Source organism: Haemaphysalis longicornis, unplaced genomic scaffold (genome assembly GCF_048455015.1).
Source record: "Haemaphysalis longicornis isolate Haplotype H1 unplaced genomic scaffold, Haemaphysalis longicornis Haplotype H1 scaffold_9, whole genome shotgun sequence".
Lineage (NCBI taxonomy): Eukaryota > Metazoa > Arthropoda > Arachnida > Ixodida > Ixodidae > Haemaphysalis > Haemaphysalis longicornis.
The window spans coordinates 164,963,620-165,107,798 of NW_027526460.1; the positions used below are offsets into that span (position 1 = coordinate 164,963,620).

Genomic DNA, 144,179 nt, shown 5'->3' on the forward strand with positions numbered 1-144,179 from the left:
ACGCTTGAAAAGTCCATCATCGAGCGACCTGACGGAACTGGTAAGCCTCCATCTCGCTTCCCTATGCATGAACGTGACAAGAAGCCACAGCAGTTTGTGAAGTCACGACAACCATCAGCGGCCGCGCTGAACGGCACAGTTAAAGGGATGGAATGCTTTCTGTGCAACTCAAACAAGCATGCCACGAAAGACTGCACCGAAGAAATCCCTCTGACAGAGAAGAAACGCATGTTGCAGCAAGGCAGGAGGTGTTTTAGGTGCACAATGCCGCATCATACAGCGAGAATGTGCACGTGCATACTGAGTTGCGGCAAGTGTCACGGCCGGCACGCTACCAGCATGTGTGACCCTGATTACACCCCACCTAAACGGATCCCTGACCAACCGGTCCACGCGAAAAAAGAGAAGAATCCGAACGAGCCCGTCAGTCTCCAAACTACAGAAAAGGGCAGCGTGAGACCAGCCGTTCTATTGCAAACCGTAACAGCATGGGTTGAGAGTGGCAGGCAGATGAAGTTGGCCAGGCTAATGTTTGACAGCGGCAGCCAACGCACCTTCATAACGGAAAAGCTGTCACGGGAACTCAACTGCAAACTTCTTGGAACCGAGATTCTGGCGGTTGGCGTGTTCGGAGGTGAAAGCAAAGAACGCACCTTTCGGAGGGTTCTGGTAACGTTGAGAAGCCGATTGAATGACCAAAAAATTGAGATCGACGTGTTGGAAACGCCCAAGATCTGTGAGCACGACCTTCCCAGCCCTGATGAAAGCATTCTGATCAAGTTAGATGAGATTGGCCTCTCAATTGGGGACGATTTGAGTGGACAGAGCGATCGAGACGTTGACTTGCTGCTAGGATCCGACCACTACTGGACTGCGATGACCGGACGGATCCACCGACTGACGGAAAGTTTGACTGCGGTGGAATCCGTATTCGGATGGGCAGTTCAGGGACGAACGGGGTCATGCACAAGCATAATGAATTGTTCCCAAACGATCGTGCTGAAGGCAACGGCGCCAGATCTCGAGTCTTCCTCGCTTCTAAGGAGCTTTTGGGAACTCTAAAGTGTGGGAGTCACCGACGCCTTGGGTGACGACACTCCGGGGGAACATGTTAGGCGGAACTTTGAAGCTACCATCACTCAGTCGGATGGCAGATACGAAGTTGCCCTCCCTTGGAAAGCTGACGTCAGGCTTGCCGACAACAAGCAGGTGGCGTTAAACAGAATGGAGAACGTGAGGAAGAAACTGTCAAAAAACAAAGGTCTCCTCGAAGAGTACGATCAGGCAATTCGGTTCTCTCAGAACAGTGGAATAGCAGAAAGGGTTGATGACGAAGGTAGGAATGAAGGAGCAGCGGAGGTGCTGTATTACATGCCCCACCAGGCTCTAGTACGAGAAAACAGCAGCAGCACAAAGCTCAGGATTGTATTTGACGCTTCATCCCATAGTGCCAACTCAAAATCTCTGAACGAGAGCTTGGAAAGCGGCCCGAACCTTAATCCGGATCTGGACGCCTTGCTCCTGAACTTCCGGACACATCCCATAGCTTTGGTCGCGGATGTGGAAAAGGCCTTTTTGCAAATCGGAGTGAAGGAAGAGGATCGTGATGCACTCCGATTCCTCTGGTACAAAGACCCTCCGCGACCAAATGAACCAATTCCGGAAATCGAGACTTGGTGAATGACGAGGGTGACTTTTGGAACGACTGCAAGTCCGTTCTTGCTGGCCGCTACCCTTCAGCACCATTTCCAAGCCATGGAGAGCGCCTACCCAGCCACTGCACGGACGCTAAGAAAATCGGTGTACGTTGACGATTTGTTGACTGGGGCCTGGGGCGGCCAGCGAGGCAGAGGCGAAGCGACTGTATGCCGAAGCGAACGAAATATTCATGCTGGCAGGCATGAGACTCCACAAGTGGGGCTCAAATAGTGCAGCTCTAACAGGAATGTTTGAAGAGAACGGCGGCGTTGAAAGAAACTTGGGCCAAGCCGCGAACGTGCTGAAAGTGCTGGGAATGACTTGGAAGCCCAAGCAGGACTGCCTGACCTTTTCTCCGGACCAAGTGGTCGAGTTCGCACAACGCGGTGGAGACACAAAACGTTTCGTTCTCCAGACGACAGCGAGATTATACGACCCTCTCGGACTCCTGTCACCATTTGTCGTGAGGGCCAAAATCCTCTTTCAGGAGATCTGGAAACGCAATCTTCGATGGGATGACGTGCTGCCAGAGCAGCTACTGAAGGAATGGATCGCTTGGTGCGATGAGCTTGTGAACCTGAAGGGAATCAGCGTGCCGAGGTATTACGCCACGGAGCTTTTGGGAAACGTGACCCATCGAGCGCTGCACATTTACGCAGATGCCAGCACGGTGGCCTACGGAGCTGTAGTCTACCTCTTAACTATCGACGACACTGGAGCCACAACCACGACACTGCTTCTGGCAAAAGGCCGAGTGGCGCCACTGAAAGAGGTCACCTTGCCCAGGATTGAGCTGATGGCCAGCTTGATAGCCACGAGGCTGTATAAGTACGTCAAAACGTGCTTCGAGATCGAAGTGAACGAGATTCACTTTTGGAGAGATTCCTCGATTACCTTGCATTGGATAACGGGAGACCCGGGCAGATGGAAATTGTTCGTCCGAAACCGCGTGCAAGAAATCCAAAGCCATTCTCTGGGCGCCACGTGGTATCACTGCCCTGGGAGGGACAATCCTGCCGACTTGATGACACGGGGTTTGAGGGCATCGAAACTGGTGTCATCGGATCTTTGGTGGAGAGGGCCGGAATGGTTGTCATTGCCGGCGACGGATTGGCCGAAAGAAAAATGCACTGAGCTCCCACAAGACTACCTTGAGGAGCGGCAACAACGGGCTGATGTGTTAGAGATTGCCACGGAGCCATCTGCGGAACTGAACGACATTTCCAGATTCAGCTCGGCGTCCAAGGTCAACCGAACGACCGCTTGGATTTTCCGCTTCCTCCACAACCTGAAGTCCACGGAAAAAAGATCGGGACCCTTGACCGCGACGGAGATCCAAGCAGCGCGAACACACTGGCTGAGAGAAACGCAGCAGTCGGCGTTCTCGGCTGACCTCAAATTTGTGACCGAAGGAACCAAGTCTCCACGTGATTCTCCCCTCCGAGACTTCATCACCTTCATCGATGACGAAGGAGTGCTTCGGATCAAGAGCCGCTTTCACTCGGCAAACATGATCTTACGACGAGCGAAGCCCCGTCGTCTTGCCCAAACAGCACAGATATTCAGCGCTGCTGGCGGTCGACGCCCACCGACAGGTTCTGCATGCAGGAGTGAGAGACACCGTCGTCCAGCTTCGTGAGAAATACAGTCGAATCCACTTATAACGATACCGCTTATAACAATATATCGGATATAACGATGGACAACGATTGCACCGTCCAATTTTGTATGCTTTCTATGGTAAAATAACCCGCTTATTACGATGCTCCCAAACCGCGATATCGGATATAGCGATTGAATCCGCTTACCGCGTGCGCCGAAAATGCGAGCTGCCGCCGGCGCTGGCGCCGGCACTCGGCGCCGACAGCACGCGACGCGCCTTGCATCCCGTCCACCCCTCAGAAAACGAGTCGACTGCGCCAAGCGAGAGGAGGAGCAGCTTTTCTTCCCGACTCCCCTCCCGGAGCCGCTGCTTTGGCCTCGTCCGCGCGTCCGGCCGAACCAACGTTCGGCTGGTTCGGCCAGTTCGGCTCGTACTGCTCGCAGCTCGGAAGTTTCCCTCGACTTTTCTGCGCGCCGAACTGAGTGCTTTTTTTTTCTTCGCATCTGCCTCCGTTCAACGTTTCACCAGTTTCACTGCGGAGTCGGACTGAACGTTCGGACGCCATGGCCGATTCGCCTGCGGCGCTGCGGCGAGCATCTAATTGCCTGGAGCAATTAGATGCTCTCGAAAAAGATGTGCGTCAGCTTCGCGTGAAGCAGTCAAAGCTGACTGACTATGGCTTTTCTGCAAACGAGTTGTTGCACTACCTCACTTGCATGCTAATAAAATGTTTTGATCTCTCTTGTGGCTTTTTTTTTCTCGACCCGCTTATAACGATTATCGGTTATAACGATGGGACTTTCTTGGCACTTGGATATCGTTATAAGTGGACTAGACTGTACTCGATTCTGCGAGGCAGAGAGCTCGTGAAGAAGGTGGTGCGTGCGTGTGTGACGTGTCAGCGTTTCAGTGCTACACCGGCGTGCGCGCCAACGGGACCTCTGCCGGATGATCGGACAACCAGAGCACATCCGTTCGAAGTGATCGGCACTGACTTTGCGGGCCCACTTTATTTTAGAGACAATGGTGTCACGCGTAAGGCCAATATAGTGCTATTCACCTGTGCGGTGACGCGAGCTGCGCATTTAGAGCTGGTACATGACATGACAACTGCTAGTTTTTTGTTAGCTTTCCGCAGATTTGTGTCCCGGAGAGGGCTGTGTCGCGTCGTGTACTCTGACAATGCCTTGACATTCAAGCGCGCCACCAAAGAACTGCTCGAACTGTGGAACGTGTTGCGACATCCAGACGTGATCGACCACTTTTCTAGCGCAGGGATAGAGTGGAAATTCATTGTCGAGCGGGCACCATGGTGGGGAGGCTTTTACGAAAGGCCGGTGCGTTCAGTGAAAGGGGCACTGAAGAAAGTGATCGGGAGGAAAGTTTTGGGTTGGCACGAAGTGGCCACCATTTTGACAGAAGTGGAGGCGGTGATAAATTCCCGTCCCCTCACGTATGTATACAGTGACGTGGGAGAGGGCACCCCCCTCACACCGGCCAGCTTTCTCACTGGGAGGCGGCTAACTACACTGCCGACGGAAGTCGCGCAGCAGCCTGCTTTGACGCCCGAGGCACTCCACGTGCTCTGGAGGCGCCGAAAGCGCCTGTTGAACCAATTCTGGGTGGCATGGGGAGCCGAGTACATGCGAGAGCTAAAATCCGCCTAAGTTACCGACAGGAAGGAGTCGCCACCTCCCAGAGTGGGACAGCTGGTGCTCATTAAGGAACCGGTACCGCGCTTGCTATGGAAGCTTCGAAGGATCGAAAAGGTTTTTGAGGGACGCGATGGTAAAGGGCGCTCGTGCACAGTAACAGTGCCACGCGGCGTAATGTTAACGCGCCCAATACAGCTCATTTACCCGCTAGAGATGGAATGTGCTTGAGCCCATTCGGTGGGGAGTGTGTTGCGACGGATTCAGTCTGAGAACGCGAAGAAGAAAGAAACCCGGCAGAAGCGGGAGAATGGACGAAGCAAAGCGCGCGCCGCCGCCGCCGGGGGCTGTCAACTGGGACCACCGGCAGGGTCCGCGCGCGCGCCACATATGGTTCTTGTTTCACCGGGGAACGTGGCCCCCTCTCCCTCGAAAGAAGGGACCGCGGCGGAGGGGAGCGGGGGGCCAGTTGGTTCGTCGAAAGCATGTAAGACAGAACGCTGTAACCTTCTGTACTTCTGTTTAAAGAAATCCTGTTGTTTTCCTTTGCACTCGAACGAGTAGTGGTGTTTATTGAACGACGACAGCGACCGAAAGGATCTACACATATTCGCTACTACAGAACCTATTTATTCTCAACATTTACTGCTGCCTCTCGCGCAAGCAACCCGGAGTACAGGAAACCGTTCGGGAAGCCCTAGCGATAGCAAGGAACCATCCCACACTTATACTGGGTGATTTTAATGCCCCACACCAGATTGGGGGGTACAAGAACAACACCAAGAAAGGACAGGCGATAGTGAAAGTACTCAATCAAAACCACCTTGTCCTACTAAATGAGCCTGAGACCCCAACCAGACTTGGCACCAGTACGTCAAGAGACACGAGCCCAGACCTCTCGTTGCTCGCAGGTTCACTCGAAGTCTCGTGGATGACTACTGAAACTAACCTCGGATCAGACCACTATACTATCATATTATCCGTCTTGTAGTTAAAGGCAGAAATTATAAAGCTCAAATCGGTACAGCCCGCATTACCGACTGGGACCGATTTAGGAAGACCAGAGAATCACGGGAGGAATGCACAGAACTATCGTAAGATCGTCTCAGGCGTGAAGGCGCATAGCCAAGTCATCGCCACCACATACAAGAATCCCTGTGTAGACCCGAAACTTAACCTCCTCTGGGAGGCCCGTCACAGTCTCACTAGAAGATGGAAAAGGCAGAGGCACAACCGCAAGCTCCGCAAGAAAATAGCTGAGCTAAACAAGCAAGCAGCAGAGTACGCAGCAGCCATATGCAAGGAAAATTGGCTGAAGTTGTGTGATGGCCTCCAGGGCACTCTATCCACGAGGAAGACCTGGCAGCTGCTGCGCCACTTAATCGACCCGCTGAAGAGCAAAGTCGAATCAGAACGTAGCATGACCCGCACACTCAGCGCATACCAGGGAACTACGGACCAACTTCTGCAAGATCTGGAACGCAAATACCTGAAGACGGAACGTAACTTCACCCCTCCTTCACACACTCGGAACCCGAACGCCGAACTCGATAAAAAGATACAGCTCTACGAAGTTAAGGCAGCCATCGCCGAAAGCAGAAAAAGCAGCGCCCAGGCCTAGACTATACCAGGTCACCTACAAAGTTCTGGCAAACTTAGACGACCAAGCCCTTGAAACTCTCACGGACCACTTCAACAATTTTTGGACTGAGGAGAAAGTTCCAGAACCATGGAAGACGGCGGAAATCCGCTTTATACCAAAACCGGGGAAGTCACCACACATCGAAAACTTGCGACCAATTTCTCTTACGTCCTGCGTAAGCAAAATTATGGAAAAGATAATACTAAAGCGCCTCCAGAAACACCTGGACGAGACCAAGCAGATGCCGGACACAATGTTCGGATTCAGAAGACACCTCGGGACCCAGGATGTGCTAATTCAACTGAAGGAAGAGATCCTCGTCCCCGCCACTCGTCACTCCCCGCGGTCCATCCTCGCACTTGACCTGAAGGGAGCCTTCGACAACGTGGCACACGAGGCAATCCTCCGGAATGTGAGCAACACAGGCTGCGGAAAGAAGACATACGACTATATTGTCGACTTCCTGTCCAACCGAAAAGTCATAATCAAGATCGGGGACGTCACCTCGAACCCCATCACCTTTGGCTGTCGGGGGACCCCTCAAGGCTCAGTCCTGTCTCCGCTATTGTTCAACATTGCGCTCTTGGGCCTTCCGGGGCGGCTGGAGACTATACCGAACCTAAGACACGCTTTCTATGTGCAGACCATGTAACCCTGTAGACGGGGACCGATTCATTAGGGGGTGTCGGGCTCTTCGACGCACCAACTGGCGCGGGCCCTGGGACGAGCAGCGCAGAAATGAAACGCACGTGTCGCGCGGCGCCTTGAAACGCCGCGCATTCCGAGGAAGGCCGCGCCTGCTCGGACCGGATGCACTAATGGCCACCACATGGGGTTGGACCCCCACGAAGGACTCGCTTTTCCCTCTTCCCTGGCCCCCAGCGGCAGGGTGGAGGGAAAATGAAGACGAGGAGACGCGGTCCGGGCGCAGGAGAGCTCGGCCCGTCGTCTTCGGGCTCCGCGCGAGTACTGTTTTTAGTCGCCCGTCGGGCTGTAAATAAATGTACAGTTTTTGCATCGGAAGCTGAGTCTGTCGGTTGAAGATACCCGGGGTCAGATCTTCAGCGCTACTGCGGCTTGGAGGAGAAACCCCGGGGAAAAGAATATCGCGAAGATAACTGGGGGTCTGCAGGACACTCTGCAACTAGCCGCCGATATGGTCAACCAGTATGCGAAGGAATGCGGATTGGCTTGCTCACCCCAAAAGTCATAACTTCTTGTGGATGGACGCCGCCGCCGCAAACGAGAAGGAGATGACATCCATGTGACTCTTGAGAAACAGATCATCAAACCCTGCACATCACAAAAAATTCTAGGCCTTGTGATACAATCAGACGCGAAGAACGACCAAATGATACAGCGGCTTACAAAAACATCCGAACAGGTCCTACACATGATCAGAAGAACCGGCACAGAGGCATGAAAGAGAAAGACACACTTCGTCTCGTCCAGGCTTTCATCCTCTCCAGAATAACTTACTCAGTACCGTATGCAGTTCTAAACAAGAGAGAAACCGACAAACTTAACACCGTTATCAGGAAAGCAACAAAACAAGCCCCGGGCCTTCCAATGAGCGTGTCCACCGACAGGCTATTTAGCATTGGGCTACACAATACAGTCGATGAGGTAATTGAAGGCCACCTGTCTAACCAAAAAGCTCGCCTCGCACAAACCCAAACGGGCCGGAAGGTACTTGGCCAATTAAAATTGATGCCAGTGGGGGACGCTGTCTCAACCAGAAATGCCGGAGAAATGGCGGAAGCACATCATAATCCGTCCTCTACCGAAGAATATGCATCCCGTTCACCATCAGGGTAGGCGAGAAGCAAGAGCCAAAGCTCTGGACAAAAAGTATGGATCTTTGCCCACAGTGGTCTACACAGATGCAGCCGTATACCCCAAAAGACAAGCCAAAGTAGCGGTGGTGACAACGAAGACAGACCTCGTCGTCGGAGCAACCCTGCCACGAGCCTCAACAAAAGAAGCGGAAGAACTAGCTGTAGCCTTAGCTGTTTCAGAAACGAAGGCAACTGTCATGATTACTGACTCCCAAAAAGTATGCAGGAGTCTCACGTCGGGCTGGGTAGCTCCAAGGACATACCGCATATTGTCAAGCAAGCCACCAGACAGGGTAGTCGAAGTGGTGTGGGCGCCGGCCCACTCCTCCATGGAGGGCAATGATCAAGCCCACCTCAAGGCCCGAGGTTTTGTCGATCAGGCCGCGGCCGCGGAGGACTGAAATGAACCTACGCCACTCACGACGTACCAGGAAATTACAGAGCACTACAGACTCGGTCGCAGAACACTTCCACTGCCCCACCCACAACTAACAAAGACAAGAAACTACGCTAAGACTTGTGCAAACAAACACGTATCCCCACCCAACACTGATGCACCTTATGTTTCCAAATCAACACGAAGCCCAATGTAAATTCTGTACGCAATCAGGAACACTTAGGCACATTATTCTTGAATGCACCCAGAACCCTGATTTGCCACCTCCACCCCTTCCCCGTTCCCCCGAGCAGTGGGAGACGCTAGAGTTCCTCTATATAGCTCCCTGCGGGAGCTATATAGAGAGGAGACGCTGCTGTCCAGCTCCCTCTTTTGCGATCAGCTCCTGCTGGTTGAGAGAGCGGTAGCATCAAGGACGGCACATGGGTATACCTGTAAGAAGGCTCCACTCCCACAAAGCTCTAGCTGCCAAATAAAAAAGTTTTCTCTCTTTCTCTGCTCCATGAACCTCGACGCGACTTAATACGGAGCGCCGCGCATGCATCTCCACCGCTGCGTCCCAGCTGTGTCCGTGCATGTAATGCTTGGCATGAGGAACACGACGATATCGATGCACATATGACGATGAATGCACAGTGCAAATCGACGACGGAACATGTAAATAACCAATTTCAAACTTGTACAAATGCGTGGTGATGGTTCGTTCCCTGCTCACGTAGAAAGAAATCCTGCGCAGCTTCGCTATATAGTTCAAGATTTACGCAAGCTTCGCCAGTTTTTCTGTTGTTTCTGTTCGGAGAGTTATATTTTCGAAAGCATATGAACCAACAGGCTAAGCTTTCCCAAAGCACAGGAGGGCGTGTCCTTTAGAAAGGGGGAAAAAAACAGCCAATTTTTGTGGAGTCATGAGCGCGCAGCTGATTTTGACAGGAACGCTCTGTCCTGTCAAAATCCTTTTCTCCCGTGAAGTTGTGCTTGGCACTTAAACCTAATTCATATGATTCATAGTTCATTTCTAGCTGCATTCATAGTTCATTTCTAGCTGGATTGAGATTTACTTCTAGTTAGCATTTGTCAGTCCAGCTAGAAGGAAAAAAACCGCAAGCTGGGAATAATCGTTTCTAGCTAGACAAAGAATTTTTCTAGTTAGAAAGTTGTCGATTCCAGCTAGAATCTAATAATCTAGTCAGAAATGAAGCTGGAAATTATGATTTCTTGCTAGAAATGCTCTTTCCATTTTCACGGGGGTATATAGTTCGCATGTACCGACAATTTAATATTGTGGATCGAGTGCCTTGCACCATGCTCGCCCGTGCTGTGGCGCATGGGCGCTTCACGTACGGCTTCCCGGTTTACGAATTACGGCATTCACATGTAAACGCCCTCCATCAAATGAATCGGCACCTTCTCCGTGCGATCAGTGGCCTCCCCGCCTTCACAAGGGTAAACACTCTACACGATGCAGTTCCCCTTCCGCCTCTCGCTAACCTCATCGAAGAGACAAAACTACGCTTCAAATATCATCTGGACCATTCGCCACAAGGAAAAAGACTCCAAAAATGGGACCACTTAAATAGTCAGTCTGAGAGCACCGATTTGCCGACAGCATTCCCTCCGTGGGAACGCCCATCCATCGGAATTCTGCGTCGACGCCCGATCCGCCGGGATAAAAGAAAAGTACGCGAACAATACGTTCGCACTCTCGCAAATGACAAGGAATGCGACGAAGCTGACATCTACACCGACGCGGCTCTGAATGGAACGACGGCGGCCATTGCCTGGACATCTGCGGACCTGCCGAAATTGAATGGATCCAGGCACATTTCTAACACATTCGGCCTCGTAGAAGAGGTAGAACTTCTAGGAATTCTGGGAGCGACGCAGCAAATTTATAACCATTCCGGCCATCTATCCACGAAGAAATTTCGCATCATCACGGATTCCTATGTTGCTGTCCGAGAGTTAAATCGTCCGTTTTCACCGAACAATACGGCAACAAACATTCTCACATTGATAAGAGACCTACAAATTGAAGGCTTCAAAGTTCGAATTGTTTGGACTCCAGGACACACTACAGGCGCAGAAGGCAACCGTATGGCACACGACGCTGCCAGGGAGAGGCTACAATCACCTCCCACGGTGCCCGCCACGCCCGTCCCCCCTCTCCAGGCAGACTGGCAACTCCAGCTTCGTCACCTCAAAAAGGAAAGCTGGAAGAAACTCCTGTTGGCATCCTTGCCCCTCTCAAGCGCTTCTCGTGTCCCGGGGAAGTATTCGCCAATAAAGTGTATGCGAATGCAGCGTACACCCCCCACATTATTTATAAATGGACAGCTCCAGCAGGATCCGAATTGCGCCGATGCCCCCACTGTAGTCGTGAAGGCACACCAAATCTTTATCACTTAATTTGGCTTTGTCCATCATTCGACCGTAATCGCCACCAGCTTTTAACTCTAGGTCCCGCCCCTGTGACTGAACAGGAACATGTTAGTCGGGTCCGCGACGATCCCACCACACTAGAAGCAATCACCGAGTACGCCCTTGAAAACGGACTCTACAAATTAGTGTAACGGCCTGGTAGACTTCCCCGTTCTACCTACAATGTGAACTGACTGCAGCATGCACTGTTTTCAGTGTGAACCGCGTTGTCTACAGTGTGAACTGTACATTTAAGTGTGAGCTGTGCATTTTAGTGCCACTGACTGACTTTTATGTGTTCATTTTGTGATTAGGACGCCAAGACTGCAACTGTGTTCATTGTGAGAGTTGTTACCTTCCCCTTTTCCCCTCATCCTTACCCCCCCAGGGCCCCATGGCCTCTCGTCTAATAAAGTTTTTCACTCACTCACTCGAGTGCCTGTCCTCTACCTAATGTGAAAGCCAGCGCTTTATATACTGTGGTAACTACAAGAAATTTCGAAATAAATTAATGGGACTAATTTTAATTTGGCGATATAAACATATCCTGAAGTCTGAAAGTGGCCCTGCGCAATCCGTGGATTAAGAGCCGCATGAAGAATAGGAAAGATAACATTTCACGGTTGTATTAGCTGGGGGCAAGTTTTTAAATACCTCTTTATATCTCTAACTGTCGTGGTTGCCAGCATTTGTTTTGAAAGCCTACTTATGGCTGATATTAAATAAAAACTGGGACAGCTAACACTAAGTCGCGCAAGGCTTGAACTGTAGCCAGTGATTTCCCTACACCCCCCCCCACCTAGGGGGTGTACAGTGATTTCCCTACACCCCCCCTAGGGGGTGTGTAGACCCCCCCTAGTTTTTCTGGACACCCCCCCCCCCTTGAATCCCCAAATCTCACTCTTGTCAGTCCTTGTATGGACCTTTTTCAGTATCGATCTGCGCATGCGCGGGCTGCTCGTCTGCTATTCTTGGCAGTAGCCTCGGGCAAAATAAACAAAAGTGCGCCCCCCGAGCTTGCTGTTAGCGTTGCACGTATTTATTTCCTTTTTTTCGACAGCTCGTGGCAAGTTCGTATGTGCACACAAAAAAGGCTTTCAAAGGAAAGGGGCAAAGTGGTTTGAGGCATGACCACGCTGCGAGCATTCGCAATAAAAACGCTTTGTGTTTCTGTAAATGTATAAATACAATTTCACGCTTTCGATATTCGAAGATTTTTTTCAGCGTCTTTATAATATTTGGCCTAGTACCATGTGCCCGGTCTTCAATTGCTTTTGTTTTTATGGACCCTGGATGATTAGCGCTGCTTTCACGCTGTGTCAAGTAAGACGTATGCAAATTTAATTATAGAACTGCAAATAAATAACATATCGATTCGTCATGAGCGTTTGGTTAACAGACATCTATTATGTAACTAGTGGGATAAAAAAAACGCCTTATAGGTCCTATAGGCTATAAGGCGTTTTCCGGAAACTTATAAGACAACGAATAAGACTCTAAATATAAGAACGCAATGAATAAGCAATAAGCCGTGAGTTCGTGCAAGTGGGCCCTGGTCGAGTGGTCACAGCCACGGCACTAAAGTTCAACATACTGTTCTACAGTAGGTCAACATGCTGTAGCCTTAACGTTTTCAAAATATGTTCTAAGCACCCCCGTAATATTTTTTGTTTTGTTACCCAGATTCCAGAGGTCCTGGGCCGGGCTTTTGCCGACTGGATCTTTTGCATTTGCGGTTGAAAAAAAGTGATCCACCATGACCTGTTGCAAATTCTTCGACTCTTAAAGCCCATTCATCAATGCCGATGAAGGGACTTATGTAGTATTTAATCAGGGGCAAAAGTAAGGCGGTGAGGCGCCCATCTCACCTCCTTTTGAAAAAGAAACTCATCATCACCACCACCTTTGTGGCCTCTAAAACTGGTGCTGCCATCTGACGGCGTGACAATATTTTGGGAGTTTTATGGTCGCCGTCGAAGTGGTTGGAGTGAGTGTGAATTTTTTAGACTACGTACACCGTGGCCAGTGCTGTATCAGCGGTAGCGAATGTTCAATGCTGTGTGTTTAGGCAGTGTTTAGGTCTTGTGGTTACCAACACCTCTTCGTGCATACCGAGAAGACGCTTTTCAATTCGACGCCATGGCAACCGACTGGGAAGAGGTTAAGCGCTTGGCAGCTGATTTTCAGCGAGCCCAGCTGAGCACAACGGTTCAAAGGTACGAGCTGTCTGCTTTTGGCGCTCTATCAACACTGCTGTCTCACAGGCTGACAGCGGTCTTTTAGCGCAGTTTGCTCCGTGAAGTGGTCGTTTGCATGCACCTATTACTTCCATATACAGCGAGCAGTTTGTCGTGGAACAGCTTGTTTGGCCTACGTTTCCTGCTTCAAATGGGCATGCCATAGCTGATTAGACATTCAAGCAAAGCAGCATATTGTTTTCCGCATATGGGCCGTTCACAGCGGAGCGTCTATCGGCGCTGGCGATGTGATGACCCGCTTGGTTTCTCTCGCAGGCTGTCGGAGCGAAACTGCATCGAGATCGTGAAGAAGCTGATCGAGCTGAAGCTGATCGACGTCGTCTTCACCAACGATGGCAAGGAGTACATCACCCCCAAGCACCTCCAGAAGGAGATCGTGGACGAGCTCACCGTGGCCGGAGGTCGGTTGTGACAGGTGGCCTGCGCCCGTGCAACAGCTGCTTACAAGCCGCGTGGGGTGACCGCGTTCTCACTTCGACTGTCAGTGCCGTCGACTCCGTTGCTGCTAATGGAGCCGAAACACTTGTCATGCCATTTCTTTGCAAGGGCCGCTTGCAACGTGTGGGCTGGACGGTAGTCTAAAGACAAACTTTAGAGTGGTGGAGCAGCGCGAACTAAACGGGTCACAAACGAAACAGCGCTGTACCAATGAATCCGTGCCGACTGGCCCAGTTCTTGTTGCAGCTTTAAAGCCTTTTTAAACTCACTGAAATACTCGGAATGCACGCACACGAAGCGAGAAAACAGAAATGCGCAAGCGCAGGATAACATTGGAGTGTGAGGAGACAGGAGGGAGGAGTTTATGCTATGTGGGCTCTTTCAAGCCTTCCTTTGAGCTACTTCTTTGCAGCATGCTGAGATCTTCCCTGTAGCAAACAGTTAAAGTGTTTGGTTGCATCAATTAGTATGCAGTACCATAGTGTGCCACACTAGGCACATCAAAGTGCGAAATTGCATACACAAAAATAGAAGCCTTTGAGACCCCTGTGTCACTTGGGTATCGTAGACTTCTCTCTGCTCTCGCCAGGTACAATGCTGTGTATGTATGGGCATATTTGTGCAAAAAGAAAAAAAGATCATCAAGCTGCTCCTATGCACCTTCAGAGCTGTTCATCTGTTTGCCAAGTTGTCCTTTCTGGGATCTGGATTGAATCCAAGGGTGCTGAACAGTAAGGATTGCGTGAAATGGTGGTTCATTCTCATTTGGGCCTATGTGTAGGAGTCATCCTTTGCAGCCAAGGGAAGGAGTTTGGTTTTCATGAGGGCATGTTGAAGACAGACTTCATGCTAATGCTACCGCACATCCTTTGCACACTTTGTGCAGCTGTCAGCTCATGATTTGGTGTGAGCATGTTCTCAAAAGTAAGTACCTTCAGTAAGAACAATGTAGTCGGAGTATGTCGTACCGTGTTTGTGCTTCTTCGGGCCCTTCCATTCTGATATGCCATCACAGATCATGAACCACTTAACCAGAACGAACACTCTGCACCTTTATAATTCTGATGTCCAGTGATTTTTGGGCCAGAAAGTATGAGGTTCCCAAAATGTAAAAAAGGGGCAAAAGTAGAAGTAAATGCTTCTAGGCATATCTGAAATTTATTACCACTGCACATATACCACTGCACATCCGAAAATATCTTAGACCTCTGCTTCTCAAACATACAGAACGCGCGAGTATCAATGGTGGATATCTCTCTTGTCAAACCCGACAAGCTTCATCCTCCATTTTCAGTTTCGGCTCCCGTTTCGATTCGGCATTGTGGTACCTCACTAAAGTATAATGAACTCTCTCCCTTCTGTTATGCACGTGGGGATTACATTGGCTTGTATAGCTTTTTTTCTTCGTTTGATTGGTCGGAAATTCAAGAACTTCCTGATTGCAATGCACAGGTCGAACGGTTCACCGAAATTGTCAAAAGCGGTATGGACCAATTTATTCCCAAGTATAAATCAAACCACTCCAAGCACCCACATTGGTTTTCGAAAGAACTTCGTACGACTCTTAAATTAAAAGACCGCTGCCACAGAAAGTATAAGAAAACCGGGAGTGACGAATGGAAACAGAACTTCTGCTCTTACCGTAAATTATGTAAAAACCTTTATGAGCGGGACCAGCGCTCCTATCTCGATTCTGTAGAGAGTAGTGCGAATTCTCAGCCTGAAACATTTTAGAGATACATCCGGTCCCGTAAGAACAACTCACATGATCTTATCAATCTTGTAGATTCCTCTGGGGAAGAAGTTCATAATGTCGCCAACCACTTTGCTCAGCACTTCAGTGCCACATGCGGCCAGCGTGACGTCTCTGAAATGAACATATTGTTAAATCGCGTACAGGGCTCCAGCTTAGTGCTTTTGGACGAGCAGTTGGTTTTGGAGAGCCTAAAGCGCATGAAACCGTCATTGTCGTGTGGAGCTGACGGAATACCTCCAGCTATTCTCAAAACATACGGCAGCATTTTTGTACCTGTTTTGACGGTGATATTTAACCAGTGTCTAAAAACAAACTTGTTCCCTCTCGCGTGGAAAATTTCTCGAGTCCGTCCTATTTTCAAGTCAGGCTCCAAATCGGATGCAACAAACTACAGAGCAGTTTCTCTCCTTTGTGCTTGTTCCAAGCTGTTTGAGACAGCGCTGTACAAATTACTGTCAAGTTCTGTACAGAATTCTCTTGTAAGTAACCAGCACGGCTTTATATCAGGAAGGTCGACAACAACTAATCTCTCCTGCTTTATGGAGCAGGCCTCGGCAGCCATTTCTGAGAGGGGCCAGCTCGACGTTGTCTACTGTGATCTGAGCAAAGCATTTGACGTTGTCTGCCACACGCTGTTACTTAAAAAGCTTTTACAGGTAGGAATTGATACACCACTCGTGGCATTGTTGGGTAGTTATCTAGATAACCGGTTCAGTTTCGTTAGCGTTAACGGGCAGACGTCTGCTCTGTACAGATCAACAAGCGGTGTGCCTCAAGGCTCCGTGTTGGGGCCTCTCTTGTTCTCCATTTTTGTTAATGATGTGTCAGCCGCAATTAAGATGTCTTCCTTCCTTCTTTACGCTGACGACATTAAAATATTCAGACGGATTGAGTCCATTAATGACTGCATTGCCCTGGAGCAAGATATATCCTCATTTTCCAAGTGGTGCTCAGACAATAGATTAAATCTTAACTCTACAAAAACAAAGGTCATGTCTTATAGCAGGAAAACGAACCGCACTTTATTTTGCTACAGTATTAATGGCGGTTACTTGTCTAGAGTTGAAGAGATCAGAGACCTCGGCGTGCTGTTCGACAGTGCCTTAACTTTCTCACCTCATGTCACTCAACTTACTAGGCGGGCGCTACGCTCTCTTGGGGCTGTATGCAGGTTTTCTCAAGAATTCCGGTTTCCTTCTTCATTCCTAAAACTATTCAGAACGCTTTGTATTCCGCAACTAGAATATGCTTCTGTCGTTTGGAATGGAACCTGTAGTTCCAACTGTCAACGTATAGAGCGTGTACAAACCAAATTTTCATCAATATTTAGGCATCGTTTTCCTTCGGAGCCTATCCCTATAACTGTTTCTCTAAGTTCCCGGCGGACCCACTCAGACCTTCTTTTCATGTACAAATTGCTTCATGGTATTATTTTATGCCCGGAACTACTTGAATCAATCAGTTTTCGCGTTCCACAAAAAGCTACAAGGCTCGCCCACCCTTTTAAAGCAGCTGGAGCTCTCAGCACACGTTCTCCTCTTCAAAGGATGCAGCATCTGCATAATGTTCACTCCGAGAAGCTCGATATCTTTCAGCGTCCTCTTCGGGAGTTTTTGGCCGGGTTGTCAGCTCTGACACACTAGGTTCATCTTGGCAGTGCTCTTTTTCTTCACTTATCGTCCTGACGTGTGCATTGACTTCACCGAGCTTGTTATTGTTCCTGGCTATTCATGTATTGTGCTGATACTGCGACTGTAATTATCGTAGAATTTTTCTTTTTCTGCCGTTTTTATCATTAAAAGTTGCCATACTCACTTCATGCGTCCATTTGAAACTGAAAATGTACGCTTCCAGAATCTTGTAAAAACTTTCTTCTTTTCACTCACCCTTCCGTATAGTTACGCTTATTGTAAGATGTCTTCTTGCAATTGACCAGACATTACAGTTTCTATTGATTGTGTAATGTTGCCTAAAATTACACTATGGCATTTTTACTCTTCTGTGAAGTTGTAGTTTCTTCTTATTTTTGCTCACTCACTGTTCTTTTACCAGCTGTTGATGCATTTCATTGCTGTCTTATACCTTTTCTGTGCGCCAGCACGACTTGATTGTGTAAAGTCGGTTGGATTGCACTATTTTATTTCTAATCTTCTTTGCCGTTTTTTTGTAGGTCTTTCTTTCTTTTCTTTTTTTTCTTTTTTTTTGCTCACTGAGTGTTTATTAGCAAATTGTTGATGTACTACAGTGCTGCATTTTCCCCTCTGAGTGCTCCAGCACGAAGGCCTCCGCTGTTCCTGGGCACTATAATAAACATTGATTGATTGATTGATTGATCGCTAGTTTCGAAGGGGGAGGGCGAATTTAGACAGAAAAGAAAGCTGCCGAATTTGCATAAATAATAATAATAATAATAATAATAATAATAATAATAATAATAATAATAATAATAATAATAATGTTTATTTCTGCCTCAAAAACATACAAAGAGAGACAGAGGAGCTGCAGAAAAAGCTGTCATTACGGCTTGACTAGGCCGCAGCCCCCGTTCAGACAAGCAACAGCAGTAGCAATGAACAGTGAAGCGGTTAATTACAGCTAGAAACAAAACTACGCACGCGTACAAGCTTCATGCGTAACACAATGAACTATTCATATTTAGTGATTGGTATCTAACTAGTTTTTTTCAACGCCCCCTTGAAACTAACTGGTCCTTGTTCAAGAGTAAAATGCATGAGCTGATTAATAAGTACATTCCCACTACCACAATCACTGAACGGCCATCCTCACCTTGGTTCAATACATCCCTCAAGCGACTTAACAACAAAAAAAAGCGTTTGTACCGTTCCACTAAACAGTCGAACAGCGCCAGCGCTTGGAATAGATACCACAACGCGGCTAAATTATTCAGATCACTTGCAAAGAACTCCAAGCGTTCCTTTTTTTCTTCCACTTTGCCTAACATGTTACGCAGTAATCCAAAGCATTTTTGGAAAGCCATTAATCCTAACCCGCAGCGCTCCTTAGCATTGCTTCACGAAAACGGTACCCCTATTCCTGAACATGCCGCCCCCCATGTACTAAATTCCGTCTTCTGCTCTGTCTTTACTTCTGACTCAAATGATACGCTTCCAGACTGCCCTCCTTTTGATAACCCAGTTATGCCGGACATTGCTTTTGATCCTAACGGTATCATAAAATTAATAGATGCGTTGAAGCTTACTTCATCCGCTGGTACCGATGGTATCAATTCTAAAATTCTAAAAAACACTAAGTTGTTAACCAGCGTTATCCTTTCGCACATATTTCAGCAATCACTTTCATGCGGTGTGGTGCCGGAAGACTAGAAGCTCGGCAAGATCATTCCTGTCCCAAAGAAAGGTCCAGCATCTTCTCCGAATAATTATCGTCCCATTTCCATCACTAGTGTATGCTCTAAATTAATGGAACATGTCATATATTCACATGTCATAAAATTTCTCAATTCCGTTAAGTTCTTTCACCCCAGCCAGCATGGATTTCAAAAAGGTTTATCATGTGACACTCAACTTGCTCTCTTCATTAACGACCTTAGTTCCAGCATCGACGTTAACATACCCGTAGATGCCATTTTCCTTGATTTTGAGAAGGCTTTTGACAAAGTATCCCATCAAAGGTTATTTCTCAAGCTCTCGCGCCTTAAGCTTAATAACCTGGTATTTAATTGGATATGCGAGTTCTTAACTAACCGCCAACAGTTCGTTTATGCTAATAACCATTGTTCCTCTCTTTCCACTGTGTCTTCAGGCGTACCTCAAGGTACTGTTCTTGGCCCTCTGCTTTTCCTAATCTACATTAATGACCTGCCTAATAACATATCTTCTAACATCCGCCTTTTCGCCGACAACTGTGTAATTTACCGTCCTATCCGCAGTACTAACGACTCCGCCACCTTACAATCAGATCTTTCTCTGGTGCAGTCATGGTGCGAAAAGTGGCTAATGTCTCTTAATATTCAGAAAACATGTGTCCTGTCCATTCACCGTCGCCCGGCTTACTCACCCGCTAAATACTCTATATTTAATTCTGAAATTACACCAGTTAGTTCATGTAAATACCTTTGCATTACCATAACTTCAAATCTCACCTGGTCATCCCATGTCATGAATATTATCAATGACGCTAACCGTGTACTTGGCTATCTTCGAAGAAACTTGCGACTCGCTCCGCCTTCCGTTAAACTTCTTACTTATCTAACACTTGTCCGCCCAAAACTGGAATACGCATGTGCCGTTTGGGATCCCCATCAAATCACTCTTACTAACACACTTGAATCGATCCAGAACCGTGCAGCCAGATTTATTTACTCAGATTACTCCTATCTAACCAGCGTAACCGAACTCAAATCTCGAGCTAATCTTGCTGACCTAGTGTCGCGGCGCAAATTTCACAGACTATGCCTTTTTCATCGCTTTTATCATTCCATACATGTAAACCAGGCTTTAATTCCTGCTCATCGCCTTTCATGTCGACTAAGCCATTCGAAAGCTGTTTATCCTGCTCGTGCGCATACTGCCGCACACCATTCTTCATTTTTTCTTCAAACATCTAGGGACTGGAATGATCTGCCTTCTGACGCCGTGCACCACTCCTGCATCACTCATTTCAAAGAAGCCATCGCACAAATCATCCTTTAGTGACTTGTTTACCCCCTCATGTAACGCCCTTAACGGGGCCTTTGAGGTGTAATAAATAAATAAATAAATAAATAAATAAATAACAAATGGGTGAAGAAATAACACATTCATCAAACAATAAATAAAAACAAACACACATATTTAGAGCATAATGATGTACCGAAAAAAATAAGCTGAAATACATTATATATACCAAATCACCACCTTGACGAATTTGTGGTGGTGTCAGATGGCAATTGTTGTGAGCTGAGCATGCAATCGCAACCTTGTCATGGAAAAGCTGTCGCAAATTATTGTGCCTGCAAGGACGACACATCTCACTGTCCGAGAGGTGTTTTTGGCAAGCTTAGCCTTTTCTTCAGTGCACACCAATTGGGAAACGCCGCTGCACAATTGGGGTCGTGTGAGCACCCTTTGAAGCGAAGGGGAAAGTGAATTAGCACGGCACCTAGGGGAGCACAGAAACTGAAGTTAGGCTGACATTTACTTAGTCACGCAACTCAGTGAAAGCTTTTTGAATTAAGGAACATCAAATTAGGCAATGTTTACTTATGCTTCTTTTTTTTTGCGTACAGGGGACCTTCAAACAGTCCAGCCTGTCGACTGGTGGCATGCTAGTTAACCCTCCGTGGTTTGTTCTCAGTGCAGGGGGCCAAGTGGAACTGGTTTTCGATACAGGGGGCCTACGGGGAGTTTTGCAAGTGGTGCACATTGAGCGACTCTAGCCTGAGCTGCTCCTCTGGGTTTCTATGCGTTCAAATGTCGGCGTGTTGCACCTAGTGGGCAGGGAAACTAGCCGCCGCTTAAGTGGGATGCCAACGGTCTCTGTTGCAGGCCGCATCAACATGGTTGACCTCGCCCACATCCTCAACGTTGACCTCAGCCACATTGAGGCAAGGTGCGCAGAGCTTGTGCGGGCTGAGCACCACCTCCAGATTGTCCTCGGTCAGCTCATTGACCGGTGAGTGAACGCTAACCATTGGCCATGCAAGTATCATCCTTTGCAACGTCTGCAACACTGAAGGCTACTGGCCGATGTAACTCCCTATAGCTTACGTCTGTAGCTGCAGTTCTAAATTGCTTTCCTTTACAGCTACGATGCACAAATTGTACACCGTTGTGTTACAGTGTTGGATGTTAGGGCTGCGTTTCCCGAGGCGTTGCCTGCAAAAGCTACGAGTGGCTGGTTTACATTGGGACGAGTCCTCATAGATGAGCGGCCAAGGACACGAAATTGGTTCATTTATGTCAGAACTGATACTCCACCCCAATATTTTCATTGGCTAGGGTCGTGATGGTGAGAGCCCCGTTAGAGTGTATGTGCGTTGACTGGGAGATGGTGTTGGTGTCACCATCAGAGCACTGAATGAGTGGTTAGGGGGGTTGAGGGGCGCATGATGTCACATTATGCGCGTGAGAGTGCTGTGTGCAGGTTTGAATGTCAGCGCTTGTGGTTGTCCATGTTTCAAGCAATGTGCACCCAGCTAGGTCAGCGCCAAGCCCTAGTGCTGGCATGTGCAGCGTGCCTGTGCCTCAATGTTTTCCTTTCGTCTTCACGGTGCAGGTCTTACCTGGACGCCCTGGCCGAGGACATCAACGAGAAGCTCCAGCAGGCAGGGCACATAACCTTTGGGGAGATCACCAAGCAGTACGACCTGCCGCCGGACTTCCTGGAAGACGTGCGTTGCTTCCCCTTCCACCACCTTCTGTTTTTGTTACTCACAGTATCGAGACATTGTTCAAGGAAGACACGCCATAGAGTTTCGTACTAACATGCCCTAGAGGGAAATCTGGCACCACTGTCTAAGGGAGCCACGCTTCAGCGAGCGTGCCGTCATGTACCGGCAGGCACGTTCCACTCATCCTTGGCAGCGCTCACGAGCAGGCTGAAAACTTGGCTGCAAAAAAATTAGTGCAGAAGGTTAATCGAATTTGTTTTCTTGTTGTAAAATTAAAGCTCCAGAAATATCTATTTGTCAGGGATTATTTAAAATGCAAGATGAACAAAAAAAAACGATGTTACCAATTTTTGTTGATTTTGGCTTCGAGACAAGAAAAGAAGCCATGTGGCTAACCAAGCCAGGTAGGCGAGGAACGTCGCTAGCTGCAATGGCGCCGCCCACGGCAGCCCACGATTGCGGCGCCAGATTTTCCTCTAGTATATATTACTAGTATGAAACTGTATGAGACACGCTGTTGTCGTTGCTGGCGTTCTGCATTTCCCCCTGAGCTTGAGAGACTGGTGACATATATGTGGTGACATATAGGGCAAGTGGGGGGAGTGAGGCTATCCTGAGTGCAGGAGTGCGTTGGAGCATCCAGCCGTCTCAGCCGGTGGAGCAGGTGAAGCTTATCTTCGACTCACGAGCTAACCAGTTCTCCCCCCTCCCACTATAACGCTGCTCAGCCGAAGGATTAGAAATCGCGGAAAGTGTCAGGGGTAGAGCTAGCACTCCCACACCATGTGATACAGAGCACGGGGCACTTTGCAGAATCGGCACTGCGAGTCGTACTGCATAGGCTAGATGAAGTGCAGCGGAGTTAGGCTGGGGAAAGGTGTTCGTTTGCAGGCGACGCCAGTAGCGCTCCCCTTTCTTGCTGAGAGAGGGGTGTCCCTAGGGGAGCGTGAGCCGGGCTAGTTGCATGAGAGATTGGCGCATGAGGCGGGGGAGAAGACATCGCAACAAAACGAATCGTTGGGAGATGTGGTGGGGGTTCTTGTTGAAGTGTTACAGCGCAACTGGAAAGCACAGGATGGGAGCTGACTCACAACAGTTGCGAGTCAGTGCCAGCCCTGTGCCTGCTCCTACTGTCCTTTGTCTGTCTGTCAGCTGTGGCCCTTAAGCAGCAGAGGGGGGAGACATGCTTGCCGAGAGTTCAGCTGAATTGTTGCGTGTGACCTGCAGTCATTGTTAATGAACATGGTTGTCCTCAATCATCGACCGCACCATCGTGTGCGTCAAGCGCTGGCAGAATGCAGTGTCTAATTAAATTAAACATGTGTTTGGACTTCGTACTCTTTGTTCTATTTTCATGGACTAAATTCTGCTGGCATTCACATCCAAAACCGCGCCTTGACATGAATGCCTGGGTATTCTTGTATGTGTCCACTGATCGCTGCCCCAGTCCAGTTCCCTTTGCCGTCAGTTTGGATGTGCACGTAGACTGCTCCCCAGGCTTGCCTGGTGCGCCTTCCGCAGATGCGAATTCACCCTCCATTCCCCCGCCAGGTGATCCATTCGCGGCTCGGAACAGTCATCCAGGGCCAAGCCGATCCGCACGACAGCCGCCACATCTTCACGGACGCCTACCTCACGCGGCACAAGTATCGGGTCCGTGGAGCGCTCTCGGCGGCGATCAGGTACGCGGGGGGATTTGTGCTTTGGTGAGCAAGCACGCTTCACGCAGCAAAGGCCATGGGAGTTCCAGAGGTTGTTATCTTCTCTGGCTTACATTTTCTCTGCTCTGAGCTGCTTCTGTTGGCGCTTGTTTCTACGCGAATCAAACTTGTCCACCACTTAGGGATGTCCTATACTCGGGGACAACTTTCTGTGGCAATGCAGTCAAGGCTACGGAGCCGGGCCACGCCTTTTCGCTGCGCACCTGGAACTAGTTCAGCAAAAATAATTGGCTGGCGGTAACCTCAGCAATTCAAGAATATTTAGTTCTTATGTTTTAGACTTGCAGTGATAATGCTACTAAATTGGTAGTCAGAATATATGAAACAGAGAGCATTTTTTTTTTAATTTTCGGATATTTTTGGTTGCGGCTGTCGCCGCTGACGTTGCAATGGTTCCCCCTCCCCCCAAAAAAACATGGCGTTCTTGTTGACGGCTTTCGGCAGCTCGCCACTTCATTCTCCACATAGGATTTGTAACGCTTCGCTGTCTAAACAAACGCAGCGAGTGGTTTGCACACTGTGCGCCCAAGTGAGACTGATGCTGTTTTCACAATCTGTTCAGTTAGCCAGTTTCCCGGCGTAAGCGAGCGTGTGCATAAGCATGTGTGCATGCTGCTCTTTCGGCATACTGTGACCGCGCTAGGTAAGTACGCCGCACATGCCGGTTTACAGATCGGTGCATTCCGTCAAAACTGCAGCGTTTACAAAATTCACTTCTTTTCTGAACGATACAGAGTCCACAGTCGGTCTGAGTTTTCCAGTTCACAGCCGCTCGGGCCGTGTCTAGTCAAAGCATTGGCCTGTGTTTACAAACAAATGAAGCGTGTGGATGGAGACACCAATATGCCTGCATGCGTGGTGATCGTGGTTCAGTGCACTCAACTACAGAGCTTATGCGAAGAAATGAACTGTATCAAATGCGTATCGGGTCACGCCGAAACTGAAACCGAAACTAGTTTATTAGGAACTGCTTCGCGCAGTAACACAGAGCAGTTAGCCTCCCCCTCCCCCTCCCTTCGTAGCTGTCGCTCCATAGCCACAGAAAGTTGTCCCCGAGTGTATAGTGAGCCCTCCTCATCATCATCACCAGCACCAGCCTGTTTGGGCTGACGATGATGGTGACCCGCCTTGCATAGGCAATATCTACTTAAGCCAATCTTCTATGTGTACTTAGATGTATCTAACGAATATATCTACTTAGGCCAAGTAGTGGCCCCAGATCCCAACCGTGAGGCAGAGATAATCAGAAGGATAAGAATCGGGTTCAGTGCATTTGGCAGGCATTCTCAGCTAATGAATGGCAGCCTACCATTGTCCCTGAAGAAGAAAGTGTATGACAGCTGCATCTTACCGGTTCTCACCTACGGGGCAGAAACTTGGGGGCTCAGTAAGAGGGTTCAACTTAAATTGAGAACGATTCAGCCGGCAGTGGAACGGAAGATGATAGGTGTAATGTTAAGGGACATAAAGACAGCGGAGTGGGTCAGGGAGCAAACTCTTGTCAAGGACATACTTGAGAAGAAGAAATGGGCGTGGGCAGGGCATGTAATGCAAAGGCAAGGTATCCGGTGGTCATTAAGGGTAACAGAGTGGATCCCTAGAGAAGGCAAGCGTGGCATGGGGCGGCAGAAAGTTATGTGGGCAGATGAGATCAAGAAGTTTGCGGGGATAAATTGGCTACAGTTAGCACAGGACAGGTAAAATTGGAGGTCTATGGGAGAGGCCTTTGCCCTGCAGTGGGCGTAGATAGGCTGACACTGATGATGATGGTGCATAGGCAATAGCTTCTTTGGAATGGGGTGGCTGGAAGAATGCAACTTTATTTTTCCCACTGAAATAAACAAATGAAATATTCATTGTTCCATTAGTGCATGAATCAGAGCTTGCGTTTGCAGACTGGAGGCAAAATAGGAGCGCCATTCTTCAGCATTAATTTTTACCGGTGAGGTGCGGCGCAAAGCTGTGCCCAGTGAAGCCGGAGTGCCTGCATTCCGATTTCGTGCGCGTTCTGCTTTGTTGCCGGTGCCTCTGTCATCCTTGTTGTTATTTGCATTGGTGGTGAATCAGAGATCCGCAAAATGCCTTCGTCACGCTGGTTGTTCATTGGAAGTGTGGCAAGACGCAGTTATGTGAGTTGTTCAGGGCTTTGGCTACCCTGGCATGGTGTGTGGGGGAAGGGCCTGAGTAAGAAGTTCTGAAAGGGAAGGTCACCTGCGTAAGAGGTCTCGAGTGTGTATTGAAAGCTCGCGTAAAAAACTTTCCATGTGAGCCCACGAAGGCATAAAGAAAGGAGTGGTAAAGAAAGGGAAGAATAAGTAGTGAGGCAGGAGCCATTCTTATGCCTGTCACTATGGTACAGTCAGCAGCGTTCTTTCATTTGTGGGGCAGGTTGCGAAACTGCCCCCTCTCCGTGCGCTTAAATTTAAAAAACAAATGGATTCTAGAGGGCAGGGAAAACCTGATGAGGTGTGCCACTTTTCTGGTAGTGTTGTAGCAATTTCGGCTACAGTGCGAGCCCAAGCATGCTCCTAGCTGTGCAGTGCCGTCCCCACGTAGCTTGTGCACTCATTGATGGCCTCACTGGGGGCCACAGTTCACGAGCTGCATGTCATGGAACAGCAGTCAGCACCTAGGGGCTTTCGGCAGGAGACCTTTGCTCGGGCAGTTTGTCCCACTCCAAAGGGGGAGCTAACGCCTTTCATTTTGTGCCAGCCCAACCATCTCCCATGCACTGCAGTGCAGCCCGCACTCGCTGCATCATAGCTGGGAAAGCCTCTTGCACGTGCCAGATGCCTTTTGAAGGTTTTGCTAACTCCCCTTCCCGTCTCTCCCTGCCTCCTGGCGCTGCTTGCCCGCAGGCCGGTGGCCCTGAGCAGCCTGGTGAACGCGTTCGGCTTCCCCGACAAGCTGCTCTACGGTGAGTGACTGCCTCGGGGCACTGCCCTTCCCAGGCGCGCATGTGTGGGGGGCCTCAAAGGGCACCGAAGCTCGCCTGCACTGGAAAGGGATCACTGGCATCGCAACACTCGGGCAGGCTTCGGGAACAGCAGCATGGAGCTCCAGATTGCCATGTCTAAAGCCACACTGGCCATTCAAGGAGTCGAAAAACGGCGAATTTTCTTCTGGGAGATTCCAAAAGTGCAATGAGTTTTTATGTTTGTTCGTTATCATATATGCAGTTGCGAGACAACGGGTTTTTTACTCCCGCTTTTTCAACATCAATATTATTATGTACAGCACCATGCCGCAGCTCATATGCTTGTTATGAACCACGAAGTCAGAAGAAAAATGTTTTCGCTATAAAAAACAAGTAGAGCTGCCAGGGACCCTTGAAAAGTTTTCATAATTGTACAGGGTAATGTATCTATATAACATAAATTACAATAGATAATCGCACTCAGTGTACATTGAAAAGTGCGTGTGCCAGGTTTTATTTCATCGTGAATTATGAGTAAAATGCAACACCCTTCAAAAATGCCTAGATGAGAAAAATACATCTGAAAGTTTTAAACTTGTTCAAGAATTGTAAAGCTCTTGAACATGGTTTAGATTGCGTCTAGTACACAGAGAGAATGTCCACAAATCACACGTGGGCCTGCAACTCTTCCACTATTGGCACTATTTCCTTCTGAGTTAGAGAAACGCAAGTCCCTCTAGCAGTTCAACCAATCCCCGAAAGGCGAGCTCTCGGTTGCACCAGCCACAGGCAACGTCTACGTGTTGATGTCCCAGAGCACTGTGCAAGAATTGCCATCACCGGCGTGCCTTTCGTTATTTTTCAGTAACTCTATTTGTCTTTTGAAAAGTGCCGACAAAGTCTGTAGCAGCATCGAACTCGTCACCAAAGTCACTGTTGCAGTTGGCAGTTAGGCCTAGCGGTTGTCGGGTTGTTTCAGGTTGTTGCCGTGTTCTGATGCACTTTACGTCGCTTCTTGTGACGTGTGCACCATTTGGTGCTTCTGGACGTTGAAGGCATGTTCTCCGGCAATTCATCGTGCAGATTATCTAAGTGGCAGTGCAGCTCAGTTTTTGATGTAGCGCAGCGCTGAAGTGGTTGGAGGGTGGGGCGCTAGCTATTGTCGTGCTCGCTGCAGCGCTACGTGATGTGCAGCACGATTGAAATGGCACATGGAGATGCTTTGAAGCAAACCTTTGTCTCTGAATTTTTATTTTGCGCACGTCCCTATCGGAGAGTGCATTGGGCAGGGCACAGACAACTGTACTTGCCACAGTGATTGCAAATGGCAGACAGTGCCCCTGCTTCGAAATACACGGTTCAAAAAGACGCCAATTTTCATGGTCTTCCTAGATTTTCTTGGGTCGCCACGAGTACCTTAGGTGCATTTTTCGTTAACCTCGGGTTAGAATTTCTCTTTGAGTTTTTGCGTGGGCCTGAATGTTCAACAGTGAAAGTACAGCCGAAAACATAAAACGTGAAATTTCCGAGAAAAATGTAATTTTTGACCCACGTCTCCCCTTTAATGGATGTGAGCTTACACAGGGTCCGCTGTGGAAGAAATGACAAAGTTCGAAAACATTCAAGACGGGCTGGTTGCACGGGCAGGAGTGTTGCTCTGTTGGTCCTCCTCCTGTCGTCCTCGTGCTTGGTCTAACTGGTGGCGGTGGCCTCGATGTCCGCAGGCATGATTGAGGAGCTGCTGAAGGAGGGCCGCCTGGCGGGCACGCTGGTGGGCGGCCGGTCGGAGCGAGCCTCGTATGTGCCGGACCTCTACTCTCGCTCCCAGGGCAACTGGGTGGACGCCTGCTACCGACAGAACGGATTCCTCGGTGAGGGGCCTTGCTCGCTTTGCCGGAGGCCACAATTAACACCAGCAGCACTGCTTGTTGGCATCCAGCTTGGACATCATAATTTTGTATCAGCACTGATAGCATCGTGTTTTTTTTAAAGACGATAGTCATTCGTGTGCTCAGTGCACGATAGTCATTCATGTGCCCAAAATTTTGTTCTATCGGTTCAGCCAGCCACCTGGCCAGGAGATAACAGAATTGTGAAACGAGAAGTTTATGTGGGAAAAACATTTCCAGACCACTCAATCCGGTACCACACTTCATACGTGTTAACCTTGTTGAGCAAAAAAAAAAAAAAAGTTGCGCACAGCAAATGCACAACTGCTGTTCGCGGTGCTCTTGTAATCGAAAATAAATGTGTTTTTCATATTTGCTATAGGGAATTGAAAAATAAGCATTGAAAAGAATTGAAAAATTATGCATTGGAAACCAAATTACCGAGAAATGATTGAAGCACACGAAATTGCACGGCAGGGTAGTAAATGTGTGAGCAGCGCGTCGCTCACGTTGTCCCAAAAAAAGATGGATTTCCTTTCGAACTTGTGCTGTGCATCGGGTATTACTTGACTTGATGTCTGTGTGGACTGTGCCAGGCGCGTGAATGCATGTTGATGATGTGTGTTATCAAAGATTATACGCCTGTTTTTTTTTTTGTTTTTTGCTGCTGGTATTGTTCTCTCATTTTGTATTTTTTACTGGTTTTAACATGAAAAGTGCGTATAAAAGGTGCAAGCTCTCTCGTATTGAATTCAGTTGGAAGTCAGCACTCGTCCTGTCATCTTTGTGTGTCCCTGTTTTCTATTTGCGCTGTACCTATTTTTAAAAATTGAAAACCATGTTTTGGCCCAACAATACAGAAAGGGCTCATGTCGGAGTCTAGACCTGTTGGCGGCGTTCAAAGAAGTCCAGCAGCAATGAAAGGTTCGAATAGGTGGCTTGTGAGCAGTGGAACGTGGCAAAACTGCGTTCACCCGAGGGGGCGTGTGCCTGGAGGAGGAGAGCGTGACAAGGCCTGCAGGGAAGAGAGCCACTTTCAGGGCAGCAGAAGGCCATCGTCTTCCGAGGACATTGGCAGCAAAGTGGACAGATGCCCGGGCAGTCTTTCATAACTGGGCACTCGAGCTTTTCTGGGCTTAGCGCATTGTGTGGCACGGGAAGACCCCCACTGTATGCACTCGGAATAGGCGCACGGGGCAGGCAACTGCGGATCGTGGGCGGTTTGTTTTGAAAGCTCAAAGCATTTCCTTTTATACACATAAGGTGGGACTTATTTGAACTAGTTGTTGCCACACTGGCCCGGGAGGTGTTTTTTAACCAAAGAGTTTGTTGCTACACGGGCTGTTACATCGATAAATGAACACCTTCAAATATTTTTCCTGGGCACACCATTGCTCCGTTCATGCCCAAACTTTACGGAGTTTACGCGGATGGCTCTCCAACTTCACCATCCTCCCTCGCTGGTGGGGGACCTTAATGGGAGCAGTCCCAGTCCAAGTCAGTGCTGCTAATATGGCTGGCTGTATTAGTTGCCTCGTTCACACGTCTGGATTCCATGTCAGCTTCAGAGGCCTTGTCTCCCTTCCACACCAAGTGGTCCAGGGAATTTGATATGCCTGTCTTGGTTCGAGAGACGGCACTAGGCCGGCATGTGCCTTGCGTGCCCGAATGCACCACGCTCGTGGCCGAAGGGAACGGGGGCAAGAGTGTGTTGAACCGTACAGGTTTCGTGAGCAGACGATTTTCGCCATTCCTATTTTGGGGGTGGCAGGATTATGCAAGGAAACAAAAAACCCAAGTTCTGGCAGCTCACATTAGGGGTGCAAGCAGTATGCGAGTAAATGCAGTGTTACTTAACCGTGACAGCTGAAAAGAGAAAATTGCACCTGACAACATAAAAGGATTCGGTAGACATCCAGGGGGTCTCAGCTGTGCATATTGCACAGTCTTGATAAAATTCCGTCTTCCTACGCCAGGCTGCTCCAAAAGCATAGAAATTGGGAAAATTGCGCCAAACTGCTCGGAAACGGCTTGGGAGGCAAGGATTTCAATGCTCGTGTCCGTATCCATGGAGCAAAAGGCCGAGTTGACAATATGGTTTTCTAAGCAGCCCAAGTGGGGCTATTTTTTTTTGCGAGAATGGGGTGAGCATCGTGGTATCGCTAGGTCAGCTGAACCCCCATCGTGTGCATTTTGGTCACCAGTGTTATCGTCGCTCGCTTGCAGACGCACAAAAGGCAGAAAAAGAAAGACTGAAATGAAGCAAGCGGTGGCTTCTAAAGTGTGATTGGCTCTCCAGCTGCTTTCGCTTAAATGGCCTTCCCGATTGGCCACTGCTATGGCAGCAAAGGGTGTGGCTGCTGGGTGAAGCAGCCGCTGCAGTGTTCACTGTGCTTCGCTGATCTGGTTGAGGTTACCTGTTCAGTTGGTTTGTCATTTAGGTACTGAACAGGGCTGCTAAGGCGGGGATAGTAATGTTGAGGACGTGTGCCAGATTACAGGAAGTTGCACAGCTCCAAAGGAGTCCCTTGAAAGCTTCTTGGGGACGACTTCACCGTGGCTTGTACTTGCGTGGGAAATGCGGTGCGTGCGCCTACAATTGGAGTTTATGAAGTCAACCTTCGGACTCCTTGCAGTGTTATAAAACGTTCAGTTGTTGCTGTGTTCGACAGCCTGCTCGCCAGCCTTGGGAATGGAACAATCGACATTTCCAAATGAAGTTGCGGCGAACATTGCATCCCTGCTGGGCGTGGCTGATAGTTGGACACAAGTGGTAATTATTGATGTGCGTGAAGTGAAATTTAATGCTAAAAGCGACGTGGCTAAGCGTGGCAGTGTCACCTTTAAACTGTGATCGGGGCGAAAGTGCGCTGTGGGGGACGACCTCCACCTCGCTTTATGCAACTCTTGCTGTGGCTCTACACTCATTCGTGCAATGCAGTCAATGCAAAAATAATAACTGCAGCATTCAAATGATCAATTGTTGTGTTTATCAGTTTGAAAACTTTTTGTGGCATTTTGTGTTGTCTGTGCATACAGCCTCAATACAATTTAAAGGTAGCGCAGTTCGTACCTTGGGATACTCTAAAAACACCTTCTCTAAGGGCTACTTCGCTGTTATGTGTATTCCAAAATTGATTCAAAAGCGTACTTTTCCCCCAAAGCTGCTACAAAAAAGATTTTTTTAAGCCCTTACCACATAGTGTCGGGAACTCCTCCGCACCAAGGTTGTTGTTCTGCTCCAAAGTTGAAAATTTGCTGCTCCAAAAACTGCTCCCAAACCTGTTTGGGATGTCTCACCCTTGCACGTCTTAAACATGGTCAATAGGCTTACGCATTCACGAGGTTAGTATGTGCTCAAGGATACCAGAGGTGAATATCGCTTCTTCATAAATACCAAAAAATTCATGATTGTTCGCCAACGTTTTGCCACCCGTGCCAAGTGCTTGCTTTATATCTCGGTCATCGTTATCCTGGACATCTGTAGCCGTTGTCCCCTTAGTTATTTGTAAAGTGCCCTTAGGGGCAGTGTGAAAATGGCAGTCATTTCTCGTGTCTCAGCGGAATTTCTCACCGGTGACTACAGTGGGTTGACATGCAGTGTAGAAAAAAGGATCCCAACTTTTGTTTTAGGGCTAGGGCACTTATGCACTGAATCGAAAGCTGATTAGGTCAGGTTGTGCAGCCCAGGACAACCTGTAAACACGTGCGGTTTTATGTAGTCGGTACAGGAGCAATGTCTTTGACCAGAGGTTACAACCTGACTAGAGGCCTTTACTTTTTGCGGCAAAACGTTGAAATTATTTGAATCACGATAGAGAAATGTGCTCTGAAAATACATGAGATGCGCGTAACAGTTCATTTATTCACCGCTTTCAGGCCCCAATCCAAACACGGTTGATTTGGCGTAAATCTGCAGCAAGCTGTTGTGGCTGGGCATCAGGTGGTGCTTCGTGCTCTCTTCCCTACGAGAGTGGCGCCTGCGAGACACGTCACCACAGTGACTGAACGACCTTCGGGCGTCGACAGAGTTCACTGGCATTGAGAGGGCAGTGGAAGAAAGTGGTGCAGGCGGGTGTTCCATGCCAGCCCAGACAGCCGGAACAGCTTCACCCAGCTTGTTTGGGGAGAACTGAGAACCAGTGGAAGCGAGTTCTAGGGCAGACTTGAGGCACGTCTGCCCTTCAGCAGCCAGGGCCGGTGCTTCTTCCCCAAGTGCAGGAACTCTGATCTCTCCTCTGGGAGGCACCCCACTTGCAGGGGATCCAAGTACTCCACATATTCGAAGAACTCCAAGTACTATGCACTGGTGCCTTGCTAGCTGCATTACTCAATTGCGGCGTTCCTTTTGTCTGTGATGCAACGGGCCCCGTCGGGTGCAAGGTTTTCTTCCGTCAGTTGCGCTTAAAGAGAGCTTCCCTGTGCAGCCGTCCCCAGAAGTGCATAGTATGCTTCACGACAGGCTACACGCTGGCCCTCTGCTGCTTTCAGCAGGCTTGCCACCACCTTTGTGCCAAACAGTGCAGCGCAAGACTGCATGCTGTACTTACGCTCAGCTGAGTGTTCATTCAAAAGTTGTAGAAGATGAACACATGCTGCTTCTCCAAACTCATCATGCCTTGGCAAGGAAGGATAGTGTTCAGAGTAAGCAGAGGGCTGCTCAGCAGCTTTAATCCACTGAGGTACTTTTGACAGGTGTTTTGGCACACTGGACCCCACACACTTTTCCAGACGGGATTTGTAGAAAGCTCTCTTCCTACTTGCCAGATGGAATGCTTTCTTCACACAGGCGACAGATTTGTCCACCAAAGGGAAAAAAGAGTCCTTCAAGGTGCTGCGTACAATGTTCGCTGTATGCGCTACGCATGTAATGTGAACAGTGCTTTTGCAAAGTGGCTTGACACACTCCTTAAAGCACTATACCACGTAAGCAGCACTATCGCTTGTGAAGCCCATTACGTCCTCAAATTCAATTCCATACGTCGTCAGAGTTTTTGGTACAATATGTCCTGTCACAGCCATTCCACTTCGGCAGCACTTTGCAGCCGGCTTTGCTTACTCGCTGTTCCTGAACTGCCAGCGCCGTCTTCTGATGGTTGTTCGCCTTTGCAGCTGGAAGCGTGGCGTCTTTACAATAACGGTTGCTCTCAATGTGCTCGTCAATACTTGAGTTCCGACAATAGTCAGGTGCTCTCGCGCAAGTTCCACAAAAAAGGACTCCTGCGTCTTCGTTAAAGCTGGCGTGCTTGTACTCTCAGGCATGTTCTTTGACCCAAATGAGATCTCGAAAAAGCCATTTCGACACCACTCCACTCGGAAAAAAAATCTGGTCGCACTGGTCGTGAACAGAGCAAAAGATGGCACCTATTCTTGTTGTGTATTGGATGGATAGTTGACTGCGGCTATGGCCAGCTAAGCCCCTTGATTTGGGTGGCAGCTGTGCCACCCAGAGTTACTGGATATATACAGTTGCGAAACTCCCCATAGGCCCCATGTATCAAAAGCTGGTCTACAGTTGCCCCCCCTGCGCTGGGACAAGCACGGGGCCAGTTGACTCGCCTGTCGTCTGTCGGCAGGAAGTGGAAGTAGTACTCAAGTGCTTGCGGCTGCTGCCGTAAGTCATAAAAAGAAAAGCCACAAAAACACAAGTAAATTTCATGGAATTAGTGTGTTTCAAGTTAAAAAGCAATCTTTACTGTATTATTTGATTAGGTAAGTTAGAATTTGCAGAGACAAATTAAAATTTTTTAAACTAAAAAAAATTACTAATAAAAAAATGCCACTTTTTTGCCAGCTTTCACCGAAGCTTTCGTTTCGAGAATGTAGCGCCACGTTTTGAACGGTTTTATGGATTGCTGCAAAAAACATTGGAATCACGGAATGCTAGAGCCTTTAAACATCACACTTGTGTTGCACTTGACAGTTGTGTAGGGATGTTCTTGAGGATTGCCACGTGGAAGGGCACTTGGTGCTGAACTCTCTTGACGGCTTGCTAAATTTGAACCTGCCCAGGTTAACTGTCACAGCGATTCATAGACTTTGTGCACTTTAGCTAATACATGCACTTCATTACGTCCAGAACCCTTCCGGTCTGGGGCCATTGCGCTCGGGCTGGTAGGGCGTTTTTGAAGCAATAAACGTTTGTTGTCGAGTGGTCTGGTTGAAAGCAAAGTATTGAGCTCATCACTAAAACTCTGTGCGCACTCAAAACGCAAAACTGTGCCTGCAAGTGCAGGCATAGAAGAGGTTCGCACAGAGCGCCGGCGACGGCGGATCGTCACAGGAAATGCGAGAAATTAGCCGCGAACTTGGCCACTGGCAGCCGATTGGGCAGCCATGGCCTCATTGACGTCATTTAGGCCATGCCAGGTGTGCATAATGAGGAGAACTGAAGAGAGCGCAGTTGGTTTTCCGTGTCTTCCACAGTGATTTGCGTGTTCAGCGCTTCACGTGCACGTGTAATATTTGGCACAGGTATTCCTGGCAGTGTAAGCTAAGCGTCACGCAGGTTTACTTGCACTGCTCCAAGAGTGTTGCAGGGTCCCTTTAAGAGGACTTCCCTGGCCTGATAGCAGCGATGCCAGTTTCATCACAAACATCACATTATTGAACTATTGCAGAAAAGATGTGTTTAAAGATGTGAACCGGAGGCGACTCCTCAGCCACTTTCCGGCGATGTCCGTGTCGTTGGAGGAATTTGTGTGCGCGCCTGGCAGCTGCCAACCTAAGCCACCACCAAGAAACATGACCGGGCGATTGTAGTAGGGCCTTTAGTCCTGTTTGGTTGCATAACTTTGAGGCCAACACGCTGATAAGGATGTTGTTAGTGCTGGCCCATATGACGTCATTCCTGCCCGTATTACGTCACAGTAGTGCTAAATTTGGAAATTTTTCAGTGTTTCTCGCATTGTTTAGGGGCTTGGGCTGTTGGTATCTCCTGTTGTTGTTGTCATAATCGTCGTTCGTCTCATGTAGTCACAGTACTAAAGCACTGGGACACTTGTTTACGCCTCGCGCTGGAGTACTTTGAAATGCACACTAAAAAAAAAAAAGAAACGGGACACTCGTTTATGCCTCGCACTAGAGAGCTTCGTGCAACGCCTTGCATGGCTGGAATGAAGTTCCCTCAGACTGAACGAGGTGAGCCACAAGTGGGCTGTCACAGTGGCTGTCTGTGCCCGCTCGTGCTCATAGTGCCTCCCTCTGCCGGATCCCCCAGAGTACGACGCCCTGAGTCGGCTGGGCATCCCGGACCCGAAGGCGTACATCCGCCGGCGCTTCAAGGACGAGCCCCTGGTGTTCCTCAAGACGCTGTGCACAGGCCAGACCCTGTTGGCGCAGGTGGAGGCCGCCATAGACGAGGCCGCTGCCACGGGCTCCTGGGTCGACCTGGCGGTACACTCCCGCAGCTTCGGCTTTGCCCCTTGTGCCACGAGCTCTTGCAGCAGCCAGTGTTGTTCATTTCTGAAGGCCTCCATCATGGCCTTGTGGCAGTCCTTGCTGGTACACTCTGCGCACGTTCCTACATTCGTCGTCTGAAGGGACAAGAGCTTGACGGGGGCAACTGGGTGCATGTGTCGTGAAGGTAACCACGCCGCAGGAAAACAGGGACGAGGGAAGAAGAAACACGTGCGGTCGTACGAGCTGCTGCTTCTTTTGTCCTCGTATGGCAAGGCAGTCGGAAAACATGGGGAACCATGAGGAAAGTGGAAGATCCCAGTCACACTCCTGGGTTCTGCACTCTGTGCTCGGGCACACATTTAATTTGCCATTTTAATATCACTTGATAAACTGTAATAGGAGTGGCTGTTTAATGCTACTGGGTTGTCTAATGAGTGCACAAAACAAAACATGTTTAGTTGCAATTTGTGAGTAAGCATGCTTCCACGTAGTGGAAGCATGCTTAAGCAGGCTGAAGAGGACTACAGTGTTATTCTAGTACACAGACATGGGGCTCTGCATTTTCCCTACGTGAAAGCCCATCTATGGGAACTCCACAGCACTTAGATGGGAATTCTAACAGCAAATTGGAATTCCGCCGCAATACAGTTCAGTGCACTTATAATGGCCACAGATGTAACAAATGCCTGGCTATATTGAACGAACATGGCATGACCATCACAGTATGCGCAAAGGTGCAGCTTGCGTACAGAGAATGACCCAACGTCACTCAACTGCAACAGGTGGTCAGAGCTGCCACTTCGATCGCCTTTCCACATACGGGAACAGTCATTCCGTGGCGATACTTTTTCTCGACAAAACTGATAGCAGCCACCAAAAAAAGCGTGCTGTAAATGAAAATGTAAACGGTAAGACCACGTTGCTGCCATAGGTTTCAGACACCCCTTCCCTCCTCTTCGTCCACGAGGGGGACGTGAGACAGGGGAGACAATAGTCGTGCGCACACCTGCGAAGTGCACGACTCCCCCATGCCTCCTCCTTCCAGCCCAGCTGTGGGAAAAAATGGCACAATGATTTCCACACCAGCCACGCCTGAGTTTAGGCATTCTCTGTCCATGCTCACCCACGTGCTCTTCTCCATTAGGACTTACTGTGAGGGAAGGTAGGCTAGGGAAGTGGGAATAGCAACAAGAATTAAAAAACTCGTGGCCTGATGTGGGACAAGCTTGGCATGCTCCGCACTTTCAGAGTCTTAAGCATGGCACACTGGGTTCTTCCGCTTCGAAGAGGGAAGCCATCGACACGGCAACAAAGGTAACCGTGGCCAACGAGCTTAGCCAGGCAGTGAAAAAGCTGAAACTGCATTCTGGTGGCAGTTTCTGCCTCGAGTGGATTATGACGCCAATGCAAGCAGTACCGCAATCACCTATGTAGCGCAAGCAGAGCCTGACTGGTTCCACCAGTGATAGCAGTTTCAGAGTGTTCGGAGCAGTTAGCTCACCATTGTAGCGGATATTTGATAGCCCCTTCTGAAGCAGCACAAATGACAATGCATGGCACAATTTTCATCCACATTACTTTGTTTAGCCCAGTAGTTCCGTTCTGGCGGCAGCGTGGTAACTTGATTGATTGATTGTAGGGTTTAACGCGCCGACGCAATGCAGGCGATGAGGCGCGCCGTAGTGGAGGGCTCCGGATTAATTTTGACCACCTGGGGATCTTTAACGTGCGCCGAAATCTCGTACACACGGGCGTGTTTGCCTTTCGCCTCCATCAGAAAAGCGGCCTCCGCGGCCGGGTGACAAACCCGCACCCTCGTGCTCAGCAGCACAACGCCTTAGCCACTGAGTCACTGCTAAAGCGGGTGGCAAAGTGGCCACTTGCCTGTGCAGCCAACATGGTTGTGATGTGCACGGCTGCATCGGTGCACCCGCTGTAATAAGCGCACCCCGCGCCTTCACGTGCAGAAAACGGTTACAGTCGAGTCCACCTATAACAATAACCAAGTGCCCAGAATATCCGTCGTCGTGACCGATAATTGTTACAGGTGGGTTGCGAAATAAAAACACGAAACAACAGAGCTAAAAAATTTCATTTGCATGCAAGCAAGGTTGCCCTGCTATTTATTTGCAGAAAAGAAGCCATTGTCGGTCAGCCTTGTTAGCTTCACGCAAAGCTGGCGCACATCTTTTTCAAGAGCATCTGTAAGGGCCTCACCTAGCTGAGCTAAGGGGCCTTGGTGGAAACGAAGTCCCCAAAAGACTGTGTCATGCGCTGGGCCTCTTGTGAAGACGCCCCCCGAGTAGGCTGCGCAACCGCATGCGTCATCAGAGTTGTCACTGTCAGCGCTGTCTGCAGCCCGCATCCGCGCAACGATCGCCTCTTCCGTGAGGTACCCGGGCACTTCCAAAACATAGGCCCTAACGTCCCTTCCGAAGAAAAGCGGAGGTAGTTGAAGAAGCACCCAGTCAAATTCGAAGTGGTGCACCAAGCGAAGGCACGAGCGAGTGCCCCGAGAGGGGGTTTGGAAGGAAACTGCTCCCCTCGCTTCCTCGTAAGTGGTGCAGTCGACTTGCTTTCTGAGGGGTGGAAGGGATGTGAGGCGCTTCACCGTAGTGCATGCCATCAGCGCGGTCTGCGCAGACAGCCGGTGGCATCTCGTATTTTCGGTGCTCACTGCAACCGGACTCAGTCGCTATATGCGATATCGTGGCACTGGAGCATTGTAAGAAGCAGTTTATTTTACCATAAAACACGTAGAAGAGTGGACAGTGCCATAGGTGTCGTCATATTCAGTATATTGTTATAAACGGTATCGTTATAAGTGGGCTCGACTGTACTACGCTTATCAAAAGGTGCAGATATAACGAACTAATTATTAGTGGACTCGACTGTATTTACACCTTCACTGTAAACTACGTAATATTGCTAAAACTAAACGAAATTACGTGGAATCTTAGATTTATCTTGGCGACATCACATGTTTCACGATAGCTTCGGCAAAGCAACAGTGACAGCTGTTTTGTGTGACCACACGCCCTCTATAGACGGCCACATGTGGACAGCGGGCAGCAATTTTGTAATGTCTACAACTTCATTGCGAACTCACAAATTGTGAGAAGTAAAGGAAACTTGGCACAATGATAGAGTCATTCCAGCAGCCAATATCGGTCTAATTTCTTTTAAGATACCTAGATTAGATAGAGAGCTGCAGAGCATGAGAAAGTTGGCTTTGCCACAAGATAAGAAATTCATTGTTAGCGCAACTCTGTCTAGCCATAGACAGCTTTGGTGCAAAACGGCAGTAGCTGTGATGGGACATTTTGACAACGCAGGTGACGCTGACAAAGAATTATCGGACTTAAAAAAACGGAAGGAGGGGAACTACCGCATTTTCGCGCATACAGTTAAACCTCGTTATAACGAGACGGGCTATAACGAAATAATGGATATAATGAGCAAATCGTAATTCCCCTTGAAAGTGCCCATAGAAGCCAATGTATTTAAAACCTCGTTTTAACGAGGTAAAATTTGCCCGTTACGGGATACAACGAACAAATTTCGTCGAGAAATCAAATTTTGAGCTAATTTTACAACAGTGCGCAACGCGGATTTGAGATGGTGCGTGACGCGGCAACTGTATTAGCAGTTCAAAACTCCCGCCACGCGCGCGAAGCTGGATGGCGCGCCGTGCGGACGTTGCGCCCGCGAAGCCATTCCCACCCTCCTCTCGCTGCGCACGGCATGCAGACAATGGGGCCCTTCGATTTAGTCTCGGACTCGCCGCGGGCTCCCCGAGAAGCAGTCCGACGTTCGATTTTCCCATGTATCGCTATGGCTTCGGGGAATCTTCAGACTACCCGCGGACTATCCGCGGTGAGTCCGAGAAGAGCCCCAATCACGATGCACATGGCGCGCGCGGTTGCGTCGCCTTCCTCTCTTTCCTCCTCCCCTGTTCGTATCGCCGACGTCGCTGCGTAGCTGTGCGCGCGTGGGTTTTGGCAGTCTTTATCGTCGTACTGCCCGCGTGATTCCAACAACGCGAGTGCGACAGGCGGGAAGCGAAAGCGAAAGACTATCACGCTTGAACAGAAGACGGCTATGATAAAAGCCATCGCATCGGGCGCGAAGGGAGGTAAGGTGCACTCCGTGGTAAGGTGGCAAGAGACTTTTACGTGTGGATGAGTACGCCGCCCACCATCGGGAGCAACCGAGTCCATCGTCAGCGCTGTTGCACGTGGCGTGAAAGGAAGCGCTAAGGACGGCGTCGGAGGCACTAGATGCGGTGGACGTGCTGCGTCGCAGCTGAGCGAGCCATCGCTCGCATCAGGAAGGTGCATCAACGTCCAATTACGGACTTCGTAGCCAAGTCTGTTTGAAATACGAGTTTTGAACTGCAATAAAGTAGGTTCGTAACTTTTCCTTTTTACCTCCGCAATGTGTTTATTTTACTGACTACCGCACGCGGCAAGATGCTATTTCGCCCGCTTTTTGTTTTAGGATGATTTTAGGTAACTACAATGCATAATATTTGCAGTAAATGTCGGCTACGGCTATAACGAAATATTGGCTATAACGAGCAAATCGCGGCGCCCCTTCAATTTCGTTATAACGAGGTTTAACTGTATAACCCTCCCCTGCATATAATCCGCACCCACACTTTCAGTCGCCGGAAAAGGAAAAAAATCCTCGCGTATTGCCCGCACATTTGGTACAGGAAAGGCTTTACCAAAGCTACTGCTCAAGCAACATATCACATACTCTGTACACAGAAAAAGCATATATTTAGCAAGTGAAGTAGACCGACTGCAAGGTGAAGGTTACAATTCACTAATAAAATTCAGTTGTTAGAGTGTGCTTGTCCTTGTTTTCTCTTCCTTGTCCCTGTATGTTTTGCATAATCGCTGCCATAGATGGCTTAGTCAGTGTTATTGCGTAGGAGATTTATGGCACAACGCGAATTGCCGTGAAGCCTCACTTAAGGAAAACCCCACGTAATATTTGCACCCATACTTTCTCACTAAAATTTTCACATTTTTGGTGCGGGTTATACGTGCGAAAATACAGTATCTGTGTAACACATTAACACGGCTTTCATATTTCCAGCCTTATCCTGCCTCGCTCAACAGCGATTTGAAACAAACTACAGCAGTGTTCTGAACATTTTTGTGAAAAGATCTTTCGGGGCAGTTTTCATATGTAAGTTGTTGAAGTTGAATGCGCTAATGTAGACAAGTGTGTTGCACACTGTACATAGGGTCCCTTAGTAGTTTGGGCAGATATCCTGTGGCCGCCAAGTATTAGCACTGGGCTCGCCCATTCAGCGTAGTTCACGGAGTGTTTCGGGGGGGCCCCTCTGATTGCAGCCGCTGGTGCCGTCGGTGTTCAGCGCGGAGGATGTGTCGAGCGTGGTGCAGTGGGTGCTGAAGTCGCGTCCCCGGTCGAGCCAGTCGGTGCAGGCCCTGCTGGACACCATGGTGGTCAGCGACGCCTTTGTCGACAGCTGCGTCCGCTCCTTCGAGCCCCTGCTCACGGCCAAGGCCGAACTGGTGAGTGGGTGGGCTGCTGCTTTGTAGGACTTCCGACAACCCAGGAGCTGCCTGTGTTTGTTGTACATCAATACGGTTTTTTTGGCTGCCTTTTTCTTCCCCAGTAATTTATTTATTTGTTTGTTTGTTTGTTTATCTATCTATTTATTTATTTAGTTACTTATTTTTTTGTTTGTTTGCTTGTTTGTTTGTTTGTTAGTCAGGATAAGTGCCCACAAGCAGCATCAGTGTGGTGCCCAGAAGAAGCAAAGGACAGGAGCGGAAAGGGAGATGTGTACAATAGAGAAAGAGCATAAAAACTGAAAATAATAACGTCAATGGAACAAACATCTCATGACTGACTTGCACATGATTCTACAACACAGAAGAACGCACTGAGGCGTACACATGTTTAACAGTTCGGATAAAAGTGTTGGGAAAGAAGATTGATAGTCTTGTTTCGTTACTTGTACGAGCAAGATGTACCCTTTTTTTTATGGATGTTGAGAGGCTGCATTACAGGGCAAGCAGGGTGGGTGATATACAGGGATGTTCTTTGTTTTGTTTTGTTTCCCCTGGGCGCAGTGCAGGGGGGAGGGTTATGTGCAGGTACGGGTTATGCGTGCAGAAATGTGGCATGGGCACAGTTTTACCAACAAGGCAATATTTTTGCCGCTTCGCTGCCAGATCATTCCTGCAGAGAAACTGATTGATTGTGGGGTTCAACACGCCCGTGCAACGCAGGAGATGAGGCGCGCCGTAGTGGAGGGCTCTGGATTGATTTTGACCACCTGGGGATCTTTAACGTGCGCCGAAATCTCGTACACACAGGCGTTTTTGCTTCTCACCTCCATCAGACAAGCGGCCGCTGTGGCCGACAATCGAAACCGCGGCTGGTTCCTGCAGAGAAGCAGCCGTCATCCCTTGCTTTGTGATGGGGCATTGGAAGACTTGGAAGTTACTGGCACATAATAAGAGGATACAGAGTGCTAAAAGGACAGAACATGAAATTCAAATGACTAGACAGGTACTGAATTCCCAGCCAGAGCCACTGTACTGTATATACTTGTGTAATTTGTGCACCTTTTTCGCGAGTTTAGGTCTAGACGGTGGGCAAATTACACAGGGATTTTGCAAAAAAAGTCAAAACAACGTGTCAACATTTCTAACACGGAATAAATGAATAAGAGAAAATCCAGTATGACAGCAGTGGTGAATTATACTTATTTATTTACACAGTGCATACTTTTCACCAGTCCAATCCTGTTCTGGTCTAGTCTTAATCGCTGGTCGGTAATTCTAATTCGGAGTCGTTATCGTGGCCACCGTCACTGCCCTTCCAAAGGGCATTTTCCTCGCTTCCATCGTGTGCGTTTGACAGCCAAGTCTTCTTGAAGCTGTGCTACACAATGCTGGGATAGGCCATGTCACACGCTGCCACGATTCACTCACAGACTGTCTCCAACGGCTGTCTCTATCGTCCCTGTGGGAGTGAGCTGCTCTCTCTGCTGGCCATCCACTCAACATGGTCTTTGAACAGTCTGTTGACCGACACATTCAGTTGCCCCAAGACCATTCAGGATAAGGGCTGGGTTCTCCATCATGCTCTCCACAAGATGCTCTTTGAAGCTGTCGAGCACCAACCGCAATGGCAGCTGCAGCAAAACCCCTGGTCTCTTGCCCCAGACGGTGTCAATCCAGTCCTACATCAGCTGCTCGTTCATCCACCCGTTTTCTTGTGTGTGGATGTGAACATGGCCTCCCAGCTTCATTTCGGGCACAGTCTTCCTCTTGAAGATTACGAAGGGTGAGAGTTTGCGGGCAACCGCTGTCACGGCAAGCACCACCGTGCAACGTTGTTTTTCGCGGCCGGTGTTCTGGATGGGCATTGACACAGCTTTCTTGCTGCTCACTGTCGTGTTGGGTCGTCTCGTCCCAGTCTGGGACATGATTAAGTTTCCCGTTTAGTGGCGAAACAACACAATCTTCTCCTCGTAGTCCTGTGGTAACTGCTGGTCTGAGAGACCGCTGGTAGCGTCTCGATGAAGCGCGTCACCCATCCTCTGCTTGCCTTGGATGTCGCAGCAGGGACCCGTTTCTCTTGTGCAATCTTACTTGCCTCAAACTGCAGCATCTCGCACGACACAGCGAGACAGGACAGCCTTGTCTGTAGAACATGCTTCGGCAGCTCTTCTTCCACCCCAGGAAACTTCCCTTGCTTTGGTCCCCGAAAAGCCCTCCTTCCAGGTTCGGTCTCTTCTGCTGTCTTCAATACCACGCGTGCCTCTCGTTCCTGTTGAAGTGCTTTTCGGTGGCACGGTTGCCTTTTTCCTCGGCAAAGTCAATCGCGGTGAGTTTGAATTTCGCCATGTAGGCACCGCAGCCCACCACTGCACAAGCAGAAGGCGATCGACTGTTGGCAAAACGCGAGCACGAAAGGGGGCCTCCGTCTCAGCGTGTACACAGGGGAGGAGAGGCGAGGCTGGGGCGACACCGGGGCGGGTCCCATGCGCCCTCCTCGCACAGCGTCAGTGGAGAAGTGGGTTCCGTGCCAGCCTGGGTGCGTGTTGCACGGGAGGGAAGAGGAAGGAAAGCAGGAGGGCAGTCCCAGCTCCCCATTGAAAGGCTCTCTTGCCTGAGCTCCATCGTGGAGGGTTGGCAAGGAGGAAAGAGCGAAGGGATTGGGCACACACACTGCGCTCCCATGCGCCATGGCTGCGTGCCACTGCACTACCGTTTAAAACGTGCTTGTTTGTGCGTGCGTGCCAATGGGCTGTCTCCTCGGGCAAGACAGGGAGTGGAAAGTATGCGAGGGAAATTTGTTTTCTTTAAACCTGGGTAAAACTTGAGCGTGCACAAATTATGCGGGTAAATATGGTATTTCTTACCCTGGCAAAAAAACTGTAAAGACCCCTCATACAGGGGCGTTTCTCGCACTCTACGAGACCCTTGGATCGCCTCAGCTTGACAGCTAAGGTGCCGGCAGACAGCACTCGAGGGGTGCTGTGGTGGGTGCAGCCCGGACGATGTGGGGACACGGGACACTCACACTGGGGTGCTTGGTGGGGCCTGGGAAGTGGCCCTCACTGTGCGTGTGGTGTGATTTCAGGGCGAGCACTTCAGGAGGAGGAAATGGCGCGCAAGTATTTTGCCCCTTTTATACTACTAAGCCTGGGCTTCACCCCTTCCGTGACTGGAAGTGAGAGACGCGCGAAAAAAGGCCTCGCTTTCCTCCTTGGTTTGGTCTGTAAAGGAGTACTGCAAAGCTTTGTAAACGGGCTTCGAGTTTGTCATCCTCGACGTATGAATGAATGCTGTGGGTGCAGCGCTATTTGTAATAAGGAAAAACCAGACAGGCGGTGCATGCAACCAAACTATTGCATCTCACTTTTGCTCTGGTGATGTACGCAGGAAAGCACAGCAGAAACAGTCTGGTTTGAAATAGTCTGTGATGTTCTTTCGGCAAACACGATGCATGCGTTGCGAGATAAAAGCCTCTGCGTCCGCAATTTCCGCATCTCCTTGGGAACATAGTTGCACTGCTAGGTGGAGCAGTATGGAAAAATTTTTGCGTCGATTTGCATCGCTTACACATAATGCCCCCGTGCCACATGCCTGTGCCATTTGTGCACAAAAAATGACACGAAGTGTTTAAAGGTGTTGTGCCACCAAATTTTAAGTCTGTAAAAAGCCTGCTGTAGGCTTCCTCTGCATGCAACGACCCTCAACACGAAGTGCTGGGTACAGCAAGCGCTTAATATATATTTTAATTCGCTTCTAAAAATTACCTAAATGCTCTTCTGGAAATCGGGACCCATCGCTAGCGCCACTAACCATGACGTCAGTGAATTGCCAGCGCAGCAAAGTTTGTGACGTCATACAACGCTAGCGACTCGAGCGACGTGAACGTGAACTCCAGTTACCACAGTTTGTTTGGTCGCTTGGTCGTATCGACACACTATACCGATACGACGGCGACGACGACGCGACGCCGACGAGTCGTTAAAACATCGGCCAACTGCCGAATTGCCAGACCGCGTTGTCACACCACGCCGACGGCAACACAAACACGTAGGCCGATGGAAAGTCGCCGTAGTGTGACTGACTTGCCGACCGAAGACGCCAACAAAACCGGTCGCCTGACTGGTCGCACGACGCGTCGTCAATCGACCGAGAAGCGAAAACTGCGCCCCGACAACATTCGTGCCGCAATGAACGCGGCTCTATTTTGTTAGTTTCTGGAGGGTAATAAACTCAGTACGTTCCATGAAGCCCATACAACTCAACACTAGCGCTAATGCGATCCGTATTTTGGCGTTCGACGCTTCGGCCGTGCTCTTCGGCGACGCCGCTACCCCGGAATGCGTGTGCGATCGGCTCGCCTGCAGAAAATAGTTTCGTGCAGAAGAAGAGTTACGTAGGGTAATTTGGGTAATAAGAGATCAGTATCGGCAAAGGTTTTTAACGTAAAACGTAAAACCAAAGTACGGCAAGCACTATCCCTTTAGTGCAAAATCGCAGTCGCAGCCGGGCACACTTATTTTTGCGAGCGCTTTCGCAAAATAGCAGAGTTGATGGCGATAAGCTGTTGCGGGGGCTTCGCAAAACCTTGCTGCGCAAGCGCTATTTAAGAAATTTGAGTTTACAAGTCAGGAATTCTGTAAACTAGCTAGTAAACACCGACGTGCGACTCCAATGATGGGCCTCCATCTAGTACACCTGCTATATCGCATTGGCAAGCCGGTTGTTCGGTGGCTCAGTGGTTTCGCGCGTCGCGCCCGCCCGGTCAACGTTGAGAGTTCGATTCGCGGGGAGGGTAACTTTTTTTTTTTTTTTTTGCGTTTTTTTTAGCATTTTTATGGTTTGCATATCCATGGTTTTCATTTGTCTGCATCCGAGGATGCAGACAAAGAATCCGTGTCGGAGCTGTCGCGACTTAACGTGACGAGTCGGCGTGTTTACTTCCGTGGTGAAACACGTATGTGGGGGAGCAGACGCCGCAGTAAAGTCGCAACGTACCGCAGCGCCGCATGGTAGACACGCGTGGCAGAGCGTCCGCGCAACCATAGCCTCCTATATAACCTACTAAAGGAGGCTATGGCGCAACGCTGTGACGTCACTGCTTGAATCGGCGCCCAGAAACCGAAACCGAATCCTGTTCACATGAATCGTGCGATAATAAATTTTTTACTCAGAATATGTGCATGTGAGAGCATGTATCATGCTTTCTAATGAAATATAAAACGTTTGCAACAAAGAATGCACAAGCAACAAATTTGGTGGCACAACACCTTTAAGGCCTTAATTAAGAAACCGAATTACATTATTTGGGCGAGCTGTGCTGCGCACCAAAACACAAAAGCATTAAAGGTGTTAGGCATGATGGTGATAGTGAGTCCCAAATAGAGAAATGCACTCATATTTTACAAGTTTTTAATGTGGAGAGAAACATCTTAGAACGGTTAGGAAGGTTTTTTGTGAAAGAAAACGTTATGAGAAACAGTGTTTTCTAAAAAATGGTGGGAGGCGTTTCTAAAAATGGCTTCAGCAGCTGCCGTCGCCTGCCAGCTGTAGCCAAATCTGGAATAGTCAAAATGCTGACACTCTGCTTTTCACTGCTGTTTTGAACTTCGTCGCCCTCTGAACTTCGCATTAGTCGGCAACCTGAAAAAGAAAAAAAAAAAAAGGCGAAAGGGCCCCTGTGTGTAGCCGGTTGCTGGCAACGAGGAGGGAGCCGAATTTAGACCTCGGTGCCTGTCCAGTGCCCCCTTCCCGCTTCTCTTTCTGCTGTTGGCGAAATTTCTTTGTGGACAAAACACAGGCCTCGGTCTGCTCAGACGCCAGAGATGAAAGCTAGGTCGGCTTCTGTCGAAGTTCTGCTATGTTTGCACGTCAACACTCTGGTGCCGAGAGTTTCGTAGGTTTCATGGGGTGCCTATCGCGTTCAACAATAGGCAGATGTAACTTTCGTTATGGTGGAAAAATGGCTGATCTTAAGTGCTTTCACAAAACAAAAAAAATTTTCCTCTTCAGAACTGGGCACATTTAGCATTGTTATACATGGAATTGTAGTTTTTAGTTAGCCCTTTCAAATGCACAGTGGCACTTTTGTGAGAGGCACTATTATTCAGAGTTTAGTTGTCGAATAAACAGGGAAAAATGGACAAAGAAGCATAAACACAATAGAAATAAACAGTTACACTGAGGCAGAAAATGTTTTTAGGAAATCTGAAGGATACCAGTTGTTCCTATGTTCCTCAGCTATCATTCAATATATACATGAATGCTGTGCACCATGTTCTGGATTTTTGAAGGCCTGTCAATCTAGGGGACTTGACGGCTGTGCCACTTAACGAAGCAGAGAGCAAATGTAAACATTGCAAGTGGAGAAGAAGACATTGGTTCTGCTTTGTGCCTTTGTTCTTGGTAGCAGATCTTGCAATTCCTTCTCTTTTCCATCCAGTAGTTGGTGTCGTACAGGATTCAGGGGCGAAAAGGGGGCGTGTCCTTGTGGCTCAAATGTCTGCTTCATCGCAACTAAAATCTGGTGATCCCACGTCGTTGCTGGAGTTATCACTGCTGTTGGGGGTCAGAAACATCAGCAGCAGCTGCTGCCGAAGTCCTAGCGACAGCCGACAGTGTGAAGGGGACACCACTTCCGCCTTGGGTTCAAATTTCACTCGCAATGCTGGCTGCGCTCTTGAAATGTAAACAAACGAAACTGAAAGTGAGAAAGGAGTTACCAATAAATGTGCCACATGGCGATAGTTGTCTGTGAGGTGCCATTTTGAGTTTTTGCTGGAGCTTTGAAGTCATCGGACCTCCGTGTCCTATGGCCCATCGCACCGTAACGAAGGAGTGAAGGTGGTTTTGAAAACGAACGAGTTGTGTGGGATTCCTTGAATCAAAAATTCATTAGATCAAATGGCACCAGGCTTTTGCGTGTAGCAGCATTAGAACACCAGACCTTATTAATTAAGCACCTAATGTGGGACATGGGTCTCACAACAATTTCTTTTAATTTTTAAGCAAACCCTGAAACTTGTCAGTTTTGCTTCATTTTTCATAATGTTTTCAAATATTCCATTATTCTTTGAGTCAATCAATTAGTTCCCAGAGTAATTAGAGATAATTAGACATTTTTGGAGAAACAATACACTAAACAGTGTTAGCCATAAAACTGTAATTTGCAATATTTTCTAGTACTATGAACCCTGGTGAATGCACTATAAGAAGTGGTTTTTTGATGCATCTTTTGGAACTAATTTTGCAGCTCCTTGAACTTTAGTGTTTGAAAAGGGCATTCAAAACGGTTCCTTGCCACTGGTGCCACCAAGTTTAATCAGCTGTCAAATTAATTCAAAGCACTGCATCAACAAACCATTTCTTATAGTGCATTCACCAGGGTTCATAGTATTAGAAATTAGTGCTTCCTGCAGCATGCTTACAGCTTATCTATCTGTTTGTCTATATTTGCCTTTTTTACTCTATTACCACGCTTCTCATTACAAGACGGGCACAGCTTGTCAAAATACGCGTGCACCCTGCTTGGGTGCCTTTTTGACACGCTTTTTGTCATGCTGTGGGCAAGAATTACCGCAACGCAGCAAAACGAGGCCCGGAACTGGCAGGGCCACATGTCGGTGAAAGAGAACAGTTGACACGTACGGTCCTCCCGTGCGGCTGATGAAGCAGTCCTGACCGGCACATTCGGAAACACGAGTTCTCCACAGCCTTAAACTGTTTTCTAACATCGAAGCTGTTAGGAAATCATTATTTTGCATGTGTGTAGTAAATATTGCCAATAAAATGCCGAGTGCACATGGGCGCGTGCCTCGCGGCGACGGCCCTGCAGTTAAAAAAAAACAAGAAAATGCTGACTGAGCGCTTGCGGTTGCTTGGCTCTTGGCAACCGGCCAGCGTCCCCGTCCCAAGCTTACCCGCTTTTGGACACGATTGCAAAGAAAAAAGAAAAAAAAAAAGAAACCCTCCAACCTTCGCCATAATTGTGGCAACACTTGCCGGGAATGAGAAAGACAGGTCATCGTGTGCACCCCTCCAAGATGATGTCCAATGATTATCACTTCCAGAAAAGGAAGGAAGTTCGTGCTTATAGCAACAGTGATGGGGTAAAGGTCGTTGAGGCAGCAGTGAAGAAGCAGATCGGCTGCAATTGTGGACTTAAACCGTCGTGGTGGTTGGGAAAGTTGCGCACGGCTTCGCTACCTTCGAGTGTTATGCGTTGGTGTGAGCTTCCTGAATTTTTTTTACATGCTGCCAATAGCAAACACAGCAACGTGCAGTCAGCAGAGCGCAAAACTGTAACGGGTTGGAAATGTCGCCTTAAGCAGCGAAGCATCGTGGGAGGGAATGCTCGCACGGCGTCAACAGCGAGGGGAATGGTGAAAGGAGGAGGAAATGTGCCGGGGCGACACTCCGTGGCTTTTGATTTTAAATTGCTCAGCTAATGCTCATCGCTCTGACAAAATTTCTGAAGGGGATGGCTACTAATACATTGCTTTATTTGGTTATATGTACATCCACATACCGGTGGAGGGTACTTCAGGACCCCTTTAATATCTCCATTTTTTATGCAGAGTTTGTAGCACATTTGGTATCATTGTCATTGAGACGAAGCAGTCTTTCTAGTGAACCAAGATCGTACATTGCCCTTGTGGCCCGCTTAACGGTGGATTCCGGCCGTGTCCTCCCCCCCAGGACTCCCAGAAGGGGGTGGTGTTCCTGGAGGCCGGGCCACCGCCTCCACAGTCCCACCGGCCGGCCGCTGCTCCGCCGCCGCCACCGGCCGAGGAGAGGCAGGACAAGAAGGACGAGAGGCGCAAGAAGGCCGCAGGCAAGTGCCTGAAACTGTGCATCACTGGAAACGGGAGGGTGGGGGAGTAAGTGGGTGCATTCTAGGAGAATACATAGACAGCACAAAAAGGACGAAACGCACGACAGAGAGAACAAACAGGCCGAGTTCCCTCTCGGTCGTTTTCCCGCCGTTTACTCTCGTATCACGTCCGACCTTGGGGCTGGCCACACGCATGGCCAATGGAGCAGAGGCGTCTCTGGTGCTGTCTGCTTGCCTGGGGGAAGCACGGGGCTCTGCTGCATCCTCTGAACGCTCTTTGTCTGCATTCCTCTTTGTGGGAGGGCCACCACCTTGATTTTGCCTTACCTGTAGCGTGGCCTCTGCGAAAGGCTGCCAACGGCGGTGGGCCAGGCGGAGAGGTGTAATTTTGTTAACTCCTATTCCCGCCGCAAGGTGGCGGCCTTAGCCTAAGGCTGAAGAGACGGTCGTCTGGCCGATGGTGCCTGCGCTTTAAGTTGTAAATCAGACTTCGTTGTCGCGTTTTCATGCCCGAAAACTCTCAATATGTGGGCTGTGTGTTTTGACTCGATCCTGCAAGTACAAAGTTGTTTGACTTGCGTTATTTAACACCAACGATTGCCTCTGCACACAGCTTTAGTGGTCGTTTGTTTGAAATCCGAATGCCATAGCCGGGGGTTCTGTCATCTCGGGCAGAGTGAATGCCAGCGTGCTGAATTCTTTTTTCGCTGTTACAGCGTTTTTGCGCGATATCGCAGCATGAAAATATGCACTTTTTTGCCTTTTAAGCTGTTTTGAACGCTCTGGGTATCCGTTGTGTGTGCGTGTGTGTGTGTGTGCATGTGCGTGCATGCATGCGCGCGAGCGCGAAATAAGCTCTCATGTATTTTTTTTTTATAGGCAGGTGACTGCGATAGACAAACAATCTGTTAGGCTTCCACGGGTACGAACCAATCATTTTTCTGCGTTTTATTTTAATTTGCTTGGGGGTCTAAGTACCTAGCGTATTTTCCGGTGTATAAGTCGTGGTTTTTTTCTGAAATTTTCGTTGGTGCGTCTTATCCACCGGTGCGACTTATGTATGGAATAAATCTGGTTCGCGGCGGCCAGCACCTGTTGAGACACAGCTCTGTGGTGTAAATCAATCCCAAGTCCACCGGTACGGCATTTCTCATAGCCCATATGTCGCTTTGGGACATTGCACCAAAGAATTTGCAGCTTTTCTAGTCAAAAAGAATGATAATGGCCTGGGACAACCACGCCCCACTTTAGGCCATGCAGAGTAACTACAGTTCAGAATAAATTCAAAGTAACATCAAACTGGGTTGCAAAAACAAAATGCAGCTCATGAATTATTACAGACAGTTACTCTGAAGGAGGTAAACGTGCTGCTAATTTTTAAAATGACAGCTTGGAGATAAGTTTGATTTTCGTGCCGCTTCCCGTCGCGCCACTTCCGTCTGCCATGACACCTTTGTTGCGCTGATTTACGACAGCACACAAGAGACGCGCGATATTTGGAGAGGTGGCCAAATGGGTCTCCGACTCTTGGGACTCCATTTCTACAAAAACAGTTGTAGCAGGGTTGATAAAGGCCGGAGTAATCCGGTCCGCGAGTGGTAACAATGTTGGCGAAGAAGACATCAGAGAGTCGGAGGACGACAGTGATGCACCGGTGGAACTCCCACTCAAGATACTGAATTTGTTAGCGAGTCTGAGGAAAAAGACTTCGATGGTTTTGCCTAAATGCCGTCCGTAAGTACATGCCATCTGTGTGTATCCATAAACCATTTTTGAGAAGTTAGTTATGTCCAGACTTTGGATGTTATATGCCCGTGTCCTGCCCTGCTTACAGGGTGATGCGTTAATAGGCGGCGGCTGCCACAACCATGTACTTTCGCCGCACTTTCTAATGATCTGATTCACTATGAGTTTACCTAATTAACAAGTGCGTCTTATATACCGGTGTGTCTTATACAACGGTGCGACTTATATACAGTTTTTTTTTGGAAAAACTGTCATTTTGAGGGGGATGCGACTTATACAAAGGTGCGACTTATAGACTGGAAAATACGGTACTGCGATCTCACTGCCAAATTATTTGCCGTGAGTGAAAAGGTCACGGTTTTCCGCTATGCGTTTCACACCGCTATGAATGACTCTACATGCGTATTTTTTCAAAACACTGTTTCTGAATTTCTAGATTTGCTGGGGTAATATTCTGCACATAATTCGTTGGCATGACATGTTAGGGGTAGTATTTTTTTGGTGAGCAGTTAAGGTGATCCCTATATCTGTATGCACAACATCAGCTGTAAGTAAGTTATTCGGGATATTAGTGAACAAGCGCATCAAGTGGAGAACTACCAATCGTGGCTCTGGTAAAGATTTCTATGACATTACTTAGACCGCATCCATTTATGGTAGACTGGAAGTCTCTCTGTGCGTTTGTATATGCAAGCATGCATGCCAATATCCGGCACCAGCACGTTTACCCTGCCTATTGCGGAAGAAATACCGATAGCCATTTGGACAGTATACACTAATTCTGATGCTGAACTATACCACGTCTCTGTAAATAGTATCGCAGTAAAAGTTGTGGCAAACGTTTCAAGTAGGGTTGCCATGTCATCCACTTCATCTCTCAAAGATCGCACGTTTAAAGGAGAAAAAAGGAAACGCCATAGGTGGTATTTTCGCATTTACTAATGGTTGGATTTCGGTTGGTTGAATTCCCATAATCTGATTTTTGCTCGGAACGCACGGAACATGCGTTCCAAAGAACATGCACGAGATTTTCAGAAATAAAACGGGAAAAGTGTTGTGTTTTGGAACCGTGCGTGACTACAAAAAAAGAACACTGCTGTGCAACGAATTCACTTATGCGTCACCCCGGGCATAGTCTACGTCGAAAATTCAAAGGCACCAGTAACTGCCCTAATGGCACCAGTAACAACTTCTACCTTTCTTCTGCATTGGTCTGCGGTAACTTTTTTTTATTAAACGTCGCACACAGGCTGCGAAGGCCGGGTTTTCGTCCTCTTCGCCCGCTCGCGCCAGGGAAAACGACCTTGGGCTACGCGCGCCAGGGATGCGGCGAAAAACGTGGCCACGCCCCCTTTCCAACTTGGGACGGCTGGAGCAACGGCGCGCCGCCGGCAGCCGATCGCGGAGGCCACGCCTGTGGGATCACACTCGCCGGCACTTGGCATTTTGTACTGCTGACCAGAAAGTCAACAGAGTGCAGTGGAATGGAGTCCTCATTGGGCGTGAGATTTCACGTGTGCTTCCAGTGGTGGAAGTCTGCTCAAACACCCTCCAGTTTCCCTATGGGGAATTAGAAAGCTTTGTCTGCCCAGAGACTTACCAAAGCAGCAGGTGTGCAGCTAGTGAAGAATTTTATTTTAGTGCACCTGCTTGCCTCTTATCTCACTCTATGTCTCCTTAGTGACTTCTCTAGAGACTCGAGGCATTCAAAAAGGAGAGCAGCTTGCGAGTGTTGGTGAAACGTGCAGTTCTAAGCAGGGCCTAAGCTGCCATTGGAAGCAAAGGAAGAGCAACACCTGCACTGTCTGCTGACTGGACGCAAGCTTGCTCCGAGCCCTTTTCGTACAGAGGGAGAAACGAGGGCATGTCGAGGCGCATTGCGTTTGGTCGGTGTTGTTGGCCTGCCCTAGCTGGCAGTTTTTCACCTGGTGCAACCAAGCAACGAGGCTTTGGAAAGTCTTGAACAGCTCTTTAGATGACTTGGGCAGTTTTTGCAAAATGGACTTTCACCTGCCTAGTCATGGTCCAGCGTGGCGCATGTGTCGGCAGCGTTTTCCTGCTTGGAGCGTGGGATCCCTTTGACTCTGGCATGCTCCAGACTGGCTGTCTGCAAAAGCTCTGTGGTCACAGCTCGTTGCACAACTTGCAGTCGTCATATGAACTCTCGTGGGGGGAATTTATTGTCTGGCAGTGTGCCCCGTTCTTCAGCCCCCAAAGCTTCTTCACGTGCGGAAAAGGCCTTTTGTCATAGGTGACCGTGAGTGGCGTTCTCTGTCACGCCTCCCAGCATCTCAGTTACCAATTGCATCTGTGGCTGAAATCACTTCATCTGGAAGGAGATGGTGATGTTTTGCTTCCACAAGCCAGGCACTTTGCTGCTTCACTGCGAAGAAAAAGAAATGTCACTTCTCAAGGCTGTGCACGTCACCTAGATAGCTCGTGTACTGCCAAAGGTTTTAGTCACCATGTAATGGCAGCCAGAATCACAGATTCTGCAACATAGAACATGACGAGGATGCAGCAGTGAAGAAGCAAAAACGTTTTTGCTTGGATCCAAATGTGGCATGAGGCGGAAATGTGGAATCGTAATCATTGGAAAAAATTCTCATGTTAACATATTTTTGCACGTACTATAACCCGCCCCTGCATATAATCCGCACCCCTACTTTCAGCCCGCCGGAAAAGAAAAAAATCCTCGCATATTGCCTGCACATTTGATACAGGAAAGGCTGCACCAAAGCTCCTGCTAAAGCAACACATCACATACTATGCAGACAGAGGAAGCGCATATTTAGCAAGTAGAATACACTGAGTGCAAGGTGAAAGTCACAATACACGAACAAAATTCAGTTGTTGGAGTGCGCTCGTCCTTGTTTTTTTTTTTTTTCGTTGTTCTTGTATGTTTCACACTATCAGTTCCACGGAAGGCTTAGTCAGTGTTACTGCGTAGGAGCTTCATGGCACAATGTGTATTGCCGTGAAGCCGCAATAAAGGAAAAACCCTGTGTATTATCCGCACCAATACTTTGCCACTGAAATTTTCGCATTTTTCGTGTGGGTTATACATGCAAAAATGCGGCATCGTCATGGTCTCGCCTGCTGTTCCGATATTGTTTTGTTCAGCGCCGGTTACGGGGCTTTTTGTGTCGTCGGAGATGGCATTGGCCCCTGATGGCGTTGCCCCTTGGTCAGGGGGCAAGTCCGGCGGCGGCACCCAGGGCCGCGAGACCAAGACCAAGGCGGTCAAGTCCAAGAAGCAGCAGCAGCGGCGGGGCGGCCGCGGGGACTCTGACTCGGAGGACGAGCGGGAGGCGGGCGCCCACCACCGGTCCTCGCAGCAGCCGCAGCCGCCCAAGGAGCTGGAGTTCATGAGCGTGGAGGAGATGCGCTCGCAGCTGGAGCAGCTGCCGCTGCTGCGCGACTGCCCCCCCGAGCTGAGCCTCAGCATCGCCCACAAGATCCACAGGTGGGGTTCCCTCTGGGGACTGCTTCCCACGGGGGGGTGGAGAGGGAAAACGCTCCAAGTGTGCGGAGGTGCGCACGCAGGTGATACTCCAAGGGAGCCCAGGTTTAGCTTTGGCCCAATACGCACCACACTCGATCCATCTCACTTGGATTGGAGATCAGAGGTTAAAAACTGTGCAAGGAGCGCTCAAACCCACTGCTGTGTTGTAGAGAACAAAACGATGCTTGGTGGTCGCAGTGTGCATCGACACAATGTCATCTCAGGTAGGCACAACCCATCTGGGTCACTGCGAACGCTCAGCCGGGCACGCATTCCCAGTTGCTGCTTTCGAACTTTGAATGTACCGGGCGGCCTTGCCAGATAACCTGAGAGCTGATAGCAGCAGCCAGCAAGAGGAAACGGGGCGGATGTGAGGTGGAAGTAAATAAGGAAAGGACATGGCCATCACTGTGGGAAGCGTGTGTTGTTGTGTGGACCACAGGGGTCGTGCGTTCCGGCCCTCTGTCCTTGCGAAATGGGAAATGAGCAGAAGAGTGGTGGTGTTGGCGTTTATCACAAGCTGATAGAGGCACAGTAGTTGGTCTTCAATTTAGTGAGCCATTTCTGTGGGGCGTTCGAAGCCTGCAGGTATTTCAGGGGGCACAGAGGCCCACCCCAACAAGAGTTGCCGCTCCCTTGATGCCCAGGTCTTAACCCTGAGGTTAAAACATGCCACGACGGCAGGTGTTGAAACTAAATTCCTCGTGTTTTTCGTCCTGCGAGCCCATCATCTATTAACTGTGGCTTCAGTGACAGGGGGGGCCTGTGGAGGGCAAGCAGCATTGATGTATCGGGCGTGCACAAATTGCATTCCATGTTTTCAAAAAGGCACACGCAGACATGGACAAAAGTTGAGGTGTGGACAGGATGGAAAGCTGGGCGAGTTGGGGTTGATTCGTCTTGAAAACAGGCGCGGAAAGACGTTGACTCAGAAGAGAAATACGCAGGACGACGCGCTACTAGCAACTGGCAACATTAATTGAGAAACAGAGATATGTAGGGCGACCAACCGACATAACACAACTGATTAAGACTTATACGGAGATTACCAATAAAAATTACCCCAGACATCAAAAATGCAACCTATAATATGCTATCATCGCATGTGTTGTCCCAAAAACGCCAACTCGGCGTCTTGCAGACTGACTGAAGGATGACTCACGCACATCGACCCCTCCCGGCTGATGTTCCAAGCTCCCATAATCTCCCTTTGTGTCCTGCCCCTGTGCCTAGACAACACGGTTGTTGTTTTTTCGAAAATGGGTTTACACCCCCCCTGTGCCTGGCACTCTTTACAGTGCGAAGCCAGGTGCGTGTAAGGCCTGCCCACCAGCGAACTGTGGGGTTTTCCCGTAAATGCACGCCCAATGTAGGCCTTGTCACAAGCTAGCGGCAGTCGATACACCACTGATTGGGTGCAAGCAACGAACTGCTTTCCGTGTTTCACGTGGCAGCCGTTTTTGTGCCGCCCCGGTTAGTTCATTCCACTGAGTTACGGTACGCGGGAAAAAGGAATATTTGAAGCAGTTATTTCGCGACCGGAAAGGGGTTATTGTCAGTTGATGCCTTTGGCGGGTGGTCTACCCAGATGAAAATAAATGATATTTGAAATATCAAGCTTGTAATGCCCTTTCATTAATTGGTAAAGAAATTTTAGTCGTATTAAACGATTTCTTTCGGTAAGTGAAGGCTCATTGGCACGGTGTAAGAGTTCAGTTATAGAGGAGCGTCCAAAACTGTTCAAGATAAAGCAGACTGCCTTTTTCTGCACGTTTTCCAATTTAGTTATGTTAGCTTTAGTGAAGGGGTCCCAAACAATCACCCCATATTCTAACATTGGGCGAATGAGAGTCCCACACCAGCAGGCGTTCCGGTGTCCACCCCTAGGTGTGACAATTTACGCCTGCTGGTGGTCTTTCTTTTCCTTTTCCTTGTCAATAAATTCATTCATTCATTCAATGAGAGTTTTGTACGCTAGAGTCGGCACCATGGAAGTAGATGTTTTAAAGCTCTTTGAAAAAAAAAAAGTTTTCGGTTAGCGTTCGTAATTACGGAGTCAATATAAGGTCATTGGTAATCATTGGTAATTTGGTTTCGCTTCTGTGTAATTCGCGCGAGCCTTAAAGGGGCCCTGAAAGACGTTTTGAGCACAATAAATTGACTAGCGCAATCGTTCGATTGGGTCGTCAACATCATCTGTGCCAAGTATTACTCTTTTACGCGCAGCGGAAAGCTCACACTTTTGTTGCAAAGTTTGTCGTTTTTTTCTCACCCTTTCCTTCGTGTTTTTGGACGCCGCCATCTTCACATGTCTACATCATCGATTCCCAGATGTTCGTCATGAGCTAGACATCCTGCTATTGGGCGGCTTTTTCACGCACTTCCGGCATCGAGATGAGTCGTCTGCTCAGCGGCGGCTCGCCGGCTGCTCTGCCAGTGGAGTGCCGGAGTGCTTGGACATTTTACAACAAATGAAACAAGTGTAAACAAACGCTTAACCGTTTGTATTGAATGCAACATGGCCATAACACGACATGGATATTCTCTTACTTGAGTACGTTCCATAAAGAAAGCGTTGAAGCCCCGTGGCACTTCTTTCTTGCAATCGCAAAGAACGCCCTGAGCCGAATGCCCGGGTTTGACGCATACATTTTATTCAACTTCCAAACAATCCAGAGATGTGTTTCGAACGAACACAACGTCACAACATGCGTTGCAAGTCCGAACCGCGACTGACAGACGATGGGTTGCCTCCTCCTGCCAGTCGTAAATTCGGCACTCACCTCGCGCGCGGTTTGTGGGGACGAACAGCAAGTCACTTAACTCTGGCGCACAAGCCGAGATGGCTTTTAGCCACGCACACTGCACATACCCCATGCGAGGTTGAGTCGTACGCCGCTCGAGAAAGATAATCCAGACCATGGGAAGCACTATCCACCCGCAGAAGCACAACGTCGCATTTCATCGCGAAACAAAGGCGTCCACAACACACACACCATCGCCTCCTGTAATTCCAAAGGCATCTCGCACTTCCAAATGGGAGTGAGTAGTATGCCTGCAGTGCCCATATGCCGCGAGGTGGGGCCCCAAGCTGAACCGGGATCACGCAACCGTAACTGACTTCGAGAGCGGTTTGTGCCTTGTTGCCAGGGCAACCGATGTTTGATATTGTCAAAGAAATGGTGCTCGCTCTAGCGCTAGAAAGCTCGGAGGCCGGAGCATGTTTTGCCAACGTTGCCGCTCTCCACCACGCGTCGCCCCAAGCTGAACTGGTGTTTCGTGCACGGGTTCTGTATTGGTTTAAAATGTCTTTTTCACATGCCGCCGGCAGGAATTACCACCGCCACAAAATAAGACCCGGCAGCAGCGGGGCCACATCTGATACGGCGCTTTTTGGATAAACAGTGCGCTGTGCATCCAAGGGAGCGAGCGCAGGATCCTCCCCGTGCGGATGCGAGTTCGCCGCCGATAAAAAGTCACGTGCCGCCGATAGCAAAGTTCTGCAGCAACGTACACCGCGAAAGGGCAAGGCCAGGCCGCCGCACACATGGGGCCAGATTTTTCGTTCGCTTGAGCTGAGTGCGGGATTCACGGTGTCAACAAATCTTGCCCGTAGCAGCCGGCTGTGTGAGCAGCGCAATAGCGGAAGTACGTCACCGCGGAGTTGCGCAGCATCATGGGAGGGAAGGCTCGCTCGCCGTCAACAGCGGAGAGTAAGTTGAAAGGAGGAGGAAACGCGGCGCGACGATAATGCGCGGTTTTTGATTTACGATTTCTCAGCTAATACTCATCGCTTCAACAAACTTCTTGCGGGAGGAGATTGCTAATACATTGCTTTATTTGGGTACATGTACATCCATGCATCAGCGGAAGGTATTTCAGGACCCCTTTAACTCTAAACATGCATGTAACGAAAACCTGGATGTAACGAAAAATTGCGAATTTTTGTCAACTTTGTTACATCCAGGTTTAACTGTATGACGTCTAAGCGAGACGGCAATAGAAACCACTTCTTGATGTGTACGGGGTGAAGTAGTGATAGGCTGCTGCAGTCGCTGACACCCGTCAGAGCGGTCAGGTAGCGCGCTGATTTACATCCCTGAATATTTTTGTTGCTGTTCGAGCACTCCACCAAGCCGCAGCTGTTTTTTGACGTGCCCTGAACGTACTATTTGCCTACAGACGGGACCATAACAGGTTGTTTGGTGCGTGGAAAGGTAAAAAGAAGCAAAAGGGAACCAAAACATTGCATGGGCCCTCATCCGCCGCCCAGCGGAGACGCCGTGGAGAAGCGACGGCAGGTGGCACAGCCGTCACGAAGCTCGAGGCGTTTAGTGCCTAGGAATTTGGCTAGTGTGCCAACCATGCTCAGTTTTTTGCATTGCAGCGATGTGTCACTGCAGTGGTGTAAGTGGGTGAAAAATGGTGCACCAGTCAACTGCACTGCCCTCTCAGTGCACCATCTTTAAAAATTGAATTGCTATTATAAGAACTTTTTATTGTAAAATTATTTGGCTGCTTACTTTTTATGGCGTGAATAATTTTTCCTAGTAAATAAAAGGGAAATACTAGTGTCGCCTGCTTGCGCGCCACTTTTAGCTGCAGTTGTCTGCACTCTGTGGTGAGCAGACGATCAGAGGCATGCGCAGTAGTGTTTACAGTTTTCAAAATTCCAAAATAAACTCATTCAGACACGGAAAGGTATGCAAAGAAAAACTACCGAGGGAAAGCCATCAAAACAGCCCCCCCCAGAGGGTGCTGTAGTCGACTGGTGCGCTGTGCGCCAGAAGGACCCTGCAGAGGTGCCCCACAGCGAGTGCCGCCCCGTGCAGGCCCCTGACGCGCAAGTACCAGGAGGTGGCCCGCTCAGTGTTCCTGGCCTCTTCGAGCGCCTCGGGGGCGGCCCGGCGCAAGACGCACGCCGAGCTGCAGGAGAAGCTGGCCGCCCTGCTCCTCTCCATCCAGCAGTTCGACCGGGGACTCAAGGCCCTGCCCGGTCGGTGCCGCCCTGCTCTGAACAATGCGGGTTCCAGCTCTCCCTCTAGCCAAGCTTGTTGAGCTAGTCGGTTCATTGCTTCGCTGGAAAGAATAAGAGGGATGCTAAGCACACCAAGACGGGGTGTGCTGTACAGAGGGCATATACAGGCACCAAAACAGGACTTACGTAGGCACCTGTATAGGTGTGTCCTGTTTGCCTTGTGGTGTGAACAGGCCTGAATATGTCCTGTGTGTCTACTTTGCCTTTGTCGGTTTAGTGCCCTTTCGTTCTTTCCAGTGAAGCAATGGATACGACTGCGGACAAAAATGAAATGCGGGTGCGAAAATATGCACTGGCACGCACACCAACTGAGCGTTTTCTTTGCATGCAAGTCAAATTTCCGCACAGCTTCATATCAGTAGCAAAGTTCAGAAATGTGACATTCCAAATATATTGCCACTGCGTCTTTATGTGGTCTCCATGAGCCATATTCTTCGATTTCGGGTGGGTTTATATTTCTGTGCCCATTTCTCATTAGTCCATGACTGTCCATAAAAGTCAGTGCAAAAGTCAACTTAGACGCACTTGCTTTCAGTTTGTGCAGTTGACTCCTTGTTTGTGTGCTTTGACACTGGGAAACAGGCATGAGGGGAATCCGGTCACTATAATCTCTTGTGGGGATGGCCACTGAAGGTGGCCTCATTGACTGGTGCCCAAATGGGGTGAATGGGGGTGAAGTAGTTCAGGGATCCCGATTTCTCTCGCACCCAGCTACGGACGTCTGTCATGGACCATTACAGTTAAACCTCGATGTAACGAAGTCGGTAAAATTCGTAATTTACTTCGTTACATTGAAATTTCGCTACATTGAAATTCGCGGTTATAATGAAGTGTTCATCCCGTGAAGCGTTTCCTGAAAAAAAAAAAAAAAAAAAAACGTGGCGCGCATACACGGCCGGCGCACTGTTTCTGTTTCTATCGGTGCTTAATCGTCTACGCGGGCATCAGCGTGATCCGCATGGAGCGTTTTCTTCCCGAAAAAACGTGCCCCGGAAGCCACAGGCGCGCTGACGCAGCCGCGGAGACCACCCGCGCGATGCGGGTAGCTCCAGCGACCGATTCTAACCGCTCGCTGAAACGCAACTCGAGGGGCAAACGAGAGGGGTATGCGAAAAAAAAAAGCGGATAACGTGGGCGAAATTTTGACTGTAAAACTTCATACGCGCCGCCTACGAGAGCGCCCATCAAACATCCTTCGCGGCGGCCTTATCGTCTAGCCAGCCGGCATCCCCGAGCGCTTCGAAGCTCCCGCCATAGGGTGCGCGCCTCCCCATTGGCGAAACTGGTCAGGCTCCTCCCACTGCTGCGCGCAGCATGGCGCAGCGCGAGTCACTTCCCGCCGCCGGCACGCAATCGCGGACGCCGGTGTGAAAAAAAAAAAAAAAGAAACGCGCGTGCAAGGCTTGTAAAGATTCACAAATGCCTGCTGGGACGACGAAACCCAACAAGCATGAGCGAACTCGAACGAAGTGCAAAGCGGCGGCTTGCGGCGGCGGCGGCGGCGGCAACGCCGGTGGCTTAGGCTTACCACCGCGGAGGATATTTGATGGGCGCTTTCGTAAGCGGCGCGTGTCACGTTTTACAATGAAAATTTCGCCCACGTTATCAGCTTTTTTTCTCGCACGCCCCTCTCATATGCCCCTCGAGTTGCGTTTCAGCGAGAGGTTAGAAGCGGTCGCTGGAGCTACCCGCATCGCGCAGGTGGTCTCCGCGGCTGCGTCAGCGCGCCTGTGGCTTGCGGGGCGCGTTTTGCGTTTTTGCAGGGAGAAAACGCTGCGTGCGGTTCACGCTGATGCCGATTAAGCCGTAGACGATTAAGCTCCGACAGAAACTGCGCCAGCCGTGTATGCACGCCACGCAGTTTGTAGGCAAGACTCCATGGCTGGCTGCATCCGCGGCATTGGGCGACCCGTGTCGCCGTTCGCGTTTTATTGGGACCCCATTTCGGCGCTTGCGTCTCCCAAAATCTACTTCTCCAACTTAAATATCGTGCCTCGTTCTCCATGAAACTTCGTTACATTGAAATTCCGGCAAACGGGACTTCGTTACACAGAGGGTGAAAATACATGGTGTGCATACACTTGAAGTTACAAAAAATTCCGTGGTTCGTTACATCGAGGGTTTCGTTACATTGAAGTTCGTTACATCGAGGTTTAACTGTACTACCCAGGTCCAGCAATTGCTACTGTGAAACACTATGAAGCCTGTGCGAGCATTCATTCTCAAAATTAAATATTCATTCAGGTGCAGTGTAGGCCACTCATAACATAACCGCTTATAGTGCGGTACTGGGTGTAATGTGGGTTTGTGTGACTACCGGATTGCCTCCCATACAACTCAGTGCATAAGCATAACGCTTAAAGGAGCACTGACACCAATTTTCAGCGTTAATATTATTGCACAGTTCGCTTCCTTCACTCACCAGAATACCCTGGCTGAAATATGAGCGGCCTGCGACGCGAAGAACATAGTTCAATTGGATCTCATTTATCGCGCCGACGAAGCAGCGCGCGGAGCGGCACTCAGCAAATGGACATCAGTGTGACATCACCTCGTGAAGCCAAAAGAAGTGACGCGAGAACGCTCGTCAAAAACTCGTGACGTCACTTTACGCGCGCGGCCCCACAAGCGGCGAGCGGGCGCAACACCCTCTTAAGCGGGCACCTGTGACGTCCGCACAAAGTGGTAACGTCAGGCCAAGATTCTGTCGTATGCGCCGTTCGGGATGAAAGCGCGGGAATTTGAAACAAACGATTTTCAGGCCGTTCAATGTAATTAACCATCGCCCGCTGAAGTATTCGAAGTGCTGTTTCAGGTTCGCCCGACCATTAACCATCGATAAAAGCAATAAAAGTGTAACAAAATTTTCGTGTCAGTGCTCCTTTAAAATGCATTTGGCCAAAGCACAATACCATTAATAGGGTGGTGTTTTGGCGGGTCCGCTGATCAACCGGCGCAGCTTGGGCGTTGTTTTAGGGGTGTGAGGAAAAAAAGGATGGAATCAGCTATCCCTGCGTCTCTGTACCCTCAACCAACAACAGAACAGATAACCACAACGGCCTTTGCCTGACGCACCTCGAAAGATGACAAGCCCCCCTCCGCCGTTTGGTAAGCTGTTTCTATGGGAACATTGTGCAGATAAACAACCGCCCTTTCCTGTTTCAAACGTGTCTGGAGATAGCCAGTTCTGGATGTGGATCTGGAGATAGTGAGCCAGTTTGCACCACCTGTACATTGTGCTTCAACCGCCTTCGGCATTGCGAACGCAAGGCGGGGTGCAATCCCACGTGCATTCTTCCCACGGCACCCGTTCACGGTATTAAGAAAACGCAGCCGTGCTCCCTCAAAACACAACCGCAGTGCAAGTGGAAGCCCTGCAGCAGCAGCTGATGTGTGGAAAAAAAGACACAGCAAAGACCGCACCTCTGTTTTTAAGAAGGCCTTCGTTTGAGTGATGATAAACAAAGGCTGATTGGCAGGCACATTGCAATGGGGTTTGATTTGCACATGGTGTGTTTAGATTTTCATGGGTCCCACAACATGCCATGTTATAAGGCGTCTGCACTGTACCGCACTATTCAATATCACTCCAATCAGTATTCAAAGCTCTCCAAGTACTATTCAGCACTAACGAGTAGGGAAGGTTAGGTTACTTTCTCACCCCTAAAATATTACATGTTTGAGGTCCACTTGTGCAAGCCAAGTGTAAATGTGTGCTTTTTTATTTATTATTTTTTTTTTGTGATATCAGCTTTGCATCTCTTTTACACACGGGGGTTGTCCAGTTGGTAAACATGAGCTAAACTATGGCGAGCATGCAGTGATCAGATAGGATCAAACACCGTATCAAATCCTGTTGCATAACTGCAGTGAAACAAAACATCTCAATGTGCGAAGCTGGGCACCCCAGCTGCACAAACTGGTGTAGACACGGTAGAGTGAACTGAAATTAGAAGAAAAAAAATTGTTCCGTTATACTATTATGGCTAAACATTCGTGGTGTTCAATGGGCATAGATTTTTGGAAATATTGTTAGTCCTGCTACAGAATTCAAACATTACGAGCGTACAATTTTAAGAGCTTCGACTATGTATTCAGTTATACATTGAATTATAATTTTTCCTTTGAGAATTTTATCGAAGCGAAATGGTCCAGAAAAAGTTTTCCATTGGCAAGGGGTCGTTCATGCATTACCTGCTGCAGGCAATTGATGGGGGATCATAAATGCTTCACTGCAGTGAAAATTTTGTGGGAAGCGAACATTTTTACGTCAGGACGTGAGTGTACCCTATTTTCTCTGCACGCTGAGGTTTTCTTTTCACCGAAGCTCCCTGTATCCAGATTCAACTGCATCGTGTCCTTGCCAACTTAGCTTGCCAACACAAGTTAGCCATGCACGTGGGCGAGAAGGTTGAGGGTGCGTAAATGGTTTCCTGTCTGGGGACAACATTTGGAGCTGCTCTTGTCCCGCTAACGGTGCAGACACTTTCCTAGCCCGTCCTTTGTGCTGAGCGTGCTGTGTTGCGCCTTGCCCCAGCGGACGACCTGCAGGGCCAGCTGTCGAAGCACCTGCTGCGTACACTCTGCTCGGACCTGACCAACCTGGTGGTCGGCTACCTGGCCGCCGAGCACGTGCCGGACGCCGAGGCCCCCCCCAACATGGCCCCCGAGGTGGGGGCTCCTCCCGCTTTCTTCCGCGCATGCTGGGCTTTCTGGGGCTACTCCAACGAGGAAATTTCGGTCTGACTGGCTATCCCTCAATTCATCTGCCGGGCCATAAGGCGTAAAGGGATTCTTGAACGAGGCGTTTATATGGGCAAAACATTCTACTCAGTCTAATAAATCTAGAAATATGCTTCATATTTGTAGAGATCATTCAGCAAAAAGATAATACCGTGTTTACTCGCGTAATGAACCTACTTTTTCGTTAGAAAATTGAGCTTTGAATTTGGGGAAGAAATGTGCAACAGATTCCGAAAAGATGAAATTTCATATATAAAGATGTGAAGAGAAGCGAATTCATAGCTTTACCGTTCTAGTAAAAACACGTAGGTAGTTATGTAACGAAAGTTCTTTTTTATTCGCAACATGCTAGTGGCCCCCCTACTTGCCATTGTCCCCTGTACTCTTCTTGGAGCTGTCCTTCTCAAAGAAGTCACTTGCCGCTTCGCGTTTGTCGCCAGCCCACAGCGCATCGTTTTCCGTGCCATCAAGGCACTCCACAACTTCTTTTCACACACCGAGAAACTTAGCTTTGTTTGGGCCAACCAAACACATGGCGCCCAGACGTCTTGTTTTCCCCAGTAGCGTACACACACTGGGTCAACACTGAAGTGCTGCGCGCTTTCCACGTGCTTCAACGCATGGGCCACCAGCTTCAGTTTAAAAATCGCGGGAACCCCTGTGTAGATGCGACGCACAGGGGGTTCACGTTGCAGCGTTGGACGGTGGAGGAGCGACGCTGGAACGATGGAGCGGCGCAGGCACCGCATTTTATAGCACGCATAACGGTGAGGGGACGCGCCGGCGCCAGTGCGCCTGCCGCAGCTATGACGCAACACAATCCACTTTAATCCAATCCAAGCCAAGCCAGTCGAATCCAATCCAATGCCCCTTGCGAGAGAGAGTTCGCTATCGGAGAGGAGAGGGGGGCGAGGAGAATGGGGGATGGGCGGATGCTGACAACAACGCCGACGCCGGATGCAGGGACAAGGCGAGTGAATGAGATGCAGTGGCATCTAATAAAACCGGCAGTGTAGCTCATGTACTGGCCCATCATACGCCGCACACCAGGAGCACAAAAAAAGGTCAAAGCACAGCTGGACAACAAAACCATGAAGCGTAATGGGGAAGTCGCGCAACAGCACAGAGCGGGGAAGGAGTGCAGAGTACATTTGGTGCTTTGTTCGCACACCACAGCGCTTTAATGGCACTATACGCAAGGAAGTTTGTTTGGTGTTCAGCAAATGGCGCTCTGCAAGCGCGCAATTTGAAATTGTGAGCCACGGCATTCGCGCTCACGGGTCTCTACGACTACTGTTGAGATTTCTTTTTGTTAGAATGCGTTTTTAGCATTTCTGTGCATACTGTCGAGTGATACGAAGTTCCTGCGGTCGTCTAAGGCTTCAGCAATCATGCCAAGATAAAAGCATATTTTTGCCGTGTTTTTTATGCAAGGTGACGAAAGTAAATTCTAAAAAAGAAAAGTGTGTGTGTGGAAAAGGGGGGTGGGTTACCGCGAGTAAATACGGTATAAGGGTTATTTCAGCAAGATCGTCAATACATAACTGGTGTATGCCATATTCTTTTAATTAGAAATAGATGTGTGCTTGAGTTTTGCAAGAGCAATTAAAAACATGCCTTGAAAACAGTGTTTTAATCATACTTAAAACTGCGCATTCGGACGGGACAAAGAAAAGAAGACACAGGACGGGCGCAGATATTGTGACTAAAACATTGTTTTCAAGGCGTTTTTTTAATTGCTCTCACAAAACTCAAGCACACATCTATAATGAGCTAGCCGGCACTTGAGCCCCACGCTCATGACACAAGCGCCAAGTCCCAAGAGTCCCAACAGGCGGTGCAAACAGGGCAAAACTGAACCCTGCAGATGTGCCATTGTTGAACCACGACAGGAGGGGAACACTGTGAGGAGTGGGTGGGTGAGACAGGAGTTGTATGGCAGAAGACATTTGCAGTTCTGAGCAGATGTGTGGCGAATTTTCAAACTGAGTGCACAATGCAGTTGCATGTCCAGTTGCAAGCACATACTTGACTGCACGTATTTACTGTATGCCGCAAGAAGCCGTGTCCACAAATACTGACACTACTCTCCTAAGGGTGCAGTGGCACATCCCTGTTTAAGGGGGGACACTGGTCTTGAGGACCAAAATTTTGCCAAAAAATCAATTTTCTGTATTAATTTTATTTGCAGTCTATAGGTTCCAAAGAATGTACCTGCAAAATATTATAGCTGTACCGTAAGTATTTACAAAGCTGTCACCATTTGAAGTTGGCTAAATGGCCATTTTCCCCTGCATTTCCGAACTTCGTGCCTTGTTTTCTCAAAACCAGTTTTTTTCCCATGATGTCAACTGTCGGGTACAATATTTTGGGATGTACTGGTCAGATTTGCGTCATTCTTGCTGCATTTGAAAGCTTAAGAACTGAACAGTGCAATAAAACCAGAAAAATATAAAATTTCTTTGTACTATTACAATTTTTTATGCATTTTGTTTTACGAAAACATTGATAATTGATGACCTGACATTTCATAAGTTCAGAGCAATTGCAGAAACAGTGATAAAATTACTGCTGTGGTATAGTTGCACTCCCTGGTCCTTCGAGAGCACAAAGGAACAAGAATTATTCAAGTATATCATAAGCAGATAATTAAAAAATTGCCCGAAATGGAATGACATAACATGTTGCAAAACTCTGAACTTAGACTAAATAGATGAAAACTGGCTGCATATTTGTGTTCAGGATGTTAAAGCACACTAAATGTGCAAATTTCAAGGAGATTGGTTCAAAAATAACAAAAATGTCTTCAAGACCAGTGTCCCCCCTTAAGAGTGGGCACCGAACCCCGACCTTTGAGGGGGCAGGGACCTGTCTTTGTATCCTGCGTTTTGGAGCGGGCCCCAAGCTTTTTGTCTTCAGCTGTGGGTGCATGTTCCCTGACAGCTGGTTGTGCAGATGCCGTGGGCACCCCACAAAAACACTGTACCTGAAGGTTGGCTGTGCAAGTGGTAGCCTGGGAAATTCAAGGGCCAGAGATTGGTGTGTGACCATTGGGGGCGTGGCTTTCATCCAGGAACTTTCTCACGGACGAGGCACAAACGCACAGAATACATCTATTTGTCAGCTCTATTAATCGTGTAATCACACCTGTGCCACCGTCAGACTCTGTCCAGGACTCCATTCTCCTGATGCTCCACGGCACTTTTGCTGCCACTGCACCCTCCTAGCAGCTTGTGAGGGCAGGGCGCATTGATGGGAGCGTTGTTACGCTTGCATTTTGACAGCAAAGCTGTGAGCAAATCGTAATTTTTCGTGTCCCCTGGCAGTGGTACCGCTTGTCCACCATTAGCCTATCTACGCCCACTGCAAGCCAAACGCCTCTTCCCTGGATCTCCAGTTATACCTGTCCTGTGCTGACTGTGACCAATTTATCCCCGCAAACTTCTTGATCTCGTCTGCCCACCTAACTTTCTGCCGCCCCCTGCCACACCTGCCTTCTCTAGGGATCCACTCTGTTACCCTTAATGACCAACAGTTATCTTGCCTTTGCACTGCATGCCCTGCCCACGCCCATTTCTTCTTCTTAATTTCTGCTAGCATGTCCTTAACACGCGTTTGTTCCCTGACCCACTCCGCTCTCCTCTTGTCGATTAATGTTACACCCGTCATCTTCTGTTCCATTGCCCTCTGAGTCGTCCTGAATTTAAGTTGAACCCTCTTAGTGAGCCTCCAAGTATATCTACGTAGTCCAAGTTGTGACCGTGGCTCCCAACCATGAGGCAGAGGTAATTAGAAGGGCAAGAATGGGGCGGGGTGCATATGGCAGGCATTCCCAGATAATCACTGGCAGCCCACCGGTGTCCCTGAAGAAGAAAGTGCATGACAGCTGTATCTTAGCGGTTCTCACCTACGGGGCTTGCATTTGTACTCAGGTGCAAGTGCAGAACGGCAATTGGTCGTGTGGTGTGTCACTCTGCCGGAGAGACAAAATCAGGACGGGAATGTGCATGCGTGTTTCCAAGGAGAAGCGCACTGAGTGTGTGGCAGCGTGTGCTTTTTCTCGCCCGGTTTGTCTGTCGCCACCAGAGTAACCTATAAGCGGGTTAAGCCCAGATGTCGTGGAACCGCCTTGTGCAGTGTTCAAAACACTGGCAGCTGTGCACTGTTTGCGTGTCAGGGAGGTAGTGAGGTTCTTCACTCGTGCCCCAGTGTAGCCGAAAGGCTCTCCCTCACGGTGGCGCAAACGTCCTCCTCACAGGTGAGGCAGAAGCTGATCCAGAAGCTGCCCGCCGACATCCGAGGCCCCGTGCTCAAGCTGCATCAGTCGCTCTCGGCCAAGGTAACGCATCTGTCCTTTCTTTGTTTGTGTAAATCTTGTGTCGTCCTGTTTATCGCCGATGTCAGTTCTAGGAATGTCTTAAGAATGTCGGAGTCATTCTTATAGACACCTCCGCAATAGCACTGGCTGTGTGTCACTATCTCGAGCCATGTTCCTTGGCTCCTGTGCGTGAAAGAGGTCCTTTCGTGGGTTTGTGATGCCCAGCATTCAGGGCCCCATGACACAGAAAGGCTGGTGCCGAGCAGGACGTTCACTGGAAAAGTTTTCATGCGCAGCAAGCACCGGGGAGGGAGAAGAGGGGACCGAGCCACAAGCCACCACGAGGACAACCTATTCAGTCAACGCGTTCTGCAGGCCTCGACAAAGTTTTTTCTATCCAATCCAATCCAATCCAATTCAATCCAGTGCTATGTAAATGGGGCTTGGCAATGGTATCACATTCCACGTGCAAAGGCGAAGCTGAAGCTCCCTCCAATTTGTTTTCTCTCATCGTCACAGGGTCCTCCTTGAGGTTCAAAACATTCGACGAAGGGAATGTAGATTTTTTGCAGATAGTTTCAAGCTAAGAGGAATATTTGGGACAGCAAGAGCAGAAAACATGAATTTTCAATGCTTCGGCTGTGTATCAGTTAAAGGGGCCTTAAACAGGCTGCGATTTTACATGCGTTATCACTGGAGGTCTATCCAAGGGACGTCCTGCCACAAAAATGGTTCAAAAGGGTTAGTTGAGTTATTCCTAATTTAAAAAGGGCCAGGAATAAGGCCTGCAGCTTTCACCCTTTCTTCACGCTTCCAAATCACTCTGGAAGCTGTGACGTCACTGACCCGGCGCAAAACCCCAGAGAAGCGGGACAAGGTGAAAATAAATTCAAGAAATTCGCAGCTTCGAGATATGTGCAGCCATTCGCTCTGCTCAATGGAATGTCACGTTTTCTCTTCTTTTTTATGCTCCACCTACTACAGTTAAACCTCGAAGTAACGACGTCAGTAAAATTCGTAATTTACTTTGTTACATTGAAATTCGCGGTTATAATAAAGTGTTCATCCCGTGAAGTGTTTCCTGCAAACGAAAACGTGGCACACATACACGGCTGGCGCACTGTTTCTGTTTCTGTTGGAGCTTAAACCCTTTGAGGGTCACGGCCGTACATGTACAGCATCGGCAAACACTTTCAAAATGGTCAATGACATACATGTACGGCATTGCTTGTATGTTTGAAAAGCGCACCTTTTTCGCCAACTTCTCTTGCTTGGCATGTGCTGCCACACTTCAGAAATACGTCAAATTTTTTTCTTGTGCCAATGGCTCTTCTTTGTATTTTTTTATGATTTACTTCATCGGCGCGCCGGCTATTGCTTGCGCATCCGCTAACGAGGGGGTGCGCTGGGTATCGCCTACCGGGCGCCTCTCGCTTCTTGCGCCTGCCACAGACCAGATTTTTCCAGCGAAACTGATAAGGGTCTTTTCTCTTTTTCTTTTTTTTTTTTTTTTTTTTTTTTTGTATTTTATGGGCGGTGCGCAGTCTGTCGCTCCCGCATCCGGCTGCACGGGCGTGCGCGCAGCTGCTGGTTTTGGTATCGTCCTCCGGGCGCTTCCCGCTTTTTGCGCCTGCGAAACTGATGTCTATCTGATTTTGATTCACTCAAAAGGTGCCCGCTTGTTACTCTCTCATTTTTATTTAGAATTTTTCTTGTGTTACTCATGAACAAACCACTTGTATGTAACAACACAAACGATTTTTTTGTCACTATATGGTCACCCTAAAAAAATTACCGTATTTATTCGAATCTAGGCCGGCCCCGATTCTAAGCCGACCCCCGAAAGTCCGAAGGCGCGAAAAAAAAAAAAACTTACCTCGAATGTAGGCCGAACAAAAAGGCGAGGTCAGCGTTCACAAAACGAAAACACGTTTATTGAACATGAAATTGAACATGGAGATGCGGTGCTGGAACTCAATCAGTTTCTCTTCAAAATCACCGGGCAACTTCTGGGCGATTGAGGTTCGACGACGGAGGCTCGAACTGCTTTATGAATTTCTGTAGCCAGCCCCGACTGGCTTTGAAGTGTGCCCGCGATAAGCCTCGTAGCCTTAAAAGCTCCCTTGCTTTTGCCTGGAGCACTTCCGTCGTTACTGGAAGGGCAGCTGCTCGCTGCATCTGAACGAAGTCAGCCAATGCCATCTCCATTTCATGGTGACGGCATTCTCGTGGTCCGGTGATTGCCAACCTCGTTGCGGCGCACGGAAATATCCTCTCCCGTTGTGTCCTCCAACGACGGACATTTTTTTCATCCACGCCGAAGTCCCGCCCGGCTTGAACGTTCGACGACAACTCCGCAGCTAAAACAACTTTTCTTTTAAAAGCGGCACTACAATGGCACCGCTTCTTTTTGCACTGTCAAAACCAAGCGCCACACCGCACGCAGGCCACTATTACAGTGAACTAGAATATTCTAGTTCACTCTACCACTATCTGCACAATTCAAAATGGCGGCCTATGGCCCTTAATGGCTACTGGCTCGTCTAGCAATGGCTACAATGCTTTCTTTTCTGGGTGGCGCTAGCTGTGCACCACTTCACTTGGAAATTGGCGCGTATTTAAAAATCCTCGAATCCAAGCCGACCCTGGAGTTTGATATATCAGTATTTCAAAAAAACTATCGGCTTAGATTCGAATAAATACGGTACGATAATTTTTCTGGAAATAGATTCATCCGAAAAATTTAAATAAGCAATAAAAAAAACGACACTGGGGGGTCGCATTTGGCGAAAAAATTCGACCCTCAAAGAGTTAATCGTCTACGCGGGCATCAGCGTAAACCACATGGAGCGTTTTCTCCCCGCAACAACGCGCCCAGCAAGCCACGGGCGCGCTGACGCAGCCACGGAGACCACTCATGCGATGTGGGTAGCTCCAGTGACCGCTTCTAACTGCTCGCTGAAACGCAACTCGAGGGCAAACGAAAGGGGCATGTGAGGAAAAAAAGCAGATAACGTGGCCGAAATTTTCGCTGTAAAACGTCATACGCGCCGCTTACGAAAGCGCCCATCAAATATCCTCCGCGACAGTAAGCCTAATCGTCTGGCCAGGTGGCATCTCCGAGCGCTTCGAAGCTCCCGCCGTAGGGTGGCGAAACTGGTCAGCCTGCTCCCACTGCCACGCGCAGCGCGAGTCACTTCGTGGCTGAGGCAGAATGCGCCGCCGGCACTCAATAGCGAATGCAGGTGTGAAAAAAACGCACGTGCAAGGCTCATTAAGATTCATAAATGCTTGCTGGAACGATGAAACCCAACAAGCATTAGCGAACTCGAACTAAGGGCAAAGCGGCAGCATGCGGCGGTGGCGGTCCCACCAGAAGCGATTAGGCTTACCACCACGGAGTATATTTGATGAGCGCTTTCGTAAGCGGCGCATATAACGTTTTACAGTGAAAATTTTGCCAATGTTATCTGCTTTTTTTTCTCGCATGCCCTTCTCGTTTGCCCCTCGAGCTGCATTTCAGCGAGCAGTTAGAAGCGGTCACTGGAGCTACCCGCATTGCGCAAGTGGTCTCTGCGGCTGCGTCAGCGAGCCTGTGGCTTGCTGGGCGCGTTGTTCTGGGGAGAAAACGCTTCATGCTGTTCGCACTGATATCCGTGTAGACGATTAGGCTCCAACAGAAACAGAACAGTGCGCCAGTTGTGCGTGCATGCCACGCAGTTTGTAGGCAAAGGGATAACTCACCGACTCCATGGCTCGCTGCATCTGCGGCATTGGGCGGCCCGTGTCGCCGTTTGCGTTTTATTAAGACCCTATTTCAGCGCTTGCGTCTCGCAAAATCTACCTCTACAACTTAACTTTCATGCCTAGTTCTCCATGAAACATGGTTACATTGAAATTTCGGCAAATGGGACTTCGTTACTTAGAGGGTGAAAATACATGGTATGCATTACCAGAAATCCCGTGGTTCGTTACATCGAGGGTTTCGTTGCATGGAAGTTCGTTGCATCGAGGTTCAGCTGCACTGCTGAGCGGGGCCGGTCAGTGGTCGCCCTTATTGAACTGTCGTATGGCCGTGGTCGCCGTGTTGGCCGTGCTCGCGTCAGCACGTCAGTTTTAGAATAGCGGAAACGAGCGTTTGAAGGCCAGGTAGCAGGGCCCGGAACACAAAATGCTCGCTCAGGACAGTAATTGAAGATTTGCACCAACGACTGGCGGCCAGCTGGCGTTTCCATATGCGGCGCCGTCACGGCGAACAGGTCCCTCCGAGGCCAGGTCCCGCAGAAAAGGCTTAGCATTCCCTCAGTTATAGTCAACCCTTTACGAAACTGCGTTGACGACGATCACCAGTGCTATCTTTCAGCACACTACCACCCCTTCTCACACATTTATAAACTGATTTTGAGCATTAACTTGCTCTGCCAAGCGGTGACAAGTTTTAGCTGCTGTGGTGTGGACCCTATCGTGTGTACACCGCACACCAACATTCTTTGACCGTGTAGGCAGATGCTTGCTGCGGTTGCACGTGTACCAGCGTTGCCACCTGCAGAGCCACTCCATGTTTTAAGTGCGAATGCACTTCTTAAGCGAGCCTGAAGCGTCCGCCGCCGTCCGCATAGCAACAGCTGCGGGTGCGCGCGCGCGCTCCTCGTCTTCCTCGGCAACGGGGGGAGATGGGCGCGCGCTGCCTGGCCGCTGACATGGCACATACCCACGTGGGGGATTGGCCAGGAATCTCCGCGTCTTCCTTGGCAACGGGGGGAGATGGGCACGCGCTGCCTGGCCGCTGACATGGCACATACCCATGTGGGGGATTGGCCAAGAATCGGGCGTGAGAAGGGCTAATGCACCCGCTTAATTAAACGAGTACTGACACGAAATTTCAAAGCTGAGATCCGCTCTAGCAATCAAGTACAACGACAACACAAATAGGTGTCTGTGCATGGCACATACCCACGTGGGGGATTGGCCAGGAATCGGGTGTGAGAAGGGCTAATGCACCCGCTTAATTAAACGAGTACTGACACGAAATTTCAAAGCTGAGATCCGCTCTAGCAATCAAGTACAACGACAACACAAATAGGTGTCTGTGAATAAATGCATCTTTCTTTCTTTGTAGTTGTGTGTGTGTGTGTGATCTCTCTTTCGCGAACATTACCGAACCGCGCAAATTCAACTCGTGCATTCGCACTTTCACATTCTTCCCCTCGGGGAAATGCGGGGAATTTTTTTTAGTGTTATGTAAGCGACACGCTCAGCTAAGCTTGTGTGACGGATGGCGATGATCGACATTCATTCCTCCAAAGATACGCAGTGCCGGAATGCTGCTCACCACAGCTGCCAAAACGTCCGCCCGCATTTCCCCCAGAGCAGGGACCACTGATTGGCGACAGCATTTAACTCTTTCGTGACCACGCCATGGGGGGACGATGATTTTCAAGCCTCCCGCAAGAAGTAAATACGGCGCTATTCAGACAGCTGCCACTATCTGGCGTGTTCATTGGAATCCCCTTTTTCAGTTTTGTTGCCGTTTGTTTACATTTCACGTGTGTACATGACGTCATGAGAGAAATTTAAACCCAAAGCAGCCACAAGTTGGGCGAAAATGCTATCTTGCTTCACTGCGCACTCTGCAAAGGCAGGCAGTTGTTTCAGGCACTTTGGCCACTTCTGCGTTAATTTTTTGGCAGTTAATTTTTACCCCAGCAGCAGTGATGACTCCAGTAACAATGTGGATACCTCAGATTTTAGTTTCAAGATAGCTTAGCACTCGTCTAAAACTAGCACTGCAGTGCAACGCGCGCTGCTTTTCAAGTGCTAAATTTTGGGGGGCGGGTTTTACCGCTGCAGTGATAAGGATTTTGTGTGACGGTCAGGACCACTACGTTGGCGGGCCTGCAAAAATCCAAAACTGGATGTACTGTCTTCATGTATGTATAAGGTAAATCATAGCTTAGGAATGCAAAAACATTTCGTATATCTTAGAATTCCTGAACAAATTTTCAGGCTCAGTAAAATTGCCTATTTGTGTTTTGTGCATACCGTTTTTGTGCATTTCTTTTGGTTTCCCCGATAAATTAACTTTCAATAACTACACCCTTCACAAAACTGCTGTTATGTGTTTGAAAGAGGAATCTATAAGCGACAATTTCATGCATAGCAATGCTAAATGTGTCCAGTAGCTCAAGAGAAAAAAAAAAGTTTTCTGGAAGCACTCAAAATCGGCCATTTTTCCGCCGTCCCGAAGGAGTTAAAGGGGCCCATCAACAGAGGCACCATAGTCTTGAGTGCGAGCTACGTCATAGCGGCTGCGTCAGATCGAGTCGCAAATTTACGTCAGAGTGTGAGAATGGCGACAAGGATTGACAGGTAAACAAGAAAGGAAGATCTTTTTTGCATGTTCGTGCTGCTTCTGCTTTATGCAGGAGTGTAGTATTTGGTATGCATATGTTGTCGTGGACACGTAATCTACGAACTCCATGCTTGAAATTTAAAGCCTATTTAGGGCCCCTTTAATGTGTATACTTGTGCGTGCATGTTTGTGTGTATGTGTGTACTGTGTGGGCATAAGAAAGCTTGTCTAAAACCCTTTCCAGATGCTTCTCTCTAGCATACAGTGACCACTTTGCAGTAAAACCCCGTTACAAGAGACACTTGGTTATAAGGGACATTTGGATTAAAGCGGTTCGGTTGGCTTTCCTATGCGTGCCATGTTAGCAACATTGCATACAAGGGACACATTTCTGGGGTTTCTTACCGTACTTATTCGAATCTAAGCCGATAGTTTTTTTGAAATACTGATATATCAAACTCCAGGGTCGGCTTGGATTCGAGGATCTTGAAACACGCGCCAATTTCTAAGTGAAATTGAGGGAAGGGGCGTGCAGCTAGCGCCACCCAGAAAAGAAAGTATTGTAGCCATTACTAGACGAGGCAGTAGCCACTTAAGGGGCCATAGCTAGAGTGAACTAAAACACAGAGTGGTTCAAACGAGCTGCCAAAAATGAAGCAAAAACAGAGCAACGCAAGGTCTAGCCGCCACGCAGTGGTCAGTGGCAACTTGAGCTTCCGCGTGGATAATTTAAAAACAAACAAACAAACAAATAAATATTTATAAAATTATATAAAAATATAAACAGGTAAACAATTATTTACATAAATAATTGCACTTTATTATTAATACTGCGAAAGGGAAAAGAAAATTACTGTATTCTTGCGATGGCAGCGCCGTCATGTGGCGGCCACCCACAACTCTCGCGTCATCTGCTATATGAACTTCTGCGACGCGGACCTTGACGTGGAACCATCGCATGTTATGATACTGTACCCCGTGGCTTGAAGACAGTGCATACGTGTTAAAAACCGGCGTGAAGCGAGTAGTCCTCTCGTCTAAAATATGAATCGGTAGCGCATCAGTTCGCCAAATATATGTTTCTTCGCCTAATCTACCCTCAGTTCTTACCGTTTGGTGAAAAGCACTGCCGGGCTTTGACAAGCACCTCGCTGCATGAACACGCACTTATGAAGCCGAGATTCAGCAAATGTGACGTTGCACACAACAAAAGTATGTATAGGCATAGAGTTTCATACAATAATATTTGTATGAAACCCGATGTGTATAGTTAGGCCTAAATATGTATACGACGTATTCAGTGCTAAGAAAATTGCGGTGCTGCGTTTTCTTTAATCGCAAACTACAAATTTGCCAGATTATGTCTGCTCCAAGGAAGCATGAATATTTATTTCACTGTCCAAGTATGACTATTGCATGTCGTGCCGAACAGAAAGTAATCGCGGACAATAAAAGAAAAAACTAAAGAAAAACAAAGGTGTAACACCGTGGTGCTGGTGGGAATCGAACCCCGACCTTTTGCGTCTGAAGCGAGTATTCTACCACTGCGCCACATTTGGAAGTCTTGCGATCGCAGGGCCCCTAATGGATTTTACCCGTATTTTTTGCTTCACTTTTGATGTATTGAAAGTATAGGCGTTTGAACCACTCTGTGTTCTAGTTCACTCTTCCATAGCTGGGGGCGATGCCGCCATCTTGAACTGTGCGGATAGTGGCCTGCGTGCGGTGTGGCGTTTGGTTTTGACAGCGCAACGGCACCAAACAAGCGGTGCCATTATAGTGCCGCTTTTAAAATAAAAGTTGTTTTAGCCGCGGAGTTGTCGGCGAACGTTCAAGCCAGGCGGCACTTCGGCGTGGATGAAAAAAATGTCCGTCGTTGGAGGACGCAACGGGAGAGGATATTTGCGCGCGCCACAACGAGGATGGCATTCACCGGACCATGAGAAGGCCGTCACCACGAAATGGAGATGGCATTGGCTGACTTTGTTTGGACGCAGCAAGCAGCTGCTCTTCCAGTAACGACGGAAGTGCTCCAGGCAAAAGCGAGGGAGCTTTCAAGGGAACGAGGCTTATCGCGGGCACACTTCAAAGCCAGTCGGGGCTTTCTACAGAAATTCATGAAGCGCTTCGGCTTTAGCCTCCGTCGTCGAACCTCAATCGCCCAGAAGGTGCCCGGTGATTTTGAAGAGAAACTGATTGAGTTCCAGCACCGCATCTTCGTGTTCAATAAACGTGATTTCTTTTTGTGAATGCTGACCTCGCCTTTTTGTTCGGCCTACATTTGAGTTTTTTTTTTTTTTTTTCGTGGCTTCGTACTTTCGGGGGTTGGCTTAGAATTGGGGCTGGCCTAGATTTGAATAAATACGGTAAGTGTCTCTTGTAACGAGGTGTTACTGTACATTGTAAGCGTAACATACTGCAGGGTATTCTGACAAGCTGATTATTATGGCTCCAGACACAGGTGGCAGTTTGGTTCACATTCATTGGAGCTCTAGGAGGGGAAGCTTGGTGTGTGGGGCAATTCAAGGAATGGAGATGGAGGCCGGCCATAGAAACTTACAGGCACTTGCCATGATGACTCAATTGTTCTGCTAACTAAGCTCAAGGACGAATGTTTGCTGCGATGGCTGTTTTTCCGGCGGAGGCCGTGTGTTGGGGTTCCGGCCTGCGTTGGAGAGTCAGAGTTAATTGGGGGCCCCCCACTAGGGCGTAGCCCAGGTGTGAAACCGGCCAAGTTTCTGAGAGCTTCCGGGTGTGCGGTTGGGGGGCTGTGACAGGCGGTGGAGGAGTTCCTGGCGGACGTGGATGTGGTGCTGGGGCCGGGCATCTGCGACATGATCATCCGCTCGGACAAGAAGAAGGACAGGCGAGTCCCCCCCTCCGAGTGTGTTGTGCATGCGCGGTGGAAAAGGTGGCAGGAGTGCTCAGACAGTGTGAAGCCAAGTTTAGACAATGTTTTTGTGGTAGCTATGTTTTTCAATGTGTGTGTGGCTGATGCGTCGTTAGAAAGGCAAACCTGCATAGTTTCAACAGATTACAACCAATGTTTTTTGTCCTTTATTGGATCATAAGAAGGATAGGGAAGTTTGAATATGGTAAATCTTATTTTGCTTCAATTGTGTTTGCTTCTGAAGAATTACAGAAAACTGTTCAATGTAAAAGGACTAAGTTTGCTGTGGGCAAAATTTAGTTACATTTGGTGAAGAAAATCTTTTAAGGGGACACTGAACTCGGAATACAAGCTGCTCTAAATCAGCAGATCACCTCACTGAGGACACAGACATGCCACTCCTATGTGCAGCTTTTTTTTAAATACGGTAGAGACTAGCGAAAACGTGAAGACAGCAGTTGCTGCCACTGGCTGTACCGCACAGCGTGCTCCGGAAGTGGTTAAAATGTCTGGCATGCGCCATGTTTTCCCTGGCTTGGTACCACTGGATGGTACCACTCATCCGTACTTTGAGGCAGAGTTACCTTTTTTTTGAAGGAAGCGTGCGAGATAAGCAGGGGCGGTTGGTTGGACACCAACATTTGCAGAGCCTCGAAAGGATAATGCTGTCACATAGCCAAGGACGACGCAGGTTTTCTTCTATACTCGGTGACAACTTAAAAACGGCACCGGAAGTTGCCGCTGTGCCTTGTCACCGTAGCCGGATGTTTCTCCGCGTGGCGCAAGTAGGGCGTTACTGGGAATATTTTGAACATGGCGTGAGCCGCTCCCGTGATTTTTTGGACTTAATATGCTTATAAACGACTCCAGTGACGACAAACAAACTGCGTGAGACAAGGCAGACGATATCACGCATTCATAGCAAACCCCTTTCAAAATGCGCGCGCACTGACGTCACGGGTCCGGCGCTTTGGCGGAGTGATTCACTACATGAGGTGGTGCCGTTCTTGAGTTGTAACCGAGTATAGGAACAAATGTTTAACTTGCTTAAATGTTAAACCTGTTTAAATGTTCAACAAATGTTTAAGTGAACTTGCGCTCTGCAAAAACTCCGAAAATACAAGCGGTGGACGAAGTACATGCCCAGACTGGCATTGGCGAATCGAATGCCGCAGCATCTTCCCTGCAAGTATTTATCTTTTGGCGCGGCTGTTTCTCAAACCGTCTCAAGATCAAACAAGAATATCCTAGGCCAGTGACGTCAGGCCACCGAAACACTCTCCCTATCAAATAAGATAGACATTCAAAAGAAAGGAAAGGATGCACACTCTTCGCTCGAAACGCAGATAACGCAGCTGGGCGCCGCCACATGGTGAAAACAAAACACTGAAGCAAATAAACAGAGCGCTGGTTCGTGGCAATGCATTTTTCTTCAGCAAAGCGGCAGTACTGGTCACGGGTGTCATGAAGGAACAGTTTGCTTAGTGGTCCGGGGCTGCAGAGGACACGGGAGTTTGGGAGAGCAGTGGCATCATTAGATTCGGTGGCTTCTGTACTGCCATACATTATTGCTGCCTTGCTTGCTTCCGTTTTATTTGGTGCAAACAGCGGCCGCTGTCTGTGTCACGTCTGATCAGAGTTTGATTAGCGACTGCTCCGCAATCAAGGCGTCTTCCAGCATCAAATCAGTGCAGTATAGGAAGGTCAGTCTTTTATTTGAAACCAACCTGTAGCTTTTTGCAGTGATTGTGTAGCGTGATGATGTAGACACGTGCATGGCCCGGCACTTGTACGCCCAACCTAGTTTTATGTTTGTGTGTGTAGTATAATGCTGTATTTAGACCTGTGGTAAGAGAAAAAGCCTCTTAACAAAGGCAGCCAAATCTTGTGGTACTAAATGCCGCCAACCGTGTATGCAAGATGTTATGCCTGCGCATTTAACCGCATACATGAAACCGTGTGTTGGTGTGTTAGCTGCATTGGCTGAAATTGTTCAAATGACCACAATGGCCTGATTTTACTGTTAAGGAAGGTTTGTGACATCACAAAAAATCAGTGACAGTTCTTCATTTGTGCGTGCAGTGTTGTGAGCAAATGTTGCAGCCACGTGCCTTTGTAGACAATTGTCAACAAAAATTGTCAACAAACATTGTCAACAAATGCGAGTGCGTCCCCCCACTCCGAAGGGGGGTTCTGCGGTGAATGGAGGATCTCTGGCTTTGCTGGCAGTGTGCATGAGCACACTCGGGTGCAGCTTGATGAGAACGGGAACGGGAGTTGCGCTTGTGCCGCATCACCACGGTGGGCTGATAATATTGGGCCAGTGTTTTGGGGAACATGGCAGGAGTTGTTGGCGTGTCCCTTTTGGGACCACCTCCTAGAAACCACTGCAGCGATGAGCAACGAAGTGTGGGCAAAGAAAGTACAGCCGATGTCTCTTTTGGAAACACGTGCGTGCGTTGGTGGAGAGGGGGGGGGGCACTGTGTGAGCTGTTGCTGGACCTGCAGGCAGTGGCTGCAGAGCCACCGGCAGGCCCTGCTGCAGCAGCTGTCGGAGGCCGGGGAGGCGTCGCTCTGCCTGCACCTGTGCGTGCTGCTGGTGGCCCAGGCGCAGACCCAGCGGGCCCTGCACGCCTCGGGCCGCTTCGTGCCCCAGCTGCTGGCCGCCCTGCGCACCCAGCTGCCGCCCGACCTCTTCGCCGACCTGCACCGGGCCCAGGGTGGGTGGGGGGCACGGTCGGGGGGAAACGTTGCGGCACCACCGAGTGGACCGTCAGCCTCACGTGCTGTCTAGTCCGTTTATGACTACATCCGAGTGCCAAGGAAATCCCACTGTTATAACCAGCAGTTGTTATAAGCAGGTTGCGAAGTAGTAAAAAGACGAAGCAGAGGTCAAAAGATTTTAGCCGCGTGCAACTGCTTATCTGCACAAAAGAAACCATAGTCGGTCAGCTTTGTTTCCCGCATGCGAAACTGGCGCACATCTTTTGCAAGAGCATACCGTACTTACCAGATTCTAACGCGCACTTTTTTTTCCAGAAGAATAGGCCGAAAAATCGCATGCGCGTTAGAATCGGATGCAAAACCGAAACAGCGGAAATTTCATCCCACCCATCACCATCGCCATCTCAAGACGACGCCACAAGTTTTAGCAATGATTTTTCGAATGCAGGAAGCCTAGGCGCCTAAGCTTTTTCTATCAGCGTTCACACAAATTGTCAAATTGTTCAACTTGCGCGCTTGATAACAGTGATGGCAGCAGCGGCAACGACAGTGCGCCGCTTCCACGAGTGGCTTACGAGCGGCTCTCACGCGTTTAAAACGAGCGGCAGGCTAAAGCGTGCGCCTCCGGAGAAGCTCGCAGGATGGGCGTGCAAGGCGTGAGACACGATCCAATCGACCATGGTTGAGCGTTCGTTCAGAAGTGTGGCATCGCGAACGTGCTTCACAGCACCGAGGACGAGATGTTGTAGTCAGCGGAAGGCGACAAGGAGCTCTCAGAGAGCGACAAGGAGTAAGATGAGTGAGATTACTTCGGGAAATAAATCGCCCGTTTCTCTCGCATTCGTTTTTCTGGGTCACAAAGTTCCGTGCGCATTACAATCGGAGGTGCAAATTTTTCAGTTTTTTTGCCAGGAAAATCGGGTGCGCATTAGAATAGGGGGCGCGTTAGAATCGGGCAAGTACGGTATATACCGTATTTACTCGCGTAATGAACCCACTCACGTAATGAACCCTCCCCCCACTTTTCTTCTTGAGAATTTACTTTTTTGCAGTGAGAATACGCTTTTATCTCAGCATGGTTGCTGATGCCGTAAACGATTGCAGCAACTTGATATCACTCTACACTATGCACAGAAATGCAAAAAACGCATTCCAACAACAAGAAATCCCAACGGTAGCTGGAGACGTGAGCGTGAATGCCGTGGCTCACAATTTACCTAAAAATTGCCTGCTTGCGTAGTGCCACCTGATGAACACAAAACGGGCCTTCTTGCGCCATAAAACGTTGCGGCGTGCAAACAAAGCACAAAACAACGTACTCCGCACTCCTTCCCTGCTCTTTGCTCTACCGGCTGGTTCTAGCGGCGTGCGAACAAAGCACTAAACGTACTCCACAATCCTCTGCTCTTGCTGTTCCGCGATGTCGCCATTACGCTCCGTGGTTTTGTTGTTCAGCTATGTTCTCACCTTTTTTTGAGCTCCTGGATGGGCTAGAACATGAGCTACACAGCTGGTTTCAAACTGAAGGTGGTGGAGCATGCGTTGATGCACATGGAAACCGCATGGCTGGGCTGCACTTCAGTGTTCACTTAGCGCATGCGAGACGTTTCTGGACGATGAACAGGGATCCTCGTGTGTTTGATGGCCCGAAAGAAGAAAAGCTTCCCGGTGTGGGAAAAAAAAGTTTTAGAGTGCCTTGGCAGTGTGGGAGATGGTGTGCTGCGGGCCGCAAGCGACTTGAGGACCGCGGCATGGCAAGTAAGGGGCACGGAGCAAGGGGGGCCGCTGCCATGTTGGAAATACAAAAGAAATTTAATTACATAATTACGTGTATGTTTTTACAAAAATGGTAAGGCTCTGATGGCGCTTCTCTTAGCAGCTTTATTGTATGAAATTTCAACTTTTAAAAATCTGTTTAAATTTTTTCCCGCATGACGAACCCTCCCCCCAAATTCATGCCGAATTTTCTGAAAAAAAAGTGGGTTCATTACGCGAGTAAATACGGTAAGTGCTTCACTTAGCTGAGCAAAGGGTCCTTGGCAGAAAAGAAGTCCCTGAGGGACTGCATCCTGCATGTTCCAGTCATCACTAACTCACATCACCAATTTGCATGCATCACCAACTCGCATGATCATCAACAGGCATCATTGCAGCTCACACCTACATCATCAGCATGCATCATCAACGTGCGTCACCCATTCGCCCAAGTTTTCACATTAGTGTATCATGCGTACAAAGACGCCACCGGAGCAGGCTGCGCAACCGTGTCGTCGTGCCCGTTGTCTGCAGCACGTATCCGCACAATAATCGCCTCTTTAGTGAGGCACTCAGACGTTTCCAAGATGGAAAAACTGAGGCAGTTGAAGAGGCACCCAGTCAGATTCAAGCATCACTGCCCATTACACAACAAGCGAACATGCAAGCGCGAGCACGGGGACGAGGCTGAAACGGCAGCTCCAGGCGGGGGGTCCTTCCTTTCCTGGCTTCGTCGCAAGCGGTGCCGTCGACTCGTTTTGTGAGTGGTGGACAGGATATGAGGTGCATTGCTGCGCACGCCGTCAGCACAGCCGGCAGCTCGCATTTTCGCTGCACGCTGTAACCGGATTCAGTCATTATGTTTGATATCGCAGCACTGGAGCATTGTAATAAGCGGTTTATTTTACCATACAACACATACAGGTCACAGTGCCATAGTTCATTGTTATATCCAATACATTGTTATAAACAGTATCGTCATAACCGGACTCGACTGTACTTCTAATTTGTTTGAGTATTACAGTGGTGGAGCTTCAAATCAGTTTGCTTGTCGGGACTTGATGCCAGTCGAGCAAGGAAGAGCGAAAATGCACCATGTGGCTAGCCAAGCCACCTAGGAAAGGAACGTCACTCGCTGCCATGGTGGTGCCCATGGTGACGTGCGAGGCAGATTTTCCCCTGTATGTATTGGTGGCGAACGATCCGCCCTACTGTCCCCCACCACCCGGTTGTGCCCCAAAACAGGCAGGTCCAGGACAGGGCATGTGAGGCTCTGTATCATTGTAGATCGCTTGCAGCCCCCCAAAAACTGTGCGCGCGGTTGCAATTGAAGAGCTTAGGCAAAACATTCAAGCCACGGTCAAAATGTGTGGGGCTCTGGCCATCTCACACGACCCGTGTCAGAGGAGGCTGTTATCTCCCAGCTGGCCTCATCATGCATGCCACAATGTTTTAAAACCCTTTCAACCCTGATTTTTTTTATTTCAAGCAGAATGATGTTTTCAGGGTGTTTTCTTAAATTTTAGGGTCTCATAAGCGCCCAAACAAGAAGTACTCGAGCTGTAAGCGGAAGAATTTACAGATTTATTAATGAGACAATTAATTAGGACATCTGGCAATTAAAATTTTTGTCGTGCAGAGACATCACTGTTGCATATTTTTCTAAACTTTATAACTACATGAACCTACAAACAAAAAAAATGAGCTTCGTAATGAGATTTACAGACTTGAAAATAAAATTCGGGCCGCCATTTTTCTCAGCCGCAATGCCGTGATCTCTTCTTCACCGGAGCTTCTTCTTTGTAGCGTACAGCTCCACTAAAATGAAACAACCGAGATATCTATCGCAATAGGCATCATTGAACAACCATTCCCAAAAAAACTAGCAGTTTTGGTTTCGTTCTCTATGTGCTAGAGGAACTTTTATGTGATGGCGTCAATGACACCACCAGGGCTGAAGGGGTTGAAGCGTCAACATTATTCCTGGCAGAGCTGCAGTTCGTGGACCAGCCACACGTATGAGTCGGTCCGCACTGCGCAGGTTGCCTTGTGTACTTTGTGGGGAGTAGTGGGGAGAGATTCACTCGGTGGAGCTTGGAACGCAGTACTTGGAACAGGCCCAGGGGAGGGGAGGGTAGCAGTCTCTCTCAGCCCTTTCCCCCTCCTCTCCTGGTGCACAGAGCTGGTGATGAAGCAGCTGACACTGGACGAGGCCTCAGAGGAGAAGGCGGGGGTGGCCGCCGCGCTCGAGGAGCTGGTGCCCCGGCTCAAGGAGATCGGCGCCACCTTCAAGAAGCAGGGGGGCCCCGCAGCGGAGGAGTGACGACCCTTCCACCCCACCTCGCGCGAGCCTGGGAGCAAGCAATACGCGGCCCCAAAACTTGCCTTTTTTGCTCCACACCTCTCTGCTGTATTCTGCATAAAGGAGACATGTTCTTTGCACACAGCGCACCAGTGCTCCAAGTGAATCATCCAGCTAGATGGCCACACTGTCGTCTGATGTAAACAAGGGCGTGTGTGGGGGAGATGCTCTGGCCTATTCTCTATTTTTGCTCTCTAAGTGCAGGAGTACGAACCTGGGGTGGAGATTATGTACCCTGGAAAAAGAGGCATACCGTATTCACGCAAATCTAAGTGGGACATGAGAGTAGAATGGCCCCCCTGATTGACGAGTGAACTTCGAAAAAATCAAATCCTTTTTTCACCTTTACAGTTTAATTAATCCCACCACAACGAACTTTGCTTCAACGAAATATTTCCAATTCCCCATCAGTTAGCGTAGAAGTCAATGCAACAAAGTCCTTGCCACAACGAATCATTTGTTTGGCTTGCTTTCACTTCAACGAAATTTTCGCTCATTGGGGCTGGGTTTGCACATTTGTTTTACAATGAAATAAGCATAACACCAGCTATCTGTAACTTTTTGTACATTCCGGAAGCTTAGTTTCACCGGAAAGGTGTGCCGTGCACCCACACCAACACCCATAACAAAAACAAACTCATAGGTGTACACCATTGTTTGCTGGTGATAATGGTGTGGCTGGGCGTCTTTACATGAGGCGCAGGCCCGGTCCGCCAAGCCGGAGCTACAGCCCATCCGTATCCAGTTGAAGTCACACGAATGTGCTCTGCTGCTGGCACTGCAACAGCTGTGCGTTGTGAGCAGCTGTCCTTGAAGTCTTCCTTCCGCGATTCCTCAAAGTCGAAAGCAAAAATAATGTTTTTGTGTTCAGTCTTAAACATGTGTCATCCTATCTTAGCCGCGAGCGCACGGTCGCATTAAATGCAAACATGTGCGGCTTACCTGCCGAGGTCAGTTACTGCCGCGCCCAGTCAGAGGATGACAAAGTGTACTGTTGGGCGAGTTGGTGGTGCATTGTGAAAGATGCTACGTCCCGTCATCTTTCTGTGTCCATGTCTTATTTCACACTGTAGCATCTTTTACAGAGGATAACGCAATGGCACCGCTCCTGCCACAAGTGAGAGGGGGGCTTCCGACGGCCTAGCAGCTATCTGCAAGTGATCAACTCGGTGGATACACCTTGTACAGCAATACGTTTTGCACCTACATTTCTTCACTGCCCCCCCCCCCCCCAAACACACACACACACACACACTTTGTAACGTGCTCTGTACGTGCAGGTAAAAAACAGATAACCAGATAAAAAACAGATGTTTGTTATCTGCGTAACCATGACGTTATTGCATGTCACTCCTTTTTCTAAACATTTTATTATGCTGCCAGTGATGCGGAAATATGTAGATGGGGCTATTTTTCTTGCCCTTCTGTGGTATGTTGGGGCAGATTTCGCCTCAACGCATTTTCGCTTCAACGAAATTTTTCGCACGTCCCATCAACTTTGTTGTAGTGGGATTTGCGTTCGTTGCAACGGGCGAGTGCAGCGACCATCACTCATTGTCGCTACTGCCGCTGGCCTCTTTGTCACAGTCTTCCCACAACATGTCATCCTCCATTCCATCGGGGTCATTAGAAATGCCGCCTTTTTTGAAAGCTCAAACGTCCGTATCATCCGGAACAGCATGCAAGTGTCCAGGACCCAGCATGTGAGCTGGGATAGGGATGCTCACTTCAATCTCCCAGTAGGCATCAGCACTTGTACGGGTTGCAGCTGCGAGGTCACCCTTCCAAGATGAGGACAAGGTCGCACTGGCTGTCTGCTAGCAAAGCCTTGCTAGTGCGAGTGGGGTGCCCCTTGATTGCGTATACAACCAGCATCGAGCGTGGCCTTAGCAGGGCCAATTGGTGCACGGCCAGTCATTGAACATGTCTGCAGTCATCCACCTCTTTTCATTACTGCAGATGATTGCACCAGGAGGAAAATCTTCTTCTTCTTCAGTGCCTTTCATTTGAAAATAACTTAGGGGGAAGCCTTCCACTGTCTGCAGTACAAGTTAGTATCACCGCTACTTCTCATTGCCGGTGGTGCCAACTTTCAGTGTAGTTGACCGGCATGTCGAAATGCATCCGTGTTAGATCAGAATTGCGAATTTGTCCAAGGCCATAGCCGTTTTGGCATCACAGCCTGATGACGTAACGCTGCAATGGCACTAACTTCTGTTCGAAGTCTTCCCAGAGCCTTTCACACACCAAAGTCCAGCAGCGCAGTGACAACCCCGAGCAGTTCATAAAACGTCTTAACCCAGCCTTTGCTTGCTTTGAAAATTGTGCGACTAATCTTTCACTCACGGGCCAATTCCCTGGCTTTTTTCTGCATCATCTCAACAAGTAACGGCGACACATCTGCTCCTGAGCTCAATCACATACCGAGACCGAGCCAAGTCTTCCTCAAATTCTGCATGTCCTGGTCCCATAAAGGCTTTCCACGAAATTGAACCTGCTGGCGTTTTCTGGCCCCTGCGCACACTTACCCCTGAAACGCCCAAGTGCCTGGCCGTTTCCCGCTTGCTGGCAGTCCTGTTTGCAGCAGCGATAACCTTTCACTTAAACTGTGCCGTGTAATGGCACCTGGATGCACTCGCCACGGAGAAATAAAGGGCAAGCAGCTCAAGCGCAGTTCCTCGCAGCGCTCGCATCCGTGTCCACAAACAAAGGGAACGTGACGGAGGCTTTCAACGCAGCACGGAGACTCCCGCGCTGGCGCTCAGTTGCTGCCGTGCGGCATCATTTCAGACCAGTCACTTGGAGCCCGCTTCTTTCATCGTGCACTCGTCCCTCTCCCTCCCTTCTTTGCGCCTGGAGCAGAGACAGAACAGCAGCTTCGACTCCCAGGCAGGTGGGCAACCTTGAGGGCTTCCAGAAGGCCACGGCCGGTCTCGAGGGGCGTGCGCTAGGAGAGCACTAGCCCTCAAGACCAGCCGTTGGGTGAACTGCTAGCTACCCAAGGCTACGGCCGTAGTATCTCATGCGCTCCTTACGTAACCTTCCATCTTTGTCGCACAGACCGGTCTTCCCTCTTGAACTTGGTTTTCAGGTGGCCTCTAATAAGGTGACCTCCATAACTGTGCACCATATTCTTGAAAAGAAATTTCGTCTTAGAAATTTGCGGGAATATGCCTGCAGTTCATTGATTTTTATTTCTTTAAGGCTGCATGTTCACACTACAGCTCGCATCCACTACGACAGTCTCCTGGTTTTGCTTTAAAGAACAAAATCTGTTGCATAACCAGCAGGCCCGCGCAAATAGGGATGTTTGGTTTCGAAGCAAATATGAAGGGACGAGTCATTTTGTTAAAACAGTTTAAAATAAAAGTGAGTATTTGTAATTGTAGCAGATATTTCTTTGCATTTTGTCTTATTCTGTACAATAAGACAACATAAAATGACATTTATAATTACCACAGTAATTAATGCATTAAAGACTCAGACGGTGAACAGACAGGACGGGCATTGACTCACAACTGGTTTTTATTGAAAAAACGGCATGCATGTAGGCACAATTTCACATGCGTAAACAAAAAAAGACAGTCATCTGGTCAAAGCACACATCAAATAACACTAAAATAATTATCAACGAAGGCACATTCTCTTCGGTAGATTGACAAAAATAATTATCAACGAAGGCACATCCTCTTCGGTAGATTTGTCAACGAAGGCACATCCTCTTCGGTAGATTGACAATGATGACTTGTTCTTGCAATCCTCCCCCTTTCGCCTGATGCAGAACACACGTGCTGTGACATCCCAACTTCTTTTCAGAAGTTTTGCTTTTTCCGATTCAGGTTGACAGTGGCATTCTTTCCAGTGGGATGGCAAGTGTGGTCCGGGCCTGTTTTTTTATGGAAAGGGCGTGCTCTCGTAGCCGGTCATTCAAACATCGATCAGTTTGGCCGATGTAAAGTTTGCCACAAGCCAACAGTATCTCGTAGACAACACCTTCATTACACATTACGAAGGGCTTTGCATCTTTCTTATCGCATCTTTTGGGAGGCTTCTTTTTTTTTGGACAGTCGGCACACACAGTGTGCCAAGTTTAAAGGGACGGACAACCGATTTTTGTCGCGTATATGTTCTCTAGCTCATATGCATGGAGGAAAGATGCTCATATGAAAGCCAGCATTTTGTATAGGCCGGTAACCACAAGCAATGAATAAAGAAATTTGCGGAAATAATTTTAATTTGGCAGCAAACTTTCTGAAATTGGCAGGGTAGCGGTTCGTTGTGTCGAAACTTGACACTACAATATGTGTCCCGGTCACGTGACCTGCAAACCTAGCTGCTACTGTAAGTGCTGAAACGTTTATTCACTTATTGAAAACCTTTGAACACAAGTATTTGTACAAGTTTAAATATATATGTATTTTTAAACACTATTTTTGAAAATTTTTAAGACGCCGCCGCTGGGCTGCTTTCAGTGGGCCTTCGCACACCAATCTAACCACCTTTGTCTAGAAAGACGCTTCTCGTGGCGGGGGGCAGCGGCTGTGGCACGATTTAAAGAAGCTCGCAATTCTAGAGATCCTGGATACCGGTTCACAGCCCGTTGAGCACGACGACGAGCTGCCCATAATCGAAGGAGATGCAGGTCAGGAATTGGCCTAGACTCGTCCACCCAAGCTGTCCGCGTTGCATCCTTAAGGGCGGCGCATAAACTAGGCACTGCATCGCATAGGGTTCCAGGTAGGGAGCTGTTTAACACCCTCCTAAACAAGTCCCAGTCAGTCACACGACAGCGGCGCCGTAGGCATCGTTGGGACCCTGGAGCTAAACCAAGACGTAAGGGATAGTGGTCACTGCCCCAACAGTCCGGCTCACGGTCCCATGAGACCGGGGTTACGCCTGTCCACCAGGAGAGGTCCGGGGCATAGGGGGGCGCGCGAGGATGATCCAAGCGACGTGTCGATATGTGCGGAGCACTGAGTAGCACAAACTGCTGGCTTGTAAATGTGTCTAAGACTGCCACACCACGCGCACTGGACGAAGGGTAACCCCATGCCTCATGAGGCGCATTAAAGTCCCCACCGATTAGACTAGCACAGGGCGACCGGGGTACGTGCGGCGAAGGTGAGCAAGCCAGCCCATTCGCAGTCAGGGTGCACTGCCACTGTACGGACGCACGTAGCACGACACCTGGATAATGTCTGTGTGGGGTAGGCGAACCAATACAGCAACCACTTCTTGCCGCACACTGCACCAAGACACCAACGGCACTTGAGTCTGGGGGTAACAGGTGGCTACGTACACCGCCACTTTACCAGGTGGACCAGATGCATTGCTGCAACGGCGGTCCCGAATGGTAGGTGAAGAGTACGCAGTGAATCCCTTAATGCGTGGCATTGAGTTGGTCTCCTGCAAGAGCACAGCCTACGCTTGAAGTGTGCCCATGCGGAGACGAGACTGGAGCTCCCCTACCTTGGTCGCGAGAGCTCTGCAGTTCCACTTGAGTACACACTTGTGTCGTAGCGGGCTTGGGGAAGTATTCGCACCTTGAGGGGCCACTGAAGCTATCATGGACGTAGGTGCGCCACGAGAACCGTCGCCAGATGTTGCAGTTGTTCCTTTACGAAAGTGAGAAGTTCTGTGGCCGTAAGGTTAGAAGAATCAGGATGTAGTTCCCGAAGCGGCGCTGAAGTGGCAGGTCAAGGAGCCGGTGCATCGTGGTGCTGTCCGCGACGTTGCACTGATGTGGCAGTTGTTGAAACAGGTGTTTCCTGGTGCTTCGCCCGTTGCGCTAAGGTTGCACGACGTTGCCGGATACGCTTCATTTTTGCTTCTAGCTCCGCCAAACGGTGGTCCAAAGCAGCCACGCTATCAGCGCAAACCGTAGTTGAAGGCAATGGTTCCTTGCGGGTATTGCCTGGTGGTTGACGTCGTTACTTCACCGCAGTAGCGTAGGTGTGGTCGCCGAGTGGTTGACTCCCAGTTGGCTCCGTAGATTCGTCACATTCCTGTTCTTCTGCTAATACTTCATACCTGTTCGACAGTGCTAACATATTGCCAGTGTCTGCCGCAGCTTTGTTTTGGCGCGTTTGTCGACGGTTTTCCCGCAGTTTCTCTGTTGCGCGGCACTTTGTTGGGAACTTCGCAGACGTTATGTCGTGGTCGTTCCTGCGACACAATGAGCAGCGATATTCTGGCGTTGTCGGGGCTTCCATGTCTGCGTCCTTTGGAGGAGTCGGACAAGAGGCCTTCATATGTCCAGGACGAAAACACTGGTAGCAGAATATCGCGGACGGCCGATACGGGCGAAGCCGAAGGATACACCCAAAGTAATAAAGGCAGGAAGGTGGTTCCGAAGGCCCAGTTAATGTGACGAGGCATGCACGGCTGCGCCCTAGGTACCGCGCCGACACCACCTTATGAGTGGGACAGGTGAGGTCCGCACTTAGAGTCGCTTGATCCTGCCCGACATATACTCCACTCACAAAGTACCTTTTGAGGTCGGTTCCGGAGGTGAGCTAGGCTTGGACTGGGAGGTTAAATGTTTCTGTGACCGGTATGGATTGGAGGGTCTGCAGTTTGGCGGTGGCTTCCAGGGTAAGCACCCGCACAGAGATCGTGTTGGTGGGGCGGTGGTAAGTGTAGCCACTAAACCCTGTGGTGCCGAGTCAACCATCAAGAGTGCCTTGCATGACTTGATTGGGCAGTTTGGGCATATCGTAGACGCAGCGTGGCTTGACAACCACCTTGTATGACCCTGCAGATGTCGATGTCAGGAGACCATTTGATGGGAGAGTCGGACACTGGCGCTTGGCGCTGCAATCTTGGGAGGTCAGGTCGGATGCCTGTACCGACTGGCGTTGCATCGCCCTCTTAGGAGGCGGCGTAGTTGCAGGAACCGTTGGGGTACCTCGTAGCTGGCCGGAATTCAATGGGACACAATCCATTGCTGTCGAGGACTCCGGGGCCACGCCCGGCGTCGATGAGTCATGGTCCATGTTCCGCCGGTGGAGGAGTTGATTGATTGATTGTAGGGTTTAACGCGCCGACGCAACGCAGGCGATGAGGCGCGCCGTAGTGGAGGGCTCCGGATTAATTTTGACCACCTGGGGATCTTTAACGTGCGCCGAAATCTCGTGCACACGGGCGTTTTTGCTTTTCGCCTCCATCAGAAAAGCGGCCGCCGCGGCCGGGAAACGAACCCGCGACCTCGCGCTCAGCAGCGCAACGCGCTATAGCCACTGAGCCACCGCGGCGGGTCGGTGGAGGAGTCAACAAGGGCGGCGCAAGCCCACGTGCGCTCGCCGGCGTGCCAGAGCAGCCCAGCTAGCGACCTGGCATGTGCAGCAGCGGCAGACATCGGGCGGCGTTCGCGGATCTTGAAGCGGCCAGTTAGGCCTAGCCGCCGAGCGACCGGCAAGGCAGTCGTTGCAGAAGGCGGTGGGCGCCGAAACGCCCTCCGAGGTACCGGTTTCGAAGCCAGGAGCACTCAGAACGTTGATGGTGTCCGTTCACGTGCACAAGGAGTTGTATGGGCGCAGGAAAGTCGATGCAAACGGGAGCAGCACAGAGACACGTCCACATGCTCACAGCGCCCCCCAATGAATATGTAAACACGTGAAAACATTTGCGTGGTGTGTGGCCGCTCAGCTCAGCTAATTCTTTTGTCGCACTTTGGAGCCATCAGTCAAATATATGCTTTGAAGCTTGAACGGGATCTGGTCAATTCGCACCTTTCATTAATTTGGCCCCATCGCACGTCTTCGCAGTCTCCTGATCAGTTGGGAATATCTGTTAAATGTTGTTGCCGAATAAAAATATTACGTGTGTACACATGCAGACGACGTTGTTTGGCCCTTTCAGTCAACATGCAGAAAGTGGGTACTATCAAACCTTTTATTTTGCGCACCTGTAATTTTTGTGAATTCCACGATTTGGAAAATTCGCTTCTTCTCTACCTCTATCTTTAAAACGCCTTCCATATGCCGCGCGGCAAACACTCGTAATAAAAAAAAAAAAAAAAAATTCGCTACCTTGAGGGGCACGCGAAACTTATTTTTAATGAAATCATGCTGCCAAACAGTAACTCTGCTTGCATTCTGCATTGCATTCTTCATTGCATTCTTCATTCCGCATACTCGGAGTCAATCGCGGGACGCACGCGGGGAACGCAACAAGGGATAATATTTGTGTTATGGCCAATCTGCGGCTGCTTGAAATTAAGAAGAAAAGTTCTTGAGGCTTATTTATTCCAGTGACCATATGCGCCTTGCTCTAACCCCCGCCCCCTCGAAGTATTTAGGAACGGGGATTTTCTTTTGGTAAAGCATTTCACTACAGCTTTTTTTCCCTTCTTCTCGAGCTAGCCTGGCCGGCTACATGCATGGCGACCACCTTCAATGCATGATGTTCGGGGATAACCCAGTAGTTTGCACAATTAATTGGAACAAACGCTGCGTGTGGTGCTCTGTTTGAACGTGATCTTAGTATCTCAACATTGCGCGAAGTAATGGTTCCAGCGGCGGTAGTGTAACGGCTACTCTCATTGCTGCGGTTTCATCCTCCGGTCTTACTCGCGAAGGTCAGCAGCCGCAAATAGGCTCCGTAGCCCGATTCACGAGAAATCCTGGCCGCGAAATTAAAGAGTCAAATCGCAGCTTCAATTGTGAGCTGATGTACCTCGAGCACGGTGTAGGAAGGAGAGCTCAGCTGAAAAAAACCATTGGCCGACCAATTGGCCCAATTTGCCACCCAATGGGTCCAAATGGAATCCCAATGGGTCCAAATGGTAACCCAATGGGTCCAATCGGACCTATTGGAGCGATCCGAATTGGACCCATTGGATCGATTAGGATGGCCAGTTGGGCCAATTGGACCCATTGGCTCCAACTATAAAGGTATTACTACTGACTGCTCCAACATGATGACCCAATCGGGGAGCCATTTTGGATAGTATTTAATTACGACATCAATTGGCTGAAATTTAATTCTCTCTATCACTCTTAATTTGAAACCTTCAGAAATGTTCAGAACTTCAACCTTTACAAATGTATATTTATGAGGCAATTAATTTTGATATTACAATCAGCAATTCAAGATAAAGTCCTTAAAAAAGCGTAACAAACACTAATGAAAACTTTCCGACACGAGTAGCAAAATTGTTTTGAAATAAAACCCCGATCGAATCCAATCGAATCCAATCCATAGACGGACAGTGGACAAGTGGTATTCAACGTGGTGTTGGCGGTGTAGGTTGTAGGCGTGTTGGTCGGTTGCACACGCAGTCTTCTCTGACTGCATTGGAAATGTAAGGTGGTCTGCAAGAGTGTGAGAAGTGGCGACGATGATGTTGCACACCCATAGCAGTGTGTTTCAAGATGCATCTTTACGCTGAACGCCGCTAAGCCTCGCACCGAAGGAAGCGTGTCTCTGTTTATGTGAGTATACTGTTTATATGTGAGTTTTCCTTGCCATTTTCACTCCTCATAGCGTGAGCGGTGTTACTAAGAATTAATTTGTCTGCCTAAATATATTTCAGGGCTGTTCATGTTAAGATTGACGGGTTCACGACATCGCCGCGCAACGCAGTTCGCCATGCACGGGACGTTGTTGAAGAGGTGAGCTCACGCCACTCAACATTTCAGTGCCTTGTTGTTTTAATGCGCGAAACTGCGGTTTATTATAAAGTTAACCCATTGTTCGCTTTTGCCACTCACTTTGTGAAGGTCCAGCCAGCCTGCGGCGAGCGGAGCACGGCATGGACAATGGCCTGTGAAAAATTTCTTAAACGACGAACTGTCTGCATGCTGTGTATACAAACAGAGCAATAAAGATATTCATTCATTCCAAGAGTTCTTGTATTTGTGATACAGGTAACCAGCGCACTGCAGCGGCAGCTCAGATGGAGTGGCTGCGGCAGTGGGATGAACCAACTAAAAGTGCAACAAAAAGTTGGTGGCCAATGGGAAGACCTATTGGCGTTCCAATGGGTCGGCCAATAGGTCGCCCTATTGGACAGCCAATGGGTCGCCCAATTGGACGGCCAATGGGTACGCCAATGGGTGCCTAAAACATTATTGGCCGACCTATTGGAACGCCAATAGGTCGGCCAATGGTTTTTTTCGGCTGGGAGGTGACTCAACGCGGCGGGCGAGCGCGGCGAAACTTGGTTCGGCGCGGACGTATGCGCTCGTAGGTGGCGCTACTCGAACGAGGTAGGTAGGTAGGGATCCTGTAGGTAGGGAGCAGCAGCAGCAGCAGCAGCACGGAGGTGACGGCGCGGAAGACGAAAACGATAAGTTTTTGGTTTTTTTAGTTCCCTTTTTTTGCTTATGAGAGATAATGTTGTAAAGTAGGAATCGGCTTAATTAATAGAGGTAAACAGGTAAAAGAGCAGTTAGCGTGAGTAAGCGTGAACCTAAATGTAACAAGTGGTAAAGCCACGTGGTAGCTAGTAGTTCATAGTAGTTCCATGTTTTTTTTTTTTTTTGTATTAGCGCAGTGACAAATGTTTTGAGGATTGGGAGAAACGAGTGTGACCGAACGGTGGTGACGCGACGGGCGCGTCAGTGATCAAGTGGGGAAAAACAATTATAGCGAAGTAGCGGGCTTTGTGTGACGGGCGACGTAGGCCTAGGGGTTGGCCGAACAATGGCCCCTAAGACGAGAAAGGGCACTGGGGACGAGGACCAGGTGCAGTGCCAAGAGTGCCTGCGCTGGTGCTACTTGGGGGAGACGACGTTCGAGCGCGTGGCCGACGCGAAGAAGGCGCCCTTCGAATGTAGGCCTTGCGAGCGGGCAAGACTGGGCTTCGAACGCCTTGAGAAGCAGCTGAATGCGAGGGTGGAGGAGCTGGAGGGCTACCTGAGGGAGGAAAGAGAAGCGCGGGTGGCTCTCGAGGCGCAAGTGGCCGAGCTTGACAAGGCGGGGCAGGCGAAGGCCGCCCAGTTGGTGCGCACGGTGGCCGAACTGGACGAAGCTCGGGAAAAGCAGGCCCAGCTTGAAAAGCGGGTGGAGGAGCTCGTGACTCCAGCGGCAGGAGACGACGCGAGTGCGCGGGCTCAGCACGAAGAGCGGCACGCCGGCGAGAACGCAGAGTCACAGGGGGCGAGTGATGCTGCGCGCACGAGTGGTGTCCGTCGACGCAGAGCGGACTCGGGAAGCAAAGAAAGCCCCGAGGCGCCGCCGGGAAGGGGTGGATCACCAGCCAGGTCATTTGCCAGGTCAACCACAGCAGACCCCGAACACCTGCAAAAGTGCCGGTTAAAGGCGAGAGGAGGCGCCAAGTCATCGTTGTCGGCGACTCCAACATGGCCAGGGTGGGAGAGGTGATTAAGGGGAGGGTGGGAGACGACGAACGCGTGAAGGTTAGTAAGCTTCCCGGAAAAAGAGTCGGGGAAGTAATGCAACAAGCGAAGGGGCAACTGTGGGATAGAATGGAGGACCGCAGCTTGGTGGTGATAATGGGGGGTGTGAACGATGTGTTGCAGGGGCGCGGGGAGGGTTCGCAAGGCAGATTGCGAAGGGGGTCACCGAGCTGAGGGCGGTCTCGGAGGATGTGCAGATTGCGGTTTGCACGGTGCCGGAGGTGCAGAAACAAGGGGTCCACGTAGAAAGGGCGGTGGTTGCGGCAAACAGGGAGCTTTGGACCCTGGGTAAAACGATGAAGTTTGAGGTGGTCAACCTGAACCGGGACCTGGTCCGAGCAGGCCGCAACGGGGCGTTTGTGTTCGACGGCATACACTTCAGTGGCCGTCTAGCTGAGCCTGTAGGGCACCGACTGGCGGCCCGCGCAGTGGCTTTTTTGGGGGGGCCCCGAACGTTCAAGAAGAAGGCGGACTGAGTGGAGGCGGTGGCGAAAGGCAGGAAGGAGGGGACACTGATGCACGGCGACGGAAACGTAAAGCAAAGAAAAGGAAAATAAACCGTGGAACTAAAATTAGTTATATGAATATGCAAGGCGGCCGCAAGCAGGAAAAATGGATTGAGATACAAACCCAACTCGAGAAAGAAGAAATTGACGTGTACGCCCTGACTGAAACCCACCTGAGAGATATGGAGGAGCCACCAGTGATGGATGACTACGTATCGGTGGGGTGCAACAGGGCAGCGGGAGAGAGGAAAGGTGGGGGCGTGGGCATGTTGATTAGGCGAGGAGGGAATTGGCAAAGGGAGAATCAGGGCTGTAAGGAACACTTATGGGTTTGTGGAATTGTGGGTGGAAAAAAGACACGGTTGGGAGTGGCCTATCTGTGGACAGGGAATGACGCCAGAGAACAAAATAAAGAGTTGGTGGAGTGCCTCAGGAAGGACATAACGAAATTGAAAGAATCCGGCGAGGTGATATTAGTAGGCGACTTAAATGCCCACATTGAGGATCTGGATGGATATACGGACTATAGCGGCTCAATGGTTCTATATATGTGTGAAGAACAGCAACTGGTAATAGTTAACCGGGAGCATAAATGCGACGGGCAGATAACGTGGCAAAGCGGCAATAGACAGTCTTGCATAGACTACGGCCTGATCTCAGAGCACACGTACGAGCGGTTGAACCAAATGACGATAGATGAAGAAGGAGAACACAGCCTGGGCAGCGACCACAGGCGCATAATCCTGAAATTTGACAGTGGAGGGGCTAGGCAGGAAACACCGGAGGGTGGGCTCCCGAAATTGAGCGAAAAGCAGATAGCAGACATCGTCAGTAGCATCGAAAGAGAATTAGAGGCCCAGCCCACGAAGGTGTGGGAATATGACGAGGTTGTGAGTTGTATACAGAGGGAAATATACAAAGTAAGGAAAAAAAACCGCTGGCGGGGTGAAAGGAAACCACGAGGCTGGTGGGACAAGGAAATTAAACTGGCTATTGAAGAGCGACAACGGGCTTCTAGATTGCACAGAAAGGCAAAACAAATGGGATATCAGGAGGAAGAGGTGCAGTTACGGTGGAGCCGGTACCGAGAAAAGAAATTTGAGGTGAAAAAACTAGTACAAGCGAAGATTAAAACTGCGAGTGAGAAATGGGTATCAGGTATACGTAAGAAGGATAAGAGCGCCCCCCAAAAATTCTGGAATCATTTAAAAGCATTGGGAACGACGACTAAAGAGGTGGAGACTCAGATACAGGACGGGGATGGTAACGTTCTCCTGGGGGACAGCGCATTAAAATACCTACATGGAGTCATAGCAAATACTTCCGGCCAAACACGCGAGATATCGGCTACCCGGACACATGTGGCCAATAGAAGAGCGGCAGAAAAAAAATTCAATATCGAATTTTTGGATTGGAAAAAGGCAGAACACAGTGTTCCCAAAAGTACGGCAACAGGACCGGATGGTATCCCAATAGAGATTATCAACCATTTGGGACCAGCGGGAAAGACGCACTTGTATAGAGCCATTGAGCGCGCTATAAAATCCGAGAGGATTCCCACGCAATGGCGCGAAAGCAGAATGAGTTTGATTTATAAAGGCAAGGGAGAGAAGGACAAGGCGAGCTCTTACAGGCCGATTACAGTCACGTCAGTGCTCTATAGATTAGCTATACAAGCCATCAAAGTCGAGTTGTTGAAGTGGGTGGAAAGTAACGGTATTTTAGGGGAACTACAAAATGGATTTAGGCCGGGTCGACGCCTAGAAGACAATATTTTCGTAATAACCCAGACCATCGAAATTTCGGCAGCACAGGGCAGACCAACATGGCTACTGTTTCTGGACATAAAGGGAGCCTATGACAACGTAGATAGGGGATTGCTGTGGCATATACTGGAAGAAGAGGGGATTGGGTCAGAATTTGTGGGGCTGCTAAGGGCAATATATGAGGATAACAAGGCGCATATTACATGGGAAGGACGTACAGGCACAGAGCCCGTGTACATTCGAAGAGGTTTAAAACAGGGGTGCCCCCTTTCGCCATTGCTGTTCACACTGTACATTAGAGGAATGGAAAGACGATTGGAGGAGAGTGGATTAGGCTTTGACTGGTCGTACCGAAGCAATGGAGAGTTGGTGGAGCAACGGATTCCGGGATTGATGTACGCGGACGATATAGTGTTGCTGGCAGATAATGCGGGAGACCTTCAAAAACTGGCCGACATTTGTGGGGATGAGGCAACGTACCTAGGCCTACATTTTAACCCTCAGAAATCTGGAGTCATGGTGTTCAACGAGGAAGCTCATACAGCACCAATAAGAATTCAACAGGAAGCCATACCATTAGTAAATAAGTACAAATACTTGGGGATCTGGCTTAATGAAGGAAAAGGCTACCTGAATGCCCATGAAGAACACCTCAAACTGAAAGGGAGACGAAATGCAGCAGTAATGAAACATAGAGCACTTTGGGGATACAATAAGTACGAGGTAGTGCGAGGCATCTGGAAAGGGGTAATGGTGCCGGCGCTCACGTTCTCTAATGCCGTATTATGCCTAAAGTCCGATATCCTGTCGGGACTGGAGGTTAACCAAAAGGCAGTCGGCAGATTAGCACTGGGAGCTCACAGTAAGACTACAAATGAGGCGGTACAAGGCGATATGGGTTGGGCTTCATTTGAGGCGAGGGAAGCGCAAAGTAAGATACGTTTTGAGGAGCGGCTTAGACATTTAGATGAGAAGAACTGGGCAGCCAGAGTGCACAGGTACATGTACCTTAAAAGTGTGGACACCCAATGGCGAAAGAGGACGCGAAAGCTGGCGACTAAATATACCTTGACCGCGGCAAATATACCTTGACCGCGGAAGGGGGGTCAGTTAAAAAGCAAGTGAAGGAAACAGAGACGCTCATGTGGAAAGAGAGGATGGAAAAGAAGGGATCGCTGGGAATCTACAAAGCAAGCAAAAAAGAGATCCGGAAAGAGAAATTTTATGACAACAATAAAGGTAGTGCGTTGCTCTTTGAGGCGCGGGCTGGCTGCTTGAGAACTCGAACCTACATGAGCAAATATTCGTCCCAGGATGAGACATGTGTTGTATGTGGCAGGGATAAAGAAACAATCGACCACATAGTAATAGGATGCCAAAAGATTCAGCCGGATAGAATTGGGGGGAAAGTCCTACTTCCTGAGGCACTGGGCTTCGCAATTGATGGAAGCATTAACTGGTCAGCAGTAGGTATTACTATGCAGCGGCTAGAGTATTGGTGGAAAAAAAGCAGGGAAGTCGATAAAATAACAGCCCGGCCAGGGGTAGCGGCAGGGCAGAATTAAAAAGAAATCCGAGTTGAGGGACTAAATTTAAATTCAAACTACTAAGATAGGCTAGATGGCGCACGCCGTCACCCCGATTCAAAGGGGAGGCCTTTAATCATCATCATCATCATCACCATGCACTGCGGGTTTTCGGTAGCCACGGGCATGGAAACGCGCCTCGTACTGCGCCGTATAGAACGCGCGCTTGGATTTCAGTGGCATGAATTTATGGTCGCTTCAAACGAAAATTCCCTTTCGAAAGAACAGAGGTTCTTAGGGACGTCTCGGGTTAGTATGTGAATTTTAAGGCCGAAGCGCATGCACGCTATTTGGGCCGCGACAGCGACCGTAGCTTCAACACTTCTTTGCGAAGACGCAGCCACCTCTGCGAGCAATTTAAACAGCAGTATGGGCAAAAAAATGTTGCGGTGCACCAGTGCTATCCACTACGGTCACGGTGACTACGGCATACGAAGGCAATTTGAATTTCGCTGAACTCGGGCAGACATATGAATCAAATATCTATTTTAGTTTTGCGTTGTTACTTTTGCAACGTGTTTTTACAAGCTTAATAAGCTTTTTCGAACATATACATGTCTATTGCACAATTTTACACAAAAATGTCCCCAACAAGAAATATTGAGAAAATCACACACCATCAAACAGCAAACTCTGTTTAGGACGCTTGTGGGCCATCAAACACCAAACTCTGTTTAGGGCGCTTCCAAATTTTCCAACTTTTGATTCACAATAAACCCGCCGCAGTCTTTGCTAACTATACGAATAAATCGGGACGGAAGCGTGCAGCAAGATACAATACGTGCCTTCCATAATGCATTGCTAATAATGCATAAGTACTTGCGTTATCAGAAGAAAGCAACGCACACAAACACAGAATACCTAGAAATTGCAACGTCTTCGTCATTACTTTATAAAATCACAGGTTCCTTTCCCCGTGCGGTGGCACTCATTTACGCAGCCGTTATCGCAGGGACTCCGCAAAGTGATAAAAAAAAATTTCTGATCTCACTGATTTTGGAAGAAAAAACAGGGGATAAGAAGTCGTCAAAAACGAGTGAAAAACACAATGATACTGTCACTGATTTGTTACATAAGATACTGGTGATAATAAGTCACTAAAAAACAAAATAATGAACAATTATGTTGTTTAAGTGCTACAAATATCTCAGCCAATATTTAATCCATAAACAATGTTTTTTTTTTTTCTAGCAGGGCTACAAAACCATCGCCTTGCCTAAAATAACGCAGACTCGCGTTGTTTAGGCATTGTGTTTTTCACTCGTTTTTGACTTCTTATCCCCGTCGCCTTGCCTAAAATAACGCAGAATCGCGAACAAGAACATCTGTAAATAGGTACGAATTGCGTGCTTGCAACCACCCCGTAAACAACGCGCTACGCCTAAGCGCTTGCCGAAATTCGTCTTTGTACCGAAACAACCGTATCCCGAAAGGTTCGTGTCCCGATACACCCGTGTCCCGAAACGACCGTGCAGGGGTTTATGCAGAATTTCGATTTTGGGGGGTGTCGGTGGGATGTTTGGGGGGGTCTCTAGGCAGGGTGCTTGTGGTTGTGGAATCTTTTTGGGGGGGTGTTAGGGGGGTGTGTATAAATCCCTGCGACCGTGTCCTGAAAAGTCCGTGCACCGAAAAGACCGTACCGAAACGTCCTGTACCGAAAAGACCGGAGCCGCCCTAGCACGCACCGTCCGCGGCTCGCATGGCCCCGATACTCCTAGCGCCCTCTGGTAGAAAGAAGGCGAACCCGAACAAGTTCTCCATGGAGCTGCTCTGCTGCGCCTCCGAGGCGATCAGTCACCTCTCCTTCTTACACCGTGACCTCGAGTCATTGGATTTCACCGCTCTAACTGGGTTCAGGGTTGCCACTGAGTTTTGGGTCAATATCGCCAGACGGCCAGCAAAAAGTCGCCGAATGTCGCCATTTTTGCTTTAGAATTCGCCAACAGTGTCGCCACACTAGATATCTACGGCAACGCCTAAAAATAAAAGCTTCGACTTTTGTATAACCCCATAAAAATCAGCAATGTTCAAAACACTTATATTGTATTGATGTTTTTCAATGCCAGTCGTATGGCATGGAGTGTCGTATGGTACGCTTCATAATGCCCGGTTCTTCGACTAGCCGTTAGCCGGCGCCGCAGGAAAAGCCCAGGAAAAGCCCCGCAGAAAAAGCCCATAAGTACAAATACTTGGGGATCTGGCTTAATGAAGGAAAAGGCTACCTGAATGCCCATGAAGAACACCTCAAACTGAAAGGGAGACGAAATGCAGCAGTAATGAAACAGAGCACTTTGGGGTTACAATAAGTACGAGGTAGTGCGAGGCATCTGGAAAGGGGTAATCGTGCCGGCGCTCACGTTCTCTAATGCCGTATTATGCTTAAAGTCCGATATCCTGTCGGGACTGGAGGTTAACCAAAAGGCAGTCGGCAGATTAGCACTGGGAGCTCACAGTAAGACTACAAATGAGGCGGTACAAGGCGATATGGGTTGGGCTTCATTTGAGGCGAGGGAAGCGCAAAGTAAGATACGTTTTGACGAGCGGCTTAGACATTCAGATGAGAAGAACTGGGCAGCCAGAGTGCACAGGTACGTGTACCTTAAAAGTGTGGACACCCAATGGCGGAAGAGGACGCGAAAGCTGGCGACTAAATATACCTTGACCGCGGCAAATAAACAAGGGGGGGCAGTTAAAAAGCGAGTGAAGGAAACAGAAACGCTCATGTGAAAAGAGAGGATGGAAAAGAATGGATCGCTGGGAATCTACAAAGCAAGCAAAAAAGAGATCCGGAAAGAGAACTTTTATGACAACAATAAAGGTAGTGCGTTGCTCTTTGAGGCGCGGGCTGGCTGCTTGAGAACTCGAACTTACATGAGCAAATATTCGTCCCAGGATGAGACATGTGTTGTATGTGGTAGGGATAAAGAAACAATCGACCACAAGTAATAGGATGCCAAAAGATTCAGCCGGATAGAATTGGGGAAAAGTCCTACTTCCTGAGGCACTGGGCTTCGCAATAGATGGAAACATTAACTGGTCAGCAGTAGGTATTACTAAGCAGCGGCTAGAGTATTGGTGGAAAAAAAGCAGGGAAGTCGATAAAATAACAGCCCGGCCAGGGGTAGCGGCAGGGCAGAATTAAAAAGAAATCCGAGTTGAGGGAATAAATTTAAATTCAAACTACTAAGATAGGCTAGATGGCGCACGCCATCACCCCGATTCAAAGGGGAGGCCTTTAATCATCATCATCATCATCATCATCACTTTGGAGTAAGCAGCGGCTGTAGTATTGGTGGAAAAAAAGCACAGAAGTCGATAAAGTGTCATCCCAAGCAGGGGTAGCGGCAGGGCAGAATTAAAAAGAAATCTGAGTTGAGGGTTAACTAAATTTAAGTTACTAAGATAGGCTAGATGGCGCATGCCGTTATGCCGATTCAAAGGGGAGGCCTTTGATCATCATCATCATCATCACTTTGGCGGGAAAAGCCCACTTTGGCGGCGGTTTGCGCGCAGGCGGCCGCGGCCGCGGTGCAGCAATCCTCCCTGTTCTGTGAGACTGTGGCACAACCAGCACAACCGCAGCTTGGGGAGCGCGCTGCTCTTCGAGGCTCGAGCGGGAGCTCTCCGTACTCGCCACTCTCGGGGCGCGCGGTGGCCCCGCGCCGTTTCACACCGGCTACGTCGCCGCTGAAGGCCTGGGTCGCACTAGAGAGGCCTTCTTGTCGCACAGGCCACCCGTTTTCGGGAGCAACGCGGCAGTTGACCATGTACGCTGTCGTAGCCTACGCGGGGGCAGCGGAGGCTCGGTAAGCGCCACTCGCCAACACCAGCGGGCTGGGCGCACGAAATCTCCGGACAATCCGGCCGCCGAGCCACCGAACGACCAGGGAGAATTTTCTCGCCCCGCCGCGGACCCCTCGCCGCGCACGCAGTCGTTCCTAACGGAGATGCTCCCCGAGATGCAACCTCGTTGTTGCAGCAAGCCAGTAGCTTGATGGAGTCCCTTTCAGGCGCTCTAAAGGTTTCCCTGGAGGCACCGAAGCTGCCGAGGCCACTGTTGAGGCTGGAAATACGAGTTTACCGCGGTTACGAGGATACCATCAGCGTGACCGACTTCACTGAGGCTCTCACGCACTACCAGACAGCCAGGGTACTCAGTGACAGCGATATGCAAGCTCGTGTCGTGCCAGTAGTGCTTACGAAGCGAGCAGCGCAGTGGTACCAGCTTGCCGGTCACCGATCCGCCACGTTCACTGAACTCAAGGCGCCAATCCGTCGCTAATTTTTTCCAGTGGACTGCCATCGGAGGACGCGGCGTGAACTGGAGCTGCGCACACAAGCTCCCTAAGAATCCCTCCTAGTGTTTGTGCGGAGTATGGAGAAGCTATATCAAATCGCCGAACCGACAGCCGCGAACGATGAATGCGTCGAGAGGGTTATCAGGCAGGCGCAGCCCACTTTTGCGGCGTACCTGCGCGGCGCTCGGTTCCGCGACCTGGAGGAGCGAGCCGCCGAGGCGAAGCGGATACAGGGCCACATACTCGCTTCCCGAGCGTATCGCCCTCTTCCTCCGGCCAGCGAGGCTCTTGAGCCCCGCTGCGCGTGAAAGGGAGCTTCCTCTTTTTCTCGCCACCCGCCGGACGCCGCCCACGCAGTCGGAGCGGAAGACAAAGGTCTGTTGGAAATTAGCGAACGAGCTTTGGACCCATACGCTTACGGACGCCACACGGCCAATGCCAGGAAAAAAAAAATTACACCATCTTCCCGTGGGGAACCCTGATGAGGATGCGAAGCATCGTGGCGGTTCCGTGTGGTTCCATTGTGTTGCCGTTATGTTGAGTGATCTGGTTTTTACTAGCGCCAGAGGGAATTCCGCGTCCGGGTCCACACCGGTGGCAAAGGCACGCAAGTGCTGCTGTGTTACGGTGAGTGGGCGGTGGTTCTCGAGGCGCCGAAGCTCGTCCATCATGTTCTTGTCGATGTTGTCTCTGTGGTAGAATCGGTAGTCTCCGTCAACTATGGTGAGGTAAAGATTGTTGACATTGGTGCACCGGCTGAGAGCAATGTACACGCCCTCGTCTTCGCAGCTTTGTTGTTGTTGTTGTTGTTGATCCTGATAATTAATGGCGCATACCCAATCAGGGGATCGGCCAAACAACAGAGGATTGTAAAAATGAATGGTACTCTTATCAATTCACGACACGCCTAGGAAGGATAATTTAGATCAGTTGGTTTTGAGAAGAAAAAAAAAATTGGAAAATTAAAGCGAGGATGACCAATCTCAATCATAAAGAGAATCGTTTAGAATTTTCAATGTAGCGCAGGAGAGCAGAGCATACATCCCGGCGGCAAAACCCCGTTTCGGATGCCCCGAACGATAGTATAGCCGGCCCTGTTAGTGATATCCCCAAACTGCAAAGCGGCACCTCCAGGGACTGACGTCTCAGTCGGGAAAAACGTCGGCATGTCAACAGGTAGTGTTCGACAGACTCGTCTTCGTTGCAATAGCTGCACAGAGCGGTTGGCGCCAGACGAGACCTGTGCAAGTACCTATTTAACTGGGGTACTCGACAACGTAAGGCTGTGATAACCACCTCTAAGTTGCGTGAAGGGCACCATTCAGGTTTCCATGAGAATTTAAGATGATTAAATTCACTTAATGACAGTAAAACCGATTCTTGCTGTTCTCGGAGTTTCAGCATCCTACGGTACCTAGCTGCTGTTATTAATGGTGTCGGCTCTACGACGTCTACTACAGGACCTGAAAGTGCTATCCTTGCTAGAGAGTCGGCTGTCTCGTTGGATGTGATCCCCGCATGACCAGGAACCCAAAGAAGGTTAATTTCAGTTAAGTGAGGTGGCAAGAGTGACCGAAACGTCCGCAGAAGAGGAGTGTCTTTAGGGGAAGAAAGGGCTAAGCATACAGAAAAAGAATCAGAAATTATGATTGGAGATGTAATTGATACATCCAGCTTTCGTAGCGCCAGGACAATTGCCAGGAATTCCGCGAAGAATATCGGGATAAAATCAACCAGACGAACCGAAAAGGACCAGTTAAGGGAAAGGGAAAATATTCCTATACCGGATTTTTCTTCTCGTTGAGAGGCATCTGTATATATTATAGCACCTGGCTGCATGGAGGTCAAATAACCTTCGAGAAGACGATTGAGCAGTCGGGCTGGTAAAAGTTTAGCATTTTTGGGGAAAATGTTCTGGAAATTGATAGAAAGAGGAGAACTCCTGTCTCTATATGGAATAACCTGATTTATTGCTACACCCAACGGAGAAAGGAGGCTCTGTACCAGAGTGCTTTGTGGACATGAGGACTTGGGCCATTGGTGCACCATAAACGCACCTGGTTCTACAATAAAGATAAACTGCTCCCTGTTCACCTCAGAGCTATAAGCTCTCAGAAAAGTTTCAACAGTCAGTGTCCGGAACCTATTAAGCAGAGGAGGAACGCGCGCTTCCAAGTAGACAACTGCATTTGCTGCATTCTTAGGCAACCCTAAGCAGCAGCGAAGAGCCCGGCGCTCCAGAATAACCAGACGATGAAGCTTATACGCCGCGGACCCAGCGAATAACACGCACCCAAACTCTAAAATGGGGCGAACGTACATCCTGTATATCATAAGAAGGGTCTCTCTGCGCATTCCCTTCTTTCTATGACTGAGACGTCTTAACATCCCAACAGCACGTGCACCTTTGGCCTCAATGAGGGCAATATGTGGGGTCCAGTCAAGTTCACTGGTGTAAATTATCCCAAGGTACTTTAAGGAAGGAACCTGAGGAATTATGCACTGCCGGTAACTGAGCGTAATGTTAACAGGGCCTGAGATCGGAAAAACTAATAAGGAACATTTGTTGACGTTCAAAGAGAGACAAATACTGTCCAACCAGGAGGCAATGAGGTTCAGATATGACTGCATTAAAGCGTAAAGTGATTGAATGTCAGGAGCTGATGCAAAAAATGCAACATCGTCGGCATATACATATGTGGAGACACCAGAAACCACCGGAATATCGCTTACAAGGATGTTAAAAAGAACAGGGGAAAGGACCGCCCCTTGCGGAACGCCCCTAGACTGTGGCCGCTGTGAGGAAGTAACATTAAATTTAACACAACTGAACTGCCTGTCCTTCAGAAATTCACAAATCCAAGCTATAATGTACCTTGGGAAGTTTAGGACTTGTAACCGGGACAACAACACAGGGTATTCCACGCTATCAAAAGCTTTTGCTACATCTAGGGTAACTAGAGCCGAAAACTGGTTAGTGCGACGGGCTAGTTTAATCCGGCTTTCAAGGTCAATATGCGCACTCCAAATGGAACACCCAGGGCGGAAACCAATTTGTCTCGGGCTAAAGATTCTAGAACTAGACACCAATTGCATTATGCGTTGCTGCAAAATCCGCTCGACTAATTTAACCACGTTCGATGTCAACGCGATAGGCCTGATGTTTTCAATCAAGAGGCCCTGACCAGCATTCTTAAGTACAGGAAGTATTTTGGCGAGACGCCAGACATCGGGGATCCATGCATGTCTAATAGAATAATTGATCATGTTAAGTAAATGATTCGGAGCTTCATTATATAATAATTTCAGCATTTCAGTAGTAATGCCATCTGGGCCAGGAGCTGCAGCTGTCAATTTAGTCATGACATCAGCGAGCTCTGAGAGCGTTACCTCTATGAAGTCGTCTGCCACGTCTGGCGGGGAAAAGGACACCGCTAAGGAAGATGAAAACCGAGCTTGAAGCCCATCAGCTATCGACTCTAGGGACTCTGAGAGCTCACCTGGAGATAGCACCACAGAGTCTGTATTATCTGGACAGGGTACGGCTTTCCGCGATCGAAGAAAGCGAAAAAGCGCACGCTTATTGTTAGGCTTGGAGAGACTCAAAGATCTATCTGTGTCATAAGTCTGTTTAGCATTGGAAACAGCGCGTTTGAATACCGCTGAAAAATATTTGAAGTTGCACCAGTTAAGCGGGGATAAGTTCTGGCAAAGTTTCTTCCAGGCTGCCTTTCTACGTCTAAAGCTGCGCGAACACTCTTCGTCCCACCAGGGACTAGGCGACACTGACTTCTTCGACATCACTTCAAATAATGACGACTGGGCTGAAGTGGAAAGGGCAGAACAAAGGCCTGTCGCACATTCAGCTTCGTTTTGTGGGACCAGAGAGGACAAGGACTCCTTCAGAGAGATTTGAAACCTTTTATAGTTGACAAAAGATCGGCTTTGGCGGTTAATTAAACGGATGGGACACCCGATGTCAAAAACTATTGGGATGTGGTCACTACTCTACCCGCCATCAATGGTCGACCAAGAAGGCACTGAAACACCTCGAGAAGATATAGTTAAATCCAAAACAGATTGCGTTTGTCCCTTAAAGTAGGTTGGAGAATCCGAATTTATGCATGTTAAGTTGTTATCTGTAATCCAATCCAACAAGCGATTACCGCAAGAATCCGTCCGGAAGCCCCAAGTAACGTGGTGGGAATTAAAGTCTCCTGCAAAGATAATTGGAGGTACAGCAGAAGCAATAGCCAAATCAAGGGGTTCAGAATCAACGACGCCACTGGGAAAGTAAACATTGGCTAATGAAAAAGGGAGGCAACCAGGTAGCTTCAATTCCAGCACTAAAATTTCACAGTCAGAGCGTTGAAGTTGGAAGGACACCTTCGCGTTATGAGCAAACTTTGTAGATATCAAACTTAACAGACCGCCACCTCGGGTTGGTCTGTCTAGCCGAAAGGTGCGGTAATTATAAAGACCAAATTCCTGGTTGCTTCTAAGCCAGGTTTCCTGTAGCAAAATTACGTCTGGGGAAAATTGGGAGCACAAACAAAGTAAATCTGCAAAGCCTGCCGAAACAGAGCGACAATTCCACTGAATAACTTTTAGAACCCCTATGATTCAGAGAGACCGGCTGCAGCAACTGCAGCCTCTAATATCTGACCCTTGGGCTTTGAAACAGATTTACCTTTCTTGGATTTTGCTTTTGGCTGCACTTCCAGGGTTTCGGTACTAGGTGATCCGGAACGCTTACTAGACTGATTTACAGTCTCCATGGGCCAAGTCTGAAGCTCCATGTCTGAGTCTGAAGAGGGCGAAAGGGGGGGAAAATAGTCTGTGTCGGCCGTAGCACCACGATCAGACGAAGTACCAGCCTCAGCGTAAGTAAGATGTTCGGATCCACGCACAGAGGTAGTGAGAGTAGACGAGACTTTAACTGAATCCGAGGCAAGATTAGCTGCTGAGAGCAGCGGACCTTCAGGGGCGGTGGAAACTTGTTGGATCACTTGGGGAGAAGAGGTACACGAAAGTGGAGCGGGCTGCAAATATGGCGCCAGCTGAGTCACCACTGTGCGGGACACGCACTCGATTATGCTGGAAGTTAACTGGGTGATAACTGAAGTGACACTTTTATCAACGGCCGCCGCAACCACGGAAGCAAAAGCTGGGTCAGCGAGGGAAGGCTGTTGGATCTTGGCAACCGCTTTTTCCACCGCGGCAACAATGGTACTGACTACGGCTGCGTCAGCGAGTGATGGAGATTGTTTGGCAGTAACTCCAGCGTACCCATGTGTCCTTTCTTTGACAATGGCAACAGCATCCCCGCGCGAGCAGCGACGCTTACCCATGACCTCAACCACTTGGACTTCTTGAGCTCTAGCAGGGCAATTAGAATAGTCAGCTGGGTGTGCCGCTCCACACAAACAACATTTGGCATCTTGGGCAGTGCATAGCTCGACAGAATGGCTCTCACCGCATGCGCGACACCGGGGAGACGATTTGCACGCCCTGGATGTGTGGCCAAAACGCCAACAGCTGTGGCACTGAAGTGGCCGAGGAGAGAGAGGTTCCACACGGTAAATGAGTGGCCATACTTTAATCTCCGATGGACATGCGGTCCCTACAAATGTAGCGATGACAGATTCTGTTGGCACCCTGTTTTTCTCTACAGCACGGCTGCAACGGTAAACTGACGTGACTCCCGCTACTGAAAACTGCTCTAGTACCTCCTGAGGCGTCATCTGAACATCAACACCTCGAACGATGCCCTTCACGCAAGCAAGGTGAGGGGGGATAAATGCACTCACCTGAACAGAGCCAAACATTGTACATTTCAAGAGGTCAGCGACACAGCTCTCGTCTGACGATCGGCACAAGACGCCACCTTTGCCGAACGGGCGAACCTCCGTAATGTTCTCGAACTTCTCAGTAGCCGCTCGAAGTGCCGCCTGTACAGCCCGCGGGTTTTTCAGCCGGATGAATCCGCCGCTTACTGGCACCAGGGCCACGGGGATGCTGCCCACCCCACTGCGCTTTAGGGCTTCCAATTGCACGTCCTGCGGACGAATAGAGGCCGCCCAGGGGGAACTCCCCTGGCCAGGAGACTCTAAAGACATCCAGGCGCGGAAACCAGCAACCTGGAAGAAAAGAAGACCAAAAGAATGACGGCAAACAACCGCTAATCTGCCTGAAGGTTGGCCGATCACCTGAACCAGGAAAGCGAGAAACCAAGCGGCTTAGAAGCAAGCGACCACGCTGGCAGACACGTCAGCTTTGTCTTCTCGTTCTTCTTCTTCTTCGGCGGTTCCCCTACGGGAAGATGACGACGGTGGTGGTGGTGGTGGTTTAACTGGTTTATTGAGTGGAGAGGTTGGAAGCGGATCTGCTCCCGGCTACTCCATTTCACCAATACAGGGTCGTAGACCCGGCTATACTATTCCACTGTGCACCACACTTTCGTGAGTACTAAAAGTTGTCTGTAAAATGTCCTCCTGGGTTGGTGGTCACTGAGTCACGACAAAAATCTAATATTGAACGCGAACCTATCTCGTGATGGATTCTTTGGTTGGCCAATCCCTAGGGGCATCCGACCACAATCAGCATCAGAGGCGCTGCGGACGGGGCTGGTTGAGCTGCAAGGCGCGTGGCGCTTCCCGCCACAGCTTTCCCACGGGAAATTCAGCATCCCCCTCTAAAGTTTTCACTTTGTCGTTTCCGTTGACGTTCAGCTTCGCGTGCCTTCGTTGTATCAGTAGCTTCTTGACGTAGTTTGAATGAGTCAAGGACATAAGGCGCGTTCGTAGCACTTGCTCCTGTCCCGGATTTGTAGCGTAGTGGGAAGAGCACCGCGTACCTCCCGTTGCGGCCAGAGAGTCGTGGGATCGAAGCCGGGCGCCGCTAAGGTGGTGGTGGTGAAAAACGTTCTTTACTGAGCTCAAGGGGTAGGGAAAGGGGTGTGGTCAGCCTCCTTCGTCCAGGAGGCCGCGGGCCTGCGCTGCATCCGTGGCTCGTTGCACCAGCGCGAGTTGACGCTCCGACGCCGAGCTGGTCCGCGCAGACTCTCACTGCTCAGGGGATGGGGATGGGATGGGGTGAGGGTGGTGGGCACAGGAGTATACTAGGTGGTAAGTTGAGAGTGGGATGTCACACTGTGGGCAATTGTAGGGGAACAGAGATGGGGAGATGTGGGACAGGATGGTGTGGTTGTAGTATGTCTCGGTTTGCAGTCGCCGGTAGATATACGCTTGATGGTTGGAAAGAGTGTGATGAGGAGGTGGGTATATCCTTCTTGTGTTTGTGTAATGAGAGAGAATGGAGCTGTATGTGAGGTCGAGTGGGGTCAGTGCCTGTGGGGCAGGTGGGGCTTGTCCGGTTCTTCCTGGCCTTGCTGTTGGGAGTGCCCGGTTGAGGAGGTCGCGGGCTACGGCGTGGGCCGCCTCATTCCCTGCCAGGCCGGTGTGGCCTGGTGTCCAGATGATAGAGATGTCGATGTCTTCGGTAACTATTTCTTTTATTTATAGTGCAGTATCGCGGAGGTGTGGCTGTAAGGAGGAGAGTTGCGCATGCGCAGTGAGCGTGTGGACGGCGCCACCATCAACGACGCAGGACCAGGCGACCCTAAGAAATGCTCCGCATTTAAAAGCCTGCAACAACCGCCCTGAACTCCCAGGTCCGGCGGAAGGCGGAGACACTCCAAGGGATGCCAATCGCGGGAATACCCGTAGTGGGCTGCGCTGTTTTCGCTGCAGAAAAGAGGGCCACATGAAGCGCAACTTCTCCCAGCCGCCGCCGCAGTTGGGGAAACGCAGGTGCCGGCCGAAGTAATTGTGGCCCCTCCCTAGGCCGCCCGGGTTACCCCGTCGGAGGGCCTGCTCCGTTCATCAGTGTCGTCATTGCGGGCCGACAATCGCGGCTTTATTGGACACGAGAGCTAGCTCTTTGTTCGGAGACGAAATGTATACGTCTTGCAACAGCGTTCTGTTCGCCTCAGGGAGTGCCGAGCTGTGTTCAGCCTTGCCAGCGGTGTGGCGCGTGCCGGCGGCGCCGCAAGGTTGACAGTTCGATGGTACGGGCGGAGGAGTCGATGTCGTTTTATCCGCCTGCCAAGCCAGAGTGTCCCCGTGATTTTGGGCCGCGACTTTCTTCGGAAGTCCAGAATTACGATCGACATTACGATGCCGCTTTCTGACCCCCGATGCCAACCCCCACGCAGCCGCCTCGACATGCCCACGCCTCGGGCGAAATAAGACACCTAACAGAGACGACTGAAACTTTGGAACACCGCATGACCGCATCACGCGCAGAGGTATTGCGGCCGTGTCAAAGCAACACCGACTAGGCAGAGCAACGTCACCTAGACTGGAAAGAAATTCCCCTAGGTGGCGTTGGGCAGAGCCGTCGGGACGGACGGAGAAAGAGAAGTGGGGGAGCAAGAGACCCAAGCCGAAATTCGCCATAAAATCGCCATGTCGCCATTTGTGATTTTCGGTCGCCACGGGCCTCTCAAAGTCGCCAATTTGGCGAAAAGTAGCCACCAGTGGCAACCCTGACTGGGTTACAAATCCGGTGCGCGCCCGCTCTCCGCGGCAGTAGCGCGCGGCGCAGGCGGGCCAGTCGGCGCGGCACCCTGACTGGTCAATTTAAGCTAAGCTGATTGGTCGGTTTTAAATGGATGTGACGTAGAGTTATATCGGCAATTTTTTGTTTACTGCCTTTTTTTTTTAATGGTGGGCACGTCGATTGCAACTGCTTCCAGCGATGAAAATAGTTCTTGCTGCTTTGTATGCGTGTTCTCGTGTCAGAAAAAAAACATGCTTCAACACGAGAGGAACGTGCACCGCGCAACTTGGACGCCGAGGTTGTAGTGCTGCACTTTTTCGGCGACGCTGGAGGCAAGAAACGGACAAGTTCGCAACATGCTTTGTGTAGTGCTGGGGTCATTGCTTACTGGGGCTCTTTGATTTACAGTCTCGGACTCACCGCGTATAGTCCGCGGGTAGTCCGAGGATTCTCCGAAGCCATAGGTACACATGGGAAAATCGAATGCCGCACTGCTTCTCGGGGAGTCCGCGGTGAGTCCGAGACTGTAAATCGAAGAGCCCCACTATCGTACGAAGGGTCCATGGGTAGAGCTGAATGCATTGAAATGTAAGTATGAGCTGATGTATATTCGTTATTTCATCGAGTAAATGTTATTAATGTGTGAAAGTAACGACTGTTTTGTTTCATGTCTTGCTCCGTTTCAGATTTATATTAGGCCTACCCTGTTAGCGTGGTACTCCTCGCTAGTGACAGCTGCGCGTTGATGCAACGCAATGTGATACATGTTTCACTCTGCTAGCTACACCCACACGGGATGCCTTGGCTTTCACAAAGCTTTTTTTTTTTCGCAACGTCAAGACAAGTACCTACCCAGTTTAAAGCCCACCTTTGACGTTTGTTGTGATCGTACTAGCGTGCGAAATATTGTCACGGTTCAATTCGAGCTTATAATGTATCCCCAGCCTGAAAGGGCGCAATAAAGCCCAATTTTCATCTGTTCAGATGAGAAGCAACACAGAAGTCGCGCAGTTACTGTCGCATATAAATATTAATCCCTAATGCTGCTACTGCAGTTGACTAACTTGTGTTTTGACTCTAATGTTAATAATGAAGTCGCCACGCATGCGGAGGCGTTATACGCAATGCACATTCAGCCTTTCTATGGCTTAATTGGCTGTCATATAGGCAGCATGATGTCTTGTGTTCATAGTATCCCAGTTACCTGTAATAAAAATTACCATTGGGCTTGGGCCCTGTCTAATGCGTCTGTACACCTTTTCTTTCTTTACCGATATTGCCGCGAACCATGTATGGGTTTGTTTATTTATTGTTTATTTTTACTGTCTGGCCACGCCCGGCTGTGTCACCTGCGTTCCAAACGAAGCGCGTCTTCCATTCTTTACTTTTATGCCGCACGGGCTATCACATTCAGATAAGCAGACTGTTTCGCCCTAACGTCACTAGCCCAGAATAATAATCTTTGATCTGGATGCGAATCGACAGTTCCAGAAACACGCGCGCCGAAAGATAAAAGCCTGCAGAGCAGACGCCGCGGCATTCGATTCGACGATACTCGTCTGTTCAAGTCACTTTGTTGACCGCTGCTTCGCCGCCTCTGTATTCTTTTGAGTTGTCAGGGGAGCACAAGTTCGCTCCAATAAACTTGTTTCTCCTCCCAGACAACTGCGTCGTCCTTGGCTTCGTGACAATATAGAAAAGGAAGGCCAGGGGCCGAATTCTCTAAAAAACGGGCGTCGCTTTGAAACGACGGGGTAGCGCCATGCAAGTGCATGTGTTCTGGGGTTGGGGCCGTCGCTTTGGGGTTGTCTGCAGGGGCATTCAGTGACCGCAGAAAAGCGCTGTGCCAAGTGCGCGAAGCGACAAGTGAAACGACAGGGGGGCAGTGGGTGTCGCTTCGCGCCCTTGCCACAGCGCTTTTCTGCGGTCACTGCCCCTGCAGACAACCCCAAAGCGATGGCCCCAACCCCAGAACACATGCACTTGCATGGCGCTACCCCGTCGTTTCAAAGCGACGCCCCGTCGTTTTAGAGAATTCGGCCCCAGTGCTTCTGCTTAGTGAAACATGAAGCTTGGGTACTTCAAGCATTGCCGGCGGTAAGTTACCAGCATATAGCTGCCACAGGTCAAAAGTGGCTGAACCTGTAAGATTGACAAGACCTTTCTTTCTCTGGCCTTCATAACCTGAACCGAGGGCATTATTTTCGCCTCCAGGGCTTCTATGTAAGCATCGCATCAAACGGACCATTATGGGCACAATAGAGGTATGACGCCTGCTGAAAGAGCAGGGAATTGCAAAGAAGCTTGAGAAAGGTGGCCTATCAGCACCATTATGAACAGGATCAGTGTAAGTTTATAAGGAAAGAAGACGACATAACTCCTACAGAATGCAGAGCACAGCCTGTCGCACAGCATTAGGCGCGACTTCAACCATTTTTCTCCAGATCGGCGCCATCCTAATGGTGCAACTGGTGTGCACATGTGTGTGAAAACCATCAAGATGAGCCAGTTGTATGAGCAGCAGGGAAAGCAATAGAAAAACTACTTTTAACGAGGAAAATTTTGCTTTGAAGAAAATGTAAAGGAAATGGGTCTGGTATTGTGTGCATTGACTCTACGCATTTAACTACTGAGAACAATTTTCAGCTTACTAATTTTTTGCTTTACAAAATTCTGCGTGTAGGTGAGTGCAGGTTCGTGAATTAATTAGGCCACCTGGGAGTACTTACCTTGCATGAAAATCTGGATATACAGGCATTTTGGGGGGTTTTCTGGACTTCAATAGAAAGACTGCCACTGCTGATGGGATATCATGTCTTTTCATTGTAAAGACTCCCTTATATTTCCTTTACAAATTGCTTTGCTTGCACAGGCTAATGCATGCGGGCTCGGCTGCAAGTTCATGTGCTGCCTACACGATTGTTTCTTTCCTGCAGTTGCATGCTACATGTCTGCAGTTATCTGCCCTATACTGTTCTTAATGCAAGTTGACATTCATTTTTTACGTTGTTTGAAAGGACTGGCCAATAAAGCATGCATGGTTGCATGGGAAATTCATGCCTTACAGTAGACAAGTGAGCTTTCAAGAAACTCACTGTGTTCTGGTCGCAGCCTGACATATAGGTTTCCATAATGTTGAACCCAGTCGTAGAGGCTAATGCACTCAGGAGACTGAAAGAATGTGCGAATGTGGAGAGCTGGTTGGAATCGCCGAGCGGAAGTTGACTGCTTTTTAAGTGCGAATGCACTTCTTAAGCGACCCTGAACCTGCGTCCACCGGCGATGTCCGCATAGCATACCCACGTGGGGGATTGGCCAGGAATCTCCTCGTCTTCCTTGGCAACGGGGGGAGATGGGCGCGCGCTGCCTGGCCGCTGACATGGCACATACCCACGTGGGGGATTGGCCAGGAATCGGGCGTGAGAAGGGCTAATGCACCCGCTTAAAGGAGTACTGATACGAAATTTCAAAGCTGAGATCCGCTCTAGCAATCAAGTACAACGACAACACAAATAGGTGTCTGTGAATAAATGCATCTTTCTTTCTTTGTAGTTGTGTGTGTGTGTGTGATCTCTCTTTCGCGAACATTACCGAACCGCGCAAATTCAACTCGTGCATTCGCACTTTCACATTCTTCCCCTCGGGGAAATGCGGGGAATTTCTTTTTTAACTTGTGCGTACTTTTTTCGTTTGGCATTGACTGCATGGCACAAATGTCATAATCAGTGACATACCACTGCATGCTAAATACCACTGCATGCATACTGCATGCATAAATGCTGCATGCATGCATAAATAAATAATGATGATGATGGTTGGGCTTATTGGCGCAAGGCCGACTATGGGCAAAGAGCGCCAAAGAAGAAGTTATTGAGTTTTCATCAGACCGTAAGTACTAAAACATGTAACTAAAAGTAAAGGTGATGCAAAACAAAAGACAATGGAGATGGCTGGTGTATAGGGCCAGGGTGATTACACATGATATGACAAGAGCTGCAGGAAGTTTACTTCAGCTAAAAACTTAAAAACACGTTGACTAGAAAACATTGGTTTGTCGGCTAAAAAGTATGATGGGTGCAAAGGAATGTGTCGTCTGTATAATTCAGGGAAATGTTTGTGTCGTGTTGTGTCAAGTGCCTTGCATGTGATTAGTATGTGGACTACGGATAGGCCCTTTCCACACCTGCTACACGTGGGTCTCGAAGTTCCAGTGAGCAGGTGGGAGTGCGTAACATGTGTGTGGCCTATCCGTAGCCTAGCCAGGGCGACTCCAGTGTATCTGTTGTGTGAGTCAGTTATGTAGCGTCCCGTTTTATTACGTGTAGTTTGTTGTCTGTTTGTTGACTCCAGCGTAATTGCCATGTGTTACGAAGCTGTCGTCTGATGTGTGTCTTTAGGTCGGTGTAAGGTACTGTTATGTCAACTGTGGTCATGAGAGCAGCAGCACCAGCCATTTGATCAGCAGTCTCATTGCCAGGGATCCCACAGTGACCTGGTACCCAGCATATAGTTATTTGAAGATTTGAGGCATATGCAGTCATTAGTACGTTGAAAAGAGCATTGATCACATAGTTTTTAGATGTCTTTCCTGATGACAGAGCCTGTACAACGCTTAGAGAATCTGTGTAGACGATGGACTTTGGAATTTTATGTTAGAGGATGTGGTTTGAAACGAGTACAATGCCATAGGCTTCTGCCGTGTAAATACTGCTATGAGAATTCATTGTTTCAGTAACGGTAAAATTTGGTCCGTACGCTGCACAAGATACAGTAAAACCAGTTTTCGACGCGTCGCTATAGAATTCTGCGTACCTGTACTTGTCCTGCAGGAACAGGAAGTGCTGCAGAATTGCACTCCTGGGTACCCTATTTTTTTCTACTAATGTGAATGATAGGTCACATTATATAGGATGTAGATGCCATGGTGGAATTAAATTATGGATGGGTGTCTTGTGCGTGTCTGAAAGAGGGACCGTGAGTGCAGAAGCCTCCTCCCTAACTCTGAGAGAGAAAGGTAAGGAAATGGATGGCCTGTTTAAAAAGAGTTGCAAGTTTGATGTTTTGTTCATGATGGGATTAAAAGGATGGTTGGTAAGGGACACAATCTTAGATGCATATAGCAGGTCAACATACTCCCGCTGATGCCCTAGACACCACTTGTCGCACTCGACATAAAGGCTTTCTACAGGGCTAGTGCGGAAAGCGCCGCTTGAGAGGCGAAGGCCAAGATACAGCACTGGGTCGAGCATTCTCAGTGCGGTCTTTGTCGCCGACCCATACACGACACTGCCGTAGTCGAGCCGAGACCCCACCAACGCTGTGTACAGGCGCAGCAGGAGTTGTTTGTCGGCCCCATAAGATTGATGTGAGAGAACCTTGAGAATATTCATTGTTTTTAGGCATTTGCATTTGAGCTGTTTTATATGAGGAATGAACGTAAGTTTTTCATCGAATAATACGCCTAAAAACTTGTGCTCCTTGTTCACAGGAATTGGCACATTCGCAAGAGTGATGTCTGGGTCCGGGTGGACCCCACGCTTCCTGGAGAATACAACACAAGAGCTCTTTCCGGTATTAATTTTAAAACCATTCTTGTCTGCCCAGCCGGCAAGTTTTTTTACACCAAGCTGGACTTGACGTTCACAGATTGACATATTGCATGATTTATAGGATATCTGCACGTCATCTACATACATGGAATAAGAGATTGTAGGTGGCAGTGCCTTACCTAGAGAGTTCATTTTTACTATGAAGAGAGTGTAGCTCAACACGCCACCTTGTGGCACGCCATTTTCTTGCACGTGAACCTTTGAGAGTGCACCACCGACTCTTACTCGGAACGTTCTGTCTGACAAGTAACTGACAAGAGCGTACAACATGTTACCTGAAACACCGAGAGACTTCAGGTCACTGAGGATCCCGTAGCGCCAAGCGGTGTCGTAGGCCTTCTCGAGGTCGAAAAACACAGTTACACAATACTGTTTATGCACGAAGGCATCCTTAATATAAGATTCAAGAGCTACGAGTTGATCATTCGTGCATCGCCCCGCCCTGAAGCCTGCCTGGCAGCTCTCGAGAAGACCGTTGTACTCAAGGAAGTACACGAGCCTGCGATTTATCATCTTCTCGAAGAGCTTGCACAGGCAGCTCGTCAGGGCAATAGAACGGTAACTTGAGGGGGACGACGGGTCCTTTCCCTCCTTCAGTAAAGCTACATATAGCCTCCTTCCAAGAGTTTGGAATCTGCCCCGAAAGCCAAATCTTGTTATATAGGTGTAAGAGTGTTAGAAGAGTGTCTGCGTGCAGGTGTTGTATCATTGTGTATGTGATGTTGTCTGGGCCTGGAGCTGAGGGTTTACAAGTGCTCAAAGCAGCCCTCAGCTCATGCAGTGAAAACTCTGAGTTATAAGAAGATGTTGACCTATTGTTATCTAGTATAGGCTTCTTTTCGGCCATTTGCTTGTGTTTAATGAAAGTGTTTGTGTAGTGTGCTGAACTAGAAACATGTTGGAAGTGTTGTGCGAGTGTGTCAGCCTAGTCTTCGAGTGTGTCCCCTGTAGTGCTGACCAGAGGCAGGCTGTGTGTTTGTTGTCCTTTGAGTTTACGTATTCTCGTCCATACTTTCCGTGTGTCTGTGTAGGAGTTTATTGCTGTTATGAATGTACGCCAACTCTCTCGTTTTGCCTCACGACGCACACGTTTTCCTAACGCCTTGGCCCGTTTGAACAAGAGGAGGTTTCCCGATGTGGGCTACCGACGAAGGATACCCCACGCCTTGTTCTGGGCCTCTCGCGCCCGCCTACAGTCCTCATTCCACCACGGCCTCCGCTGGTTGCGCGGGGCACCAGAGGCGTGGGGAATGGACCTTTCGGCGGCGTCGAGAATGTGTGCCGTGAGCAGTTGGGTAGCTTCTTCAACCTGTAGGTGTCCTATGGATGTGTGGTGTAGTTTGGATGTCTCTGTAAATGTATTCCAGTTAGCTCTTGCTTCATTGAACCTGTTTTGGGAAGATGGACTGCATGGGCCTTTACCTATATACGTTAGTGAGGTAGGGAAGTGGTCACTACCGTATGGGTCAGTGCCCACACCCCACTCGAGAAGAGGAAAGAGAACTGCGGAGCCAATCGCCAGGTCAAGATATGAGTATGTGTTGTGTCCTATGTTATGGTATGTAGGCTGTTTATTGTTGAAAAGGCATGATCCTGAAGATGTAAGGAATTTCTCTATCAGGCGACCTCGGGCATCCGTGCGAGAAGAGCCCCAAAGAGTTGTGAGCATTAAGGTCGCCTGTTAGAATGTACGGTTCGGGCAGCTGGTCAACCAGCGCCTCGAAGTCAGAGCTCAAAAGTGTAACATCAGGAGGAATGTATATGGAGCATACCGTTATCAACCTATTAAATATTATTAAGCGTATTACTACAGCCTCAAGGACGGTGTTCAAGGTGACAGGGTGGCATGCTAACGATTTGCGGGCGATTATGGCCACACCTCCAGAAGAGTGTGTGCAGCCAACCCTGTCCTTTCTGTATACCAGGTAACTATTCAAGAAATTTGTGTGCTTAGAATTCAGATGTGGTTCCTGGACACACATTAAACTTGGCTGATTGGCATGCAGAATCTCATGCACGTCGTCAAGATTATTCAGAAGGCCTCTGCAGTTCCATTGAACTATGTTTTCTCTTCCCATTATTTAGTGTGAGAGCTACTGGAGTGTGTATGTTTATGTGTCGTCTTTCGGGGCTGCGACTCTTGGATTGGGCTTTCTGGGCCTTTCTGTAGGCTTGGACGTCGGAGGCCGATCCTTGCGCTGCGTTGCAGGCAAGAATGGCACGACGTCCATCTCGTCGTCCGATGTCCAGGGTGTACCCGTCGAACCGGGCCCCCCGGAGTTGGCCCCCCTTCGAGGGCCCTTCGTTTGACCCGCCACCGCCGCAGGTATCGGAGGCACCAGAAGCGGCACGGGCGGTGCGGTGGCCGTGGGAGCCGGTGCGGAGCCCGTGGTGTCCATGGCACCCTCCAACGCACTGGAGGATGCGGAGGCAGGGACGGGAGCGGCACCGGTCCCGACGGAAGAGGTTGCCACCACAACCGCTGCTGGCTCAGCGAGCGGTGCGGAGGCAGGTTGGGCTGCCAGAGGCAACCCAGGGGGGTGGGGGGGGCGGGGGCGGGACCAAGTCCGACTCGCGGTACTGGGTCCCCGCCGAAACCAGACGCCGCTCCGCCCCCCGGCGAGCTGCGTCGGCGTACCTCCTCAGGGGGAAAGAGGCGAACCTCTTTCGCGCCTCTGGGAAGGTGGTGTTTTCCGTGACCTTGATGTTTATTATTTTTTTCTCAAACTTGAACCGCTCGCAGGTTCGCGAATATGCAGCGTGAGGTCCTTGACAATTGGCACAGAGCAGTTGATTGGATGAACAGTCATCAGTGAGATGGTGTTGGGCACATTTAGCGCAGGTTGGCTGCCCCCGGCACGAGTTGGTACCATGCCCGAACCGCTGGCACTTGTAGCAGCGACGCGGATTTGGGATGTACGCTCGGACGGAGCACGAGATGAAGCCTGCCTTAATGGATTCAGGAAGTGTGGAGCGGTTGAAAGTCAGGATTATATGCTTTGTGGGGATTTCCTTCTTGTCTCGTCTGGTGGTGATACGCCTCACTTCAGTTACACCCTGATCTTTCAGGCCTTCTAACAGATCAGCTTCGGTCTCATTCAACAAATCAGTCTCCGAAATCACACCCTGAGAGCTGTTGAGGCTACGATGGGGAGTGACTCTGATGGCCAGATCTGCCATGCAGGTTTGCGACAGGAGGTTAGTGGCTTGTTGCTGCGTCTTGACATTGACTAGAACTTCACCGGTACGGAGTTTCTTAGCATCGAACGATTTTCCGAGGATGCCTTCCAGGAACTTAGTGATCAAGAATACGGACATGGACGAAACAGGGTTTGTTTTTTCAACTGTCTCGATAACCAAGAATTGAGGATAGTTTTTAGGTTTCGGAATGTGGATTGTTGAAAGGGATGGAAAGGAAACTTCGGTGCGGCCCCTTTTCGGGGACCGATCACGTCTGGGGGGGGGGGGGGGGGTTTGAATTATCCATATGGCATTGGAAAAAGCAGGGAGACGGGGGTACTTTCTTCTTTGACCTTACCCTGGTATTCAAAGAGGTCCCGGAGCTCCCTGCCTGGTAGACAGGCAGGGAGCCCATCGGCCGGAGCTTGACCAAGGCTCCGACGGCCACCGTTAGAGGTTTCTACCCTTCACCTTAAAACCACATCACCACGGTAGGGCACAGCTTATGTTGGGGGGCTCGGGGTCCGCGGTATCGCCAGTACCGTCACCAAGATTACTCAAGGTGCCCCGTGCGGGGTGCATAAATAAATAAATAAATACTGCATGCATAAACGCTGCATGCACAAATACCACTGCATGCATACAGTTGCATGCTAAATAATTAACCCCACCCAGTCAAAACTACATGCAGGCTTGCCTTTTTACTCAGCATGTATGCTGAGAATAAAGGTGTTGATATTTGTTGCAATTAAACTATTTCAGATGTTCCCTTCCCGAGTATGATCATTCTAGCTATATTTGTTGTTGTGCCCTGTTTGCTGACTCCTGGTTATTTTCAGCATGCTCGTAGGAATGGCAAGCCATGCAGCACCCTCACCACTTTCATTCCGTGGTGTGAATGCAACGCAAAGGGAGTTGGACCACACACGACTTTGGTAGTGGGCCCCACACTGTGCTTCTACTACTCCAGATAAACAACTTTTACCTGGACGTTTTGCTTCGGGCTGTCTCTACTACCTCTATGCAATGTTAGGCAGGTTGGGAAATAGGAATAATTAGTGTAAGGTGCATGCTGAAAAATAGCACAAGATGACACGGCCAACAAGCAAAAGCACCTGTCAGTAGCCCGCTTGGGCACTTGATAATTCTTCAGGCAGTGTTTTGTGCAGCACTGCAAGGACAAGCCAACTGAACCAAAGGCATGAAGTGAACAATGCGCTTGTTTGGCAAACTATACTCATCTTGAAAACAGGCGCGGAAATACGTTGACTAAGAAGAGAAATACACAGGACGACGCGCTAACACCAACTTGCCATCCTGTCAAACTATACTCAGCTAAAGGGGCATATTGCCGCGAACCATGCAATGGGTTTGGTTATTTGTGTTTTGCTTTTACGATCCAGCTGCGCCGGTCTGTGTTATCTGTGTGCCAAAGGAAGCACGTGTTCCATTTTTTCTTTCTATGCCGTATGTGTTATCTCTTCTGTTAGGCAGAGCGTTCCTAACTAACGTGAACAGCCTAGAAAAATCTTCTTTGCTCTGGATGTAATTCGACGGTTCCTGAAACACTCGCGCCTAAAGATAAATTCCCGCTGAGCCGACGCCGCGGCATTCTATTCATCGACGCCCGCCTATGCACGTCATTTTGTTGAGTACCGCTTCGCCGCCTGATTATGTTTTGAGTTGTTAGAAAAGCACAAGTTCGCTCTAATAAATTTGTTTTCCTTGGAGACAGCGGCGTCGTGTTTTGCTTCGTGACAATATGAACTGGAGTTACTGCTTAGCAAATTGTCTCGGTGCATGTTGGTTGTCACATTTATTTTGAGCTACAATGACTGTTTGTGGCCCGTCAACCTTCGGCCTTTATACTAGTATTGCCTTAGGTGGCATACTTTGAACCTAGTACAGTGTGTCTGGTGTACAATATGCTTTGCCCGTACTCCCTGCCATGTGATTTCACGAGTTGTCCGAAGCAAACGAGGGTCCATTCAATTTGCCTGCAGCACGCGAACCAGTTCAGGTGGTGCAGCACTTCGCCACTCGTTTTAGCAGTGCAGATTGTGGCACCCGAACCGCACAATTAGATTCACTGGCTGTGCAGATGAGTGCAAGATAAGTGGATGGCTTTGTCTCCACTCCCAGACAAGGGTGTGCAGAAACAGACCAAGAGTGCGAGTCTTGTTCCACTGCTTATGCATGATTTTTTGCAATGAACTGATTCAGGTGCAGGCTGAATCAAACGAACGAAGAGTGCTTCAGCTTTCTGGGCAATCGCAAGTGGTGTTTGCACAAATTCAGGAACAAAGCTAACAGTCTGTGGGAGAAAATATATGCACAAATGAGCAAAGCACGATTGAGAGTTCAGGTCGCTAATGGCAGTAACTGATAAGATTAGTAGGAAAGATTAGCCATGCAGGAAAGAAACAATATCAAGGACAAACTCACAACAACATTTTATTAATATATGTACAGGTCTATAGCGGTATCCTAACTGCCAGGGTCAAATATTTTTGCGATGATAGATATGTAGGCAGAAAATTAATAAATAAAAACATCACGATATTGCTTGCTTTACAGGTCAAATTTCACACAAAGCAGAAGATGCAGTCATTCAGTTTTTTTTTCTGCCTGCATTCACATATCCTATATTTTGCGGCAGTACACAAAAACATTGGCACAATTTCTGTGATTTTCTGCTCCTTCCAGGTGCAGTCAAAAAAGTTACGAGTATTCTACTGTACAGCCGCCCAAATTTTTACTAATATCATGGGCCGTCGACCGTTCCGTCGTTCAGCGCCGTATGATGGCGCGATACGGCAATCTCGGCGAGAGTAGACGCATGCGCTTTAAGGGAAGGCCGCTGCTGCCGTCGTCTGCTAGGTTGTTCCAAGAGCAGACAGCCACCCCGTACTGTTACCAATCGCTTTCACTTGCCCTCTTCGTTCCGTTAAGGGCTGGTTACGTTAACGGCTGATCGGCCGAACGGTACGGTCAACGATTCAGCGTTGACCTTCGAAGCACCCGACAACGCTTCAGCGTTGTCGGGTGCTTCTTCCTGAGAAAACGGCACTTCGAACACGCATCCGCAGAGTCGAGGTAGCGGGCAGTATCTTGAACCCAAGAACCACGCCGCGCTAAAGCTACATCATCAGGGGAACATATTCCGCGGGCACGCAAACGTTGCGTGCACACATCGTCGTCTGCCAGCCCTGATACGTCCTCGAAAGCAAACTGTGCCCGTGATACAAATTACAAGCGGGGCCGAAACTGACACAATTTTCATCCGGTCATCACAGACTAAAACACCGTACAATGAAAATTTTCGAGACAAGATCGACACATGCGCCTGAACGTTCACCAACACTACACCGCCACGGATCTGAACTTAAAAAAAAAAAAATCTCATGCAACGTCACATTCTGTTTTCTGCTATGTGACGTCATTTTAACCGGCCAATCAGAGTGCCCGATATGCTTGTGGCCACTCTCGCTCCGACCGCTGCGGCGCTCCGATCGCTCGCAGCGTCCTCTGCGCAGCTCTGTGCGTACATCAGCGGCGCAGACACGCCTCCCCATAGAGAAGGCGCGGGGACGGCAGACTAGCAAATATGTCTAGGGACCATATAGGCACGCACCATGCAGGAAAGAAAAGCCTTTTTTTCCCTGCATGGAACGCACAAAAACCGAACCCAGGGTGGCTTGCTGTGTTTGTCTTCTCTGCTATGTGTGCGTATATTGCTAAATAATTGGCGATTGTTGTACGAAATCGCAAATAAACTCATATCTACTGCAATGCAGTCTAAAGAAACTTGCCTAGGAAGTTAAATAAAACCTTTTTTTAAAAATCACAACAAGATTTGCTCTCGGCCGGTCTGCAAACAATGTGCCTCTGAAATGCGAAAATCGCGACGTTCGCAGGCCATGTAGACGATATTTCCAGGCATTGGGAACTTCGCAAGTGCGAATGTTCGTTCTGCCGAATTCACAGACGAAAAACGCACCATGTAGAACGGATTTTAGCCACTGAGCTACCGCGGCGGGTGGAGTGCCCTGAGGTTTAGACGCCAATTTTGACTTGCAGAAATGTGTTTCCCCTGGCGGCCTTAGCTGCTGTCTTAGCTGCTGTCTTAGTTTTTGTAATGCATGCCAAGGGTTTTCACGCCAGTAAAATTGCCGCCGGACGCGTTCGTAAGTGCGAGCGGCGCCAAGGTGGCCAGCCATCGGCATGCCGTGAAGCTGGCGGAGGACATCCGGGCGAAGTTGCTCGGGTACCGCCAGAAGCAGGTCAGGTCCATCAGCCCGGAAGTTGCGGCGGTATATGATACCATCCCGTAGCACGAACGCGTTCAGAGAAGGGTCCGCTGGCTGTGTGTGGAGACGGTCGGTGGAGCGCCGTGATCCGAAACGTCGGATCATGGCGCTAGTGGTCACCGATGTCTGAAGTCCGACAACGAATTAAGATACATTGATATCCCTGTCGGGCTCATCAGTGGGAGGCTCTTCGACGGGATGACAAGATAAACAGTCCGCATCGCTGTGCAGTTTACCGGACTTGTAGACAACCGAATAATCATCATAGTCTTGGAGGTATAGAGGCCAGCGAGCAAGCCAACCTGTGGGATCTTTCAGAGAAGAAAGCCAGCATAAGGCGTGGTGGTCGGTTACAACGGTAAACTGCCTGCCGTACAGTTATGGCCTAAATGTGGCGACGGCCCACACCAGAGCAAGTCATTCGCGCTCGGTTATAGAGTAGTTTTGCTCGGATGGGGACAACAGACAGCTTGCGTTAGCTATCACCTGGTCGAGGCCCGCCTGTGTTTGGGCCAGCACCGCTCCTATTCTATGGCCGCTGGTGTCTGTGCGGATTCCCGTCGGAGCAGAGCTGTCAAAGTGAGCCAAGACTGGCGGGTTCGATCGGTGGGCGATGCGCGCGGAGACTCTTGCGCTTGGCCCCAAGAGAACGCTGCACCTTTCTTAAGAAGATCAGTGAGGGGGCGAGCGATGACAGCGAAATCCGCTGGACAATGCCCTACGGCGGCATAGCTCGGCGTGGCAGACGACGAAGAAGAGGGCGCGTGCAGAATGAGTGGACTGGACCATGGCCGCTTGTAAATACTGCAGATAGATCGTTCCTCGTTCTTCGCCATGGTTCGTGTCATCTGACCTGCCGCCACGTTACAATATCTTTTATGCGCAATATTTGATACTTTGGTTGTGAACTTTAGAGTGAAGCGTCAAATTACACTGCCGGCCGTCATAGCTACACGTGAATCACGTCACTTTTAGCTTGCGTTGTGCTTACGCAAAAAAAAACAAAGAAAAAACATGGCGAATTCACTCTGAATTTGTGCAGTCGGGAATAGGGCCCCTGGTTGGGCCAACGTGCATAATTCAGGCTTGCATTGCGACGAAACACGTGCAATGTTTAGTGAAGCCAGGTTTCTGCACTCGTCACGATTAGGAATGAATGGTTAGCGCCAGCTGCGCCGAACGGCGGTGCTCCAGGGACGCCGCCGGTGCAATGAAAAGCGTTTGGTGCGCTTTAAGTAACGCGAGACCAGACGTTCTACGTCGTGGCAAAGCTGACATGCTCCAGCTAAAACTAGAAAAGAGTTTGGGAGTCACCGCTCCGATTGGCTAGCTTAAAGGGACACTGAAGTGAATTTGTCAAGCTCCCGTTTTTGCTTGCACTGCGTAGACTGGCTCAAATTAGCACACTTTTCATCGTTTATCCGGTTGACAAATCGGTAATTATTTTACAAAGCGCGAAAGAAGAAAAACTACCATGCGCGGTTTGCGGCGGCCGCACCAACTAAAGCTGTGACGTTAGGAGGAGCCGCACCGTGATTGGACGATGTCCAAGGTGAGCAACCAAACAAGTTTCGGTTTCGGTTTCGGTTCTGTAAAACACAACCGTTGGCGTTGTTGGATGGGCATTCTCAATAACTCAGTAATCATCGTACCGCGCTTCTGCCATGTTGTCAGCTGTAAAAATGCATAAAGATAAGCCTCCTAGGACGGATTGGAATCGTACCATTCACTAGCCGAAACCTACGCAGTGCATGAACGCCCTCCGCGTACCCGCAGACGCCCAAATGTCATGCGCTTTTCCCCCGTATTTGGAGCTTGCCTCCCTCATGCCTGTGTCGTAAAAAGCGTGTTCGCACCAGGCCAAGGGTCTGTTCATTCTGGCCTGTGCCCACTGCCTGCAAGCAGTCGGTGCTTATGGCAACAGCACGCCAACGAGAACTCGCTAGCGCGCCAGTGCCAGCCTGCACGCGTTTTGTGAACTAGTTCGTGGAGCCATGAACGTTGCGGACCAAAAAAAGGTGAGCTCAATGTAGAAAACATCGTCGGAAAACGAAAAAGTTAACTTACAAAAAAAAAAAAAGCACGTACCCGCGGGGATTCGAACTAGTGACTTGCAAAATACTTGCGGTGGGACACCTAGCAACCTAGACTGCTCGGCCACGAAGCGGGTTCGGCTGGCACCGGTAATATAGGGTATATATTGTATAAGCAGTTTACACTTTTCTTTAGTTTTGACATTTCAAGCAGCTTAGGTGACTATTTGTTGTATTGCGCTCGTGCAGTAAGCGTCGCCCGAGTTTCCAAATAGCTCACGTCTAGCAATTGCATTTCGTAGACGGAAAAGCGTTCGCAGATGTGTAGTCGTGCTGCTGACCGCTGTGCTTGTTCGTCCAGCGCAAAAAAGTGCTTCCCGCACCCTAGTTTTACGCTGTACGGTAAAAATATCAGTTGATTTTATTTCCTTAGTACCTATATTGACTTCGCTGACTCTTCTCCCGCCTTCAAGAGGCCTTATATTTTCCTACCGGCATACCAGTCAGCGAAGCGTCGCATGTGCGCTGTGCAGCGCTTGTGTGAAGCGACCTTGACTTGGAGCTAGATACAGTGTACAAACTAACAAGTAAAGAAAGGCAAATTCTACCATTCACAAACGTGTCCTGGCTTCGTTTCAACTGAGCGAACGAATTGCGACGACCCGTCGGCGGCCGGCGGACGAAACGCTGGGCCGACTGACGGTCTGAAGGCCGGGGAGCCGTGCAGTAGCGCGGCCAATTGCCAGCTTATCCCCTCCTGACGTCACACGAAAACGCCGCAGAAAATGGGCGAGCGTAAAGAGAGGAGGACAGCATTTTCTAATTAATTTTTCTACTAAATAAAATCGCGTAAACGCGCCCAGAGTGGTCGAAACATGGCCTGGGGACTCCGGACTACAATTTGCGCAAGTAATCCCGCAATGTTTACATATCACTTCAGTGTCCCTTTAAACAGCCAGGCCGAATCGTTTCGTCGCGACGAGACGCACGCATCGCATAATGCTTTACAACAAGCGTGCCGAGGCAGATTGGTGTGGACTACACTACGCTTGCCAGCAGCCTTCCTTTCCTGTCTGAAAGTCACCGTTGGCGATGCTCTTGCAACAAAACTGTACGTTTGGAGAATGTCGATCCAGCGACGCCCGGTCTCCGTATCGCACTCGCTGTGCAGAAAGCGGTGCATTGCGAAGGCCGCACACACGACAGTCTTTGTGAAGTTGCGGCCTGTGAGATTCGCATGGCAATTCGTCCCACACCTTGAGGTCCCGATCGAAGTGTTGAGCCACGAGTGCCGAAAAGTGAAACTCAAGGCGTAAGAAAACGGTTTATTGGCGATGCGGCTAGCTTCCGAACCGTTCCCTGCCAGATTCGATGCACGAGCTCTCCTTTCTTTTTGCTACTTCCTCGTCTTCTTCGTGGTCGGAAAAGGCAGCGGGTCGAGAGATTGAACATACTCCGGGCCCTGACAAAGGTGTTAAGTAGCGGCAAGTTCAAATGCGCAGAGTCTCTGAATAGCCCTGCTGGTGACAAGTCCGTCCTGCACCTTGATTTCGCACGAGCGGATACGGCCGTCCACGGTTCTGTAGACTTCTAGTATCCGAGCCAGCTTCCACATTTGACGAGGCGTTTTCTCAGCATAGACGAGCGCGATGTACCCCACGTTGAATTCTGTTGCCGCCCTTCGGGCTGCGAAATGGGCTGATCGCAACTGAAGGAGGTACTCCTTCTGCCATCTTGTCCAGAAGTTTTCCGTGAGTCGCTTTCTATACTGTTGCCTCCGGAGAGCGTCTGTGCGCGTTGAAGTGGTGGCGACATTCGATGCCCCATCCGGTAGAGCGGTAAACCTTCGTCCGATCAGGAGGTCGGCGGGCGTTAACGCACACTGTTCACCTATGTCCGACTCGATGAATGTTAATGGTCTAGAATTGACCACAGCTTCGACTTCGGTAAGAAATGTTGCTAGTTCTTCGAAGGTGAGAAGAGCTTTACCCAGGATTTTTCGCAGTGTGGTCTTAACACTTCTCACGAGACGCTCCCACCACCCGCCTCACCAAGGGGCGTCAGGCGCGATGAACCTCCAAGCAACTTCGGCGCTGCTGATGTGCCCAGCGACGGCGTCTTGTAGGAACATTCTTTAAAGTCGCTTGACGTCAGGTGATGTTTTCCTGAATGTCTTGGCATTATTTGAATAAATGACTCGAGGTAGGCCCCTCCGTGACACTAAACGCCGGAAACACATCAGGAATGCTTCTGAAGTCACCAAATTGACCAGTTCCAGATGCACTGCTCGTGATGTAGCACATGTGAAAAGAGCTATGTAGCTCTTGGGGTTGTTTGACGACCGTATGTAGAGTTGCCCGCCGAAGTCTGTCCCACAGCTTCGAAAGGATTGGTCGATGACAAGCTGTGACCAGGAAGAGGGGCAGCGGGAGCACTGCCTGGGCGTGTTCGGAACCGCTTGCACAGGTAGTAGCCATGGATGACTCGTTTGACTAGGGATCGAGGTCTGTGAATCCAGTAACGTACTCTCAGCTAAGTTAACGTGTCCCTCACGCCACCGTGCATAACTTGAAGGTGGGATCTTACCACAATCAGTTCGGACAAACGGTGGTATGGTGGTAGAATGATTGGGTGTTTCACTTCTTCTAGAGCTGGTAGTCTTGACAGACGACCTCCAACTCGAAGTAGACCACTGGAATCCAGAAAAGGATTGAGTTGAGTGATTGGTGATGAGCCCTCTAGAGCGGTGTCGTTTGAAAGGCACTCGATCTCAGTTTTATATGCTTGAGATTGAACCAGCTTGACCCAGTACTTTTCGGCTTGTATCATTTCGTCAGCTGTCACTCGGCCCGAGGTTATTTCGAGGCGTCGGCAGTGGTCTATGAAGCGGAAGACCCTCACCGTGACTCTAAGCAGGAAAGAATTTTGCTGTATCGAGCAATATCAAGAAGTGGTTCCAATGCTTTAGATTCGGTAACGGGTGCAATTTGGACGGCTACCGCTTCTGCTTCCAAGGGTTCCCATTCAGCGGTACAGTCGACAGCTTGCGACGGCCACATATCTTATCCGTTAACCATGCAGGGCCATGCCACCAAGCTTGGGTGGATATTATTTTTTCAATGGATGCACCACGAGTTAACAGGTCTGCAGGATTGTCTTTTCCAGGACAATACCTCACTAGGTTGAGTCTGTCTTTTCGTTGATTTCTCTAACTCTGTTCGCGACGAATGGCTTCCACTTGACCGAAACACTCTTTATCCAAGTCAAGGTGATCGTAGAGTCTGTCAAGAACCTGTAGTCCATTTTGAATCTCGCAAGAGCCTTGGCCACGTATGTAAGAAGCCTTGCTCCAACCAGTGCTGCTAAAAGCTCTAGTCGAGAGAGGGTTACTTTCTTGATCGGAGCTACGCGTGATTTTGAAATTAGCAAATGTCCTTGTCTTGGGTGACTTGTGACGATGTCGACAAAAGCTCCGTATGCTAACGGGCTTGCGTCGCAAAAAACACCTGTCTCTAATTCTTCTGCTAGGGCGAAGGTTCCACCAGCGCACCTAGGAACGGTGACAATGTTGATTTGCAGTAATTGTCGCACCCATTCGCCCCATTCACATCGCAGATCTCGCGGTAAGTCTTCGTCCCAAGCGATGCCACGCGACCAAAGCTTCTGAAAGAGTATCCTTGCCGCTATGGTGAAAGGGCCAACAAATCCGAGTGGGTCAAAACACGAGGAGCCGTCTGCAGGACAAAGCGTTTTCTGTTCGCTCTTGATTTCAAGAAGTCCATCAGGTTAGTCAGAACAAAACTGAACGTATCTTTCGCGGCATCCCAAGTGATTCCTAGGACCTTTAGCGTGGATTCTTGAAGGACAACCATTTCCTTGCTCGCAGCCATTTGTTCTTGCTGCAGAAACTCCCTGACTTGGTCTGAGTTTGCCGTCCACTTCCTCAGCGTCATTCCTGCCGCCTCCATAATTTCTTGCGCTTCAATGCAAACCTTGATGACCTCCTGTTCTGTGGCGGCACCAGTGACCAGTCATCGACGTAGAATGACTCGCCGAGCAATTTGGCCGTTTCAGCTTTTTCTCCAACTGTATTCTTTAAGTAGTGAAGGATTGTTGCGGTAAGCAGGAATGGGCTACATGTTGCTCCGAACGCAACTCTTGTCATTCGCCATTCCTGGAGCTCATCCTCAACGTACTGTAACCTACTTCCTTCTTTAAACCAGAGAAATCGAAATGCATCCCTGTCATCTACTTTGATAGATATCTGAAGGAAGGCTTTTTCTATGTCACCCATGATGGCGATGGGGCGAGTCCGGAACTGAAGGAGAATTTTTCCCATTTCTTGGTACAAGTTGTCTCCTTTTTCAAGGCATTCATTGAGGGACTTACACCCTCTGGCGTGTGACGACGCGTCGAACACGATCCTCACTTTTGTGTTAAGGGCCTGCTCTCTAATCACTTCTCTGTGAGGCATGTAGTAGAGTTTCTCTGGGTTTGACGGAAGGGTTTCTACTACTTCAGCGTGTCCTGATTCGACGTACTCTCTGATCGTCTTGTCATACATTTTCAGCAGTACCCCATTCTTGGACAGCCCGCATAAGAGTCGCCGCATTCTTGTGGTGGCAACCTGCTTGTTGTCAGAGAGCTCGAAGCCGTCCTTCCAGGGTAGAGCAACCTCGTACCGCCCATTTAGGAAGCGAATGGTCTTTTCGAAGCGCTGAATGGTTGTGTTTTGCTGGAAGCATTCGTCGATCGATTCCGATATACCCATGCTCTCAAGCTCCCAAAATGAGCGGGCAGTCTCGTCTGACTCTACTATATGCGTTCTTAGCACGTAAACCATCATGCGTGAGGTTTAGCTGGTTGTTGCTAAAGCGGTTGTGGTACCCTGGAAGGTCCATCCGAACTTGGAATTCATTCCGATTAGGCTTTTGTTTTCTTCAAATCTCGAGACTTCTCTGGTTAGCACTGTCCACATCTGGTCTGAATCTATTAGCACGCTTATGACGGTCGGCTGCATCAGTTCATCGGCAATGTTTTGCCCGGACCTTTTAAAGGTCGCCACGAAGGATGATTCCATGCAAGTCGCCTCATTGTCGTGGCAGATGTGGGGTATCACAATTGCCCGCAACACGACTTCACTGTCCGTGAACTGGCTACGTAGCCAGATTTCTACGACGCGACGTTTTGTAGGTGGTTAGGTCGTCACGTTGGTGAACGTATCCAGCGCAATCGTGGTGAAACCAATGCTCCTCGGCCGAAGATGCGCACATAGTTCCTCCGTCACAAAGGTGCGCTGGCTGCCGCCGTCGAAAACTCCTCTGACATATCTGCAGGCATCGTCACTCACTGCCCAGGCCCGAAAGGTTTGAAGAAGGACAGAGCTCCGCTGTTCATCGAGCACTCGTGTGCCACCTTGAAAGGACGCGCACACCATCGTACTTGCATCGGGTCCCCCGGTATCTCGTCGTGCTTGTGAACGGCTTCTGTCGGGATCACACATACTCGAAGCATTACGACCGGCGCACTTGCCACATGACACTTTCCGACGACAATCTCGGGCTCGTTGCCCTTTCCATGTGCAGCGGAAACATCTCATGCCCTTGGCCAGAAGTTGCTTCTTTTGCTGCAAAGAAATATTTGCCCTGCAGGTGTTGCGTCGACTTACAAAAGACACAGCTCTGGGCCGTCTTGTTGGAGTGGTTTTGCAATGCGGACGATGTCGCTCTGTGGTCACAGAAATGGAAGCCTTTGTCTTCGACATGACCTGGTATATGCTCCTGGCCCTTGGTGGTCTTAAAATTGCTCTTCTCGAGGCTTTCCAGCTCCATGCCAAGAAACGTCAACAGGCGGTCTAGGTCAGTCTCTTCTTCAGAGGCGTCTGTACGTTGGGTAGATGCTTGAGCGGCAGACGTGCTGTGGCACTGGACGATGTCGCTCTATGGTCACAGAAATGGAAGCCTTTGTCTTCGACATGTACTGGTATATGCTCCTGGCCCTTGGTGGTCTTAAAATTGCTCTTCTCGAGGCTTTCCAGCTCCATGCCAAGAAACGTCAACAGGCGGTCTAGGTCAGTCTCTTCTTCAGAGGCGTCTGTACGTTGGGTAGATGCTTGAGCGGCAGACGTGCTGTGGCACTGGACGAGCGGCAGACGTGCTGTGGCACTGGACTCTTTTTGAAGTGGCACTGGACTCTTTTGTCATGGGGTAGAGCCCGCAAAAGAATGTCGCAGAGCATCGATGAGAACGATGACTTTTTTATACCCATAGTCTCGATGCCTCGTATATTGACGCGCACATAATCGTAGAGCTTGCGAAGCCCCACTGTGTCGCTGGATGTCTTCACGGGGTTCAGCATGCGCAGTCTGGCGAAGTACTCTTGCTCAAGACGCGTCTTGTCACCAAAGCGTTTTTTAAGTATTCCGACAGCATCCTTGTAGCAAGCTTCTGTCATTGGTAAACCACTGACAGCTGAGGCAGCCTCTCCCTTCAAAAAGAGTCGAAGATAATTGAATTTCTCGGAGACAGTAAGACCGCTGTTTTGGTTGATCATCTGATCAAACTGCTCCCAGAATTCGTTCCACTTGCACAAATCCCCGTAGAAGGGAGCGATGGTCAGTTCCGGAAGGCTTGCTCCTTTTCTCCCTGGAGCGACGACTTGAGGATTCGGGTTCTCAGCGGTCGTTGAAATGACTGTCGCAGACTGTGACAAACGAGCACTCCTGCTTTTCAGTTCGGTAAGGATGCGTGTCGCGTGGTCTTGATACTCAATCACGCTGTTGTACTCAGCCTTGAACGCGTCGTCCTCGATATAGCTTTCGAGCTCATTGTTGATCTTGTTAAGTTCGTCGTTGTTCGTTTTAAGCCTTTCGTATAACGACGTCAGTTGGTCTACCGAAGCGCAACTGTCCATTATAATGGCACTTGCCTCGTTGATGAGCTTGGTATTCTGCGCCCGCCTCAATGCTCGCTTGCACTTGAGTTTCTCCATGATGGTCGGTCTCCTCGGAGCCCTCAGCAGGTCCCTGGTTCGAACCCGGGTTACGGCACCAAAAAATATTGAGCCGAAAAACGAGTGCCGAAAAGCGAAACTCGAGGCGTAAGAAAACGGTTTATTGGCGATGCGGCTAGCTTCCGTGCCAGATTCGATGCACGAGCTCTCCTTTCTTTTTACTACTGCCTCGCCATCTTCGTGGTCGGAGAAGGTCAAGAGATTGAACAGCAGCTTGTACATCCGACTACGGCGCAGGTTCCCCCCCGTGACTTTCATATTTTTTTTTCTGACTGCGCACTTTGCTGAGCACCACGGCAGCCTATTCGGCGCAAACCTAAACAGCCCCGTGTTAAAGGCCAATCATGGCGAGTGCGGTGCTAGCGTCACCTGTTGAAGATAAGCCCAACTTCTCGCTGTAAACAGTGCATAAAGAGGCCCTCTTTCCAACAAAGGTGCAGTGCGTATTTGGGCCTTGCTGGGAACGTTGCTCTGGCGGTTGAAGTTGTCATATAGCAGGTACGCTAGTCTGCTGGTGCTGGTACCATTGCGGTTCTCTGCTCGCCATGCATTAAACAATTTAAGTTCGGCGTCGGCTCTTCACCCGAATAGGTTTCAAACCGGAAGCATGAATCGTACCTGATTCGACCTAATGCCCTCCAAGCAGTTCGCGCACTCCGCTTGGTCACTGATAGCACCGTCCCAGGGAACTGACCGTCTTGCGGAGCAGACTGGTCATGAAGTGCAAAGTTTGTGGATCCCTCACTGCAACGAAGACACCAGTGGCTTGCCACCAGCCTCACCGAGTCCCGCACCAGAGCTGCAGGGCGATGCCGAGAGCAAGAGCTGCTGCACGCACGTGCTCTCCTTGTACTGTGCGCCGTCACACGCCCCTCTCCTCCGGCCGTGCCGCCGAGGAAGCTGCACTTGGCGGGATGCGCGCAAGCGGCCTCACTTCCGTGGTGCTTCTTCGAAGCCAGATTGCCCAGTCTGCCAGCGCAGCGATGCCCAAGTTGCACTTACTGCAGTACCACGGTGCGACGTCGCGTGGACGAGGCGTCCTTCTGCATTGCGTGGACATCCGTGAAGCGAACGCTGTCACGTTCATCTACTCACAATTTCTCATTCTGATCACATCATTAATCTTGTCCTTTGCCCTGTCGCAAGATAAGCACCTAAGTATTACTTGTTTCATTTTTCGACGTGGTCCAACTGGCTGAAATGGAATCTTTTTAAAAAAGTGCCCTTAAGTTTGGTTTAATGAGCAGTTTTTATGTGAGCTGCATCCCTTCTGTGCCCTAAGCATGACTGGGTGTGCCTAGAACTTTCTGAGAATGTAAAGGCGAAAGCCTAATTGGACCTTCTCTTGATCTGCTCTTGAGCGTACTGTTGAACTTTGCGGCTGCGCCCGAAACCACTGGACCAGCCCCGTGGACGGCACCCTCCGAAGCTCGTTCCTCTCCTGGGTAGCGCAAGAGATGGACTATAGGATTTAGAAAATCACGGGACAAACGCTAAACCTTCTTACTCGTGGGGTACGCGTCTTTTGCGCTGGTACAGTGTACCCAGCACCGTCTAACCAGCCAGCCCAACTTTCCGTCCTTACTTCGTTCCGCTCGCTCGCCAGGAGCCCCCCGTTGGATCCCGTGGGCAGCTCCCTCATCGGGCGTTTCCCTTTGTGAGCGCGGGATCCTCCGGCTCCCCGGCTTATAGGTTTGGACCACGTATTTTCTGTACCTCACAACGCGCGCATTTCACAAATCAATATTAAGGATCTCCCTCTAAAAACGGAATTAAATACGGTTTGAAGACAAATACGCGAATTCACGTGCAAATGATGACGAGTGCTTGACGCAACTGCATTCTCTATGTATTGTAATATGCATCCTGGAGACCGTGCTTCGGATAAAATACAACTGCGCGCAGTGTGATCGCACAGGGTACTCATACGTGTGGCCGATGTGTAATAGAAGAAGGCTACCCGTTTTTCGCCGTTAAAAGATCGCTACGTGATTATTTCACAATAACTGGGTGCAACTTGGTTGCTTACATAAGCGGGACGAGTGAGACTAACGCTGTTCTTATGTGGTATGTGTGCCCGCCTTCTCCCGCCATCACGGGGGCAGGCGAGCCTCCGGCCTGGGCGCCGGCCAGCGCATGACGGCGCAGCGCCGCCTCGGGGCCATGGCGCTCTGGCCGGGCGTGCAGCCGAAGGCGGCCGAGAAGCGCTCCATGTGGCGCACCGGCAGGTTGACGCGCAGCTCGGCGGGCAGCCTGCTCCAGGCGTCGTAGGCATGCGCCAGGTACGCCGAGTCGCCGCGCTCGCAGTTGTCCAGGGCGTAGTACAGGAAGAAGAGCGCCTCTGCGGACAGGTTGGCCAGCGGCGCGAGCCGGAAGTCCAGGTGCCAGATGCGATCCACCGGAAGCATCTCCTGCGGGAAGCGAGCGCATGCCTCGGGAAGGTCGGAAGGTCTACTACGCTTCATGCGAGAACGAAATGCGGTCACTGACCAAGTCAAGGTGAAAAACACAGAGACGTTTCGGAACCCGTACGGGTTCCTTGATCGCACTAAGCAGGCAAGAGCCGTAAGTCGCTTCTTATTCTAAAATGTGACGTAATGAACGGGTGTAGCTTGCCGGAAGATTGCCATCTGTCCTATTGATAGTGTCCTTGGTCTTTTGAATGAACACGGATTCCAAAAGTAATCTCATGGCTGGGTTCTCTTCCTTGGCTATTATAGCGGCGTTATCCCAGTCGATGGAATGACCGTGATCATCGGCATGCTCGGCCAGGGCATTCGACGCTTTCTTGTTACTGCCCACGTCCCTTTGGTGTTCCTTTAATCTCCTTCTGAAGTTGCCAGTTTCGCCGATGTAACTGCGGCTACAGTCTGCGCATGGTATTTTGTAGACAACACCGGGGTATCTCTTGCTGTCCAAGCGATCTTTCACGTTCACGAGCTGATTCCTCAGCTTGTTGGACGGCATGTGGGCAACGCGAAGGTCATACGTTGAAAAGATACGGCTTAAAGCTTCGCTTACCCCAGGAACGTATGGGATGCCGGCGCGTCTTCGATATGACTTTCCCTGGGATGGCCTGGGATTTAGAACACGGTCTTCGGTATTCTTAATAAATTTCTCCGGGTACCCGTTCGTCAGTAATTCTTGGTGTATGGTTTCAAGTTCTTTCCTCCTTTCGTCGTCACTTGAGCAAATACGTGTTGCCCGCGTCACAAGAGAAGAAACGATGGATTGCTTGTGACAAGCTGGGTGGCACGAATTAAAATTTAGGTAATGTCCGGTATGCGTCGCCTTCCTGTGCACAGCAAACGAAAGACTAGTTCCGGTACGCCTCAGCTGGACATCGAGGAAAGGAAGGCTACTGTCACACTCATATTCTGCAGTGAACTGTATGGAGGCTTCTATCGAGTTAAGAAAAAGCAGGAGCCGTGGGGCGTCGTTCCTATTGATGATGCAGAAGCAGTCGTCCACGTAGCGGACGAATATCTTGGGCTTGGGATCAAAACCAGCGAGGGCCTTCTGTTCAATGACTTCCATGACCAAATGTGCCGTAGTAACGGATATGGAAGCTCCCATTGCAGTTCCGTGGATCTGCTGGTAAACCTGCTCGCGGTAGGTGAAGTATGTGTTGCTTAAACAAAATTCCAGCAACTCACACACGTGTTCAACCTCCAAAGGTGTGCGTTCCGCGAGCGTTTCGTCCGCCAGCAGGACCTCCTTGCATGTCGCTACGGCCAAGTCGACAGGAACCGAAGTGAAGAGCGACTTGACGTCGAAGGACACCAATACGTCGTCTTCATCCAGGGAAATGTCGCGGACTTTCTCCACGAAAGCTGAAGAATTGGCAATGTGAGTTGCTGTCTTTCCGGCGAGCGGTGCCAACAATTGGTGTAGGTAACCCGAAAGTCGGTGCAGCGGCGACCTTGTGAAGTCGACGATGGGCCGTAGCGGAACGCCTGGCTTATGTACCTTCGGTAAACCGTAAATTGCAGGTGCAGACCCATTGGTACACAGGAGGCGATAGTAAAGGTGCTTCTGCTGCGGCGGTACGAACTGAAAAATCTTTGAGAGCAGCTTCTGCAGTTTCGCTTGAAGGCTTGTCGTGGGATCTTTCTTCATTGCTGCGTAAGTATCCCCGTCCGAGAGCAAATCCATCATCTTCTGGTCGTACTCATTTCTGTTGAGTATCACAACGGTGTTTCCCTTGTCCGCAGGAAGTATGGCAATGGAGGCATTATTCCGGAGGCCCTTGATGGCTTCTTTCTCAGACGGTGAGGACCTGGATTGAGGGCCGCGCGTCCTCCGCTTCGATAAAACACCGATTGCGCGGGTGCGAGCCTCGTCTCTTACTTCGTGAGGAAGCTGTGTGATGGCTCGCTCCACGGCACAAACCACTCTCGTCGGGTTCGGGGAGTCGCCTGAATTGAAGTTTAATCCTTTGCGTAGAATGGCAACTTCAGATGCAGTAGGTTTGTACGAAGACAAGTTGAGAACGGCGGCTTTAGTTTGGGTGGGGTCCTGCGGCCTGAGTGCGTCCAGTTTCCTTTCCTGCGACTTTCTGCAGTTCCGTTCCTTTAGCGTTGCCATGAATTTGGCGCGAAGCTGCACGTCCGGGAAGTCCTCAACAAGGATGGGTTCCAGCTGGCGCCTTGCGAAGAACGTTCTTGTTTCCAAATTCTTGATTGTCTGCCGGCATTCTTGGACGCGTGCCGACACTAACTTTTTCTCGGCTTGTCGAATTATCTTGTGGCCGTATCTTGTGCCCGTACGGGTTCCGAAACGTCTCTGTGTTTTTCACCTTGACTTGGTCAGTGACCACATTTCGTTCTCATCATGATACTTGACCAGACGAATTTTCGTCGAACTCTTGAGTACGCTTCATGCGATGGGCGCCCCGAGGCAAGAGTAAAAATAACTGCCTGTGTCTCGGTGCAAATCGAGAACGGAGAGACGCGATAATGCATAAGTGGGGGTCTGTATCAACCGGGACGAAGTATAACTGATAAACACACGACAATGGGTGAGAGTGAGCGTGACTTTTTTTTTCGCGTGAACACGTACACAATTTCCGCTTTCCCCCATTGTTTTGCGAAAGTTTGCTCTGCCGCGTCAAACGGTGGGGGTGAGTGAGACTAAATGTACGGAAACAGGAAGTTTTCACCAAGGAAGTCTAAAAAGCGATACGGCCCAAAGAGCCACCGTCTATAGTCGGGAGGCCGGCCTGGGTTGAGTCCCACACAATTTAGTACTTGCTGTCGGGAACGCAGGAGAGACCACGGCAAGTCCACAGAAGACGGTGAATGCCTGCTGTCGATGCCGGCGTGAAGCAATTTGGACATATCCGACCAAACGGAGCCCGTCGTTTCGGGGGCCAGGTCTGGGTGACAGCTGGTGTAAGAGCAGCCCCGACGCGAATCGTTCTTAGCGCCACCTCCTCACAGCGGGTGAGCCCACCAGGAAGGTTTGATCCACACGGTGGAATAAGTGTACGTGTGGAGCGCCAAAGGTGTTCTTAGTCGGTGGCCAACTTTGAAACTGCGTCAACTGGAAATAAGGGCAGTGGATGCGTCGTAGGAGGGATACGAGTCACCGCATCCGCCTGTTGCTGTCCAGGGGTCGACGTCCTCTGGGTTCAATTAACCTTGAAGCTAAGCGTCGCACACTTGTGTTGATGGTTTGGGATATAGGAACTTGATGAAGTACCTTCCGGAGGTCTCGGACGGCTTGCATTGAGTCAGTAAAAATCATGACAGGTTGTGATTGTTCTGGCCTAAGCAGCTCTGTAGTCGTCAAGGCGTAGGAAATCGCTTTGAGTTCAGCAAGTGTTGGAGTGGTGTAGTAATGGCAGATTTGACCAAACTGCATGGTTGGGTTCACGACGGTTGAGGTAATAAGACTTCCTGGACCTTGGTGTCGACGTAAAACGTATCTTGGTTAGCACTGGGTGCAAGCTGCGGCGCAACACCGCTTGGCCGACCCATAGGCTAGCAATCCGTAACTGATATTCGGGTCCAAGGAGGGGTTCTGGAGAGGGGTCCGGCGGCGTGTTCGTTTGGAGGCCCATATGCCACATTAAAGCAGCCAGAGATCAGTACACATGCGCTTTAAGGGATCGTGCCTGTCGCCGCTGGTGAACCAACTGATCTATCGTGCTTAGGCGACCTTCTTCCTGTAGTGTAGAGACAGGTGTTAAGCGAGGAAGGCAGGCAATCGTTCTCATCGCTTCTCTATTGATGGCCTCTAGAAGATCTCACTTCGGCCTTGTAATGTGCTCAGATTGAGCCTAGTACGTGATATACGTGGCTGCAGGATTGCACGTAAGAGAAGCCGAGCGATCTTTGTGCGACCTCCTCCCGATTTCATGGAGATCCGGCGAACTAGATGTACCAGTTCAAGGGCGCGCCAGCGAGCTTCCCGGAGCCATGGCGTAGCTGAGCCGGAGGCGGCAACGTCCAGGCCAAGAATGCAGTGACAACTAGCTTCTGTTACTGGCTATGTAATAAAATGCGGTGGTTTTGCAGTACTTGCCGAGCCGTTCGATTGCCAACGATAAGAGATACGCTCGGGATAGTGTGATCCCCACGCGTTTGCACCAGGTGTCAACCGCATTTAAAGGGGCACTGACACAAAAATTTTGCATCTTGTTTTTTTGTTGCGATAAGTAGCTAGTGACCTACTTATAACCTGTAGAAACCTCATTTGCTTCAGCGTGCGACGGTTGTTTAATTAGAGGCATTTTCAATGCGGCCAGTCGCAGTTTCGGTTTCAGCGAGTGCCGCGAAACGATGGATTTTGTGGATTTTGTGTGAACAAAGCTGACCACGTGACCGTCGGAGGGATATCACAGAGCAGAGCCGCCGTAGCACTGTCGAATCCGCATCGATGGCAGTTTCTGCGAATGCCCCCATGTACTGATCTCGCGAGGCGCTTAATTAAAAAGCGACCGTGGATGTGACGCAGGCGCTGCGAGTGCAAATGCTACCGCGGCTAATGAACGACGCGCGACGCTCGAGCCGGTGGGTGGCAAGACGCGCGCTGGGAGCAGCCGGCCGGTCTGCCTATAGGTCCGCCTACAGATGTGTTCGGCTTAGAACTGAGGCGGATATTCGAGTGCCGCTCTCGTAAGCGGTGCAGATGACAATGGACCTCTCCCTGTATGTAAACAACGTGACGTCACGAAGCGCACGTGCGCGGCGGGTGGCGCCTGCTCGCGGCGGCAAAGTGCGGTGGCGGTTGGCAGAACGCGCCTGCTGCGACGGCCCGGCCTGGCCGCGCGGCGCCCGAAAGGAACGATGTGCCGTTGGTTCGGGCCGTCACTGGCCGCCCACATTGCAGGTGGGGGTCTAGCTATCCTAGCTGTGCCCGTCGCACCTCCATGTAGCTTTCCGCATCTACAACCTCCGCAACAGTTTCGTTTACCGTACGGTGAACTGAAGGGCGACGCTTTCGGATAATCTGTGCGCGACAGCCTAAACGAGTCATTCTGAAGGTTGGTGCTGTTGCGACGCATTACAATTAATGTTTTTTTTTATGATTCTTTGTGTTCGGACACATGCCAAGAAAGCTAATTCATTGTTGATTTTGAGGTCTGCTTAAGCTAAGCGCGGTGCCTCAGGCAGTGTACGTATACGCTCCCTGTTCTTGGTCTCTCTGCGTCGCCCGGAGACAGTGTCGTGCACACGATTTCATGCCGAGGGGAAAAAGCAAAGGTAAAGCATGAAAGGAATAAAAAGTAAAATAAGCAGCAACGAAACAAAAATATGAAGAGCAACAGCCAAAAATTATTCCAATAAAAATATTGCGATGATGTCGTTCTCTACGTGATTGACCGATTGTTTTGTTACCTTTTCCCCCAGTGAAATCGCGAAACGGTTCATCGTCATTGTGTGAGTAACATAGAAGCCACATATGGTTAGTGCGCATAGCTTGCGACAGTGTACTGAAATAATTTTCGGTAGTCATTATTTCATGATAGTTAAAGTTCGTGTCCTTGCACGCCCGCTGAATACGAAAGCGTCGGGAGACCGCAACAAAAGAATACATTCACTGAGTCTGTTCGCTTAGGGCAAACACATGATTTTTCGAGTTTTTTCGAGTCGCGTGAGCGGCCCATCTCGCGCCGAAGGCACGATGGTACATGTGAGCGCGGTAAGCATCTCT

General features: G+C 49.5%; 1 protein-coding gene, 1 long non-coding RNA gene and 1 pseudogene across 2 annotated transcripts; 2 read left to right on the forward strand and 1 right to left on the reverse strand.

Annotated features, from left to right (window-relative positions):
- Nucleotides 1-13,229: 13,229 nt before the first annotated feature.
- Nucleotides 13,230-85,882, forward strand: Ufl1 (UFM1 specific ligase 1). The gene is made up of 17 exons (XM_077683523.1): nucleotides 13,230-13,464; nucleotides 13,762-13,907; nucleotides 21,208-21,334; nucleotides 21,938-22,052; nucleotides 23,604-23,734; nucleotides 26,632-26,690; nucleotides 28,415-28,561; nucleotides 35,799-35,974; nucleotides 41,347-41,529; nucleotides 50,227-50,362; nucleotides 55,301-55,574; nucleotides 60,446-60,609; nucleotides 65,189-65,322; nucleotides 69,653-69,733; nucleotides 78,842-78,934; nucleotides 81,467-81,674; nucleotides 85,614-85,882. The coding sequence occupies exons 1-17, from the start codon at nucleotides 13,388-13,390 to the stop codon at nucleotides 85,754-85,756; spliced, it is 2,394 nt and encodes a 797-aa protein (XP_077539649.1). The 5' UTR covers nucleotides 13,230-13,387; the 3' UTR covers nucleotides 85,757-85,882.
- On the reverse strand, nucleotides 32,343-33,601 carry LOC144152442 (uncharacterized; annotated as a pseudogene).
- A 9,061-nt stretch (nucleotides 85,883-94,943) lies between the features above and the next one.
- Nucleotides 94,944-95,728, forward strand: LOC144152847 (uncharacterized). Its single transcript, XR_013319236.1, has 3 exons — nucleotides 94,944-95,229; nucleotides 95,331-95,409; nucleotides 95,518-95,728. It is a non-coding gene; the product is annotated as an uncharacterized LOC144152847 (long non-coding RNA).
- Nucleotides 95,729-144,179: the final 48,451 nt, after the last annotated feature.

Bases quoted from the DNA above. Each gene is read 5' to 3' on its own strand.
- Ufl1 (XM_077683523.1), top strand. From the start codon at position 13,388: ATGGCAACCGACTGGGAAGAGGTTAAGCGCTTGGCAGCTGATTTTCAG. The intron at 23,735-26,631 runs GTACGCGGGGGG...GCTTGCCCGCAG, and splicing joins GCGCTCTCGGCGGCGATCAG to GCCGGTGGCCCTGAGCAGCC. The intron at 55,575-60,445 runs GTGGGGTTCCCT...CGCCCCGTGCAG, and splicing joins ATCGCCCACAAGATCCACAG to GCCCCTGACGCGCAAGTACC.